We start from the raw sequence: 144,179 nt of genomic DNA, 5'->3' as shown, positions 1-144,179 counted from the left end.
AATGCTTACTACCACAAAACACAGATCAAGTTTGAATTTTGGTGGCGTCACTGTAACCGTTCTAGAGTTATGCCCCTTTATAAATGGAAAAATTGCAAAATTTTTAATTTCCGTTCTCTAACTTAAGTTTGCCTCAACCAAATGTTATGAAACTTATACAATATGCTTATTACCACAAAACACAGATCATGTTTGAATTTTGGTGGCGTCACTGTAACCGTTCTAGAGTTATGCCCCTTTATAAATTGAAAAAATGCAATTTTTTTTAGTTTCCGTTCTCTAACTTGAGATTGCCTCAACCAAATTTTATGAAACTTATACACAATGCTTATTACCACAAAACACAGATCAAGTTTGAATTTTGGTGGCGTCACTGTAACCGTTCTAGAGTTATGCCCCTTTATAAATTGAAAAAATGCAAATTTTTTTAGTTTCCGTTCTCTAACTTGAGATTGCCTCAACCAAATTTTATGAAACTTATACACAATGCTTATGACCACAAAACACAGATCAAGTTTGAATTTTGGTGGCATCACTTTAACCGTTCTAGAGTTATGTCCCTTTATAAATGGAAAAATTGCAAAATTTTTATTTTCTTCTAAATATCAAGTAATTTTTAAAATCGGAGTTATCTTCCTTTGTCCATGATTATAGTTGAATCAACTACAATCATGCTTTATACAATGCAATGTTTAATTTTGACTTCCACTGATAAAACACAGATCAAGTTGAATTTGGGTAGTGTCACTTTAACCATTATTGAGTTATGCCCCTTTATAAATCGAAAGATTGCAAAATTTTTAGTTTCCATTCTGTAACCAAAGTTTGACCCAACCAAACATTATGAAACCTATACACAATATTCATTACCAGAAAACTAAGATCAAGTACATATTTTTTGTTTCCGTTTTCTAACTTTAGTTTGCCTCAACCAAATGTTATGAAACTTATACACAATGCTTATTACTACATAATACAGATTACGTATGAAATTTGGTGGCGACCCTTCTACCATTCTTGAGTTATGTCCCTTTATAAACATGAAAATTACTGAATTTTTCGTTTCCGTTCTCTAACTTTAGTTTGTCTCAACCAAATGTTATAAAACTTATACACAACCGTTCTAGAGTTATGCGTATTTACAAATAGAAAAATTGCTGAAATTTTAGTTTCTGTTCTCTACTTAAGTTATCCTCAACCAAATGTTATGAGACTTACACACAATGCTCATTACCTCAAAACACAGATCAAGTTCAAATTTGGGTAGCGTCACTTTTACCGTTCTTCAGTTATGTCCCTTTATAACTATATGATATGCAAGCGGGGGCATCATCTGTGTCCACATGTGGACACTATCCACATTTATGTTTCCTATTTTGTGCACAGCTATATGTATTTAGACCCCTCTACCAAGAAATTTGTTTTGCATGCACACGTATAAAAATTGCGGTTTTTATCCAACGCAATCATAGGTTTGAACGTTGTTTTCAATTTAGACTTATATATATATATATATATATATACAAGTTTAAATTGAAAACAACCGCAATTTTTATACGTGTGCATGCAAAACAAATTTCTTGGTAGAGGGGTCTAAATACAGCACAAACAACATTTTCCAAAAGACCAAATGAGTGAAAAAGTATATTTTAACAAAACGCATTTGACTAGCAGGTCGAACAACTGATGTCCTTAAACCCTGCGGACTGCCATTGACGATTGCCAAATAAACAGATCATATATATATATATATACATTTTGATTATGATCATCATCAGGAATCCCTTGCCATATGTTTTCCTTTTTGTTATTTTGATAATTGATTTGAATTTGATATACATGTACGCATGGGGGTACAAGGAACATTATCCCCATATATACGTAAAATTCAAATTCGAACAATTCTTAATATCACAAAAACATATGGCTAGGGACACCTGATGAGGATAGGCCTAGGTCCATACTACCTTAACAGAAACACCTTTTATATATGTTGTGTACAATTTTGATTTTGTACAAATTTGTACCAAAAAAATGTACAAATTATAATTTGCATTTTGACTTTGTACAAATTGTAGTAATTTGTACAAAAAATCCATGTACAAATTACAAATTCACTTAAAACTTGTACAATAATTTCTAGAATGGATGTTGATTTTTTTTCTGAACAAAATTGCTAGTTTCTGTTTTTGTTCAAGGAATATTTAAAAATCAAGGGCATTTTATAGATCAATTTTTGTCGTTTCGTTTTTAATTTTTCAAGACACCTTATATTAATTTGATATTTAGAACATTTTTCTGAAAAGCAATTTTCTCGTATGGATTTTGTTATTAAAAAAAACATTGATGCACACTACAGAATTTTTATTCAATGACCACATAATAAACCTTATTTATGAAATTCAAAAAATACCCAATTGGAGGCAGGAAATGTAATTGATACATGCATACAGTTAATTATGAAAATATAATAGAAATTGGCTCAAGTGACTATTCTGATAGCATAATAGAAATTAGCCCGAGTGACAATTTGGATGACACCAAGTGAAACAACAATCGTGCATCTTATGTGAAGTTATTGAATATGGAGAATTTTGGTACCGCATTGGAACAGCTGTTAAATTTTTAAAAGGACATTTGTGGAGAAATTAAATTGAAGCTGTTAAAGACACATCTTTTTTTGCAGCAACGGTTTCTGAGCTTCAACTTTCACTATGTGAAGCAGTTAAAAAGCTTTTAAAAAGATGTTGTGTAATTCCCAATGGCAATATTTCACTCACATGCTCAAACAAATGATACATAACTATTTTTGTATTTTGTAAATTAGTATAAAAGGAGATGTGGTATGATTGCCAATGAGACAACTTTCCAAAAGAGACAAAAAGACACAGGTATTAACAACTATATCTCATCATACCGGCTTCGACTATGAGCAAACCAATACCGCATAGTCAGATATCAAAGGCCTTGAAATGACAAATGTAAAACAACGAGAAAACTAACAGACTAATTTATCTACAAAATAATGAACGAAAAACTTAGCAACAAACTACAACCACTGAATTACATGCTCCTGACTTGGGACAGGCACATAAAAATGTGGTGGGGTTCAACATGTAAGTTGGCGCCCAACTCTCCCCTCAACTTTGACAGTTGTGCAACAGTACAACATAAGGTTTATTATGTGGTCATTGAATAAAAATTCTATACGGTGTACATGTACCAATGGTTCTTTATATAACAAAATCCATACGATAAGTTATTGTAAAAGTTATAAGTGAATTTTGTACAAAAAAATGTGTACAAAGTCAAAATACAAATTGAAATTTGTAAAAAAAATGTATACAAAGTCAAAATACAAACTATAATGTGTACGTATTTTTTGTACAAATTATAATATGTACAAAACTATACCTCTAAAAACATGTTCACAGACAATGGAATTTATAACAAAGAATAATAATAATATATACTGGAATGGTCCTGGACCCGACTGATTTTAATATGTTAATGTGATGTATGTTACTGGAATCCTTCTGCAAATACGTGACCTCCATATCACCAGTGGAAAGACTCCAATAGATATAAGAAGATGTGGTATGAGTACCAATGAGACAACTCTCCATCCCAGTCACAATGTTCAATTTTCTTCAATTTCTACTTAAGTTTGGCTGTCAAAATGCTAACATTCCAATTTTTAATAACAGTTAACAGCAAATACAATCTCACAATAACAGATAACAATAAAAATAATAGTCCTATAACAGCTAACAAGGAATAAGACAATAACAGCTAACAGCAAATATATTTTCAGAATAACAGATAACAAAGAATTAAATAACCCCATAACAGCATAACAGTTAAACCCCTTGCCCCCTCTAGAATGGGAGTGGTATTTAAGGTTAACATGGTTATAAAAAAAGCATGCAGTCATCTGGCGCATGTATACGATATATTATCCATGTAGTATTAAGTTCATCGCGATCGCGGAAAATAATTGAATTAAATTGGATTAAAAAATTACAGACAGTCTACCCTCTCGGTCTTAATGATAATATCATGGGAATTGGTAATATATCAAGAACCGATTCTGTTAACATTTTGGATATAGTTTCTAAAACTGTTCGTAAAAACCGTTCTCATGGTCGTAGAAAAAATCGCAATCAAAGAAAATTTCGGACCAATCATACCAATATTTCGGACCTAATTTCTATTTCAAAAAACAACGGCAGACATTATCTGTTAACAAAGCTCTGTTCATTACCGGTTAATAAGTTAAATAAAATTTTAGAGGATTGCAACACAATTTCATATAGCAGTCCTAAGTATGAAATCGTTCAAATTATAATGGCATATTGTTATTCTAAACTGTTTCCCAAAATTGATCGCCCTGAAGATCATAAAAAACAGTTTATTAAAATAAAGTATGTCAATAAAGGTTTTGATTTTGTAAATATTGCCGATATTTTTAACATTTCAACATTTTAAAGAACATTTTACTCTTAACAATAACCACAATAAACCTATTTCTCGTATCAAACATAAACTAAAAGAACTAGCCAAGGAATTTGTTGTTGTCCCGGCCGATAAAGCTGCTAATAATATTATTATTGTTTGACGTAAATTTTACATTGAGGTTCTGAAAAAAGAAATCACCAATTCACCAACATTCCAACTGACTCCATTTTCAGAAAACGACATCTGTAACAAACATAAACTTTTAGCTACCGCTCTACAAGCAGAACCAAATAAAATGAAAGTCCCAACTATGTATTGGCTTCCGAAGCTACACAAAACACCTTACAAATATAGATTAATTTCGTCTTCAAGCCATTGTTCCTCTACTAAATTGTCTATTCTTCTTACCAGTACACTTGGTACAATAAAAAACCTGATAATAAATTGTTCAAATAAGGCCTTCGAAAATAGTGGAATTAATTATTTTTGGAGTGTCAAGAACTCGTTGGAAGTACTTGATAAATTGCATGCATATATTGGTGATTTTGAATCTGTTCAAAGTTTTGATTTTTCTACCCTATATACCATATGCCTCACATTCTCATTAAGAAAAAATTCACACACCTAATTAAATGGGCATTTAAAAAGTCAGAATGTGAATATATATGTTCAAACTCTTTTAGGTCATTTTTTAGTAGCAATAAACAAAAAAACTATGTCAATTGGACATGCTTTGATACTATATATGCCCTTGAACTTTTACTAGATAACATTTTTGTTCGCTTTGGAGATTCCGTATATCGTCAGGTTATCGGAATTCCAATGGGGACTAACTGTGCACCACTTATTGCGGACCTTTTTTTGTATTGCTATGAGTTACAATTTATGACAAAAATCAGCAAAGACCCATCGAAACAACATCTGATACACAAATTTAATAATACTTTTAGATATTTGGATGATATTTTGGCTCTCAATAATGACGACTTCAGTATGTATACTAAAGAAATTTATCCTGTTGAACTTACTTTAAATAAAGCTAATACTAACAATGACCACTGCCCTTTCCTCGATCTTGATATCTATATCATTAACGGAAAGCTTAATACTAAAATATATGATAAAAGAGATTTTTCATTTCCTATCGTTAATTATCCATTTTTAGATGGTGACGTTCCCTTGTCACCATCTTACGGTGTTTATATATCTCATCTTGTACGATTCGCTCGTGTATGTAACAATGTTTTAGATTTTAACGAGAGAAATTTATGTATTACTGAAAAATTATTACACCAGGGTTTTCGATATCACAAACTAGTCAAAACATTTACTAAATTTTATCATCGGTATAAGGACATCATTCGTAAATATAGCTCAACATGCAGACTTCTTATACGTTCAGGTATTTCACATCCAATTTTTTATGGAAATGTTCTTTATAAAGCACAAAAATGTCAGTATTCATCTCTGAAGCTAACAAAATCTTTAAATAGACTTATTAAGAAGGGATATAGTTACGATACTGTTGTCAGGTCATTAAAGATTGCATATTTTGGCGTTAATATTGATTCATTTATAGGGTCTTTGCATCGGCACTAAACACATTTATTTAAAACCAGTTGTTGGCATGACACGGGTTATGTTCTTCTCATATATGTTATGATGGTATGATACTAAACCCCTAACGGGAAGGATTGTGCCTGATATTCATATGATGAAGACATAATCTTTCAATCAGTTTAATTGAAGTCTGGAGCTGGCATGTCAGTTAACTGCTAGTAGTCTGTCGTTATTTATGTATTATTGTCATTTTGTTTATTTTCTTTGGTTACATCTTCTGACATCAGACTCGGACTTCTCTTGAACTGAATTTTAATGTGCGTATTGTTATGCGTTTACTTTTCTACATTGGCTAGAGGTATAAGGGGAGGGTTGAGATCTCATAAACATGTTTAACCCCGCCGCATTTTTGCGCCTGTCCCAAGTCAGGAGCCTCTAGCCTTTGTTAGTCTTGTATTATTTTTAATTTTAGTTTCTTGTGTACAATTTGGAGTTTAGTATGGCGTTCATTATCACTGAACTAGTATATATATTTGTTTAGGGGCCAGCTGAAGGACGCCTCCGGGTGCGGGAATTTCTCGCTGCATTGAAGACCTGTTGGTGACCTTCTGCTGTTGTCTGTTCTATGGTCGGATTGTTGTCTCTTTGACACATTCCCCATTTCCATTCTCATTTTTATCAGTCAGGTCAAGACGCATAATACGTTTTCAAGAAAAGTCTTACTTTAACCTAAGAAAAAATACCTTTAAAATATTTGTCGCATGGCAGACTATTAAAAACATTACAGCTTTTCGCGGTCATGTCAGGTCTAGGCGTAATTACGTAAAATAATTTAGAATATATTATCACGGGTAGTAACCTCGTCATATCGAGAAGCGTTTAGTACAGTGATTTTGTCACAGTTTGGTAAAGATGAACATGGTTGTGTTAAGTTACTTCCCCTAACGATTGCCTCAGTTCTATTCAAACGAGCAAAAAAAAGGAAATAAGATGTTTTAATTTGCATTGTTAGTCAAACGATCTACATTGGAATTATTGTTTTCAAGAAACTAACGCAGAATAAGCAAACTATCGAAATTGCTATGGTTTGGTTAAGTTATGACATGGTTCGGTTAAGTGTCTAGAAATTCGTCATGGTTTTGATCAAGTTTGTCATGGTTTAGATCCAAATTAATATATATGTGTTTCAGCTCAATATTGATAGTTTGTTTAAAAACGCTTGTAATTAAACGAAGTTACACAATTTACCAACTGACTAAGAAGAAAAAAAGACTTTTAAACCAAAATAAGATGCTGTAATTGGCAAAGCGTACATTAAACAATTTACTTGCTCGTGACTTGTCTTTGTATGCAAATCGTACTATTACGAGTGTCTTATAAAAGAATTAGGAATAAATGAGCACTCATGTAATCCAACATACAAAAAACATCACTTGACAAGGATGAGATTTTGGTGATTTATAAGTCCTTAATAGCTTCAATGAACATTACTTTGAGCAGCAAATCGGAGGACTTACCTTGTTTGTATTGGATACCTAAGCTTCACAAAATTCCATACAAACAGCCGTACATTGCCAGCTCATCTGCATGTTCGACGAAAGAATTGTCCATTAGATTGACAAAGATTCTTTCCGCAATTAAAGAGGGTTTTCAGAAATACCGTGAAACTGTTTACTTGCGTAGTGGTATTAACCATATATGGATTTAAAAAAAAACTCTTAAAGAACTTCTGAATAAATGTAAATCTCGATCTTTCTCTGAAATTAGTTCTATCAAAACGTTTAATTTTTCAACCCTGTGTACCACCATTCCCTATGTGTAATTGAAAAATCGTCTAAAAGAAATAATTTAAATCTACAATGCTTTTCAACATAAAAATGGTAGCGCACGCTATACATTTATTACTTTTGGATACCATACGGCATATTTTGTTAATAGTGAACAAAAATAAAACATGCTACACAGAGGAACAAGTGACTATATTATGCTGGAGTTTCTTATTGACAAAATATTTGTTGAATTTGGAGGTAGACTTTGTCACCAAATTGTCGGTATTTCCATGGGAGCGAACTGTGCGGCAGCGACCTCTTCTTATCTTCATATTAGTCGGAGTTCCTTCAGACATTTGTCAAAAACAAGGAGATCAAAGAAGCCAGATCATTTAATTTCACATTCATATATATTGTTCTTTCCATTAACAATCCAGACTTTTCTGATTGAATTCCATTAATATATCCCCCATAACTGGAAATTAAAGGAACAACAGATACGGCTTCCTCTGCCTCATTTTTAGACTTACACCTCGAATTTGACATGAGCGGTCATCTTAGTACCAGAATCTATAACAAACGAGACGATTTTAATTTTAAAATTATCAATCTCTCCAACCTTAGTAGCAATATACCAACTTCTCCTGCATATGCGGGATATATATTTCCCAACTCATTCGATATTCAGGAGCTTGCAGATGCTACTCAGACTTTGTAAACTGTCACCAGTGTCTGAGCAGAAAGTTGATGAACCAGTGGTATGTCAAAGAACGTCTCTTCCTTTTTCCAAAAAAGTTCATCGGAAGACCTTGTGGGTAAATATTCCTTTTCAACTTCACAAACGATAAACGATGGTCTTTAAGTATAGATTCTAAGTATTGACGTTGTTTGTCACCTTAATGACGTGTTATGGTACTCTTTTATTTGTCTTTGTAAATTATTACTTTAACTGTTTAGTCTATTTTTGGCCCAATCCATTTGACGTGGCTCGGTACTTATACATCCCGTCATTGTGTTATTGTGCTATGGTAAATTTTTGTATTCTTGTCTTTCGTTTTTTTTTTGCTTATGTGCTTTGTCTATATGCCTTTTTGTTTTTCTTTGTTGAAATATTTGTTTTGTTTTTATAGTGACTAAGATTTAAACACAATGTTACGGAAGCGTATTAGCGCCACACAACTTTTTTTTTTAATATTTCTTCCTATGTTTGCGTTATAACGCAAACATTTGCGAAATAACGCAAACCTTTGCGTTAAAACGCAAACATCTTGATTTTAATTATTCATTAAGTTTTGTATATATTATGTCCGTCTGTCATTAATTTCGGTTGTGATTTACTAGTAGATAGGAAAAGAACCATAAATACAAAGCCAACTCATTATAAGAAATTTGCATAGGAATGATAGAATACTTGAAGTGCAATTATACATAAATTAAGAATGATTTGTGCATCAGAAAAGTATATAATTTAACAAGAAAATAGATATGGTATATGCATATTTTAATTGAAAGAGCAAAACTAATGTCATACATTTGTGAAACTTTCAAGTCAAATAGACAAAATGACCTTTCTGCTTTAAAATGAATTGTTAATAAAGAAACTTTTTTTTTTAATTTTGATGCAAGATTTTTTTTAAATCTCAGAACATGATCAAGATTCTTTGATAGGATGGAATTTTTTTTTCAATCTAGTGAAGTAACTTTAAGATACTTAGGTAGCAATTTAAATGTAGAGAACATAATTTTAATAATAAAACATCTTCATTTTATTGCAAAAAGGTAGCTTGTTTGGATCTAACCAACCTTACACAATCCTCAAACGAGAGCTTTCTTTGGAAGAATATTTATATTTGGCCATAGCTATATTAGCAGGGTTGATTTTTATATTCTTCGATACAACTTCAATTTACTCAATTTTCTTTGTAATATATATACATGTATTATCATGTATATAATTTTTGGGACCCTGTATAGCTTGCTGTTCGGTGTAAACCAAGGCTCCGTGTTGAAGACCGTACTTTGACCTATATTAAATGGTTTGATTGTAGAAATTGTGACTTGGATGGAGAGTTGTCTCATTGCCATTCATACCACATCTACTTATATCTATTATCCTACTCATTATTAGTCAATGATATGTTCTAAATATTCAAGCATTTTTCTTTATTGAGTACAAAGGAGGATACATTTTAATGTATGCAGCCTCCTCCATTTATAACTGCTGCTTCCTTTGAATCTTAAATAAGAAATAAGATAAAAAAAATGTTTGCGTTATTTCGCAAATGTTTGCGTTATTTCGCAAATGTTTGCGTTATTACGCAAACAAAGGAAAAAATATTGAAAAAAAAGTTGTGTGGGGCTAATACGCTTCCGTACAATGTTGCCTGCTGTACCCTTATTTTTTGACATTTTTACCTATTATGTATGTTTGATTTGTTCACACATCGTCGTCAATATAATGGAATTTTATGCGACTGTCATACATGTGAGAGGTTAAACTGGCTATTAAAACCAGGTTTAATCCACCATTTTCTACAGAAAAAATGTCTGTACCAAGTCAGGAATATGACAGTTGTTATCCATTCGTTTGAAGTGTTTCAGTTTTTGATCTTGCCATTTGATTAGGGACTTTCCGTTTAGATTTTTCCTCGAAATCCCGTATTTTTGTTATTTTGCTTTTATAATTTAAATAGTCACTTTTGTTGTCTATACAACATTGTCATTTATTCGTGACAATGTCATTCGATGTGTTTAAGCATCGCCGCTATTTAACACTTTGTACATTGGATACCAATGACAGTGTCCTGCCTTCTTAAATTAATTGAAAACCGTATTTTGAACGTCACATCGGGACACTTTACATGGATTCAAAATAAATCTATCAAATTAGAAATAATTTTCAGTAGAAAATCCAAATAAGCTACTTTTTTCATTCCATTTCAATACAAGCAATGTATTTTTCAAGACATTTAGTCAAACATTTTCTTTTTTTTTAAATGCATCCTCTTCCAAAAAAGGGGGAAAAATCGTTGCATAAGAAAGAAAATTACAGCATCCAACTGTGAAAGATATTCTGGACTTTTAAATTTTACGGGATTCATTGATTTCATTTAAATATGAAAATAGAGGAGTGATCAGGAGTTGTATAAATATAAGATTACATTGTACTTGCTTGAAAATAGTGCGTATAAAGGGAAAGTTCTCTTTTGCAATAAAAGTCAGGAAAAACGTGCCTCTCTTTGTCAATTGAAATTTATACATTTTCGCTACATGTGTGAATATACTTTTGTAAATGAGGCAATGCATTTCACACACTAGTCTTAAATGTTAATTTTTACTAAAAACTCACGATGTCTTAATTATATGAACAAAAATGTGATAGATACCGTTTTCGTCGGATATTCTTCGGTGCAAAAAGATGCGGACAATTTCCCCTGTATTTTGTTTTAACTTGCAAGCTAAATATCTAAAATTTTGCATCGCTTACCAAATTTAGTTAGTTTGAATCCAAAAGACATTACATTATAAACCTTCTTTATCATGGTGAATTGGTAATAATTATGTACTTTCGAACTTATTCTTTGGATAAAGAAAGTCTTTGGTGTAATTTACAACGCACAAAAATATGTTTGACTCGCATTATTTATGTGCCTGTCCCAAATCAGGAGATTGTAATTTAGTGGTTGTCGTTCGTTGCTGTGTATCATATACTGACGGACTTTAGAAACGCAACACACATTTTTGTGTTTTTTTTTAACAAAATCATGATTGATCATCATAGAACTACTATTCATGCTTACCATACTTCTTTATGTTTAGAAAAATTCAACACCTGACTTACCTGAGATTATTGAAAATACCGGATTATTGAAGTCGCACGAATTTCTTTGAGCGAAATTTGAAACCCATAATTGATTGTCACAAACAAGAATATGTCACATTTCCAAGCGAGATAACCAAAGTTTAAGGTTTTTTTTCGTGAAACAATTCTTTTGATACATTCCCAACCTTGAATCATTAAAAAAATGTTGCATCTCTATATTGCCGAAACTGAGCAATGAAAATCTTAATCAAACCATAACAATATTGCAGGCTGCAATACGTGAACGTGCTGTTTCCAAACAAATTCACAACAAAAAAAAGTCTTACTGTCCTTACAACAATGGTACAAGCAGACAAGATTTTTTGATTACCGTCCATGACCAGATCAACATGTAGTGGCAACGCCACGCCAATAAAATTAAATTATGCAACGTCATTTGCGACACATGTTTACGGCCACAACGGCAACTGCTAATCTTGTCGCCGAATGCCATGGCAGACAGATTCATGCCAAAAAAGTTTCCCATATACTGAAATTCCAAAGAATTGTCTGCATAAAAACATTTAAAGCCCAAAAGTTTAATCTTGGTTGACCTTTCTGACAATCATTTTGTCGTTGGTTACAGACAGTCATTGCCTTCGACGGTGACACACCTATTGATAAGGAGAAAACCAGGGTTTCAGTGCATACCACATGATTTGAACATTAAAAATGACGTCATCGGTTCAACTTTCGAAATGCAAACACTTTTTAGACAATAAAGAGATGAATGAAATGCATGTTTATATCTTTTTTTTTTACAAAAATTGCATATTTGAAAATGATATTAAAAAAAGAATAATCTAGTGTTGCGTTGTTAAAGTTCGTCAATATATTTGTTACTCGTTTGTTGTTTTGTGCATAAATCAGGCTTTTGTTTTCTCGTTTGGAATGCTATACATTTTTTTTATGTCTGGGCCTTATATGACTTGCTTATTGCGGTATGGGTTTTGCTTATTGATGACCTATAGTTGCTATAACATCTACGTTTTATCGGATAGTTGTACGTTGAATGCAAACGATATGAACCTACGAAGTTTTATATTATAGGACTAGGGGTGGAGGGAATTTTTTTTATAAAACAATAAAATATACATAATTGAGTTTGAATCAAGTTGAAATGACAGTAAATTACTACATAGATAATATTTTTATTCAAATGATATATACATTGTACCTCGAACCCTTGAATCGTCATTTCTCAATTGAGAATGAATTTGTTAAGTATTTGCAATTCTTATAAAATCACAAAACCTGCAGATTTTTTGTATTTCTTTATGTGGAATGACTACAAAAAATGGGGTGTATACGACTGCCCAAACTTAATCTACAATTCATGTTCGTTACACTTTCAATACTGAAACAATCAGAGATATCAATATATTATTTTTTCAAATATCGAATACTGGTTCCCAACTAAATGTCTAAATATATCTGGTATTTTTTACCTCATATTGACAGCTATCTGAGGTCAGTTCATATAGTAGCCTGGGATCCTGGCCCACTGCTCGACAGGATTGGTTCAGTATGCCAGGTTAAGTTCATAGGACCTAAGTTTAATATAGGCATGACAATCCATCACTTTTATCCAATCAACTGTCCTTTATGATAAAGATTGGCGTGCGATTATAGTCGAAACAATGTCTTTTATATGATGACATTGTAATAGTTTTTGGACACAGTTACATCAACATCATAAAGGTAATGTACTTTATTGTGGAAGCTGTGGACTACTGGTTCAAAATAAAATTGATTTCGACAAGTTGCTTTGTAACCACTGTCATGATGTTGGGTGTATATATAATACTACATTGAATGTGCGTATATATAAACTTAAGAATGGAAATGGGGAATGTGTCAAAGAGACAACAACCCGACCATAGAGCAGACAACAGCCGAAGGCCACCAATGGGTCTTCGATGCAGCAAGAAACTCCCGCACCTGGAGGCGTCCTTCAGCTGGCCCCTAAACAAAATATGATACTAGTTCAGTGATAATGGACGTCATACTAAACTACAAATTATACACAAGAAACTAAAATTAAAAATGATACAAGACTAACAAAGGCCAGAGGCTCCTGACTTGGGACTGGCACAAAAATGCGGCGGGGTTAAACATGTTTTTTGAGATCTCAACCCTCCCCCTACACCTCTAGCCAATGTAGAAAAAACAAACGTACAACAGTACGCACAGTAAAACTCAGTTTAAGAGAAGTCCGAGTCGGATGTCAGAATAGGAAACAAAAGAAAATAGATATAATGACAATAATACATAGATAACAACAGACTACTAGCAGTTACTGACATGCCAGCTCCAGACCTCAATTAAACTGATTGAAAGATTATGTCTTCATCATATGAATATCAGGCACAATCCCTCCTGTTAGGGGTTTAGTATTATACCATCATAAAATTTATGAGAAAAAACATAACCCGTGTCATGCCAACAACTGGTTTTAGAATAAATATGTTTAATTCCGATGCAAAGACCCTATAAGTGAATCAATATTAAAGCCAAAATATGCAATCTTTAATGACCTGACAACAGTATCGTAACTATATCCCTTCCTAATAAGTCTGTTCAAAGGTTTTGTTAGCTTTTGAGATGAATACTAACATTTTTGTGCTTTGTAAAGAATATTGCCATAAAAGATTGGATGTGAAATACCCGAACGTATAAGATGTCTGCATATTGAGTTATATTTACGAATGATGTCCTTATACCGATGATAAAATTTAGTGTTTTGACTAGTTTATGATATCGAAAACCCTGGTGTAATAATTTTTCAGTAATACATAAATTTCTCTCGCTTAAATCTAATACGTTGTTACATACACGAGCGAATCGTACAAGTTGAGATATATAAACACCATAAGATGGTGACAAGGGAACCGTCACCATCTAAAAATGGATAATTAACGATAGGAAATGAAAAATCATCTCTTTTATCATATATTTTAGTATTAAGCTTTCCGTTAATGATATAGATATCAAGATATGTGAATATATATGTTCAAACTCTTTTAGGTCATTTTTTAGTAGCAATAAACAAAAAAACTATGTCAATTGGACATGCTTTGATACTATATATGCCCTTGAACTTTTACTAGATAACATTTTTGTTCGCTTTGGAGATTCCGTATATCGTCAGGTTATCGGAATTCCAATGGGGACTAACTGTGCACCACTTATTGCGGACCTTTTTTTGTATTGCTATGAGTTACAATTTATGACAAAAATCAGCAAAGACCCATCGAAACAACATCTGATACACAAATTTAATAATACTTTTAGATATTTGGATGATATTTTGGCTCTCAATAATGACGACTTCAGTATGTATACTAAAGAAATTTATCCTGTTGAACTTACTTTAAATAAAGCTAATACTAACAATGACCACTGCCCTTTCCTCGATCTTGATATCTATATCATTAACGGAAAGCTTAATACTAAAATATATGATAAAAGAGATTTTTCATTTCCTATCGTTAATTATCCATTTTTAGATGGTGACGTTCCCTTGTCACCATCTTACGGTGTTTATATATCTCAACTTGTACGATTCGCTCGTGTATGTAACAATGTTTTAGATTTTAACGAGAGAAATTTATGTATTACTGAAAAATTATTACACCAGGGTTTTCGATATCACAAACTAGTCAAAACATTTACTAAATTTTATCATCGGTATAAGGACATCATTCGTAAATATAGCTCAACATGCAGACTTTCTTATACGTTCAGGTATTTCACATCCAATTTTTTATGGAAATATTCTTTATAAAGCACAAAAATGTCAGTATTCACCTCTGAAGCTAACAAAACCTTTAAATAGACTTATTAAGAAGGGATATAGTTACGATACTGTTGTCAGGTCATTAAAGATTGCATATTTTGGCGTTAATATTGATTCACTTATAGGGTCTTTGCATCGGCACTAAACACATTTATTTAAAAACCAGTTGTTGGCATGACACGGGTTATGTTCTTCTCATATATGTTATGATGGTATGATACTAAACCCCTATCGGGAAGGATTGTGCCTGATATTCATATGATGAAGACATAATCTTTCAATCAGTTTAATTGAAGTCTGGAGCTGGCATGTCGGTTAACTGCTAGTAGTCTGTCGTTATTTGTGTATTATTGTCATTTTGTTTATTTTCTTTGGTTACATCTTCTGACATCAGAATCGGACTTCTCTTGAACTGAATTTTAATGTGATTATTGTTATGCGTTTACTTTTCTACATTGGCTAGAGGTATAGGGGGAGGGTTGAGATCTCATAAACATGTTTAACCCCGCCGCATTTTTGCGCCTGTCCCAAGTCAGGAGCCTCTAGCCTTTGTTAGTCTTGTATTATTTTTAATTTTAGTTTCTTGTGTACAATTTGGAGTTTAGTATGGCGTTCATTATCACTGAACTAGTATATATATTTGTTTAGGGGCCAGCTGGAGGACGCCTCCGGGTGCGGGAGTTTCTCGCTGCATTGAAGACCTGTTGGTGACCTTCTGCTGTTGTCTGTTCTATGGTCGGGTTGTTGTCTCTTTGACACATTCCCCATTTCCATTCTCAATTTTAAAATGTCCTTTTGTATTCCAAATAAAACGATTTAAAAAAGAGTATTTCAATATATATAATGTCTGTTTATTTTGATCGTTACTCTTCCTTCATTCACATAACTGAACCATGTTCAACATGAAATAAACCATGACACGAATGAACCAAACCATGACACCGAATATTCTGTAATCTCAAATTGTGTGCACTAGGGGCTGTTTTTCGGGAAAATTGACGGCAGTTTTATATCATAACAAAATATGTGATGAAGCAGACAGTAAGCAAACCACTTTTCTTTATGCATTAGAAACGAATCACAACTTTTAAATTTTGACATACGCACGCATTATTCTGTGTCAAATTAATAACTATATGATACAAATTTTGATGTACTAACATATTAGCTATTATAAACAAAGATACTTACCAGCTTGAATTTGTTGTCATTAGTTCCTTTAACAAATTATTCGAATGTTTATATTTTGACACTGTGTGTCATCAAAAACACTTAACACAACCATGTTCATCTTAACCAAACTATGACAAAATCAATGTACTAAATGCTTCTCGATCGCGCGCGCGCGATATGACGAGGTTACTACCCGTGATTATGACCGTTATTTTTATGAAATGTTTAATTGTGTGACATCAGTGGTGTAGCTTCTATTAAGACATTGAGACAACCTCAAGAGACAACTTGTGAGTGGCCGTTCATGTCATTTGCGGGATATTCTATCACGTTAGTGAAAATAACGCGTTATTTTATTAAACTATCGCGTTACGTTTAAACACTAACGCGTTATTTCTCCATTTTATCGCGTTAGTTTCCAAAACTAACGCGTTATTATACAAAACTATCGCGAAATTTAATTTTTGCTATTTATTCGAAAAATTATCAAACTAACGCGTTAGTTTTCATAATTAACGCGATATTATTTATTCAAGTAATAACGCGTTATTTTGTAAAACTATCGCGTTACTTTCTTAAAATAACGCGTTATTTCTTCATTTTATGAAAACTATCGCAACTATCAAATGAGAGCCTGTCTTATTTCCATGTTTTGGCATTAGAAGCAGAATGGCTGCAATCCACGGAGACCGAGATAGATTTTTGCAAAGAATGAAAGAGACAGTAGATTATTGCTTCAGATTGGGAACATCAGATACTTTAGAGGCGGAAAATCTAACAAACATTAACATCAGGTAAACATGGAATAATTCGTATTGGTTTCAACTACAATACAATACTAGTTTGAGGTGTATCCCTTCGTGTGTATGGGGAGGATGGGGAAAGGGGGAGGTTGGGTAATGTGTATTTACAAACATTTGGGTAAAACTTTCCACAAATGCATAGATTCCCATTACAAACATACATAAACCTCAAGACTTGACACCGTTTTTATAGAGTCGTAATGACTAATTGCCTTTTTACTAGAAATATATATATATATATATAATTAATTAACGGTGTTTCGGGATTTTTTAGCTAAGTTCTATCTTAGCAAGGGTCCCTTATGGTGTACGATTAGGGTCAAAAGTAATTTTTTCATGCAAAAGCACTAATTTATTGCAAATGCTACATTAATTGTAGCAAATGCAATAATCATTACTGCAAAAGCTATATTTATTGTAGCAAATGCGATAATTATTTCTGCAAATGCTACAATTATAAAAAAAATGTAGCATTTGCTATACTTCAACGTATTTAATGGGTCAAAAGTAAATTATAGCAAATGCAACACATTGTAGCGTTTGCAGCATTTGGACTTTTAGTAAAGCAAATACAATTGTATACACTCCAGGACAGGAGGATCAAAAAGATAACAACCGCTTTTGCATTAAATTAGAAACAAGAGGAGGAGCTTATCAAAAATGAATACTAATTCTAATCAAAAGAGGGCTGTGCCATTACACGTCAATTAGAGTGTAGACTGAAAGCTACTGCCAATATTAACTCAGAAATATGCAAAATATTAAAGGAGATTTGATATTACGTGGATAACCATATGAAAATAAAGAAAAAAGTAATTTTACTTAAAGTAGCTATCACTACCAATGTCAACCCACATATATAGTCATTTCGTTTTAGCTTTTAGTTAAAATACTAGATTCTAATGAATGACCTCGTAAGTATGCTCGAAGCCAACAATTTTGGGGCCGCACTATCCTCACAACTAGTGAATTGCCTTCTATTTGCTGATGATGTAGTCCTTATCGGGAAGTCCGAGGCGGAACTACATCGTCTGCTTGATATAACAGCTACTTTTGCTTCAAAGTGGAATCTAAAATTTAACCAAAACAAATCCAAGGTTATGATAATAGGTAAGCGTATAGATAAAGATAAGAAATGGCAATTAGGTAATCTTTTCCTTGATGAAACCAATGAATACAAATATCTCGGAGTTTATTTTTACCGCTCATTGACTTTTGCCTACCATTTAAATTGCTACTTAAAAGATAACTTCGAGCGCAAGCTCAATTATATGGCTAAGTTGCTAAATGAGCACGGATCTTTCAATCGTATATCTTTCGGAGATGCCCTCTGGAACTCGGTAATACGGCCATCTATCGCACACGGTTGTGCTGTATGGCTGCCGTCGTCAGTTTCAAGCAAACACATTCTTGAAACTTGGCAATATAAATCGGCGAAATTTATTTTCAGTACTAATATGAATATCCCTAAATCGGCTCTTTTCGTTGATTTGGGTTGGGAACCGATAAATGATTTCCTTGATAGACAAAGGGTATCTTATTTTGCTAGAATTCATGACCTAGATAAGAATAGATTATGTAGAACTAAAGAGCTTAACGCTACATCGAGGATGGGAATATCTCCAGTATATGAAAAATGTGTTCAATACTGTTGGTCTTGATCTTTTTTACAATTCAAATGTTAACCTGAATATTTTCAAACAGTTTTTTGGAAAGTTTGTTCGTGAAAGAGAATTTCAAGTTATAAGAAATAAAAGCAGTCTAAATGCGTTCTCCAAATTTAACCTTGCGCCTGGTAGACAACCTTATTTGTCAAACTTGTTCGATTTTAAGTCTACACGGTTAAAATTGTTAGCACGAACAAATTGTTTACCCATGAATCAAGTTTTGTATAGAATGAATATGTGCGAGACTCCCATTTGTCAAATGTGTTCATGCAAATCTGAGGAGTCCGTGGAACACTTCGTTCTCGGATGTTCTGAATATTCCCCTATACGAATTAAGTATTTTGCCGATATAGATGAGTACCTAAGTACTAACTTCACCGACTTTTGCTTCACAGAGTTACCGTCCTACGAAAAAATAAACATACTGCTAGGTGAATATTTCCATAAGGTTGATCCAAATGTTTGTAAACATGTTGACACTTTTAGTAAAAAGATGTTGAGTGAAATGTACACTTACAGGTCTTCGATTTTAGAAAATTAAGCTAACTGTGATTTTCGTGTGCAATTTATTTGATGTGATCTCTAAATGTTGAGAAGTTATCTTAATATATAATGCTGTTATGTTTTACATGAAAGTTGACTTGTTTTAAAGAGAATCAATTTTTAACTATGATATTGTCCTATGTGTATTTTATTTCATTGTACATTATTCATTGTATATGCTCTTAGACGTATTTGTAGGTACCCTGCCTGCAAGTGCCCCCGTTGTAAAGGGGTAGTTTCTTAATAAATATATATATATATAGTAGTTTAGGTATATGCATGTACTCATTTTATAAAAGCAGAAAATTTGGAGAATGAATATTATGATTTACATATATATATAATAAAAAGAAAATAATAGGCTAATATACAAACAAAATTTGGAAAACTCTTAATAAAGTATTATGATAAAATATAGCCTGTAGTTTAGTGGTTGTCGTTGGTTCCTGTCTCGACTCGTATTTGATATTTTGTAAATTGTTTTGTTATGTATAATTAGGCTGTTACTTTTTTCGTTTGAATTGTTCACACTTTTCATGTCGGGCCTTTTATAGACGACTTTACAATATCAGGTTTTTGTCATTGTTGAAGGCCTTACGATTGTCTACAAAAAGCATTTGTCTACATGACGGCAAAAAGCTCTACAGAGCTTATGTTTGTAGTATTTCATGTAACCCGACTTAAAATAAATTTTTCTTATCTTATCTTATCTTATCTATAATTGCTTACATCCACTTCCAGGGGCGGATCCAGGATTTTGGAAAGGGGGGCGTAGTATTAAAGTTCGCCAAAAATATATTTGGACCTTTTTTTGGCTAAAAAACATAAAATAAGTGTAAAATGCATTTTAAAGTTAAAGTGTAGGGGTTGGACATTTTTGGTGCCGTATTCTCTCCATTAATTGTCTATTATAAAATGATTGGATGGATCCTAAGCTATGTACTAATTAATATATTTAATGTGGGATTTGTCAGTAAAAAATGGAACTGGAAAATTCTCGTTTGTTGTATGGTTAGTTAGCACAACCTCACAGATTTCTCGTTGTAAACAAGATATAACGGCTATTCAATGAAATTTACAATACGACCGACACGAAGAAAGACAAACAAGCAATTTTTATCCAAATGTTTGGTTGAAATGTTTCAACCAACAAAGGAAGTGAGGGGTTCCAAATCAACCAAAGGCTACGAATGAGTCGGAAATGACAATGAAGTTGTGAATGACGGTCGACACATGGAGATATATAGGCCACACCCAGCAGGCAGGTTGCTGTCGGGCCTTGAAAAAAGTATTCAGTATATCAGTTCGACGAAACAGACATTCCGGTCAGATATGGGATTCACATGCAACCCGCCAAAAAATAATTACGCCCGTTTTTTGTTCATTTAATGCTAAATAATTTTGTTGAAAATACTTTTTTCTAATAGCAAAAAAGTGGACCAGATTATTGTTTTCAATCCAGATACGGCCAGAATTTTTGTTTAAGGCAAAAATCAGGGTCAGAATTTTTTCTCTAAAATATCTCAGACTGCCCCCTCAAATCAAATGGTCCGTACCTTAGACTTTAAATCTATATCTAGAGCTTACTGACTGGGGATCACTATTCAGCAATGTTATTAATGGGCTGGGGCGTGCTCAATACTTTGTCGCTTTGAAGGCGTCATGCTTGTCATCCTCAGCCTAAGCAATGTGTTACTGTAATTTGAATTTCAAAATGACTGAGTGACGTTTTTTTTCGACGTACTGGTCAACTCCACCGTAGCGAATCACATGACTTTGACATAATCAATAATATATTACAGTAAATACGAGCGAAAAATATCTTTATAAGTAAAGAATTGTCGCATAAAAATTAAATACACGGGAAATGGCAAAGTTCGCGAAGTCTAGTCTGATTAATCATTTTCCAAAAAAAAAAAAAAAAAAAAAAGTGCAAGCAAAGGGGTACGCCCTCTACGCCCCCCTCTGGATCTGCCACTGAATGTTGAAGAGTGATTGACAGTAAAAATATAATAGCATGATTTGTGATTGACAGTAGCCCCACCTTATAACCACATGGCACAATACAGCTTATGCAACATTTACTTTTGATCCTTTCAGGACAGTTATAACTTAAATGTAAATAATGTACATGTTTCAACAATTATAGCGTAATCTGTATTTTCTTTTGACCATTATGGTACGTCAACTGGGCGCTTAAGCTGCATATGCTATTTATTACAGCATAGGCTGCATTTAATATAGCATAGGCTGTATTAATTATAGCATATGCTATATAAATTATAGCATATGCTATATATTATAGCCTAAACGACATTAATTACAGCATAGGGTACATACATTATAGCTTAAGCTGTAGTTTATATAGCATATGCTGTATTTAATGTAGCATAGGCAAAATAATTTATTTTTGACCCTTTCCGTACGCCATATGGGACGTCAAATAAAGCTTATGCTACAAAGCAGCATAATCTATATTTTAAAGCATATGCACCTCATTTTACTTTTGACCCTTTCCGTACGCCATAGATGTCAATATCAGTTTTAGTATACATGTTTAAATACCAGGATTTATAAAACCATACATAAAATATATATGTGCATTCTGCTTTCAACCTATTGCATAATATGTACTTCATCAATAAACAGAAGATCATTGTTTCTCTGATCAATATATATGAGGATATGAAATGCGTGGTATTCGACATCGATATATTTTCTCTGTTTGTTTAACAAATCATTTTATGGCACTGTAACAGGTTTATTGCATAGCATAACACTGTGATTCTTTCGTTGTAGGTCTTACTTTATTTCTACAGCATTATTCCACCAGCAATTTATAGCACTAAACACGGTTTATCAAAATACTTAGTATTTTCATTACACTATGATTGATTGAAAGCATCAAGCGAGTTGAATATATAATTCAACTAGCCAATTCAAGTGAGAGGTTTAGCCAGCTATAATACCAGGTTTAATCCACCATTTTCTACAAAGTACACAAGGAAATGCCTGTACCAAGTAAGGAATACGACAGTTGTTTTCCTTTCGTTTGTTGTGTTTGAGCTTTTGATTTTGCTATTTGATAAGGAAATTTCCATTTTTAATTTTACTTGGAGTTCGGTATTTTTGTATATATTTTACATTTTTTTTTAATACTTTTTCACTTAATATCAACTAGTATCAACTAGGCAGGATCGTTTTAAATTTTCTCCCTTAAGATCAAGTAGGCAAGGGCTAGTTTTATATCATTTTACTTAGTATCAACTAGGCAATGGCTAGTTTAATATAATTCAACTTAGTATAAATATAATAATATTATAACTGTTTACTAAGTATTAACTAGGGGCAAGGAATTTTACTAATAGTCAACAAGACAAAGAGTTGTTCTATATATATACATGTAGCATTTTACTTAGTGTCAAGAAGGCAAGGGCTAGTTTTGTAGCATTTCACATAGTATGATAGTATCAAAGTGCAAAAAACTATTTGTTTTTTTGTGTGTGCTGAGTATCGATCTGATGCGCCAAGCCCTTTTCAACTGATTTTTATAGTTTGGTTCTTATGCTGTGATGTTACACAACTTTCCCATGTGAGTGGTAGGTTTGGTCACCCACAAACATGTTTAACTGTGTGCCTGCCCCAAGTCAGGAGCCTGTTATTTAGTGGTCTGTGTTATTTGTTGTTGTATATCAGATTTGTTTATTTGTTGTTTTGTACATAAATCAGGCCCCAGGTTTTCTTGTTTTCTTTTTTTACATTTTATGTCTGGGCCTTTTATTGCTTGTTGTGCTGTATGGGTTTTCCTAATTGTTGAAGGCTGTACAGTACCCTAGAGTTGGTATCATCTGTGTCATTTGGTATCTGGTGGATAGTTGTATCATTGCCATAATTGGCAATCATAACACACCTCCAGTTTAATGAGACAACCAGAGACCAAATAATGTAGAAGGTTAGCAACTATAAATAGTTCAGATGAGGACCATTGTGAAAACTGTGACCCAATGACTTCTATTTCAGGTAAATACTTCCAAACATTCCTTTGTATTTTGAGTTAAAATTTAACTAATATGAGGCAGGTGTTATCTGTGACAAAGGACATAGTCTCTGGAACTAGTGTATTGCCATTATTTGTTTTGGTAATCTCAGAAAAGCAGATGGGTCAATTGTGCAAACCATTTAATTCTGAAAAAATACATTTTAAAAGAATTTCCCAGCTTGCATCTGAAAATTACCTTGCTTTGATATCAGAAGTACTCTATTGTTGTAGTAACAGGGACACTGCCCCCATCTAAGGAGACAAAACATGCCTACTGTAGTTGGAAATTTTGCATTCATTGCAATGGTTAAACTGTGGACAAAAATGTCAGATTTATTATTGCAATGATTAAACTGTGGACAAAAATGTCAGATTTATTATTGCAATGGTTAAACTGAGGACAAAAATGTCAGATTTATTATTGCAATGGTTAAACTGTGGACAAAAATGTCAGATTTATTATTGCAATGATTAAACTGTGGACAAAAATGTCAGATTTATTATTGCAATGATTAAACTGTGGACAAAAATGTCAGATTTATTATTGCAATGGTTAAACTGAGGACAAAAATGTCAGATTTATTATTGCAATGATTAAACTGTGGACAAAAATGTCAGATTTATTATTGCAATGATTAAACTGTGGACAAAAATGTCAGATTTATTATTGCAATACTGAGGACAAAAATGTGAGATTTATTATTGCAATGATTAAACTGTGGACAAAAATGTAAGATTTATTATTATAATGATTAAACTGTGGACAAAAATGTCAGATTTATTATTGCAATGATTAAACTGTGGACAAAAATGTCAGATTTATTATTGCAATTTCAGGAAATGCTGCATACAAATTGTTTATCAAAATTTGAAATGTAAATCTATTCTACCAAACATATCCTGTCACATTTTTTGAAATAATGAAAACATTGCCAAAATTTCAGAATTTACAGTCAATTTATTTATTCATACTCACCAATTTATTTATTCATACTCACACATCACATGTCTAATTTTGAATAAGAAGAAAACAAACCGACAAAATCATTGTATTTATTATATATGAAATATTTTGATCTAACATGTAATACTTCAACACTGCAAGTGTTCATTATAAGAAAATACTTTTCAAATTTTAAAAATATAAAAGCAAAATACAAATTAACACTAACTAATTAAAATATATGCAAATTAAAATTTAAAACTGTAAGCTCCAAGGAGCCTGCAATGCTCATCCGACATCCATACATAACATTGAAATATGTTTTCCTTAAATATCCAGACGTCATATTACATTGGCAGTGGAAGAGGGAACTTGAAGTGAAAATCTCCATTCTGAGAACAGTAAACAGTAGTAAGGACAAAAAATCCCCATTCTGAGAACAGTAAACAGTAGTAAGGACAAAAATCTCCAAAGTCTTCAATGTTTATGTCAACACTTTCAAACTTTAGTTGTCTGGTTTGAAAATTACAGAAGTCAGTTGGTTACAAATATGAGGTACCCATTCCCAAAACCTTTGTGATTTAGTAATATTTTAAAGTCTGGAATGATGATCGAACATTTGCTCAGGCCTTTTTGAAATTTGAAATGCATACCTTTCCTTGCTTGTACCACTTTCTTCTTACTTTAAACAAGAATTTCACCCAGCATTATGAAATGATACTCAATTTACAGGAAATTTTCTTCAAAGGTTCCCCATAATTTAAAAAAACGAACAAATTAAACTTAAACTAAAAAGAGATATTATTACATAGTTCACACATGACCGTGTGTTTAATGACCTATAGGACATGAAAAAGATTGTTCTTCACAATTCTTAATTCAATATGAACTTTCAATGACTTTTTTCTCAACAAAAAATAAAGATATGAAATGTAATTGAGACAATCACTTACAAAATATAAACAAAACAAACACAAAACATTTATTTATTCTTGGAACAATTAAATTGTATGTATTCAAATAAATTATATATCATATTAAACTAAAGTTGCACTTTATAAATGATATTTATGCATAAATTCTTCCAAGAAAACTACAATATGAATAATGCATATTCATTGGTTTATATATATTCTGCTTCATGAGCACTAAACAACTACAAACAGCTATATAAAATTATTTGTATATCACAGTCTTCTAAAATCACAGAAATTTTCTCTATTTTATTAACAAATCAATGATATACAATGATAAGTATAACTGTTAACAATTCATTATCAATCATATACAATGACAAGATAACTGTTAACAATACATTATCAATCATATACAATGACAAGATAACTGTTAACAATTCATTATCAATCATATACAATGACAAGATAACTGTTAACAATACATTATCAATCATATACAATGACAAGATAACTGTTAACAATTCATTATCAATCATATACAATGACAAGATAACTGTTAACAATTCATTATCAATCATATACAATGACAAGATAACTGTTAACAATACTTGCATACTATTTCTTTAATATAATGGTAATGTATTCACTAACTAACATTTCTCATATCAGATAAATAAAGACATTTTGTACAGGAATACATTACTGAAAAAAGACATATTCTTACTTTAACATTTCGTGTTTTTGTTTTCATGGATGTCAGGCAAACATCAGAGACAGCAACCCCATACACAACCAAAACAAAAGACATGTAGAGGTTTATCTGCAATTCAAAATATTATACATTTCCAAGGGAGTTAATTTATAAAATGAAAAAAATTATCTAAAACACAGGGCTTCATTTTCATTGACACATTTTTTAATTATCTTAAAAGTGTTTTCTTTTGGCATAATGAGCCAAACATTCCAGTTTAATATAACTATTTTATAAATGTAGAGCAAAACTTTGCCTTTGATGAAATACAATTACTTAAATAGTCTGATAATGAATATGAAAAAATTATATACTATGTTATATAAACAAATACATACTAGCTACATATATAGTAAACAATTAAATGCAGAAAGTCAGCAGGTGTCGTCTATTAAGTACAAGACCATATAAAAATAACAGTTTTACATTTGGCACATTTAGAATAGGCTTAACTAGTAATGTTAACTGTTGTAAAGATTATAGATCAGGAAAACATCACATCAATTAATAATTTAATCCATTAAAATAAATAAAGGGAGATAATCAAACCAATGTTTTACACTTGTGAAAAAAAGAAATTTTCCCTTCCCATACCACCAAAGAAATATTCTGATTGAATCAGAAAATGAATAGAAATATGTTAACAAAATATACCCTGTATTAACCCTGTCAATAATAAATATTTCTTTAAAAAAAAAGGAAAACTTATCTATTACATTAGGAAGGATATTTATTACCTCTTAGTTAAAAATTACATTAAAAACAGTTTATCTTAAAATGTAACTAAGTGTTTAAATGTATAGACCAGTTATATCCCTGAATGATTTTATATACATTGTACTATAAAATGTTCGATGATTAAGACAAATCCCTGGTCTACACTACACACACATGTCCACAGTTAAATGTTTAAAAAAAATGCCTATTCAAAATTGTTTATTAATTTTTCAGAAATCATCACATTAAAAGACACAAATAAGGATTCTACTAAAATTTCGCTTTTCACCTTAAGTTTTGCCTTAAAAACACTGATCTTTGGCATTTGAAAATTTCTCATAAAATAACAAATGCCTTATTTTAATTTCATTGATTGATCCATCCAATATATCATAAACATAAAAGTATTCCCTGAAAATTCTATAATTCTTATGAAGCATTTTCTATTCTTCTTCAAATAATTATTTGATAATTTCAACCTGATTAGGTATGACTTAAAGGGCTTCATAATTAAACCATATTCTTTTCAGAAAAGGTAGGCTATAAAAAGTCCTCAAAGATATCCTTAGTATGAAGTACATGCTTCGTCTACACAATACTCAAATATGTAAATGTAAATCACAGGTGCATGTTCAGTAAAGTATTAAAATATATTCATATGGCGATATCCATTAGATGAAAAGAAATCAGTTTCACTATTTACATTTCTTTAATAAATCATCCCTAAATTATGTTGCTGTTTAAGCCATGCTCAATCAGGTGAAATTAATGAGGTAATAACCATGGAATTGAATGAGATTTATAGATAACAGAAAACAGTATACTGCAAATAAATAAACTTAGGTATCATATAAATATCCTAGCGTACTAAAGCATCTTCTCCTCAGTCAAACCCTACCATGTTGAAAATAATGGTGGCCTTGGCATAGGTGGCAAGAAGTCTACATTGTGTTGAGACGCAAGTTGTTTAAGCCCATTGTCGAACTTGTTATGTGGAGTCATGAAAGGATTCGGTGGTGTTGAAGTTCTTTCATTCTGTTCATCTTCCTGCTGAAATTAAATTGAAATTTTAGACATAACTCAATTATTATAAATAACAAATATTAAAGAACTGGAGATAATTTAAAAGTATACAAATAAGAAATATTTTCTTTCTATTTAGGGAACAGTTCTTTTAACTAACCTTGGGTTTTTTTTTATGACAGCAATATATTGTATCCATATGATATGCTAAAAATTTAACTTTCTTTTTTACCGTCAAAATTTGGAAGCACCAATCTTAGATTTTACGTTGAGAGAATAATTAAGGTTATTGTCAGTTTTCCTGACAGAATTAAATCTTTTTATAGAAGAAAAGAATTACATCTTTTTATAGAAGAAAAGAATTAAATCTTTTTATAGAAGAAAAGAAAGATTATTGGTCAAGCTATGAAACACGTCCCAAGTTTGGGGCCTGTAATTCAGTGGTTGTCATCGGTTGCAGTGTGCCATATTTGTTTTACCTTTATTATTTAGAATCAATCAGGCCGTTTGTTTTCTTGTTTGAATGTGTTTCAAATTTGTGATGTCTTTAAAGCATCCTATGCAGTATTGGGTGTTGCTCATTGTTGAAGGCATTCACAACATATTGACTCCAGTAGATAGTAGTCTCATCAGCAAGAAAGTCCCAGGTTAGGGGGAGGGTTGGTGCCTTCAAACAAGTTTCTGTATGTGCTTGTCCCAAGTCAGCAGCCTGTAATTCACAGGTTGTCGTTTGTTGCTGTGTAACATATTTGTTTTTCGTTCATTATTTTGTACATAAATTAGGCCTTTAGTTTTCTCGTTTGAATTGTTATACATTTGTCATTTTGGGGCCTTTTATAGCTGACTATGCGGTATGGGCTTTGCTCATTGTTGAAGGCCATACGGTGACCTTTAGTTGTTAATTTCTATGTTATTTGGTCTCTTTTGGAGAGTGGTCTAATTGGCAATCATACAACATCTTCTTATTTTTATATATCACATTTTCTTTTTTAAATTTAATAACATTGTAAAATCGTACAATAAAATGACAACCTCATATATATATATCTGATAAACTGATGGCAGTAAACTTTGGTATAACCAATTAATAACCAACTAGAAGCTACAAGTTACCCATTTTGTTCATATAGCTTATATGTAAAACTCTTAGTAATTAGTGAGAACATATGTTTCTATAAAAAAAGAAATTTGGGTATAGAAACTGCATAAACGACCATCTATTTAAATAGGTGCTGTATAAAAACAATTATGTAAAATTGCAGATGTATTTAAAACATGTTATATTGGTTGGTTAATGTATTTTAATAAGTTAGACCTGCACACATTAACATTGATAAATATGCTACAATTTGGATGTAAAATCTACACACAGTGTAATGTCATTGGTATCATCCATACATATCATTGACATATCATTGGAACCTGAAGGATTTCTAACAGTCTTATATGCAGGCTCAATCAAAAAGGTGGAATTGCATTACAATGTAACTGATAAACATAAAAAGAAATATATATGTTACAACAGGAGATATATGTCACACATGCAACACTGAAAACAGCAATTTGATTGATTGATTGATTGGTGCTTAACGCTACTTTCGACACTATTGTGCTATTTCGTGGCAGTCAGATTTTATTGGTGGAGGAAGCCGGAGTGCCCAGAGAGAACCTCCGACCTTTGGTAGGAAAACTGACAATCCTAGTCAATTAAGATTAGAGTTGAGTGCACCTGCCCCGTGCAGGATTGAAAACAGCAATTTGATGGGCTTTTCTTATTCTTTTTTGTGAATATCAGCAGTGACTGGATATAAGTTTTTCTGAAAATCAGAAATTTATTTTTTGTGTATTTAAAATTTGGATTAGACAAATGGACATGAAAGTGAGTTGAACTATTATGATTTGAGTAAATGCTGCATATAAATTATGCTATAAATTTTAAATCTATGAATTGACCGTATTTGATTTATTTATCAGATATACATATAATTCATTTGAAATGAATATAGAACATGTGTTACAACTGAGTTATCCTTTAGTTAGAGAAATGTTTGGTAGATGGCATATCATTCAAATGTCAGTATGTATTAAACAGATATTTTTCTTTTTTTTCAACTTGAAGATATTTAGAGGTTAAACTAATTTTAAGACATCTGCCTATTCTGAAGACTGTTTGTACACATCTGAATGTCTTATATTTTTTGTGTTGTTAAGTTGCTGTATCATTGATATAAAAAACCAACATCTCCTTTTGCTCATACCCACCATAGATAACTTGAAAACTGACATGTCAGCAAGGGCCCCCCCTAGCACATTTTTGTCATGGCACAGAAACTGATGCGTAGACAGCAATTCATGTTCATGGTTTGTCAATTTTTATAAATTTAGACACCAGCAATTAATTCAGGAAGAGTTCTCGATAAAAATAAGTTTCGTTAATGGTGGGCAACCAATAATTTTTGACACAGAGAATCATTTTGGAATAGCAAATTATATTTATATATCAGTTTTTGTTGAAATAAATATAAAAAGAGGTTTCTCAATATTTAAAAGTTTTTTTTAACAAAATATTTGTCCAAATTTATCACTAATCAACAGGGACCTTCCTTTCAAAGGTATTGACACTGTGCATATAAATTTTGGAAATCAGTTGTGGCAATATTGACTTATCACACAACATAGAAGTACTGACAGACAGATGGACAGACAGTGATTACTTAAGGGCACCACTAAATATTCAGCTGGGTCCTATTAACAATTGCATTATATGTATTTGGATAATTTTGATACTTGAGTTTAATATAACTTATTTCTATTATCAGACCTCCTCTATTTTGTAAATCTTATCTATCAGATAATTTCGACATCAAGCGACACAATTGATATAATATACTGCTTGAAATGCTTAGAGTCAAACCACAATCATTAGAATTACTGGAGAACCTTGCTATCAACATGAAACTAGATACAATTCATTGATTGATTAAAAAAACATTATAGAGTCAAAAAACCATGATGTCTCCATGGGTTTTTATAGTTCATACTGCCTAAGTTTTAGTGTTCAGTGATGTCTGCTTCATTTAATATTACAGAGGTACATATCTTTGTGAGAAATTCATGTTAACCTTCGTCTATGTTCAGTTGATGAACTAAACAATGAAAAATTAGTACAAGGTCACATGGTAGAGAAATTGAACAAAAAACTAAAGTTACAACCAAAATAATCAAAGTAATTATGTGCTTGACTAAAATCTAGAACTTTAATTCAATTATTCTGAAAAACATAACTTTATAAACTTATTCGTAATGCTGTCATAAAAAAATGACTTTTCTCCAATATTCTTTATCAACACCAGATACAGAAATTTTGGAAGGGTAAGAACTTGTGTCTAAAGAAATAGAACCTCCTAAGCATGTTTTAGTTATTTTTTCACCGCTACAAATATTCAATATCTGGAATAAAAAATAACCCTCTCATAAAAATTATTTTCAGGAAAAGCCTGAGATTGTTTATGCATATAAATGAACAATTATCTTCTAGACCATTACCAATACAGGTACATAAAATAAAACTTAGACAGGACTATCTTCAGCATTAGCAAATAGCATTTGTAAGACATCATCTCAAAAGTTTACTTGTATTTTAAGTTACTTTTTTAAAACATTAACTTGCATAGCAATCTGATTAAAACTAGACTTTCATTAGAATCTGTTAAAAGTGGCATGAAGGAAGATGAAAGTACATGTTAATTTAACTAAATTGCACCCATCCAATAAACAAAAGTTGAAAGAAATGTTGATTCTGTGTTTTGCCTGTTATTAAAACTGACATTCCGTATTTATCTTTATAGCCTGGTAAATCATTATTTATAATTTTACAATAAAAGACCATGGTTAAAAAAATAGAAGTTCATATCAATGTAAAATGCACCAATAAAAGACTTTAACCACCCATTCATGAGATAAAGTTATTCTACAAATATAATTAAACTTTTGAGATGATTCTTGATCTGTTATTAAGAAAAGAAAAAATAAAAAGTTTTGCTGTGTAAAACACACCTAAGTTATGAACTGAAGCGCACGAGAGAAGTCAATCGGTTGTCATAAGCTTGGGCAAACTCCTGTTGTAGAGGAGAATGAAAAGGCGATGGTTGTCCAATACGTATTGAGCCAGCCTAAAAATAGAGTTGTGTCAAAACTGATTAACATTTAAACATATAAGAATACCATGTGCATGGACATTAGTGAAAAACACAGTTACATCCCTTGTCCTACAATGAAAATGAGATTTTCAGAAATTGAATACAAAATGTGGTAAAAGTTGAAATATGTATCAATACACAACCAATTTGCAATAATTACAAATATTTTCAAAATAATGTGGAAACTTGACTTTTTTAGTAGTTGTATTTTTCAATAAATAAGATCTAAACTTCATATCTTGAAATCTCAGTTTCATTCTAAATACAAGATTTAATAAACTCAAACAATAAATAATTAAAACAACAGAATTATAATGTATAAGCTCCACACATTATTTGAAAAATAAACAACTATATAAACCTCTATTCCAACACCAGAGTTATCTAGCAAACAAAAATAAAATACTAATGATAGAGTTTTTGATTATTCTGTGAAACTAAGGACCAACGTATTATTTGTGTATCTATTGAAAGCTTTCAGATGCAATAATTGTTAAATGTATCATTGACCAAAATATTCTTAAGTAAAACATCTAAATATACAATTTTTCATGTTCAGTATTTCTTACCTGAACTTATCAAAAATATTTTATAATTTTAAGGAATAAATCTCCATTTAGTTCCATGAATTGCTATGAATTATCAACCTTTGACAAGATAGCTACAACTGACCAACACCATATTGATTGGAATAAAGGATTACATACAACCAAATAAAACAGTGAAAACCTTTACATTTAATCAGTGTTCTGGTGTGGTAAGGAGATAATTCAGGAAGCTAGATTTCTGAAAAATCCAAAATAAAAATAACAGGTTACATTTTGCAGTCATTATCTACATTGTTTTCTTTTTTTGTTGTTGATAAAATGGATGACTCCAAATTCACAGAGTTTTTCAAATAAGATTAGTTGACAAAGTCATGTTCTTGTGCATGTGACAAGTCAGGGTATTTTGTTTTTTGATTACTGATCGTCTCATAGCAAGTTGTATAAGAGTCTGTTCTTATTATATTGTTCCATCTTCATAAAACCTAAAATCCATACTGAACAATTTCCTCTCAATGTACATTGAACAATATAACAATTATATGTTTCGTAAACAATAATTAGTTGGAGAACACTCAAACACAATTAAAAATCACTTCAAAATTACTGAATGGCAACAATTTTCATATCTATCTAGGTGCATATATCTAGTGTAAATAAATTTATTCAAGATATGTGCAAAATGCAACTTTTCATTTGTGCTATTTAAATGCTAGTTGAACAGCCACACTATACAAATCATGGCCAAAAATATGTGTTCAGATTAATTGATATAAGATGACACTCTATGACATCTTCTGATAAGTGCTGTACAAATGTTAGAAAGGATTTTTTTTTTTAATCTTAAAAAAAACATAACATGTTGCTCTGAATACCAGTATATTCAGATAAATCTAAGGTAAAATCATCTGAATCAATCTGTTTCAACTGAACAATAATGATTGCAACAATAAAGGTTTTGACACTGATCTTGACCAGTGTGCAACAAAATAAGTTGTGCATATAAAAATAAGGAGATGTGATTTATATTTTGTCAATGAGACAACTATCCACCAAAGTTCAAATGAAGTGGATGTAAGCAATTACATGCTTACTCTTGCAATTTCTTGGGAGCCAATGTACATGGTTGTAAAGAAAAAATAAATTATCAGAGATTTGATGTTTTTATGTTTCATATTTCAGATGCCTTTTATTGAAGTTTGTAAGTGATCAATTAATTATGAAAATGAAAATTTCACAAAATACATTTATTATCAAACCACAAAAACACACACACAATTTAATAACAATGTGCATCTTGAAGATATGTGATTAAGAAAGGTTCCAACAAATCTACTATTTCTTATTTATGATCTTAACGTTGATGTTAATAAGTAGGAGTATGTTATACAACTGGGAAGCATCCCTATCCAGAGAAAGTCCAGTTATATCATTCAAAATATGTCATTATATATTGTGTATTGGATGATATTGTTTAAAGCAATTAATTTCTGTGCAAAATTTTTCTGAGGTCTTGTTCATAATTTTTGTATTTTTTAAAGTGCACATGTTATCTTATTTTGAACCTGAAGTTTTTTTCCATCTGAATATTTCCAGAATCAGCCTTAAAGATTTCCCTTGTAAAGGACAAATTATACCATGTCAAACAATACTTCTCAGGAAAATTTAGGTATTTTTATATGAGAGAGGAATTTTTTTTTAATTGCTTGATGTAACTGATTTGTTGAAATCTTTCTATAATAAACAAGAAGTGCAAACCAGGCAGTGCAAAAGAATGAAATGTCCATGCAATAGGTTATCTGATTATCAAATAATAAATTAAAATTTAAAAAACAGAAAGAAAGAAAAATGATTAAAAAAAACATTTATTTACAAAACAGATTTTTGATTTCTCAGAATTATGAAATTACACCTATTAGAATTTTTAGTATGAAAAGTGTAAGAGAATTATTATATACTTCTTAACAGCTACATGTATTTGAATAATAATATCCAATAGTTGAAGATTTTTTTACACCAGAGTTTGAGGCTGATTTTTGGTAAAATCAAAATTTAAATGATTTAACTTTTGTTGTTTCAAAATATTCATGTTTTTGAATCTGGCTATAATGAAAAAAGGAACTGCATTCAAAAACTGCAATAAAATTATTTATGCTAAGTATTTGATATTAAAAATATCTAAAAAGTACTAAGAGCCTACTGAAGCACTAAAGTTAACTTTCATGCAAGAATAACCTCCCTTTAAAAACAAATCTTATTATACAAGCCATTATAAAAGCATTTTAATAAATTTTCCAAATTTAGTGTTACATGTTAGTCTAACATGTTAAATATGGTTTTAAATTTTGAGGTTACTATAAACATCTTGCAAATGTTTATGCAGCATGCAAGACTTACACTTTTATTTGTAATTGTACCATTCCCTCGTATATTATGTGTAGGACTATATTTTCTAAGTGAAGCACTTCCCATTCTTTGTGCTGAGGCACCAGCATAGGGTGCACCTGAAATTAAATAATAAATATTATTACATTTTTTTAAAATTTTCTTCACAAAAGCCATTTGTTTATATTTTAAATCTTATGAAAAAAAAAATTAAATTAACCTAAATGGCATACTGTATGGCTAGTAGTTAACCTAAATGACATACTGAGATGGCTCACGAGGTAACCTAAATTGCATACTATGCTGGCTCACAAGGCAACTTAAATGACATATACTGTACTGGATCGCAAATTAACTTAATGACATACTGTGCTGGATCAAAAGGTAACTTAAATAACACTGTGCTGGCTTACAAGGTAACTTAAATGACACACTGTGCTGGCTTACAAGGTAACATAAATGACATACTTTGATGGCTTAAAAGCTATCTAAAATGATTTGTTTCTGGTCTTGTCTTTTGTGACCTAGACTGCCTATTTACACAGCTGCACATTAACCAGAATAGGGTCAGGTCTAATTGTTAGTACCTATACTGTCTTTTTACACAGCTGCACATTAACCAGAATAGGGCCAGGTCTAATTGTTAGTACCTATACTGTCTTTTTACACAGCTGTACATTACCTGGAATAGGGTCAGGTCTTATTGTTTATGACCTAGGCTGTATGTTAACACAGCTGTATGCTACCTGGAATAGGGTCAGGTATAGTTGTTTGTGACCTAGGCTGTCTGTTTACACAGCTGTACATTACCTGGAATAGGGTCAGGTCTTGTTGTTTATGACCTAGGCTGTATGTTAACACAGCTGTATGCTACCTGGAATAGGGTCAGGTCTAGTTGTTTGTGACCTAGGCTGTCTGTTTACACAGCTGTACATTACCTGGAATAGGGTCAGGTCTTGTCGTTTATGACCTAGGCTGTATGTTTACACAGCTGTACATTACCTGGAATAGGGTCAGGTCTAGTTGTTTGTGACCTAGGCTGTCTGTTTACACAGCTGTACATTACCTGGAATAGGGTCAGGTCTAGTTGTTTGTGACCTAGGCTGTCTGTTTACACAGCTGTACATTACCTGGAATAGGGTCAGGTCTAGTTGTTTGTGACCTAAGCTGTCTGTTAACACTGCTGTACATTACCTGGAATAGGGTCAGGTCTAGTTGTTTTATGACCTAGGCTGTCTGTTTACACAGCTGTACATTACCTGGAATAGGGTTAGGTCTAGTTGTTTGTGACCTAGGCTGTCTGTTTACACAGCTGTACATTACCTGGAATAGGGTCAGGTCTAGTTGTTTGTGACCTAGGCTGTATGTTTACACAGCTATACATTACCTGGAATAGGGTCAGGTCTAGTTGTTTGTGACCTAGGCTGTCTGTTTACGCAGCTGTACATTACCTGGAATAGGGTCAGTTCTAGTTGTTTGTGACCTAGGCTGTCTGTTTACACAGCTGTACATTACCTGGAATAGGGTCAGGTCTAGTTGTTTGTGACCTAAGCTGTCTGTTAACACTGCTGTACATTACCTGGAATAGGGTCAGGTCTAGTTGTTTTATGACCTAGGCTGTCTGTTTACACAGCTGTACATTACCTGGAATAGGGTTAGGTCTAGTTGTTTGTGACCTAGGCTGTCTGTTTACACAGCTGTACATTACCTGGAATAGGGTCAGGTCTAGTTGTTTGTGACATAGGCTGTATGTTTACACAGCTATACATTACCTGGAATAGGGTCAGGTCTAGTTGTTTGTGACCTAGGCTGTCTGTTTACACAGCTGTACATTACCTGGAATAGGGTCAGTTCTAGTTGTTTGTGACCTAGGCTGTCTGTTTACACAGCTGTACATTACCTGGAATAGGGTCAGGTCTAGTTGTTTGTGACCTGGACTGTCTGTTTACACTGCTATTGTCATTTCCATATGTAAAAGGGCGTGGTTGACTTGTGTGAGGATGGACCTCTTTAATAGGATTACTTCCATGTGGATGTTTCTGTGGGGACAGGGTTGGTGGTTGCTGTTTCTGTCTACAAAATACAGTAATAAAATGTTTCTCCTGATATTTAAAACATTTAAACAAGTTAAACAAGCCTCTGGCCTTTGTTAGTCTGGTATGTTTTTTAATTTTAAAATTGAGAATGTGTCAAAGAGACAACAATCCAACCAAAGAGCAGAAAACAGCCGAAGGCCACCAATGGGTCTTCAACACAGCGAGAAAATCCCGCACCTCGGAGGCAGGCTTCAGCTGGCCCCTAAACAAAAATGTGTACTAGTTCAATGAAAATGGACATCACACTAAACTCCAAAACATATAAATGAACTAAAATTAAAAAACATACAAGACTAACAATGACCAGAGGCTCCTGACTTGGGACAGGCGCAAAAATGCGGCGGGGTTAAACATGTTTTGTGAGATCTCAACCATCCCCCTATACCTCTAGCCAATGTAGAATAAACAAACACACAGCAATACTCATAGTAAAACTCAGTTTAAAAGAAGTCAGAGTCCGATGTCAGCAAAGGTAACAAAAGAAACTAAGCAAAATGACAATGATACATAAATTAACAAAGGACTACTAGCAGTTACTGACATGCCAGCTCCAGACCTCAATTAAACTGATTGAAAGATTGTTTTCATCATATGAAAATAAAGCACAATCCCTCCCGTTGGGGTTAAGTATCATACCATTATAAAAAATATGAGGAGAACATAACCTGTATCATGCCAACAACTGGTTTTAGAATAAATGTGTTTATTTCCAATGCAAAGACCCTATGAGTGAATCAATATTAATACCAAAATATGCCATCTTTAATGACCTGACAACAGTATCGTAACTATATCCCTTCTTAATAAGTCTGTTTAAAAGTTTGGTTACCTTTTGAGGTGAATGTCGACATTTTTGTGCTTTGTATAGAATAGTACCATAAAAGATTGGATGTGAAATACCTGAACGTATAAGATGTCTGCATATTGATTTATATTTACGAATGATGTCCTTGTACCGATAAAATTTAGTAAATGTTTTAACTAGTTTGTGATATCGAAAACCTTGGTGTAATAATTTTTCAGTAATACAGAGGTTTCTTTCGTTAAAATCAAATACGTTGTTACATACACGAGTGACTAGTTCATTTAGATATTTTGGAGTTTAGTGTGACGTCCATTTTCATTGAACTAGTACACATTTTTGTTTAGGGGCCAGCTGAAGCCCGCCTCAGCGTGCGGGATTTTCTCGCTGTGTTGAAGACCCATTGGTGGCCTTTGGCTGTCTTCTGCTCTTTGGTCGGGTTGTTGTCTCTTTGACACGTTCCCCATTTCCATTCTCAATTTTAGAGTTATTTTTTTCATTATTTTTGCTGTATACATTTTTTGTAGTTTCTAAATACATATTAGCATGTTATACTATTTTCTATGATGTGTTGTGAATTATATTTATTATTTATTACAGTTATTTACAGGATACCATTTCTCCTCTTGCTTATTATAGATTAACATATTTGAATTACAGTCAAACCTGTTTTTAAAGGTCATTCTAGGAACCAGAGATAAGAGGTGACCACTGAATTTATGTTCATAAGGATTAGGTATTACTACAGCAGGATAAGAGTGTGACCTGACCACACAGCTTTTTTGCTTAATATAAGTGATCTTTGTAGCAAGTTTTGAATGTATACAGAAAACAAAAATTGGGTTGGTTTCATTTTACTGTCTTTTCTACATGAATCAGTGTAATACATACAACAAGACCCACTCCAGTATTATCAGGTTCAATATTTGAGTCAACAATTATTTATATCTGACAAAATTGATAACCCTAAAAAAACACTAGTGATTTGATACCTCCTTAGATATACTGCCTCTGGTCTTTGCTCATTGATGTTAACTGTCATTTCTGTCAAACCTTCATCATCAATTTGGTTAACTTGGTCAAGTTCATCATTTATATCTACAAAATATTGGTGATTATAAATCTTAAATTTTTCTTCGTTTGAAACCTACCTTTCCGCTATATTTAAAGCTCATATAAAATACATGTTAAAATTTCCATTTTCTTTTAAGTGTATGGTCCCATATTTTTATTGTCACTGAGTATTTGTTCTAGAGATAACTTCTCGAATGTTTACTTCACTTTTTTGCCATCTAACAAAGATTTCCACTTTAACCAGTGTTTATGGCCATTTTGAAATTGCAGTGAGGTGCTAGTTTTTTCTGTTTTGAAGGCCTAACTATGCCTTTGATATGAGAAACACCAATAAAAGCAATGTTCCATCACTTTGGGTTTAATATCATGAATTTAAACACAACATTCCTTGCATTTCATTCATGAATAATAGGAGATGTAAGAGTATACGTCAATGAGGAAGCACATGCAGCAACCTATCTACACAAATAACATCTAGAGGTTAACATATTTTTTCTTTTAAAGGTCAATTTTATACAACTTAAACTTGATTAGTTCCTTTGGTTGTTTGGGTCCTTTCAGATACAATTGTAGAGTAGAATGAAAATTACATAGTAGCTAAATGCCCTGCCTACATAACAGAGATAACCTTTACTGAGTAGGAATTCCACCATTTACTGAGTACTAGTAAAGTAACCTTATCTTTACATTTGGGTAAAAAAGTGAAGACATGGAAATAATTTGTTTACGTGTAAATTGCTAACAAATCTACTGTAACTTCTCTTAGTGAAATTTTAACACATACGAATGCAATGATGTCTTTTTGATTTAACTTATTGGTTTAGCTTGGTTGCTTTCTCACTTACATTTACCAGTTATCTCCCTTTTATTATACTTACCTAGAATTTGATCTACTTCTGATGGAGCTTTAGAATCTTCGAATGCATTCTTGGTAAATCTGTGTGCTGCTGTAGTCCATGCTATAGCCTGGTGTAAAAAACAAATTTTATAATCTCAGACACCATCCAATAATCACAGATACCATTCAATATTCCCAGATACCATTCAATAATCTCAGATACAATTCAACAATCTCAGTTACCATTCAATAATGAAATTAAAACAGACTGACAGGCAAACACAGCAATCACCATTTACCATTGGTTCAGTAAGCAGTGTATAAGGAGATAAGACTTTTTTTTAGGGATTATTTGTATCAATGCTTCACTTTAAAATGCCTGGCAATATGTTATACTGTATGTATACATTTATCACATCTTAATTCTTCTATTGCATAATACCTTTCACACATACACCAAACAAGTAATATCTCATGTCATACAGTAATTTGGAATCCAAATTTAAAAAGAATTGTCACTGCATACTATTGATTTAAATCAGCCAGAATATAGACTGTTATTGTGTTGAATTGTATTCACAAAATAAACTGAAATAGACCTGGCACATCCACCAAGCTCATTTAAAAATGTCTTTTGTGTTACTTAAATGCATCTATGTCATTGTTAATACTTAAATATAGTTGAATAAGCAAAAGGTAATAGGCCTTAAATTCAACTTTATGGAAGTGAAACAATAAAAATTTTCATGCAATGCAAACTTAATAGTTACATACATAACAATGCTTAACCTCTGAAACCAACTACTGACCTGTCCATTAGGTTTACATAAAATTGTTGTACATTCTGGCCCTGTCCCCCATTTTTCTTGTTCTTTCCAAACATAATCTGTTGGGGGCTGATGCAGCATGGGGTCATTGTTTCCAGACCACACTGTGATTGTGTTGTTTCCAGTGAATTTCGTCCTAGGAGGGAATCGGTAAACTGCAACAGGATGACCTCCAACATTCTGTTGTAACATATACCCTCCAAATTCTACTTCCTGTTAGATAAAAATACACTGTAATCATTAATTGATGCAAACCAGATAATCAGTACTAATTAATGTATTGTATTAGTTCTGGAATATTCAAATCTGTATCATGTTCTAACAATATTATACGCAAGATCAAATAATATCTGAGCATTTATTATAAATCTTCTTTGATTTTTTTTATGTTGATTTGCCACTAGCTAGAAAAAACCTAAACTGATAAGTCAGTGTTCTATCTAGCATTTAAGGGCAGAGAGACACAGTTTAAAGGTAAATGGTACTTAATAGTTGTATCTGATGAAAAATTGAAAAAAATGAATAAATTAGTGTATTTTTTCTGAATTTATAGTACTTAGAGGTTTTTCCAGTAGTTCTTGTGATTTTTTTGCTGTGCAAAGTAGTTAATTTGGTCATGTGGTTTCTGACACGAAGATTTTTGAAATTTCAGCCAATCAGAACACACGAGTGGGCCAAGCAGCCATGTTGAATATTCCATTGGAACCAACTTAAAAATTCTGTAAATGACCTTCCAAGAAACATTGCTGCTAAATTTGGTTCCATTTGATTCAGTGGTTTCAGAGAACATTAACATGTAAAAACTTAACAGACAGAAGACACACACAAACTATCACAAAAAACATTTTATTGTGATAAAATATTTTTCATTTTCCCCCAAAATATGAAAAAATATCATCACTGCCAGTCTGTCAAAAGAATTATACAATCAGTTTTATTCAAACTGTTTTAAACAAATAACATTTTTAATTCTTAACCAGTCAGACAGGTGCCAGGGCCAACTAATAAGCTCAGATTTGAGATATAATTAGGCTTCTTTTGAAATGAACCAGTCACTTTAAAACCAGTATATCAAACTCTGCCATTTTTAAAAACCAAAGTGTTTACTATGCCATTTTTCAAAACCTAAGTGCTTACTAGTAAAGTAAATAGTCTGATTTTGAAATATAATGAAACATGTATTCATTCATATCAAATACAAGAATTTGGAGAACAAAGTAAATATTGAATGTTTTCACCTACAAATAACGACCCAAACATACCTAGCTTGTATGATATCTCTGTGTTCAACTCCAAAGAATTTGTAGTTACGATAAAATATTTTAAATTACAGTTATATTTACAATGTTATTTATATTAATATTAATTAGAGTAAATTATCAATGTTTAATGGAACATATTTTCAAAGGTAATAAAAAAAATATGTCTGGTTTTCTATTTATAATTTAGAGGGTGAAATGCATAATTACTCTGTTTGTATAAAAGACTCAAATATGGATCATTATACATGACATTTGGTAGTACAATTCTAAGTGATATAAATCTTTAGACACAAACAAACCTGTTGTGATACCTTTCTTGTTAATATGAATTTAAAACTAAAACCCTACTAATATATCATTCATGTTCAACCTCTAGACAAAAAAAATAATTAAATGTTTGCTTTTCATAAAATGCTTTCAATATTACAAAGTTTTTAATATAAATGCTTTTTCAATAGACACTAATTATCCCAGCTTAATAGATTCATAACCAGATTAAATAAAGGCATAATATTGAATATTTATAAGCACAAAACTAAAGAATAATTTTGAAAAGAATTTTTTTCTATCGAAACATTCAGTAATGCATGGCATGTGCAATATCAATTAAACATGGGTAGTTGGCAAATTGTTACTATCCTTTTTTTTATTAATGACATTGAACTTTCAAATCATTAACTTAAATTTACCATAAGTTCTCAAATTACACATATGCAATGTTTAATGGGTTTAGCTGTTTTCTATTTAGTTGATGTTTGCATTTTCCTTAAATCAAAAAGAAGTTTGATTCTAGAAAAACAAAGCATGACCTAGCTACATTTTCTTATAACACAGCAAATACCTAAATAATAATGAAACAACAGACCACAAATTGAACCCGTGTCAAAAATATCAATTTAACAAAACAGATTCTCAAGATTGTCAAAATATAAGTGTGCATATACTATAAAACCTATATCTTGTCATCAACACCCACCAGGTCTTTGTAGAAATTTAAAGTGACAAACAATATCTTACCTTGCCGCCTTCATTGACAAGTCGCACAAATTTTCCTTCTTGGTTCACATCAAGAATTTTTACATCTCCAACAGCACTAGCAAGAGAATTATTCATAATTACACTTATGAAAATAAACACAAAACCAGTTTCTATTAAATAAATTCCTCAAATATCAAAACAATAGTTTGACAATACAAAGATTGAATCAGTGTTTTAATGTATTGTATTTTTACGACCCATGGCCCACACCACGGTTACTATGCAAACTTCACCCTATTGATTACAAGTCCAATGTTAACGGCATATATTCAAACTGATCTGAAATTTAATTCATTAAACCCTTTACGATAATCCAGTAAAATTCTACACGTCTTTATCAGTTTTTCCTTTTATTTGTCTTAACTAGTTAAAACTTATTCTACAACTAATACTGTGACAATAAAATTCACCTTGCTTAAAGATTTAAATTTTATTTAATTCAAATCAATCAAATATCAAATAGGATTTTAAAAGTTGTAATATATTATCAAATTCTATTTGGCTATACTGATTGAACAATGTCCTTATGGATCTTACATATACATTTAATCACCTATTACAATAGGTTATGAAATTTATTTTAAATGTGCTATTGCATTCTGTATACATGAAATGGCTTTCCAAAATATTATTCATGTTGTTTGTTTAATGAACAATGGCAAGTATATCAGCAAGTTCAGGAATAAAAATAATTTATACATTAACAGAATTAATATGATCTGAAAAGTATAAGCTTTAGATAATATATAATTAGACTACTCCATTGCCAGAACTAATAGTCTAAGAAAATCTTATTGTTGTACTATACATGTAGTTTCAACAAAAACACTAGTAAATTCCTTTTGCCTCAACTTTCAATAAAAAGCTTTGTTTTATATTTTTCTAAGATGTCATTTCTCTCCTTATTACATCTCAAAATCATAAAAAGACAATAAAATAAGAAACTTTTAAAACTCCCCTTATATGCACTATATATTTACAAGGTAAACACTGATCACACCTCATCTCCATATTTTTATACTGAAATCATGCATCCCTCCCTTTCTCTTAAAATTTGTACAGTTAGCTTACTTTATGACTAATAATAACAATTCAATATTGGATTCTGAAGCAGGAAATTTTTAACTGTATGAATTCTTTATTGTCTATAATACTTAGAAATCTTAAATTCAATAATTGTCTTTGCTGTAGTGATAAAAAAAAAATGCCCTGAACCATTTAAAGTATGTGTAAATCCTTAATTAAACAAAAAATAATTCCAATGATAGTATTGTTAAATCACTTATAAGTTAAATATGTATGAGCTATCAATAATTCTAATTAATCAGGTAATACCAAGTTTGTATGAGCTATCAATAATTCTAATAAATCAGGTAATACCAAGTTTCACTGTATCGATTACCTTTAAATCACAAAAACTTCAGAGAAAGTATTGGTATGTAAAACCATTAACTAAGATGTCACATGATCACAATATAAGAAAAAAAATGTTTTGCTGTTTTTAAATCAAAGCTTATGAAAGCTTTTAAACTTTGAAAAAAGGGGGGGTGGCAATTAAAATTATTATTTGACCTAAACATAACAATTTTCAATAAATCTTCATCAATTCTTCACCTACACCTAGCAATGACTTAATTTTTTTTTATCATATTGATTGATTGATTGATTGATTGATTGGTATTTAAAGCCACTTTCAGCACTATTGACTATTTCATGGTGGTCAGATTTTGTTGTTGGAGGAAGCAGTATTGCCCAGAAATAACCATGGACCTTCGGTAGGAAAACTGACAATCCTAGTCCATTAGAATTGGAATCAATGCATTTGATACATGCGGGATAACCTCAGTGTTGACATGCTAGTGATACAGTAGTTGGACAACTTAGACCATCATGGTCATATTTATATAGTCAAAATCAGAAGATTTATGAATAATTTCAATTTCAAAAATATAAATGGAAAATTTCTTGAATTAATTTCTTGTTATAAAAAAAGATTCATTGTACAGTTAAGAAATTGTTCATTAATAAGCATGGTTAAATGAAGATTTATCAAATTTTAATTATACCATGGATATACAATGTACATGTATTTCTTTTGTTAGATTTTGGTCTTACATGTTAAGTGTGTATTCATCTAGCAATGGGGTGATTCATGATATATATTGGATTACAAGCAGATTTAAAAGGGTGGTGCAATCTTTTCATACTTTTTCTGTCCTAAATTATACATGCAGATAAGTTCTTAAAACAAAATACTGATAATAACTAAACAACAGTAAACAATTGTACTACAACCATGCAGACATGTCAGTCATACAATATAAACAGGAGGGGCTACTCAAGTGTTTTAGTTCAATGATGATTTGTTTCATAAAATTTCCAACACAACCTGTCCAGTGAAAGTGCCTACAAATTTATAACTCCAGTTGTTCTTCTTTATCTTAATATGGTAAATCTATCAAATATTATTTGCTTAATTTAAAAAAAACTCTTGTATAAATGAAGAGATAAAGAACAAATATTTTGTTTCGGGTGTTGTGTCTCTTTCCAATTCTATGTGTGTTGATCAGGACAAATTTTGTCTATACAATGTGGGTGGGGATGGAAAGGGGGGGGGGGGGGGGGGTCATCAGGATAACTGTCTGTTTCTTTGCCACAGAGAAAAAATGCCATGTTAGATTTATCCCCATTATTCAAAGGTCGATAATAAATGTATATACATATATCACATGCTTTGGAAGTGTGAGCAAGAACTCTATAACTAAAAAAAGAAAGGTTTTAAGCAAATACAAGGGGAATAATTAAATGTTGCTGGAGACATTTGCAAATTATTTAAAAAAGATATGTACATTCAAAAACATTTCTATAAAGTTGACAACATCTGAAGAAAAGTATATGAAAGTCTTACTGATAATACATCTCGTAGCTTAAAAAAACACATAAGAATTATTTATTTGCAAAACAATATCATATTCATAATTAATATTCAAATTTTAGCTACATGACACATACTTGATTTGGTGTGAATTGATACTCACTAGACAATTTCTGCCAAAGTTTTGTTTTTTAGGTTTTTCTTTCATATTCAAATTGTTAATAACGCATTCATTTTTTTATTTCGAAGATCTGTTTATTTAAGAAATTAAAGAATTGAATGCTGTGTTTTTGAAAATTTATATGAAATGAAAGCAAGTGACCATCACATTTTTGGCAAGAATCACTTCTGCACTTCATTTAAAATGTAAAGGTCACAGCTTTTAATTCTATATAAACAGAACTGCTCACACCAATAATATATAATTTTTATACAATTTTTTTTGACGGAATTTGGAGAAATACTGCAATTTAAAGTGACAAAAAGGCATTTTTTTTGCTGCTTCATAATACATTCTATACATTTTAAAACCTATTTAATTTTAATTGATTAGATTGGTTTGAAAGTATAAATGCTACATAATAATATATAAATTTTTTTGATATTCAGATGCAGTGCAACATGTTTCAGATAGGTAAATAATTTTATAAAATTTCGAAATACTGCCCAATTATGTTCATTTAGCATAAAAGTGGAAGGCAACTAAAAATCAGTTATCTTGAAGATGCAATTTTTGTAAGAATATTAATTAACAGGGATTTAAAAAGAAAAAGGTATGATCAATATCTTAAAAATATATTTATCTCATTGACAAATAAATATTATACCATCAGGCAGCTCAGGTACACAAAGGTCAAAAATGATATTGAGTGACATCACAATTATACAATACCAGTCTGTGGATAATTTTGGTTTATAAAGTAGAATGTGAGTAGCAGCCTTTGTTGAAGTTTATAGCATCAGGATTAAACTTAATTTTATAATAAAACTTTAAAGAAATTCATTTCTAAAAGGATAAAGGTACCCTAATACTTAAATGTTTTAGAAAGAATAGCTGTGATATATTGATAAGATTTAAAATTTTAAACACTGATGTGATTGCTTGAATAACGATAGATAAACAAAGAGTGATATTGAATGCAATGCTATGTCATCAACAGATTATGTAAATTATATTAATAGACAACATATTTCATATTGCTAATTATGATGCAGCAATTCTCACATCCTAAATAAAAGTACATTTGAACAGGTTGCAGTTATACTTTAAAGTAAACAAGAGTGCACACACTGAAATGTCTCGCCTTCTTTACTTATCATTGATATTATGTTGATAGTCCTAAATATAAAGCTTTATTACAACTGTCACATAAACTTATTATTAACCAAGTTAACTAAACATTGACCAATGAACCATGAAAATGAGGTCAAGGTCAGATGAACCATGCTAGGCAGGCATGTACAGCTAACAATTCTTCCATACAACAAATATAGTTGATCTATTGCTTTTAGTTTAAGAAAAACAGACCAAAACACAAAAACTTAACACTGAGCAATGAACCTTGAAAATGAGGTCAAGGTAAAAAAAAAAACTGTGTGACTGACAAATAGATCATAAAATATTTCCATACACCAAATATAGTTGAACTTTTGCATATAGTATTAGAAAAAAAGACCAAAACTCAAAAAATTAACTTTGACCACTGAACCATGAAAATGAGGTCAAGGTCAGATGACACCTGCCCGCTAGACATGTACACCTTACAATCATTCCATACACCAACTATAGTAGGCCTATTGCATACAGTATAAGAAAAACAGACCAAAACACAAAAACTTAACTATAACCACTGAACCATGAAAATGAGGTCAAGGTCAGATGACACCTGCCAGTTGGACATGTACACCTTACAGTCCTTCCATACACCGAATATACTAGACCTATTGCTTATAGTATCTGAGATATGGACTTGACCACCAAAACTTAACCTTGTTCACTGATCCATGAAATGAGGTTGAGGTCAAGTGAAAACTGTCTGACGGGCATGAGGACCTTGCAAGGTACGCACATACCAAATATAGTTGAACTATTGCATATAGTATTAGAAAAAAAGACCAAAACTCAAAAACTTAACTTTGACCACTGAACCATGAAAATGAGGTCAAGGTTAGATGACACCTGCCCGCTAGACATGTACACCTTACAATCATTCCATACACCAAATATAGTAGACCTATGGCATACAGTATAGGAAAAACAGACCAAAACACAAAAACTTAACTATAACCACTGAACCATGAAAATGAGGTCAAGGTCAGATGACACCTGCCAGTTGGACATGTACACCTTACAGTCCTTCCATACACCGAATATACTAGACCTATTGCTTATAGTATCTGAGATATGGACTTGACCACCAAAACTTAACCTTGTTCACTGATCCATGAAATGAGGTCGAGGTCAAGTGAAAACTGTCTGACGGGCATGAGGACCTTGCAAGGTACGCACATACCAAATATAGTTGAACTATTGCATATAGTATTAGAAAAAAAGACCAAAACTCAAAAAATTAACTTTGACCACTGAACCATGAAAATGAGGTCAAGGTTAGATGACACCTGCCCGCTAGACATGTACACCTTACAATCATTCCATACACCAAATATAGTAGACCTATGGCATACAGTATAGGAAAAACAGACCAAAACACAAAAACTTAACTATAACCACTGAACCATGAAAATGAGGTCAAGGTCAGATGACACCTGCCAGTTGGACATGTACACCTTACAGTCCTTCCATACACCGAATATACTAGACCTATTGCTTATAGTATCTGAGATATGGACTTGACCACCAAAACTTAACCTTGTTCACTGATCCATGAAATGAGGTCGAGGTCAAGTGAAAACTGTCTGACGGGCATGAGGACCTTGCAAGGTACGCACATACCAAATAGAGTTATCCTATTACTTATAATAAGAGAGAATCTAACATTACAAAAAATCTGAACTTTTTTTTCAAGTAGTCACTGAACCATGAAAATGAGGTCAAGGACATTGGACATGTGACTGACAGAAACTTCGTAACATGAGGCATCCATATACAAAGTATGAAGCATCCAGACCTTCCACCTTCTAAAATATAAAGCTTTTAAGAAGTTAGCTAACGCCGCCGCCGCCGGATCACTATCCCTATGTCGAGCTTTCTGCGACAAAAGTCGCAGGCTCGACAAAAACTGTAGAGAACAAAACAATTTTAACATAAAGAAAGAATGCAAATGTCAACATACAACTGTGTTGTATAATGGGAGATAACTCTTACCAGAATTTCCAATCTTTCTTAATCCTAATAGATTTACTGCTTCTTGGATACCTGATTTAATTTTACAGAACTTAAAACAAAATCTTAAAATATGTACACATCATATTTAGTAATTTATTTGTTTATCTGTGATGTTTTTCAAAATAAATATTGTATAGAAAAATAATTTTTTTATGAAGTAAGGAAACTTTGACCTAACAGAGGATCATACCTTCCTGTCCTAGTAAAGTATCCAAGAATTAAGTCCCTTAATAAATCTACCATCTTTTGAATTGGATATTGCACTGAGGTGAAAAATATGATAAAACTGAATTTAACTAAAGGGGAGAAATAACTTGGCTCAGGTTCTACATACCATCTGAAAATAGGAAACAGATACTAATGCCAATATATATACATCATTCTTTGATAAAATATTGTGAAAAATGTCACTGATAAACAATTACATCCTTTTACTGTATATGTATATTAAATGTGTCTTGATTTTTGAAACAGTTAGAAATAGTAAATATTGAATTTTCTGAAAACGTGAGACAAAGCATTAGTGAAGAAAAGTATAGCAACAGTGATTCTACTGAGAAATTACCAACCAGTGCCTAAAATAATAAACAGAAAACTTTCTTGATTTGTGATAAATGTATTCTTAAAACTAAAATAAATTTCAAAACTGAGTTAATACTTTAAGTAAGTAAATTTCTTGGAAATCTAAAAACAAGTTTTCTGAAGAAGGAAGAAACATTTTTGTAACATTTATTTCCCTCTTCTATCTACTCCCAACCTTACAACTGAGTAATTATATGTTGAACCTGTATCACTTATCTGATTTATGTATTAAGCCACAATATTTCCTTAACTGACATATTCCAGCACTAAAACCATTTTTATAAGTACATTTGATATCATTTAAGTGTACATACAAATAATACTCACTCTACACTTCATATTTTCAATACAAAAACAAAATTCTGTTTGGTATAATGGGAAACCAAATAACCTAGAAAATCCTCAGAATTAACAGCCCTTTAAATTGATCACATTCTACGAAACTTGTTCATAAAACCTGACAAAACCAAATGCTAGACTATATCAACCAACAGAACATTTGGAAAAGAACTGTCATATTTAATCCTGTCTTTTGTCTTGGTAGACATTGTCCAAAGAAAATGGTGGGTTGTACCTGGTTAAATTGCTATTTAAAATTCAGGCTTGTATAGTCCGCAGTTTTATTCTCCAAAATTGATCCTGCCAGACAGGGGTGCGGATTATAGAGTACAATAAGCAAGAAATAAGAGAAAGAATTCGATTTCGCGAGGTTTGTTTACGTTCCCCCATGTTTGTTATCGAAATTGAAGAGGGCGCTCTTATCATTTTTAAAACTAATAATTTTACCTAATCCCTATTAACATGTAATTTTTATTCAATATCAAATATTAACTGTTAAATTTCAAAATTAAATGCTTCACTGCAAATTGTTAGATAAGGCATGGTACTCTGAATCTTGTCGAAACTGAAGTTTGCACAAAACTTGTCTTCGCCAAAATCTTGTATCAAAACATGCAATAAATATTTTTTGAAATTATTCTAACTTGTATTAGTTGAACATTTGTGCCATGAGAACCTTTCTATAGTTGATTAGCCAAGAGATGCTTCCCTATACTACATTACACAAGAAACTGACAGTAAAACAACAAATTTGACATAATAACAAAGATATAAATACCACTGTACTAATATGTACTAACACAGTGTTACCTGCACCCAGTCTTTTATAAAGTCCAAAGAAATGTCTTACCTAGATGTAGCAGTAGTGTAGTCATGGGAAGCTGTCATAGGGTAACGGTCTGTGGGGCTACTTTTTGGTCGGGAATATGTGTTGATGGTTTGACTTGTTAGGTCTCGGAACATCTCATCGAAATAGTCCTTTCCTTGTCCAAGACTTTGTCCACTCCTGCCAGAACCTGTAATATGAAACAAAAAGAAGGTTCTGTTGTCTTCTGATAATTTTAAAATTACTGTTTACTTCAAAGGGTATCTACTTCATTCAACAGGAAAAAAAACTAAGCTAGGGATACAATAAAAAAACAAAATATCATATAGATTATGCAGATTAAATTTTGTCGAACTAGCAGAGCAAATTAAGAAAATATTTTCTTGATGTGTATAAAATAACTTTAAGATTTATACTACTAACAGGAACATTGTACTATTGTGCTTTAAAAAATAATAAATTCACAGGGCAAAATACACTTAAAAGAAACCTACTCTTTATACAAATTTATAGATACTTAGCAGCCTGAAATTAACAAGAGCATCAGATGTACGTCTGAAAATAGATATATATATATAAAATGCTTGAACAGGAGTAGGTCCAAATAATTTATATTGAAAACTAACTTAATGATCGTTTCTAAACAAACTTACTTGGAGCTGATTTGACCCTGACCACAGGTCCAACTGGGCGAGGGGTCACAGGTGGTGATGGTTCAATCTGTAACTTGTTTACACTAGGTGTTGTCTCATAATTATATCTTGTGCCACTGATAGGAAAATCTGCACTGGCATCATACTCATTCTGTACACTGCTATAGAGAGGCTCTGTAGCATGTACTGTCTCCACCTGGTAACCAGAGGTCTGAGGTGGATAGGTTACAGTCTCAGTCTGATAGGAGGAAGTCTGCTGTGGATATGCTGTGGATTGAGCTGGAGGTGGTGGATACATGGACGACTGCATCTGATAAGATGTAGACATGGGTGGTTGGTAGGTGGTAAAGACTTGAGATGTTTGCAGTGGTGGTGGAGAGCTTGCATAGTTCTGAGTTACACTGCTGGAAGTAGCTGTCTGCTTTAATGTAGCACTGCTGACATCTACAGGAGCAGTCAACCTACAAAGCAAAGAAGTCTTGTAGAAAATAGTATCTCACAATTTTTAGCAACTGACCACACCAAAAATATATAACAGTTCAACTGACCACACCAAAAACATAAGACAGTACAACTGACCACACCAAAAACATAAGGCAGTACAACTGACCACACCAAAAATATAAGGCAGTACAACTGACCACACCAAAAACATAAGACAGTACAACTGACCACACCAAAAGCATAAGACAGTACAACTGACCACACCAAAAACATAAGACAGTACAACTGACCACACCAAAAATATAAGGCAGTACAACTGACAACACCAAAAACATAAGACAGTACAAATGACCACAACAAAAACATTAGACAGTACAACTGACCACACCAAGAATATAAGGCAGTACAACTGACCACACTAAAAACATAAGACAGTACAACTGACCACACCAAAAATATAAGGCAGTACAACTTACCACACCAAAAATATAAGACAGTACAACTGACCACACCAAAAATATAAGACAGTACAACTGACCATGTACAACTGACCACACCAAAAATATAAGACAGTACAAATGACCACACCAACTCCTCCAAGATAATAGATGTACAAAGTCAAACAAAAATTAAAATCACATGTCTCAAATAGCCTGACTTAGTACAGGCACATTTAATGTATCTAAGGCATTATGGAAATGGTAAGCAACTTTGTGTTTCTTCTCATCACTACGAGATTGGTCATTTTCCTCAGGAAAAAAGTCTTGATTTATAGGATAACTGTCACTGAGTATGTTTTACCGGTATATGTATTTTTGTCCAAATTTTTGTCAAAAATTCTTAATTTTAATCAATAGAGAAACACAAGCTGTTTGAAACTTAACAATGGGAATACTAATTCTCCAAAAATATCTGATTTCATAGGAAGCATTATGAGAGATATTGTAGATTTTAAAATATATAGAATCAAGTTTATTATATAAACATAAGAATATGTGGTATGATTGCCAATGAGAGTATGAGACAACACTCAGCCAGAGACCAAATGATGTAAAACGTTAGCAACTATAAGTCACTAAATGGCCTTCAACAATGAGCAAAACCCATACCACATAGTATTTAAAGCTATAAAAGGCCAGAAATGACAACTGTAAAACAATTTTAAAAACATGAAAATTAATGACCAAATCTATATTCAACTCCTTATTTTCATAGAACTATGTCCTGATGATCTCATTACAAAAATCTTTGTCTTTTTTTACAGAAGATTATGTATTAGCTATAAAAGAGAAAATCTTTAAAATATATTGCAGATACATTTATTATCTTGTTGTAGGCTAGCCTTCACTGTTGCTTCAAAACATTTTTCTGTGATACTTTTTGTATTATGTCTAAAGAGGCAAGTATCAATAAACTAAGGCTTTACTCCTTGAAAGTAAAAGATGATAAATTCATATGAAAATTTTAAAATATTTCAGGTTAACCATTTTTAAAAACAATATGGGTAACATTTTACAATAAAGTCCAGTGACTTGTGTGAAGCCCTAAGAGGAAAATACCTTCTTTCCTCCTCCTGTAACAAAGCTTTCAGTGCCTCTATCTCAGCCTTCAGTGGGACATTTGTATCCCTGGATATATTAGCTTCCTGCATCTTAACAAATAACACCTCCTGGACCTCACGGAATCTCCTCTCCATACTCTGTAACTGGTCAGCTGACCTAGCTCTCTCTGAGTTCAGTGTTTCCTCTAATGACTGTCTCTGATGATCAATCATTCTTATCTACAAAGAAAAACATAAAAATATACTTTAGTATTCCTGCATTTTTTCACATTCTATTCTAGTTTGTTCTCTGAGAAAACTAATGCTTAATTTCCTGCATCAAATAAATTATAAAAGTTTTGCATAGTTTTTTTTTATGTTAACTTTCATTGTTTTCAATTTTATTAATGAAAGAAGCAAAAAAAAAAAAAAGAGCCAAAGTAAGCGGTTCACCTTTTCTGAATCTAAACACACTGTATTAACAGCCTTGACTGAACTTCAGAGAATTATAGATAACCCTTTCATGAAAATTAAGATAATTTCTTTCTTTAGATTGTGTGTTTTACTTACGTAAGACTTGACTTACTATGACAACATACAAAGGGAGATAATATTGATACCTTTTTTTTACAACACTAGTTTTTCTATCACATAACCAGGAAGCTAAAAAGTGAAATATTTCAGGAAAATAATGCTGCAGTTGGAAAATTATAAAAAAATAAATCCGAAAAGTGTTAGAAAAAACACATAAATTTATCCTAGGACTGGTTTTAAATTGGTTGTGGTGGAGGGGAATGGGAGGCACTCAAATTAATTGTGGGTGGTTGTATTTTCCTTAGAATTATGTGAGGACTATAAGTAAAATGAAAAAAATTTATATCATGGGTGGTTAGTCTAAAAAAATATTCTCCTATGCCTCCATGCATTTAATTCTGGGAACATCCTTTCAAATCAAATGCAAATAAATTGTGAAGAAAAGCTGAAGAAGGAACACACTCTTATCACATTACTTCTTGTTTTTCAATAAAGCTTACAAAAAACCATTCTATTTATGGAATTAATCCAACAATATCAAGAAATAATTTTTAGATCAAGAAAAACTCTAAGATCAATACCATAAACATAATGCTTATTTTTTCTTGTAAATATCAGCCATTCAAAACAGTATGAAAATTTTCTTTCCACATCACTATGCTCACTAAACCAAAAAAGCTTCATACTGTAACTTGCATCCAATATTTGAAGATATTTACAAGCAGAAAACTTTAAAATCTATACTTTAATATATTTTATTCTCTGTTTCTTTCATTCGACATTCAAACATTTTGTAAAGTAAGTTTTATTCTATGTATCTTTTGTTTGCCCTTTAAACGAAAACATTTTTTTTTAGCTTGTAATATTTTTTAGTGTTTTGTTTTTCTTGTGTTGTTTTTCATGAATTAAATGCAGTAATGTAATTCCTTACCTCCCCTTCCAAGTTTGTAATCCTCGCCTTCAGGTCACCAATACTTCCTAAAACTTGAGATTTCTCCTTATCCAGTCTTTCTATTGTACTAGCATCGTTTTCCATTTGAACTTTCAAGGCAGATATCTGTTGATCAAAGAAAACAATACTAATCAATGTATTAAACTAGAACCTATCAACCTTACAATTATTAACAGTATTTACTAATAATACAGTAATAAATAGCCTTTATATTGCAATATAGAATACAATCTGTTGTGTGATTAATATATTCTACCGAGTCTTTGCACAACTTAATCATAAATTCGTTACTACTTTTTATACTGAAGTAGATAATAGGGGCCATTTTGATCCATCTGATGATGATGATGGATGGTTACTTTTACTCCTTCATGCTGCATGTTAAGCGGAGAAGCAGCAAATTACAATTTTTAAGTCTCAATGAGAGGAATTCCACAGCAGCAGTCCTAGCAACTGTAGAGATGAAGAACAACAATAAAAGTACTGTTCAATCAATATGTTGTTATTCCAAGTATATTTGTGAATGTTGTCTTATGTTCATCCACCACTGTGTAAAATAAGTATACTGTTATATTTGATAAAGAACTAACAGATTTTCATAAAAATTTGTAGGGATGTGAAGGTGTCATGACATATTGTAGCTGTGCCATAAGTTTGGTCCAGCAGTACTAGTCAACAAGACAATTTTTCTGTATATCTTCCATGTGCTTTAATGTAAAAGTACTTAACTTTTCAAACCTCCATAGAAGATCTCTGCCTAAAGTCAATTTTTGAGGAAGAACTGATTTTACTTTGTTTTCTTAGAAAATGTAGTAGTCATATTGGTAATATATATATTCCAATGTATTATAAAACAAATGGTGAAAACATCTCTATACATCCTACATATAAGTAAACCCTAGTCATTTATCATTTAGTATTCCATCTTCTAAAGAAATGCACAAGTGAAGACATCCAATGCAAGATAACACATCTTGTGCTAAAACTGGTGTTTTATATTAGATTATTATGTTCTTAAAACTTAGACAGTATCAAACTTGGAAATAGTTAGTGGTTACGATTGTACTTACATAAGAGATAGAAAGAAAAGGAAAAAGCAATAAAATATTGAATTAAGTAAAAATTTTCTTGGATGTTTATGGGATTCATAAATTAGCATGAATATGTCCTGTCAAACTGATATTAATGGGAAGATAATTAAATCGTGATGAGAAAGCTGTATACAGAACTTTTACTTACCATTTGCATGAGTCGGGATTTCTGATACTAAATATGAAAGTGGCACAATTAAACTACGGTATGTTTAAGTATGCAGAGTAATACTTTCCCCAACCAATTGATAGGTTTTTTATAATCAAGATGTGGTTTGTTTTATCTCATGTCTTCATTGGTCAGAATTCAATTATCTTATAATATCAAATTTGCTTGCTTTCCTTTGAATTTCTATTTTGACGTCATGAAAAAATGTGACCTTGCCTGATAATGTCATAGAGAAAGAACACATCTTTTGGGAGATCATTGAAAAAGAAAGATAAAGTTTGTCTACGTATCATCTAAAAATAATTAGAGAAAAAGAGTTAACTACTGAATCTCGTGCAATCCGATATTTTTCATATCTCTAAAATATATTTTAAACCTTTAAAAAGCTGGGCTAGTCTCCCCTTTATATTATAAAAAATTAACCTTTTCAAATTGAGAACTATTGTATTACACTCAATGCAGTGGTATAATCTAAATATACAGTATGCTGATGGTCATGATCATAATATACTAATATGTGGTATCTTATAAAAAAATAAATTCTGAACCTTGCAGTACTTATCATGTATACATTACAGTTAAAACCTATCTAAACTTGGCCAAGGGACTGGTATTTAAATAGAAAGATAAAGATTAACTGATAAAACAAATATAGTTATTCCAAAATGTTAATTAATTTTCTGATGTTTTTAAAACAAAATTTTAATTGGAAACTGTAAATGACAGACTATTTATAGCAAATGAATATGTTTTTTAATAGATTCCCTGCAAGTTCTTGATTCCAACTAACTTTTCATCAGTTACATAGTTCAAACAATAGACCAGTTGAAGGACAAATAACAATGTAGATATTTGTTATTTAGAAGTATTTACTCTTTTAATAATGAATTTTCAAAAAAGAGTTGTGAAAGGACCTTTTTCAGGACGTCTGGATTGGGACTTTATTTTTGTAGTGAATTTGGGATTGGCCTTTGTTTTCACAAGAATTCGGGATTGACACTAATCGGGACTCGAGGAATTAATGATTAATTTTTCTGGAACCGGGAAAGAGTGTTTTATTAGAGATGACATGCCCTCCTACTGCCCCTCAGAGAACAATAATTATATACCAGTAAGAGATGTAAAAAAAGTCCAGCAAATGCATTCAAGTAAAAATATAATTAAAATACCATAAGCAATGTATTGTAATGACAATTTGTACTCACAAGTGGCTTCACAGTATGCCATAAAACATTTTGGAGTCAATTTTAATGAAACAAGAATAATTTAAAAATCAACATTATAAAGCAGAAACAAAAATGTTAAAATTTACACATAAATACAGAACTGACATGTACTTATTCTTAAACAATTTTGTATACACTGTTTAAGTTTTGACCTAATTGTACTTTACTTGGTCAAGACAAAATTATATAGCTTACATTTCTAGTATACTGTTGTTCTGATTCAGCCTGGTACTTTTGTAATTCTTCCTCAGCAGCCTCTCTTACTTGTTTTATAAGGTCAGGAATGTTGGAGTCAGTTTTACTAAGTTCACGAACTCTATTCTCTAATCCAAAAATAGTGGAAGTGGCAGATTCCAATCTTTGTCGGAGCTCAGACTGTTGTTCATTCTGCACTTGGTGATCAAACTCAGATTTTTTAAAGCATGCATGTAGTTTTTCTTCTACTTCTTGTCTAAGTAACTGTTCTTTTTCCCATCTGAAAAGTAAAAATTTTAATAAAAAATGCAGAGAATACTGTTTATTCATGTAATATTATACTCTTTATTTACTGGCTATGAGGACAATAAACATGCTATTGTCCAAATAGCCAGTACATAGTTGTTTTATGATACAGAAAGTACAGGAAAATCCTTGCTGCCACTAAATAGTCTTTTTACAGGAAATAATTTGCTTCCAGTAATTGTCTTTTTCCAGGAAAATGTTTGCTTCCAGTAAATAGTTTATACAGATACACAGTAAATAGTTTTTGAAACTACTAACTGGTACATCGTGTTTTTTTTGACAATTTTGTACAATTAAATTTATTCGTCTATGATTTTTATTAAGTTTAATAAATAAGGTTTTTGCCTGGTGCATCATCATACAACTTCAGCATGTTGTAAAGAGCAATTTAGATATGTGTTTATAGAAAAAAATATTTACACATTATTGTGCTTGATACATAACCCTTCAAATCAAGATACCATACCTTCGTTTAAAATTTTCATTTTCTCTTGTTAAATTGTCTAAATCTCTCTGCATGCGTGGTATGTCATCTATTGGCCGTGGTGCTGCTCTCACATGCATTAATTCCTGTTCCAAATTATTTATTTTTTGTTGACAATTATTAATTTGGTCTACAAGTTTTCTGTTTCTATCTGTTTCTACTAACAGTCTGAAAGAAAAAAAAAAGCTCATTACTATCAGTTTGATGATCAACAATGTTTATTCCAAGGTCAAATTCATTTTATTCAATATACTGCAGCTTGTTTGGAATTTAATGTATTGTTAAATAAAGGATACAATGTATTAATTCATGACACAAAAATGCACTATAGCCTTTTCCATATATGTCATGAGAACAAAATTTTTTTTTTTTATTTATTATTATTAGGCAATAAATGACTTTAAAATATATGGATACTCTTATCGAGTGTGATACAATATTCCTTAACTTGAGACAGTTGAAATTTCAAATTTAAAAGGTGAGGCTTTCAGAGGGTTTTACATATTTAAAATTTAATGTTTGAGAGTGAAGAAAAAAAGTATTGCAAGAGATCGTGTGATGGAATCTGTTTCTCTAAACATCATTTAACTCCATGATGTGTTTTTTTTACGCGATGTCATCAGACATGGTAGCCTTTTCCCATTAAGTCACAGTAGCAAATTCATAGTAAAACAAGAAAATATGACATCATACTTGAATTTTGACCAATAAAGAACTGAGATCAAAGGAACAACACATTCATGACATTGATTTATCAAAAAGAAACAACTGATCAAGGAAAGTATAAATTGGCTAAGAATTTGAGAAATGGATTTATCAACAAAAGAATGTATATTAACAACTACTCTTAATAAAATGGTAGTTTAAGCATGAATAGATAGGGAGGTTTATTCTCTAAGGTGGGGAAATTCACCTCCTTGTCAGGATTAGTCTTCAACAGGAAGCTCTAACTAATCAGAATAATAACACAAGCATGGTAATGAAAAACTCAATAGGGTGGAAAAGGACAAGCTAGAAGTTTTGACTTTCTTGTATCAATATCTAATGTGGATGGGTGGAAAGCAATCTCTACCAGAATTGTAATGTATGTACCCTCAGGTATTACTCATATATAGGCTTCAATTAATAAGAATATCTAAAAACTTGCCATTGGCAATTTGTAAACTTGACAACTTAAATTTACCTTCCTCATAATTTATAACATAACATTACCGTACTAGTGTTACTTGTCTTTTTAAGCTATATCTTTCATGCATTGTATGAATTGAGGCAAAAGTACTTCGTTAATCCAGAAAACAGAAGTAAACATGGAAAATCAGCTGAGTAATAGCAAATGACCATGATGATCAAACACATTGCATCAGCTGAAAACTGAAAAAGAGGGCTTTAATCTGCATTTTAAATCCCCTCTCTATACATTTTCTACTTGTATTTACCTATCTTCCAGATCTTGGGCAGATTGTTGATGTTTACCGCAGTGTTGTTGTAGAATAATCTTTTCTCTGGAAATATCTTCCAACTGCAATCTGTAAAAAAGTTTTCAATGCATTACATGTCTAACTGACCTTCAGCTCTTGGGCTAATATCATGACCTAGGGCCAATTATACATTTGGATTAAAAATCTGATATTATTATACCTTCTGTTTTGGTGTTGACAGATCTTTGGAATACTTCATTCACAAACTTGTAAATAGACCTGAGATGATTTAAAGATTGGTATATAGTAAAGACAGTTTTCTATTGTTATAGACAGTGTTCTATTGTTGAAGACAGTATTTATAACCTTTATGTCTTTTTTGTGTTGTTGGGTTAATGTTGATTGACATAAACCCAACATCCCCTGTTGTTAAAATCAAATTGACGCTAGTAGCTGTCTTGACTTTGCTCTACTGGGTGTTCGCTCGTTCATTCTGTAATGCTTTCAAGGAAATGCCAAGATAAAGAATAGCAATATAGACATTGATTCTTAGATATGATAGCTAGTTGTTTCAATTTTGTTAAAAGACTGTTGTCTTATAAAAGTTCACCACAAAGTCTATCTTTTAAAAAAAAAAGCATTTTGTCAAAGAACGTCTAATCTTTTACCTCAAAAAAAGTTCATTGCCTGTACGAACTGTGATGCCCGTATATGACACGGAAACCAGGCGTAAAAATCATACTTTATCTGGGCGTCATTGCAGTGTTTAAGGAATGCATGTCCAGGCGTCAACCAGGCGTAAACCAGGCGGAAACCAAGCGTAACTGAGGCGGAAACCAGGCGTAAAATTAGGCGTAATATTTAAATGAGTACGCCTGGTCCAGAGAAAACCAGGCGTAATATGCAAATGAGTACGCCTGGTCAATAAATAAACCAGGCGTAATATCCTTACATAATACTACACTTATTTCAAATCAGTGTATTACCCTAGCTGTGTACTTTTGTGTATTTAATGCAAACTTCTGTACTGTTGCTTTATTTTCTCATTATTTGACATGAAACTGGAAATATTAACCATTGAAGAAGCTAATATATGAATAAATACATTTTAGACAGACACTGGCTCAAATAAGTTCAAGTTTAAATAAGAATTATGACAATTAATTTTTCTTGAAATAAAACTTCTGCATTTTGATTAACTAAGTTTTTTTATAAATTAATGTCCTTTAAAATATAAATGATAATACTGCAATTTAACTTCATGTAAAAGATTTTAATGTTATTATCCAAGGATAAAGGTTTTGGGATTTCAAAATTTAACTGTTAGAACTTAAAACTTAATAACTTAGGTAATATACTCACATAATTATTATTTACCATGTATTACTTTCCATTTTTTTCACAATTAATTTTTATTAATCAATTTGATTCCATATTTCCAAATTCTTCCAAAAAGCACAAAACAAGCTAATTATCCCTGAATGTATGAAGCTGCATTAAGTCCAACTCTTGCAAACTCAAACCAAAAAGCCAAATTTTGAAAAAAAATTCCCATGATCCTTTAAACAAAGCATTATGGGTATTATGATTTACCCCATACCAACAGTTTTACGCCGTAAGAAAATTTACGCCTTGCTTATTTCAATTTACGCCAGGTTTACCACTTTTTTCTACACCCGTAAGGACTACAAATTTACGTTTCCTGCTCCCTTACGCCTGGATCTAGACACGTAACTACCACTTACGCCTGGTTTACGCCTTATTTCCAGGCGTAATACGCCTTATAATTTCATACGGGTGGAAAGTATCAAGACCTAACAGAAAAATATTCAGCGTATACTTCAAATATTAAATACAGAATGTTTTTTTTTTTTGTATACCCTTGTACATTTCTTTTACTTAATTTGTACTTTATTGGGAAAGTGTATGTGAAATTATGATTTACTATACTGTAGTTACTATCAACTACAAAACCTCTTTTTGTTGGCATCTTTATCAGATTCATGCGTATGTTTGTTTGAAGTCTGTTGTGTTTGTATGTCTGTGTGATGTACATTGTTTGTTTATAAAGTTTTGGCTGCTAAATCCCAATTATTGTCATGTTAACCAATTATGTCCGTTGTGTTGCTCACCCAATATAATGGAATTATAAACAACTACCATACAAGTGGGAGGTTTAGCTAGCTATAATACCAGGTTTAACCCACCATTATCTCTAGAAAATGCCTGTACAAAGTCAAGAATATGACAATTCTTTTCTGTTCATCCTTTTTTTGATATAGTCAAGCATTGATTTTATCAGGTTTTATAGACTTCCTATTTTTGAATTTACCCAAGAGTCGGTATTTTTGGTAATTACTTTTTTATCTGATGGGGAACTCACCTTGTTTCTTACCCAATTTCCAGTCGGATCACCAGTCAAGCTTCAAAAACTTTTAAACTTATGGGAATAATGAGATTGCTTGAGGATGCAGTGCGAGATATTCCTTACCTCAAACTTTCTAGTTGTGAGATATTCCTTACCTCAAACTTTCTAGTTGTGAGATATTCCTTACCTCAACCTTTCTAGTTGTGAGATATTCCTTACCTCAAACTTTCTAGTTGTGAGATATTCCTTACCTCAAACTTTCTAGTTCCCTTTCATATAAATTCTTAAGATGTGATACTTCTTCTTCTAGAATTCTAGCAGACTTCAGAAACGAGGATGAATCTAATTGTCCACTTTGTTGCCCAAGTTGCCTAACTTTTGAAATATACGAAGTAAATCTGTCATTCAGTCTTTGTAGCTCCTCCTTTTCCTGAGCTCTTGACAAAGATGTTGAAGTCAGTGTGTACATATCTCCTCCGTAATTGAAATTACTCATGGTCTTAGTTCTAGAACTAGGTTTATCTAATTTGCGTATACTATTTGCACTGTATGCCCGTGGCTGGGGTATGGTGTTTCTTGCCGAAACTAAATGTGAGTACTTCTTTTCAAAAGGAGTCAATGGCTTTTTGGTGCCAGAAAATGCACTTGTGCCACAGCGATTACTTATATTTTGATTAGGATTGCAACTAGATTTGACAAAATAGGAATTTTGGTTGAAAGCACCTCTTGGACCAGGGAGCTGATCCTTTAAATAATGAGTTGATGTGACAAATGATTTTCCAACAAGTTTAGTTTGATTTTCAATTGGTGGTGGCGATGGTGTTGTTCTTAAACTATTAACATGTTTATATTGTGATTCACTTCCAACTAATGATCTCTCCGAGTCAGATAACTCTTTTTCAACTGTTTGAACTTGGTCCTCCTTTTGTGTATCTTCTTTATCAAATCCTGGTATGTTTAGCTGTATATTGTGCAGTGAACTATCAGGTGTGCTTGTTGAATGTAACACCAGTTTTTCAATCTCTGGATCCCCGTCACCCAAATGTGCAGTGTTTATATTGTGTGCATCAAAACCTTCCTGGTAACTATCACTAAACCTGAAAGTAGAAAAAATAGATACTCTTACTCAACAAACCACTTCATTATTTTTTTTTAAATTATCACAACCATCAAAGAAAGAATACTGTTTTTGTAATTCTGATGTTGTACATATGTCAAGGTGAATTGCTGGCAGCCTAATAGGTTGACCAGCCAAGTATGACAAATATTAAAGTATCTTACAAGTTTCTGTTTTGTTCTGATTCAATTTCATCTGCACTTCTCCAGATAAATATGATTTTTTTTAACATATTTCACATATCATGCCACATGACAGTTGAATCCCCAATTGCATGATCATGAATGACTATCGTATCTGAGTTGAAGTTTGTCAATAATTCTAAGGAAGGAAATCTTTTAATTTCATGACAATATTGGATGGCAAATCAGTACCAAAGTAAAAGGTATCTTTACATCATATCTACTTTGGAATGGTTCCGTTATTTTCAAAAAGTACAGATTTTTCGACATGTATATTTCCTTTAGGTTTTACCAAATTTCAATTGAAGCCTCCCAGTCATGCCAGTGGTGACTGTATTGGCTATAGCTGATTTATATCAAAGTAACAAACTCTGCAAGTACCATTATAATCATTAGCCAATCCAATTCAATGAAACACATTTTAGAACAAATTCCCTTTTCTGTCAAATATGGTATAATTTGCCTAAGTCATCTAAAGATTGCCCCCTCAATCCTCATCTTTAACTTCAACAGTTCAAAAACTTGTAATTGGGGGCTTAAATTTTTTAACAGCTTATTTCTAGCTATCAACTATATATTTGTAACATGTCTAAAAATACCTTCCAATGAGGTTTTACACAAATAGCAACCACACTAAGCTACTTAATGTTTAAGATAAACAAGAACAAGCCATTTTAATTGGTTTAAGTACTTGAAAAATGTAATAATACCAATATTATCCCAACACTCATTATTAACATGACGTATACACATGATTTACAACTGATTAATTCTTTTACAGGTGAAGACTTATCCTGCGTATACTGTTAATACAAATTTGGAGTGAATAATAAAATATTCTTGTAAGCAGATACACATTTGCAAAAAAGTCATAATTTATGTGCATATTATATAATCTTTAAGTCTTTGAACAAACATTCTTAAGACTTGTATTGATCATAAGTTATAATAATGTTCATGACTTATGAGTAAAAAATACTTGCAAGATTAGTAAAATTCTCTGATCTTTATTATGTATCAGAATTGTTTTCTTAATGAAAAATGTTTTAAATCTAAATAAAAATGAATGCAAAAAAAAAAAGAAAGAGTAAGACTTACACCAAGGGACAATAACAAAATCACAAGTCAAATAATAAACTGTTAACACAGAGATATGTATCGCCTTTTTGTAATTTTGATAATGCAAATGTTGAAATTAAAAAAGAGGGACGAAAGATACCAGAGGGACAGTCAAACTCATAGATCGAAAACAAACTGACAACGCCATGGCCCAAAATAAAAAGACAAACAGACAAATAATAGTACAGATGACACAACATAGAAAACTAAAGACTAAGCAACACGAACCCCACCAAAAACTGGGGGTGATCTCAGGTTCTCCGGAAGGGTTAGCAGTTCCTGCTCCACATGTGGCACCCATCGTGTTGCTTATGTTATTACAAATCCGGTAAATAGTCTAATTCGGTAGGTCACATTCGTGAAAAGGGAAGGATATTGTAGTTACGACATAAGGAACATATCCGATATCATCTGTGAAACGGTTATTCCATAACGGTCAACCAACTCGTGATGGCGTCCATAAAATTTACGAAGGGATGATTTCAACTTCACAATTTGGAACTCTTGGTTTAATAGCTTCTTTGAAATTAAAATAGCAATACTTTAACATGTAAGTTATGCAAATATTCAAAGTAAATGAACCATGACTGAAGGTACATGGCTAAACATTCTCCATGGAAATGACATGTGCCAATGCTAATACAACTGCATACCAATTACTATCTACTTATCATCAGTCATTCCTTTTAAACAAACCTAAACACAAACATTAACTTGTAAACAATGTAAAAGTTTCAAAGTCAATGAACCATGATGAGGGGGTGGGGCTATATAATCTCCATGGAAACAAGACTTGCAAATGCCAATAAATTTGCATACCAAATATCATTGACTTAACATTAGCATTTCATCTTAAACTGATCTAATCACAAACTTATACATAGATATAAGAAGATGTGGTATGAGTGCCAATGAGACAACTCTCCATCCAAGTCACAATTTGTAAAAGTAAACCATTATAGGTCAAAGTACGGCCTTCAACACGGAGCCTTGGCTCACACCGAACAACAAGCTATAAAGAGCCCCAAAAATAACTAGTGTAAAACCATTCAAACAGGAAAACCAACGTTCTAATCTATATAAAAAACCAGAAAAAAGAAACACTTATGAACCACACCAACAAACGACAACCTCTGAACATCAGATTCCTGACTTAGGACAGGTGCAAACAAATGCATCGGGTTTAAACGATTTAATAGGTGCCAACCTTCACCCTACCTGAAACAATAGTGTAACATCACAACATAGAAAGACACACTATAAAATATCAATTGAAATGGCTTAACTCATGCAATCAAAAGACATATTAACAAAAACAAGTGAACATACACTGAACGAATAAATTTGATCTATGACACAATGTAAATACAAATTTAATAATACCGTTTTTAATAAGTTTTCTACATGTACAGCCAAATTTACGTACCAAATCTTTGTATCTATGAAAGAATTTAGTAAAAGTTTTAAGCAATTTATGGTAACAAAATCCCTGACTTAATAATTTACCAGTGATGCATTGATTACATTCGTTAAAATCTATGACATCACTACACACACAGGCATAACGAATGAGTTGGGATATATAAACACTGTATGATGGAGCCAAAGGAACATCGATGTCTAAAAAGGGAAAATTAACAATAGGGAATGAAAGTCTCTTTTGTCGTAAATTTTAGTATGGAGTTTCCCTTTAAAAATTGAAATGTCTACATCTAGAAAAGGACAACTACTGCTGTTTATGTTAGATTTATTTAAAGTAAGTTCCTTTGGGTACATTTTGGTAGTATATTTAGAGAACTCTGGATAATTTAACGAAAAAATATCATCAAGATAATGGTAGGTATTGTTGAATGTATCAACCAAATGTAACAATGATGTGTCTTTACTGAGTTTGGTAATAAACTGAGACACTGTGGAAGTGTAGTGTAGAGAATAGAAAAATCATAACTGTCAACAGAATTAAAAGGACCATCAAAAGCACATATTTTATCTAAAACCTCTAATAAATTTTTAACACTCCCAAAATAATTAATACCATTATTTTCATAAGCTTTATTACAAAAGTTAATAACAAGTTCTTTGATAGTAGTAATGATGGGAGGTAGTTAGAATCACTGACAGATTAGTAGTAGAACACTTACTAGATACGGAGATGAAGCGGAATTTAAATGGTTGTTTGTGTAATTGAGGTAACCAGTACATAGTCAGGACTTTCAAATGTTCGGAAGAGGCTTTAAGTGGGTAGTGGCAGTGATATGCTTGTTTACAATTTGACTCTCTGTGGAGCGTACGGACCTGAATGTAGACGAATTGATAATTTCGTTTTGGAGAACTTCCGTGAAGTATATGTGTCACACCACCACTATATTATTGGCTGCTTTGTCTGCCGGTACGAACACAAACCGCTTTGCCTACTTGGAGTTTATTTTTTATTCTAGAAATGGGTATATCATGGACCCTATTATTAATTTAAGAATTGTTTTCAAAATGAGATATATACGAATATCAACAGTATTCATAATTTTATTAAAATAGCTGTCTAGAGATTTTTTATCAGATTTTTCACGTTTACCCCAATTTTTACAGTAGGCAGACAAAGCTGCAGACCAAATATATAAAACTATTCTCTTTTAAAGAAGCCAAGAAAAGTTTGAAGAAAGTTTTCTTTGTACAATGAGTGTTGTAAAATTGCAAAACTATCAGCAAACAAGAAGAGGCGGCACTGCAGTTGTAAAAATTGATTACATATTTCAACTCAACATTATGAAGATGCAGACCAAATATAAAATCATTCTCTTTCATAGAAGTCAAGAAAAGTTTGACGAAAGTTTTCTATCCATGGTCTTTCGTACAGACGGACTGAAAGAATTAAGCGGTTCAACCATTAGTGAGATGGGAGAAAACAAAGAGACATTAACAACAGTCAACATAACAATCCATAGAAAAATCTATAAGATTGAGCAAATAAGACTCATCAAAAATCTGTTTTTCTCTCTAAAGTAAATCATCAACTTTAACACAGTGTACACCAATTTACAATGATTAAAATGAAAATCTGCCAGTATGTGGTGTTTAATTTTGAATAAAAAGTAGTGTATGACCACTATCCCCATGAATTCATGTGCTTCTATATGTAAAACATTCTATACATACTGTATGTGATTTTAAAAAGACCACATTACCATCCAATTCCCTGCCAGTGAAAAACTAGAGGCTCTAAAGAGGTGAGCTAAAAAACAGATTTTAAGTATCCATGCACACAAACAAAGTGAAAAACACATACAAACATTAAGTAAGACAGCCCTTCATTGGTAGTATTAATACATAACAAGCAACAATCATATATATGTCAACTAGGACTTGGTCTATATTTACCTTCCCGTCATATGAACATCTACATTTCATCTACAGAGATTAAAAATTTATTGATTAAAAACATTACACAACTCCTTTAAATTGCCATCTAAAAGTAATAAGAATCAAATTATCTTTATTTAATCATTATACTACATAGTCATTTGATTTATCGCCACACAGATTTGTATTTTGCTACATGGGAGATTGGTCAATTTCCAAGTTAATAATGGTTATCTGCAGTATAAAATTCTTTAGTTTTATTGAGAAATTGATTTTAATTAATTAATATCATTTATAACACTAAAAAAAAAGTCTCAATCATAATCAGCATAATTAGTAACAACTATAAGGCATCAGAGAAATAAAACATTTTGGTCATTGCTTTTCTGTAAAATGAAAAGGAATAAATCCATTCAAAAACCTCGTCATAACATAAGTTGCTGTATGTCATTCAACTTGTTTTTTGAAGATTTTGGGGTAAACGGTAGATCTTTGATTATTTCTGTAAAGTACAGACTGAGTTTTATGCACAGCTTTTACAGACTGAGTTTGATTTAGAGATTGAGATACTGTATAGACATCTGTCTTAATTGTTGAATATTGCATGTTACCTTTTCAGTGGTTTTTTGTTTTTTTTTTGTAGTTTGGTTGATGTCTCTTGATGTATACCCCATATTTCCTTTTATTCGTATGAAATACTCTTTGGATGCACTAAAACTGTAGAGTTATTAGTCATAATTTTAAGAATGGTTAAAACTTCTTGCTATTTTGTAAGATTCAAAATGGAAGTATTGACTCTATTATTACTTAAAAAACAATTAAGTTCAGAAATATTAACTACTCAGCCAGGCCCTAAATGTATATTCACTTAAGCTGGCAACCCTCTTAGTTTATGAAATTTTAGTTCATAGTTTTCATATAAGATTTAATGACTGTTGAAATCCTGTTGAAATACTTAATAAGTACACATTCATTAAGTTTATGGGCATTTATTATATGAAATTTGACTGATTTTTCCCTTTATTTGGATATTGTTTACTTTAGAAAGTATCTGACACATGCATGGATGAATCAATATATTTTTTGTGATGATATATACATCACCTTTAAGCACCTTCTGAAATGTATTTTGGTTTCAGAGTGCAGCCAATGTTTTCCAGGACAAAAATAAATCTTAAAATGCATTTGAAAAAGCAAGCTACTTAAAATTAGTGGATACCATCATACTTTGGAGTTATCACTTATCAACACTGTTTGAAGTTTAAGTATGTTAAAGTGGTATGAAAAGATTGCGACTTTTTGTTTACTATTTTTGTCCTTTTAAGCAGATATAAAAGAAACAAATTTTGGACTTCCAAGTACAGCATTTGCCATAATTCAGAATAGTCTTTTCTGGCAGTAGTTTTATAACATGTCAAACTGGATAACTAAATTCTAATATGACACTCTTCTTTCGATTTGAAAACATAGCCATGTTCTAAGCTCAATAAAACAGGGGTGCATGTGCCGGGCATCACAATTAAAATTTCAACATTAGTTATATTTGAATGACTACTAAGATCAAAATGAACATTTTTGTTGCTCACCAGGAAATTAAATAAATTCACTCTAAAAGTAAGTCAAAATGTATTTGTACACTTAATTGTTAGTTGTGAAACAGTTGGTTGTCTAGAATATTTTCAGAATTTTAATAAAAGATTATTAGATTTTGGGACTATTTAATTACACTCATAAACTTTAACATTTAAGATCAAGTATATATACATATATATTTTCATTGTTAAGTATATCAAACTTTGTGTGAAATTAAATTTCAATAGAACCTGATTTAAATTCTTACCTCACTGATTTTTTTTCCTGAGAGTTTTTTTTCTCCAACATGATGTCTACAATCCTAATTATTTGTTACAGACATTTGAAAATGTCCTATAAAATAAGCACTGTTGTCATAGAAACTTGTACACAATAGACTTCATTAGATGTATTCCCAAATGAATTCAACATTGGAGACAATATTGTTTCAAATCCAATATCTACTTTAAAAGTTTTTATGGTGACTGAGTGTACTGTAACCAATTAAAAGATTATCTTCCAAAGAAAAACCTTTCTCTATTTCTTATATTCAATAATTCAAAACACTTGAACTCACACAAGCGGAAGCATTACCATGCTAACAGCCAACTATCCACTAAAGCATGATGAATTCAAATAGTGTTTCATTATCAAAATATTTCATAGATTTTCTCATTCTAAACTTCAATACAACTTTTTTTTTTAAATAAGTAGAGTGTCAACAAATCATTTTACCCTTTATAATATACATTAAAGTTCTTTGTTCAATTTACATACTTTTTATATTTTAAATTGATCCTTAGATTAAACACTGTCACTTTATAAATAATTTGTGTCTCAAACCGCCAAAGAGAAGATGTGTCACAGTATCCAATTTACAAACTTAATTAATTCCTAACATGCAGTGTGACAATTCTTTCCATCATTGTAAGCATTAATCAATTTTAATGCAGGTATCTTCAAAATTTCAGTTTACAATTTACATTCCTTTTATAATAGCCTAGCTGAGATGATATTATCACTTATAAATTTTTCTCTCTAAGCAGTATATGTTCCCATTATTGCAAACTAATAAATCCCTGTAATTTATTTCACTGCACTTTTTGAAACTTTCAACAAGTTTCTGATCCCTGATAATATATCTGATACAATATGATTCAGAAGAACATGTAATTCACAGCATGCACATCATATTAAAGAACTTGTCCCACCACTTCACTATAAAAATTAGTGATTTGCAAGTAAGATCTTGCTAAATTCTTTATGGACACAGGTAAAATTATTCACCTGGTAAAATTTCAACCACTTACAGAATGAATATTGAAAATAATAAAAAAAAATAAAAAACATCATAATCTGATTATTGTCAGCTATAAAATGAAATGACACAATGTTACATATGAAATGAGATTGAAATGAGATCAATTTCAATTGAATTTGGATTTTAAATTTAATTAAATCCACAAAAGAGTTAGCTATAGTGTTCAACCTCAGATGAAATAACATTCAAATTTGAAAAATAAAAAGTTATTTACAAATTTAAAAAACAAATATTTTAATTGAAACTTTTAAGTCCATGAAATGGTTCTTATAACATAAGCAGTGGTACTTTTGTGTTAATTAAGCCCTATTGAAGAAAGATCACCTTTGGCCATTAACAGAACATGGTAAATTAAATGATTGTGAGATATTGCTTCTTTATTGAGACATGGGTATATGTATGTAACTAGAGGCACTGAGATTGACTGCTCACAAAATGATCTCCAAGACTCTTATAGACCCTCAAACATTTAACAATATAAATATAAGGAGATGTGGTATGACTGCCAATGAGACAACTATCCACCAAAGTTCAGTGAAGTGGAAAACAATTGCTATGAAAGCAGATCTTGTTATAAAGTACATAAACTACCAAATTGAATGACAACTCTGTCAAAGGATTAAATGTCTGCTTTTAACTGAAAAAAATAGCAGTAATACATCATACCTAGTAAATTAGATAATAACTAGAGTCTCGCAAATACCAGTAATACATCATACCTAGTAAATTAGATAATAACTAGAGTCTCACAAATACCAGTAATACATCATACCTAGTAAATTAGATAATAACTAGAGTCTCACAAATACCAGTAATACATCATACCTAGTAAATTAGACAAGAGTGCACACGCTGAAATGTCTCGCCTTCTTTACTAATCATTGATATTATGTTGATAGTCCTAAATATAAAGCTTTATCACAACTGTCACATAAACTTAACAATAACCAAGTAAACTAAACATTGACCAATGAACCATGAAAATGAGGTCAAGGTCAGATGAACCATGCTAGGCAGGCATGTACAGCTAACAATTCTTCCATACAACAAATATAGTTGACCTATTGCTTATAGTTTAAGAAAAACAGACGAAAACACAAAAACTTAACACTGAGCAATGAACCTTGAAAATGAGGTCAAGGTCAAATAAAACCTGCGAGACTGACATATAGATCATAAAATATTTCCATACACCAAATATAGTTGAACTATTGCATATAGTATTAGAAAAAAAGACCAAAACTCAAAAACTTAACTTTGACCACTGAACCATGAAAATGAGGTCAAGGTAAGATGACACCTGCCAGCTAGACATGTACACCTTACAATCATTCCATACACCAAATATAGCTGACCTATTGCATGCAGTATTAGAAAAAAAGACCAAAACTCAAAAACTTAACTTTGACCACTGAACCATGAAAATGAGGTCAAGGTCAGATGACACCTGCCAGCTAGACATGTACACCTTACAATCATTCCATACACCAAATATAGTAGACCTATTGCATACAGTATAAGAAAAACAGACCAAAACACAAAAACTTAACTATAACCACTGAACCATGAAAATGAGGTCAAGGTCAGATGACACCTGCCAGTTGGACATGTACACCTTACAGTCCTTCCATACACCGAATATACTAGACCTATTGCTTATAGTATCTGAGATATGGACTTGACCACGAAAACTTAACCTTGTTCACTGATCCATGAAATGAGGTCGAGGTCAAGTGAAAACTGTCTGACGGGCATGAGGACCTTGCAAGGTACGCACATACCAAATATAGTTATCCTATTACTTATAATAAGAGAGAATTTAACATTACAAAAAATCTGAACTTTTTTTTCAAGTAGTCACTGAACCATGAAAATGAGGTCAAGGACATTGGACATGTGACTGACGGAAACTTCGTAACATGAGGCATCCATATACAAAGTATGAAGCATCCAGGTCTTCCATCTTCTAAAATATAAAGCTTTTAAGTAGTTAGCTAACGCCGCCGCCGCCGCCGGATCGCTATCCCTATGTCGAGCTTTCTGCAACAAAAGTCGCAGGCTCGACAATAATAACTAGAGTCTCACTTAAATCTTCTAGTTGGTTTGGTGGAGTTGCACAATGTATCAAACACATGTTCAAGTCCAGTTGTCCCCTCTTAGTGACATAAAATCAGGACTATTCTACTTTATCTACATCTTTTTGTGTGAGGTGGGGCAGGGTGAAAGTTTTACTTTTTGGAGTGAAAGGTATAAAATACTTTCTGAAGTGAATTAAAGAGTAAAAAAAAGTACTTTTTAAACTTTTTTGGAGTGAAGGTATAAATGTTTACTTCTTGGAATGAAGGGTATAAAAGTTCATTTTTTATTGTAAACATCCAACAACCATACAGTGTAAGAAGTTAACTTATATACCATCACTCCAATAAGTTAAAAAAAATGGGAATATCCTTGGAAAGATAATATTTTCAAAAGAATCATATTCGGTAAGATGATTGAAGAAATATATATATCTCACAAAAAAAATTGCTCTGCAGCAAAATGAAAGGCAGCAATTTGATTGCAGTTATGTTCATGTACAAAGCAATGAATATTCTTTTTACACTACTGGCATCTCCTGATAAATTATTTATTTTATTTTCTGGTTCCTTGTACGATTTTGAGATCCATAACATGTCTCAACAATATTTTTAATTTCTCCCAACTCTTTCATTTCCCAATATATCTTTTATGAATTGGTTAATACTATTCCTCTATCATTAGTAACTCATAAACACACTATATCAGAAAACATGGATTTTGAACAATGAAAAAAAAGTCACTGCATAAATACAGAAGAGGTGCAGCATTATATATGCATTAAAGACATGGTGTCAAAAGAGCAAACCCATTCATTATTATAAAAAAATGTTAGAAGGGCAAATGTAAAAAAAAACAACTTTGTATATAATTTTCAGTCAGTCATGAATAATTAACAAGTAAAACTAGAGGCTCTAAAGAGCCTGTGTCGCTCACCTTGGTCTATGTGCATATTAAGCAAAGGACACAGATGGATTCTTGACAAAATTGTGTTTTGGTGATGGTGATGTGTTTGTAGATCTTACTTTACTGAACATTCTTGCTGCTTACAATTATCTCTATCTATAATGAACTTGACCCAGTAGTTACAGTGGAAAATATTTTGTAAAAATTTACAAAAATTTACAAAATTTATGAAAATTGTAAAAAATTAACTATAAAGGGCAATAACTCCTTAAGGGGTCAATTGACAATTTTGGTCATGTTGACTTATTTGTAGATCTTACTTTGCTGTACATTATTGCTGTTTACAGTTTATCTCTATCTATAATAATATTCAAGATAATAACCAAAAGCTGCAAAATTTTCTTAAATTACCAATTCAGGGGCAGCAACCCTACAACGTGTTGCCTGATTGGTCTGAAAATTTCAGGGCAGATAAATCTTGACCTAATGAACAATTTTATCCGCTTCAGATTTGCTCTAAATGCTTTGGTTTCAGAGATATGAGCCAAAAACTGCATTTTACCCTATGTACTATTTTTTAGCCATGTCGGCCATCTTGGTTCGCGGGCGGGGTCATCAGACACATTTTTTAAACTAGATACCCTTATGATGATTTTGGACAAGTTTGGTTAAATTTGTCTTAGTAGTTTCAGAGGAGAAGATTTTTGTAAAAGATTACAAAAATTTACGAAAAATTGTTAAAAATTGACTATAAAGGGCAATAACTACTTAAGGGATCAACTGACAATTTTGGTCATGTTGACTTATTTGTAGATCTTACTTTGCTGAACATTATTGCTGTTTACAGTTTATCTCTATCTATAATAATATTCAAGATAAAAACCAAAAACGGCAAAATTTCCTTAAAATAACCAATTAAGGGGCAGCAACCCAACAACGGGTTGTCCGATTCATCTGAAAATTTCAGGGCAGATAGATCTTGACCTAATTAACAATTTTGTCAGATTTGCTCTAAATGCTTTGGTTTCAGAGATATAAGCCAAAATCTACATTTTACCCCTATGTTCTATTTTTAGCCATGGCGGCCATCTTGGTTGGTTGGCCGGGTCACCGGACATATTTTTTAAACTAGATACCCAAATGATGATTGTGGCCAAGTTTGGTTTAATTTGGCCAAGTAGTTTCAGAGGAGAAGATTTTTGTAAAAGTTAACGACGACGACGACGGACGCCAAGTGATGAGAAAAGCTCACTTGGCCCTTTGGGCCAGGTGTGCTTAAAAGGAATAAATGGTTTGTAAATTTTGTAATTTCTAAGGTTAAGACAGCAGACTTAAACTGGTCCATATCACTAATAATGACATCGTCAGATTATAACATATACAACAGAATAGGTGCAACGATGAGAACAAGATGTTCTTAAGTTATTTGCTGTTGAACACTATCTAGTATTCTGTAAAGTTTTAAGGACTTTTGGTTGTCTTTTCATCTTTTTTTACCATGGTAATGTCAGAACATCTTTAATCTTTTATTGCCAACTTAGTATTCTCTTACTTTTTAACGAAGGACAGTAAAGCGCTGAGCTCATATATTAAAGTGGACAAAGAGGTCTAAAAATGAAAAGTAAAAAATTGTTTATAAATACATAAAAAAGGATAGCAGGAATTACCACAAATATTGGACATTACAACAGACAACAACAACAGTGACAACCAAAAAATAGACCTATTAGCAAAAAAAAAACAAAACAATAAACAACTCATTGATCAGTAACAATGTAGCCTGACTTGATTCAGGCATACAATATGGTAGTGTTAAACTACTTTAATGTGCACACAAATCCTTTTTGAAAATCTAGAACATATGTGATAAAAGTCATGTCATTTTTTTATTTCAAATTTTAACTGGAAACAAAGTAATGAAAACGCCATTTGAAACTTTGAACATCAACAGTTAATTATTTTTTAAAGCTTAAAATTATAAGAAGATTTTTATACATGTATTATAAAAATTCGATGATTATTCTAATTATTTCCATCAATGACTTACATACTGTGACAGTGACTCCATTAAATCACAAAACTAAATTTAAGACATTAATTCTCCATTTATTCTTCACATTCTATTAAATCCACTTTCTAATAAAGGCTTAAAGTCAAGAAGTCTTTTAAAATCAGCCAATTAATGCATGGTAGTAACCGTACTTCATATGGTAAACAAACGTCAACTACTTGGGTATCTATCCCACCAATAACAGCTCCGATCTAGGATCATTAAAAATCTTATTATCTTTTATTCACCAACTGTAAAGATTGTATTGTGACACACAGATGATAGTTTAAATTCAAGATTTTTCATATCGGCACGAAGTCTAACAGATCATCTCTAGTTAAAGAAATTTTTTAAAAAACTTTGAAACACTGAGGAAAAAATATATAGTATGAATACTTATCTTAAATTCTTTGTAAAAATGGATATGTGATTTAAATGTTTGTCAAATCAAATACAGGATATAATAAATTGGTACCTTAGTCTATTGATTTCAGAAAATCTCTTTTTAAATGGTTGCTTCATAATGTGCATGCAGATCAAATGATCAATTAATATTAAATTGTTTGGATAAGTTGTTAGTAAATTTAATATGTATGTATTTTAATTTCTTTAAATTAAGATCTTGAGGTCAACCTTATAATGTACAAATATTTATATATATATTTAGCAAAATGGTAATTCAGGGTTGAAACCTACAAAATAGCACATCAATATACTTGGCCCTATACATGTATTTATATCAGTTTAGATTAAAAACTGCAAGGTCAACAAATGAAACACATGTAAAAACACATGGCATAAAATTGACAAATATTTTTTTCTCTTGTTACGCTGTCAAATATTTTTTTGTATTGCGGACAATTATGCCACCCTTTCTTCAAACCCTGAGTCCGCCCCTGATTTCAGCTTCTGTTCATGGGTAACCCACAAGAAAGACAACAAAATATAGATTTTAGTTATAATTTTTAAATAAAAAATCCTTTGAAAAATATTGGGAGTGGAACAATACACGATATTCATATTTTTTTTATAGTTGAGGTAATGTAAAACTTCTTCTCTCCATTTAGCCACCTATGTTTCAATTGAGCTCCATTAGCATCTTAATTTATGTCACATTAAGGCTAATCCATGATTACTGCAACATCTGATGGCCTTTTTAAGGACTTGCTAGGGCCATCAAGTCCTGAAAAGGCTGTCAGCATAAGAGCAATCTATGACTATTTCAAAACCACATCAAATAATTGGTCACTCACTTTTAGTTGGCCATAATTCAGAATGTCCCTTACTGATCCAAACATTATTCAAAAATCCTAGTTCACTTTTTAATTTAGGTATTGTCATATGAACATATGCATTACATGTACAATTAATAGTAATGATGTCATGTTGTTTTAAACTCTATCCAAGAAATTTCTGAACATTAATTGTTGTTTGCTAAAATGAAATGTAAGTAAATTAATTGGTTTGGGGCAGAATGTCAATTAACCTTTAGAGATTTCCCAAGGGTTATACTTCTAAAAAAAGACATTTTGCTTCATATCTGGATATTTTTTATGCACCTCCACCTATATCTGTCCTGTTCTTTTGTCATTCTGAAATTAAATTGTCAACTTATCTTTCAATATGCATGCAAATATAGATCTACTCTTTGGTACATTATAAAGTGTATAATGATGATGACTTACAGATTAAGTTTTCGTTTTGGTCAGGTTTACCAACTTTTTCAATAATGATGTCCTTTGAAATTACAAAATTTATAAAATGGTTCTTGACCAAAGTTTTTGTAATGTTTGCAGACTTTTTTACCAAAATTAATTTTTGAATTATCACAAAAAAATCAGCATGAAAAAATGCATACTATGCAGATTGAGAACAACTGTCACAAACTTTCATCCTCTTTTTACCCAGACTTTTGGAGTTTTTGCATTCACAAAGATGTCTTTAGGTAGATCCCTAAAAAAAACATTAAGATATAGTTTGTCAGTTCCATAATCAGATACTATGTGGGAACTCAAATCCTCATTAAGCTTAGGTCATTATATCTAGGATCGCTATATCTTGCCTAGTGTTCAAGAGAAGCTCATAATGGATGAGTAATGCCATGTAAATACAAGCCCAAACATAGCCCTTTGGACAAGAAAGAGATGTGAAGTAAACATAGTGAATGTCAATGACTTTGACAACACAATTTAATATTAAAATAAGGAGATGAGGTATGATTGCCAATGAGACAACTATCCAATAAAGTTCAAATGAAGTGGATGTAACCAATTATAGGCAACCGTACGGCCTTCAACAATGAGAAAAACCCATACCATATAGTTGGCTATAAAAGGCCCTGACAAAATATGAAACTATTCAATTGAGAAAACTGAAGGCCAAATTAACAACAAAACAATTTATGAAAAACAAGTATGACCGACATGAACCAACAACAACCACTGAACTACAGGCATCTGACATGGAACAGGCACATAAAGAATGTGGCAGGGTTAAACATGTTTGTGGGTGCTCAACCCTGCCCCATAACCTGGAACAGTGGTAAGACAGCACAACATAAGAACAAACAATAAAAATCGTTTGAAAAAGGCTTAACTTATCAGATCGATACAAAGCAGAACAATCAAACAAAAACACAGACCAGATGTGGCATGGTATTTATCTGTCCTTCATCCCTAACATCAAAAAGGACACTTAAGTACAGATCTGAGAGTACTCACAGTTACTGACAGCTAGTTCAAAGCCAATAACAACTAACAACTAGACAAAGTGAAGCCCCCCCCCCCTCCACTCTGAAGTAACTGTATTATAACAAAGTCAATGTAGGACTTTCTTTGAGATATCATTGTGTCTGGGAGACACAAATGATGCCCCCACAGATGCAAAATGTTATTTTAAAATACATAAAGTTGAGCATGGGAGCACATAGGTCTGTGGTTCACTGTAGGAGCGGTTATCCATAACATTATGCACCTCTTATGCAAGTAAATACTAAAAAAAATGACAAAGTTCAACTATCTCCCGAAAGAGCAAATATTAATAAAATTCAAAACCCTGACCACATGCACACCTTCAATATATGTACAAACAGCCAGCAAAGTGAAAACTTCCTAGCATTCAAACTGTAGGAGGAGTTATCTGGAAATGCTATGCACCTCTTATGCAAGTATATACTCCAAAAATGACAAAGTTCAACCATCTCCCAAAAGAGTAAATATCAATAAAAATCAAAACCCTGACCACATGCACACCTTCAATATATGTACAAACAGCCAGCAAAGTGAAAATTTTTATGCCCCCAACTTTTAGTTGCGGTGGCAAAAAAAAAACATGTATCTAAGACTAAAATATCAATCAGTACACATCCATTATTGATTTCGTGTAAAGACGTCATTTACAGACAGAGAAAAACATGACCTTGTGCAATGCCAAAATAAAGGTATCGACAGATTGTAGTACCAATTTAAAGTGCATATGTGTATAACATAACTATTTAGTATGATTTTAATTACTGATTACAAAATCAATATTTATACCAATAAAAACAATATTAAAAGATCTAATTACAGTGTTGAATTGGTAACCTTTTAGAATAAGTTTATTTAAAGGATTGATAAGTTTAGTCCTATCGTATATAAATTTACGGGCTCTGTAAACAACATCACTGTAAAATTTAGGATGTGCTATTCCGTCTGAAATAAGTTTTTTACAGGTAGAGCCAAACTTGCAAACCAAATCTTTGTATCTATGGAAGAATTTAGTAAAGGTTTTAAGTTAAGTTCGTTTTAAATTATGGAAAATTAGTATTGTGTATTTTCAATGAAATTAATGCCCAAAGGGTAAATTTTACATAAATCTGGTCCAAGTTCATTATAATTTCCATAAAATTAACAGCTAGGTGATAAAACACAAGAATGTGTCCATAGTACATGGATGCCCCACTCGCACTATCATTTTCTATGTTCAGTGGACCATGAAATTGGGGTCAAAACTCTAATTTGGCATTAAAATTAGAAAGATCATATCAATGGGAACATGTGAACTAAGTTTCAAGTTGATTGGACTTCAACTTCATCAAAAACTACCTTGACCAAAAACTTTAACCTGAAGCGGGACAGACAGACGAACGGACGAAATAACGAACAGACACACAGACCAGAAAACATAATGCACCTACTACTATCGTAGGTAGGGCATAAAAATCAAATAGTTCAAAATTTTGACAGACCTCTAGTGGTCACCATGTACACCAGCATTCTCCTTCAATGAGTGACAAACAAGCATACAAACCATTTTATCTTATCAAATTTAAGTTATGTCCCATAACATGGCATTTTCGTAGTAAACAATTACCAAATAGAGAACATAAAGGAACAAGCAAAACAAAAGGCTATTGAAGGTGACAACACTGAGACTGGTTGAGATTTTAAAAAAGGGTGATTGAAGGTGATGACATTATGGTTGACAATTTTAGTCTTTGATAAAGAGTGATTGAAGGTGATGATATTATGGTTGACAATGTTAGTTTTTGATAAAGGGTGATTGAAGGTGATGACATTATGGTTGACAATATTATTCATTGATAAAGTGTGATTGAAGGTGATGACATTATGGTTGACAATTTTAGTCATTGATAAAGGGTGATTGAAGGTGATGACATTATGGTTGACAATTTTAGTCTTTGATAAAGGGTGATTGAAGGTGATGACCTTATGGTTGACAATGTTAGTCTTTGATAAAGGGTGATTGAAGGTGATGACATTATGGTTGACAATGTTAGTCTTTGATAAAGGGTGATTGAAGGTGATGACCTTATGGTTGACAATTTTAGTCTTTGATAAAGGGTGATTGAAGGTGATGACATTATGGTTGACAATGTTAGTTTTTGATAAAGGGTGATTGAAGGTGATGACATTATGGTTGACAATATTAGTCATTGATAAAGGGTGATTGAAGGTGATGACATTATGGTTGACAATTTTAGTCATTGATAAAGGGTGATTGAAGGTGATGACATTATGGTTGACAATTTTAGTCTTTGATAAAGGGTGATTGAAGGTGATGACCTTATGGTTGACAATGTTAGTCTTTGATAAAGGGTGATCAAGGTGATGACATTATGGTTGACAATGTTAGTCTTTGATAAAGGGTGATTGAAGGTGATGACATTATGGTTGACAATTTTAGTCATTGATAAAGGGTGATTGAAGGTGATGACCTTATGGTTGACAATTTTAGTCTTTGATAAAGGGTTATTGAAGGTGATGACCTTATGGTTTACAATTTTAGTCTTTGATAAAGGGTGATTGAACATATCTTACAACTTAAATTGAACATAAGTTGTACTAGAATGATGAAAATGCAAAACTTTGATAAAGGGCATTTTGAAGGTGATGACCTTGTCATATATCACCTATGGAATAGACAGTGAGATATTTCAGAGTGAATCACCCACAGTGATCACAATCAATGTGAAATTTCTGCATCAGATTGTTTTTCCACTACACACTTATGTGTTTTGTAGCTTATATATATATATACAGGAAGATCATACTATACAGTCTGCACAAGGTGACAATCATTAATGTTATGAATATATGAAGAATTGATTAATAAATTAAAATAGATTTTTTAGATATTACATTTGTAATAACAAACCTATTATAAAACTAGAACTGTCCACTAAACTGGACCAATACCATTGTGGATTGAATATGCTAGTGACTGAAATACAGGGAATCAATGACGATGATAATATAAATTTTGACTTTGTTCTTATGTTTTTTTAGAAGTTGTCTCAGATGCATGTAGTCATTTTTGGGGCCCTTTATAGCTTGCTGTTTGGTGTGAGCCAAGGCTCTGTGTTGAAGGCCGTACTTTGACCTATATAATGGTTTACTTTTACAAATTGTGACTTGGATGGAGAGTTGTCTCATTGGCACTCATACCACATCTTCTTATATCTATGTACCCCTTTAAGTATCATTTGAAGTCTGATTGGCTGTGTTTCTTGGCAAGAAATAGAGTTCATATTAAGTTACCTGATTTAATGTATATCTATACTACTAAAATAACAAATCCAATTTGTTAGCCAGCAAGATGTAAAAACGATGAATTAAAGAATTCAACTTTATAACTAATATAGGACAATGGTGTTGTTTAAAAATCACATCATTCTAAGCCCTTTCGTTTTCCAAATAATAAATACCACCAATAATTAACAAGTTCCAAGTTGAATCTAATACCGATACCAAAAGTATATGTCACATGTAGTTTCCTTCTGTAAATCCCTCCTCTATCAGGAGAACCTGGAATTATTCCAGTAGTTGTTTTAAATCTAAGTTACACTACAGTACACTATTTAACAAGTTTTTTTTTCCCACCTCAATACCACCATGACCACTATCAATTTTAATTAATTAGTTAAAAAATTAAATTTAGTTTATAGTAAGTTAATTGTAATAAGAAAACCAGGACGGGTTCAAACAGAAAGATTTTGAAAGCAGAGAAAACTATGCACCTTACAATCAGCATGACTTTATCAGATGACAATATGAATACTAAAATAATTTAATACAGTCACGGCATGTGATGTTGCGGGTGTGTTCTTGTATGAATTAAAATTGTTTATTAAAGAAACTGCATGATGGAATAGCAACTGATATTGATACATTTGGATCTAACAATGTAATGTACAATGTAGTTAGTTTCATGCTGAGATGATATTCAAAATTTCTAATTTAAAAGGGACATAACTAACAAAAACTGAATGTACTAGAAAATCATACCAGCTGAGCAGCCCATGAACATCTACAAGTTAGTATCTAACAATGTACAAGTACAAAGCTTCATGAAGATGCTATAAACCAATTTGGAGTTTCAATGACAAGGTTGGTTCTGCAAAAACTAACAAGCCAAGGGATATAACTGAAAAAAAAATGTCAATATGCCAGGACATCCTACCCACATGCACATATATATATTAGGATCTACGTATACAGTGTATTAAATTTCATGATAATACAATAAACAATGTAGGGCTACAGAGGAGTTGCAATTACAAGGTCGGTTCTGTCAAAATTTCTATGTTCAAAACAGCATAACTAAAAAAAAAATCATTGAAACAAAATATCCTACTAACATGCATGAGTCAGATCATTTAACAATGTACAAAGTTAATTGTGATAAACCATGTAGGAACAGTTGCAATGATAAGGTTGGTTCTCATAAGGGTAAACATGCTACAAAGTTTGAAGTGAATCAAACAAAAGACAAAGAAGTTGGACAGAACAGACAAGCGGATTCCTTCATACCCTAAACTTTGTTTGTAAGGGGTATAACAGAGAAGAGAAAATGTATACTTAAATGGCATGATGGTTAATTTATATAAATATATATGTATATATTCAAGATTTTGTTAAATTTCAAACATGTAAGTACAAATGCAAATAGTAATCATGAGTTTCTGTAGTACAAATTTTAAAGTATAAATCCCATAATGGCATATTATATAAACAATGATAAAACTTAATTTTTATACACCCGTCAATTTTTGACGGGACGTATTATGGTATACAAATGTCCAGTGTCCGTCCGTCTGTCTGTCCGTCTGTCTGTCTGGCAAAAACATGTCGCACCGTAACTTGAGAATGACTTATCCAAATTTCATGAAACTTAACATAGTTGTTTCTTATGATGGTCAAACGATCTGTATACTTTTTGGTGAAAATAAGATAAAAACTTTTTGAGTTACGGGACTTAGTAACTAAAACAGGTGTGTGTTTTTTTTCACGTCGCGCCGTATCTCAAAAACAATTTATGATTATTGCTTAAAACTTTACACACTTCTTAGTTATATTAATCTTAAGTCTGTATACTTTTTTGGTGATGATTCAAAATTTTATTTTAGAGATATTGAGTATTTTGTTAAAAAAGGGGGAGGGGTTTTTCACATGTCGCGCCGTATCTCAAAAACAGTTTATGATTATTGCTTAAAACTTTACACACTTCTTAGTTATATTAACCTTAAGATCTGTATACTTTTTGGTGATGATTCAAAATTTTATTTTTGAGTTATTGAGTATTTTGTAAAAAAAGGGGGAGGGGTTTTTCACATGTCGCGCCGTACCTCAAAAACGATTTATGATTATTGCTTTAAATTTTACACACTTCTTAGTTATATTAATCTAAAGATCTGTATACTTTTTGGTTTTGATTCAAAATTTTATTTTAGAGATATTGAGTTTTTTGTTAAAAAAAGGGGGGTTTTCGCATGTCACGCCGTATGTCAGAAACTATTTATGCTTATTGCATAAAAATTCACACACAAGACGACGGGCGTATCATGCGCTCATGGCGCAGCTGTTTATTTTAGGACAGAATTCACTGTGAATCCTTGTGATAGCTGGTGATTGAAGGTGTCAAAATCTGGCTTAAGTCAGTTCTATTATATTGATGGAATACACAGATGTACAAAGAAAATTGCCTATAATCACAATCATTCACTGAAAAATCACCACAAAAAGAGATGCTATTAACTAAATTGCCCCGTGTCTACTGTATGGGGCAATGTTAATAATTTCAATTAATTCAACTACATGTAATATTGTTAATTTGTATAAGTTACAGAAGTTGTATGATTTCAGCATATAAAAAAATACATCAAGAAAACCATTTGAATAACAAAATTATAGTACATGTCAAAATATACCAATTTTTATCAACATTCTTAACTCTGAATTTCATTTGATTAGGATTTTCCTATGGTACAGATCATGAATTTTTTGCTTCCTGTTTGATATTATTCTCTGTCCTATCATTGGAAATGCTTTAAAATATGCCATGTGAATTCAGTACATGTACATTTGTATAATGTAGCACTATTTTGTATATAACTCCATGGCATCATACAGGTCCAAAACACCTTGAAAACTTCTTAACACATGCAGAAGATCTTTATTATCAAGTGAGCTGCCATTTAAATCATCAATGACCCCATTATTTATAGATGTGCATTTGAATGGAGACAATCAAACAGAGCAAAGCAGGCTATTACTTTTTTAATTAATCTTCTGTGATTATCTGTTAGATAATATCGTTGTCAAGTTCATGATAGGATTACTTACCTAATTGTCAAAGCTCAGGCTTATTTTCCCAGGGGTGACAGGAAGGACCCTTCTCAAGTTGCTATGTTGGATCTACCCATTCAAATTCATATCACCATAGCAGGATACACGCTTTATCTACAATGAAAGAGGCAATTATAAAGTTTGTTGACTTGTATCCAGGAAGAAGGTTCAAGAGGCGTGTCTTCAATGTCAATCATTTAAGGCGGTCGGATTCAAATAACTGTCCCATTTATCAATTAGTGGAACAGAGAAATTGGAGGAAAACCGTAATATGACCGTTATTAGTTATTTTACGTATTAAATTCTTTTAAAATGTTTAGATTTTTCCTCAAATACTCAAAATCTCTCTTGATCAGTTGAAACTGACACAGGTGTCTTGGTTAGCGGACATACGTTATTACATAAAAGATTGAACTTTGATAAATACATAGAGAGTAATCTTTGTAGTGGGGTATATTTTGATGTGATTTTTAAAGGTTGAAAGGGGGAACTTGTATGAAACAGCTTAAACTCTACGTGTTGGTTAACTAAACCGGAAGTAATTGTTAGGTTTAAATAGTCGAAGTCATCAGGACGTTTTCGCCTCATTGTTTGAATCGATCATCTTCAAGTTCATTCTTGACCGAAAAGACAAAATAAATTGAAGTCACTTGTAAAGTGAGCAGATAACCTCTTGTAGGAAATTATACTCCTCTGACTGATTAAGGTATTAAATTCATCCTTTCAAAGCATATCCACTACTTGAACAGTACATTTTTTCTCTTTTCCCAAATAATTAGTTTTTGGAATTTTGGGTCTAGGAGCATTTTTAGGCATTCAAATCCCTTCTGATTTGAAAGAAAATCGCTCTGGACTCGGAAGCGCTAAAAAGGGATTACATGAACAGGACATAGGAGGAAGGTATCATTTTCCCCATGACATTGACTTTCCAATATATCACATTATCTCTATTGTCCAACATAATTAACCATGTTTTCTGGACATCACGGATGTTAATTCCCATAAACATTTTGATGTGTCACAAGAGAAAATGTCTTACGCCAAAAGAGAAAATGTATCGTTGTGTGTTGTGTCAATAGTTCAAGTATCATAAATTTTCAGATTTCCGAATGGCGATAATGTCTATTCAACAGGTTCAGTAAATCAGCAATTTGTGCTTAAATTCGGAATCCGGATCTGTTTGCCCAAAAATATGTTTGCGCCCATTCACATTCACCCCCTTTCACTTTCGCACCTTACACATTTGCACTGAAAGTCGGTTCGCACTCTTTTTATTGGTTTTGTGTTTAATAATTTTGTAATCGAGTTTTGGTAAGTGTATTGCTATAACTATTTTTTTTTCATTGTTTCAATTAAAATAAAGTGAGATTCTGACAACATTTTTTTGTGTTGAATAAATCTTAATCATGTTTTGGTTAGTGTATTGCTATTAAAAAAAATGTCATTGTTTCTAAATAAAGTCAGATTCTGACAACGTTTGTTTCCTGTGTTGAATAAATCTTAATCATCTTTTGGTTAGTGTATTGCTATAAATTTTTGTTTTCATTGTTTCAAAATAACGTGAGATTTTCACTTTTTTTTTTTTTGTGCTGAATAAATTTTAAATTATGTTTTTATTAGTGTTGTGATATAAATTTTTGTTTTCATTGTTTCAAAATAAAGTGAGATCAAAGGGGCCAAGCTGTTAAAATCAATTATCTTTCGTGTTTTTCTTTTAAAATCTTCAATGATTTACTCATACCAAGCTAAATACATGCAGATTTACATCAAAGCAAGTTAAAACAACAATCATGGTTTTCAAACACACAACAATAACACCAAAATTTAGCTGTGTATAAATACCAATTACTTAATTAGCAGTAATCATACATTTGTACATAATTAATATTTAATAATTAATCATCAAATTGATAAAAAAAACCAAAACATTCATATAATAATGCCACAATTTTTATTCAGGAAAATATTTTTTTTTTGGTATATACTTATAAAAAAAATATCTAATATAACAATTCAGCTTGAATTTGAATAAAAATTGTGTGTGAATGTGTAGGGTGCGAACAGACCTAGGGAGCGAATGTGTAGGGTGTGAAAGTGTATTGGGCGCGAACGGACCTGATACCTTAAATCCGATGCTGCCCTGTAATTCATACATCTGGTAATTATTCGTTTATATAAACTGCTCAAATATAATAGACTTACCTATTAGTGAAATTACCAGATTTGGGGATATATATAGCAGTGTTCTCCCCTGGCCCTCTAAAGCACTACAGACCCATTGGCCTATCAGTCATAGCGATGTATTTCTTTCCGTGGTGCTATAATTTTCAGTAAAAAAATAATACTGTCGGTAAAATTTCATCCCACTTTTAAATCTAATCCATGTGTTATAAAAATCCAGTTGAAATTTAACCAGGACATTGATCGGTTACAACATGTTGTCGATTTAATTGATCTGGTTAACCTGTGTCGTTGATTGGATTTAAATGATATACATGTATGAGCGCTTGCATATGTTGTCACTGGATTCCTGTGTGTTTTAATTAATATTGAGATAGTTTATGATTTCTGACAACAATTTTATGGCTTCACTCACCTTCCAAGCAAGCGCTGACCAGTGACACAATCAGGGATTTCAATAACTTTTCAATGAACAGGCTGTTTACTAATTTGAAGTGGCTGATCAAAAAAGGGGGGATTCAGGGGCGGCTTGCCCCCCCGAAAATTTTTTTGACCTTACATTGAAAATGGTGCACTCTGAGGCATTTTCAAACTATTTACAAGTGCATAAAAAATGGGGTTTCATAGGAATGTTATCTTTTTTTATTAGCTTGTAAGGTCAATCTTGTGATATTGCGTATTAAAATAAGACAAATAAAAATATATCAAAAATAATCTTAATTGTTATTGTATTGCCAGATTTCGCAAAAAGTAAGTAAGCAACGGAGGGTCAGCATAAACTATTAATACCAAGACTCCGTGTTGAAGGCCTTACTTTGACCTATAATGGTTTACTTTTACAAATTTTGACTTGTATGGAGAGTTGTCTCATTGGCACTCATACCACATCTTCTTATATTTATGTAAAGACCTACATATATATGTCATCTGCAAAATCTGACAATTTCAGTTTTGATCCAGAAAAGAAATATTATTTTCATGTGTTCTATATTTCAATAAAAACATGCAAATCTGGGAAAGGACATATATGCTGAAGTGGGAAAATGTCTACCCCTTCTGAGTTAGCACTTTTAACAAAGGCTTCCATTCGAGATAGGTTAATGTAAAAAAAATTCAAACTGAGGCAGGACCCATCCTAACATTGGTACTTTTTTCAACGAGTGGGCTAATGATCTGCAAGGGGGAAATTATAACTGAAAAAAATAAAGAGAGCCTTTTCCATAGCCTTGGCATTTACCCTCCTACCTACTTTTTCAGTAAAACTTGACGGGAAAGGTCCAACTATAAATAAAAAATGGGAAGCCTTCCTCCTATCCTAGGCTTCTTTGATGGCCCCATCCACAACAAATGGGCAATGACAAACCTGGAACTATATACTACAAACTGGAGAGAAAAGGTCAAAAAAAAAAAAAAAAAAATAGGCAGCACCCCTCCTAGCCTAGGCACTATTTTCAACCCCCCTTCCCTCCCCAAGAGTTAAAGGGTGGTAATAATTAATGAAATACTTGTTAAATTATAAAAAGGGCATAGAAGGCAAGCTTGGGCAGGCCTCATTTATATAAACATGAGACTGTACAGACCTTCTAAGGCTTCTTTGAAATTTAATAACTTCAAATAAAAAGTTTAAGCTGTAAATGGCTCCAATGATTTTGTCTTTTTGCTGGTAAAGAAATCATTTACTTTTGGTCTTTCATTTCATTCAGTTTCATTTAATTTATTTACATGCAATTTAAAAAATTGCCTCCTAAAACTTTTTAATTTTGGTTTCTCATGAGTTATCCATTGATAACATACGTTTTTATTTCGATATCTCTCTTGATTTTACCATTGACAATCTTGATCATTCAAGCGATTGATTGAAGATCGTATTTGAATGCAGGCAAACGTCTTACTGGCGCCGATTTTAAATTTACTTTCAGTCAGACAAAATGGTCCAGTCGGTTATAAAAAAGCCATCGTTTTTGAAAAATCTATGAAACTAAAAACTCCATGAGACAAAAGGTTAATAAAACTTTGTTTTTATTTTATTCTCTTAAAAAATATTTTTTGTTAAGCATTTGAACCGGCGATTTCCGTCTTTTGAAACGGCGACATTCCGCCGGGTGCCGGCTCTTAATGAAAACCCTGCACAATCAAATTTATTTGTACTCAAACAGTGCCGACAGATGTACACACACCGTTAAAATTGTTTATACTAATAGATATAAACTGTTGCAAGTGTTGCCCATTAAATTATAATAATTGACCATAATGCATATGTTTATTTTGTATGAAACACATCCAAGCTAGCAATGATATATATCCTGTCTCTTTATAGAGTCTTCCTTCTCTTTTTCAACAATAACACTTACTTTTCTTCCATTTTGACAGTCAATTTAATGAGTTTGATACATTAGCCACAATTAATTTGGACCCTCAAATGAGTATTTAAAACAGAAAACTAAAAATATGTATTTTATAATAAATTCATGAATTCATGAAGAATTTCTCCCCTTATTTTTTCCCATTTCAAAATTTTTGTGCTGAAAATTATGTTGATTCATTAAAATATTGTTAAAAATTGATTTAAATATTAAAATGGATTGTAACTTAATAAAAATAAAATTCATTATACACACAGGAATAAAAAATTGTAAATGAGAGATGATATCTTCAATACTTTTAATGAAATCAAACAGTATGCTATAGAAATCAGACATAATAGAATTGACCTTTTACAAATAATATGTAAATATTGTGAATACAGTGGATTTGTTTCCCCTAAATTAGATGATAAATAGACAACCCCATGTGGACACTTTATTTATCTATATATTAATTCAAGAAAATGAATAAAACTGTTCATTCAACATGTTCAAGGAACCTGTGAAAAAATTTACTTAACTGTCTAGTCAATATTGCAGGTCATTTTATTTCTGCTCTAAAATCGCTTAAAACATGTCAATTTCTAGAAAGTTTCATAGTTTTTTGTCTCGCCTGCGGTGAAAGCAGCAGAAAGCGAGACATAGGGATTACTTTTCCAGCGACGACAACAGCTCAGGCTCTGGCTTCTGTGTCAATAATTAATAAGTTTTCTGCTTAAGTTAGTTTGATAGGAACTACTTGTGATAGATCATTGATATTTTGTATTAAGTTGCGTTACTGTCATTACATGTATATCAGTTTGACGACTATTTTGAGGCCCTGTCCCCTAGGACATGGTCCAGTGACTGAATTAATTAGCAATTTTGAATGTTAAGTCAGTCAGGGGTACTACTTGTACAGGTAATCTTTATTTACTTGAAGAAGTAAAAAAAAATATACTTATATAAGTTAATTATAATGTTTGAATAATCTCCCCTTAATTTACTCAAAAATTCACTTGTATAAGTAAATTTTTTTTACAATCGGCCAGTGTTCTCCCCAGGCCCTTAAAGGACCGCGTGCCCGCGATGTATAATTTTTTCCGTGGTGGTATCGTCTTACCGCGATGTATAATTTTTCTCCGTGGTGCTAAAATTTTCAGTTAAAAAATCGTAAATCGGTAAAGTTTTAAACGACTTGTTAAATCTTTACCGTGCGGTATAAAATTCCAGGTGAAATTTGACCAGTTCAAACCAGTTCAACACAGATTGTTTACATCACGTGATCGATTTACCTTATGAGGTTAACCTTGTTGATTGGATTTAATCGATGTAATTAACACTTGTAACATGATTCTTTTGTGTTTTAATTAAGAGTTCATAACTTTATGATCACAGATAACTATTTTATGGCTTCACTCTCCACCCAAGCACTGACCTGTGACAAGTCGGCAAATACTTTGTACACAAACAGTGTCTTGACCCGATAGGTACATTTTTTGTACATCATAATGGTGGCTCATTACGTATAATGGACAACTATACATTCCCAATTCTTACATTTTAGTATTATTTGTCTCTGATTAAACCATGGCCAATATTATCTTTAATTATGACATAGTTATTGCATGATAGTCGGGTTTCAAACTGTAGTATCTGTCTGTACATATCACATGACCCAGTTACTTCACGTAGAATATTCAAGTTTATTTACAATTAATTGCAATCTATTATATTTTATAAATAAAATTCAAACTGGATATCTTTATCCATAATTAATGAATAACAGAAGTAATCTTGCAAATTTTATCCATAAGCACATGTTAAATCTATTTATATCTACTTCCTGTCATTTAGGCGGGAAAATGGGGAGACTGTCACTTAGTTGTTGACATTGAATATGGTTACTTATAGATCTATAGACCAAAGATAAATTTATAGATTTAAGAATTCTTTTTAAATGGTTCATGACAAATAAAAATTTAGATTTTAGGGCAGTATTAAGTCTGTATCTATGTTTGAAGAAGTCCACACGCGTTTCCCTGGTGCTATCCAAAAATCCTGGGGAGAACACTGCAATCCCACAAAAATTCTCAAGTTTTGAGATGTAAAAACATGCCTTTAATGATTTTTCCCAGGTTAGCTCATAATTTTTTATTTAGAGCTCAATGTTTCATCTCATTAATTCAACAAAGAAACTGATTGCACAAAGATCTTAAGTATTTGCGCAAGGCCTTCAAAAATTGCTCCTATGGGGTTGTAAATGAGCAGTGTTCTGAAGATAACAGACAAATGAGATTTTCATTGTCTATGAAATTACACTTAAATGATTAGTTAAGACATCTGTAAAGGACAGACAATTTAAAATTCTATTAGAGCAAAGAAGTCCTAAGAACTCAAGAAAAGAAGATAGGATGACTTTTTCACTTATATAAGTAAAAAATCTGAATGTCTAAGGGACATAACTAAGGCAATTTTTTTTTGCCTATACAAGTAAATAAAATACACTTGTATAAGTATCCTACAAATTTACTTATATAAGTATATTAATATTACTTCTTCAAGTAAATAAAAATTACTTGTACAAGTAGTACCCCTGACTGTAAGTTTTCTGCTTAAGTTAGTTTGATAGGATCTACTGGTGATAGAGCAATGATATTTTGTATGAAGTCCCATTACTATCAGTACATATCAGTTTGATGACTATTTCGAGGCCCTGCCCCCTTTGTCATGGTCCAGGGACTTTGAGTTAAGTTTTAAGTTTTATCTGCTTAAGTTATATTGATTGGAACTATTTACAATAAACAACGATATTTTCTATAAAGTTACATTACTGTCTATACATTTGTACATCTCAGTTTGTCGACCATTTTCAGGCCCTATCCACTAGATCATGGTCCAGTGACTGAAATAATAAGCAATGTTGCTGTCCATCAGATTGTCTTTTTCTGAATATTATATTCCGTTAGGCGAGACATATCTCTGTGTCAACAGTTTATTTTTGCTTAACTCTCAAAAACAAAAACAGTTGGAGCAAAACTATGGCAGTATAATTATATTACACATGTTACATGTATGTTTCATTAGAATCTGTAATTTTGATTGGCTGACAGCAATAGTGAGGCACTCAAATATCATTTTTTTATTTCTGTATGAAATACAATAGCAACAACAATGACTGCACATGTTATCCATGACAATGCATATAAAAACAAACGAAACGCTTGAGAAATATATTTCATGGTTGTAACATAAGATTTGATTTGATTTGATTTTTTGGTGTTTTAACGCCACTTTTATGCACCACTTTTGGGCTATTTCGTGGCGGCCAGTTTTTATTGGTGGAGGAAGCCGGAGTGCCCGGAGAAAACCACCGACCTTCGATAGGAAAATGTAACATAAGAATGTAATTATATGAATTGAAAAGTGTAGATTGTGCACACATCTTTTATACATGTTATATGAAGCACAATTCATACAAAATGTGCTTTGGTCAATGCTTTTACATCCCAATTAAATTTTAAAAAGAAGCATTCAAGTCTTAAATAAATAATCAGCAGGTCAATGTCTATCTCTTATGTAATTTTCAGAAAATAAGGACAACCCATTTTGGAGTTATTGCTCCTGAAATGTAAACTTTTTACAAATTTCAAAGTTTTTGGTTATTATCTTGAAAACTATAATAGATTTAGAGAAATTTTAAACAGTAAAAATGACCAGACCAATAAGATCTACAAACGATAAGTCAAACATGGATAAAATCTTCAATTGACCCCTTTTTGTCGAGCCTGCGACTTTTGTCTGTGGTTAAAGTTTTTGAAATTTTAATAGCTTTCTTAAACTATCCTGTATTTCTACCAAACTTGGACAGAAGCTTGTTTATGATCATAAGATAGTATCCAGAAGTAAATTTTGTAAAAAAAAAATCCTGTTTTTACGTATTTTACTTATACAAACATGTAAATGGACTTAGTTTTTCTGCCAGTTAACCAGTCAGGGAATTTATTGAAATAAGTGATTTTTAAATCACTTATTTAAGTAGCAAATTCGAAGTTTTGTCACAAATTGTGATTTTGTAGTTTTACCAAAATTTTAAACACATAGGTTTAGATAATATCTTTTCATTAGTAAAATTGAAAAAAATGAACTTTTTGCTTCTTTTAAGCAGCAAGGTTTATGCCTTTGATGCAATCATTTAGCTGCAAATTCTATTTTAGTTGAAAAAATGCTATAAAAATGGCTTTACACAATGAACTGATACTTTCTTGACAGATTTTTCCCAGCAGTGGCAGTATTTTTCCTGTAAAATTCAAGGTTTCATCTTATAGATTATGTAATAAAATTCTACTGTTCGCGATCAAAATTTCACTGTTCGGGGGTGTTGAAATTAGTGGGGGTTATTAAAATAATGATACTTAAAGAAGTGATTTTTTGGAAGGAAATTGAGGTATGATACTTAAACAAGTGATTTTTATGTCATTATCCTAGATTTAGTACAAGGTCATCACCTGACATGACCCGGTCATCCTATCAACACAAATGTTGGTTCTGATAATTTTAGCAACATAATTAGTCCCTGGATCATTAGTATTCTATATTTAAAGCTACAATAAAATTAAATCACTTAGTCTAGTGATTAATTTGTACTACAAAATGTACTTAAATAGGTGATTATTAAAGAAAGACAACTCTTACTTCCAACCTTTATGGACATAATGTTACTTAAATCAGTGATTTAGAAAATCACTTATTTAAGTAAGTCCCCTGGCTGTTTACATTACATTCACTCTTCGGTTAAAGTTTTGAGAATTTTAATAACTTTCTTAAACTATTCTGGATTTGTACCAAACTTGGACAGAAACTTGTTTATGATCAAAAGCTAGTATCTAGAAGGAAATTTTGTAAAAATATATTTCCTGTTTTTCAGTATATTACTTATAAATGGACTTAATTTTTCTACCAGTTAATATTACATTCACTCTGTGGTTAAAGTTTTTAGAATTTTAATAACTTTCTTAAACTATCTCGGATTTGTACCAAACTTGGACACAAGCTTGTTTATGATCAAAAGTTAGTATCTAGAAGGAAATTTTGTAAAAATATATTTCCTATTTCTCTGTATATTACTTATAAATGGACTTAGTTTTTCTTCCAGTTAACATTACATACAGGCTGTAGTTAAAGTTTTTAAAGCATTTATTAGATTCATAAACCATTCTGGATTTTTACCAAACTTGGACAGAAGCTTCTTACAATCAAAAGATAGTATCTTTAAGAAAATTTTTAATAATTTTTTCCCCATTTTTGTTGAGCCTGTGACTAGCAGCAAAAGTAGGCAAGACACTGAGTTCCGCGGATGCCTTACGAATTTTAGATGTTATTGCCCTTGAAAGACGATTTAACCTATTTTTTGCATTTTTTGTGTATGCTATAACGGTATCGAGAATTTTAATTCAATTTTTTTAAGCAAATAAACCAACATGAAAAAATATTTTATTGAACTTTTATTGGAGTTATTGTCCTTGAATGTAGTTTTTACACAGTTTTGTTCAAACCATTGTGGATAGAGAGAAACGTTTTGGTTTTTTTATCATAGCAAAAATCATATATTGACCCTTCATTGCCCATGAAAGATGGTTGTTACCCATTTTATGCATTTTTTTTGCCAAAAACCTAAATAGAAAGAGAGAAATTGTAAATATTTATCACAGATGTTCAGTAATTTCAGCATAAAAAGATCAACATGGATGAAATTGTTAACTGACTCCTTAGAGGAGTTATTGCCCCTGAATAACCATGTTTACCCATTTCATGTATTTTTTGTAGAAACTATATTAGATAGAGCTACAGTTTATAGAAAAAATGTTTCAGCTGAATAAGACCCTAAAATGTTTAAATTGTCAATTGATGCTTTAGAGGAGTAATTGTCCTTGAAAGATGATTATGATGATTGTTACCCATTTTTGCATTTTTGTCAAAATTTTAGCAGATCTATAGACAGATAGAGAAAAGCTTTTAAAAAAGGAAAACAAGATCTACAAATAAGTCAACATGGCCTAATTATCTGACTCCTTATAGTTATAGGATTTATTGCCCTTAAATGACAACTTTTTTATTAATTTTTCTCTAAAACTAGACATGATAGATAGGTATAAACTGTTAATTGTAAAAATTATTATACATGTACTAAAATGATATTGCTAAATAAGATTTTGACATTGCTATTCAATATTATGTGTTCAACTTAAATCTTAATAAGTGTAATGAATATTTTATCATGTTTATACAACACCACTTTGATGGAACATATAAATGTAGTCATAATCATTGATAATGGAAACCAAAGATTTTTTACACTATACATTTGAAGTTTTCAATATCGTACATGTTGTATAGTGTGAAAAAACAATTTTATAGTGTACTTATTTTTGCTAATTTTAACACATGTTATACATGCAAAGATACGAAAGAGAAGAATTAATAAACACTTCATGTCACAAGCATGACATCATGGACAAGAAGTGATGTTTTTTTTTCTTTATTTTCAGAATGGAAGACCAAGATGATCAAGCTGTAGTCAAGAGATTCAAAGCAAAGAATTTTAACAGGACCTTTACTGTCACAAAGCCAGAATGTAATAGAACTGTAACAACACAACAAAACAATGGTCCTATCATAATACCCGATACTCCAAGGTATGTCAGAATAATGGTGCTTTCATAATACCTGATACTCCAAGGTATGTCAGAACAATGGTGCTATCATAATACCCGATACTCCAAAGTATGTCAGAATAATGGTGCTATCATAATATCAGATACTCCAAGGTATGTCAGAACAATGGTGCTATCATTATACCAGATACTCCATGGTATGTCAGAATAATGATGCTATCATAATACCCGATACTCCAAGTTATGTCAGAACAATGGTGATATCATAATACCAGATACTTCAAGGTATGTCAGAACAATGGTGCTATCATAATATCAGAACCTCCAACATTGTCCAAAGTAAATGTATGTCAGAACATTGGTCCTATCATAATACCGGATACTCCAAGGTATGTCAGAATAATGGTGCTATCATAATATCAGAACCTCCAACATTGTCCAAGGTAAATGTATGTCAGAACATTGGTGCTATCATAATACCTGATACTCCAAGGTATGTCAGAACAATGGTGCTATCATAATACCAGATACTCCAAAGTATGTCAGAATAATGGTGCTATCATAATATCAGATACTCCAAGGTATGTCAGAACAATGGTGCTATCATAATACCAGATACTCCATGGTATGTCAGAATAATGATGCTATCATAATACCCGATACTCCAAGGTATGTCAGAACAATGGTGATATCATAATACCAGATACTCCAAGGTATGTCAGAACAATGGTGCTATCATAATATCAGAACCTCCAACATTGTCCAAAGTAAATGTATGTCAGAACATTGGTCCTATCATAATACCGGATACTCCAAGGTATGTCAGAATAATGGTGCTATCATAATATCAGAACCTCCAACATTGTCCAAGGTAAATGTATGTCAGAACATTGGTGCTATCATAATACCTGATACTCCAAGGTATGTCAGAACAATGGTGCTATCATAATACCCGATACTCCAAAGTATGTCAGAATAATGGTGCTATCATAATATCAGATACTCCAAGGTATGTCAGAACAATGGTGCTATCATAATACCAGATACTCCATGGTATGTCAGAATAATGATGCTATCATAATACCTGATACTCCAAGGTATGTCAGAACAATGGTGCTATCATAATATCAGAACCTCCAACATTGTCCAAGGTAAATGTATGTCAGAACATTGGTCCTATCATAATACCGGATACTCCAAGGTATGTCAGAATAATGGTGCTATCATAATATCAGAACCTCCAACATTGTCCAAGGTAAATGTATGTCAGAACGTTGGTGCTATCATAATACCAGATACTCCAAGGTATGTCAGAACAATGGTGCTATCATAATATCAGAACCTCCAAGGTATGTCAGAATAATGGTGCTATCATAATACCAGATACTCCAAGGTATGTCAGAATAATGGTCCTATCATAATACCCTTTACTCCAAGGTATGTCAGAACAATGGTCCTATCATAATACCCGATACTCCAAGGTATGTCAGAACAATGGTGCTATCATAATACCAGATACTCCAAGGTATGTCAGAACATTGGTGCTATCATAATACCAGATACTCCAAGGTATGTCAGAACAATGGTCCTATCATAATATCAGATACTCTAAGGTATGTCAGAAAAATGGTGCTATCATAACATCAGATACTCCAAGGTATGTCAGAACAATGGTGCTATCAAACTACCAGATACTCCAAGGTATGTCAGAACAATGGTGCTATCATAATACCAGATACTCCAAGGTATGTCAGAATAATGGTGCTATCATAATACCAGGTACTCCAAGGTATGTCAGAACATTGGTGCTTTCATATTATAAAATAGATTAAGTTAGCACTATGGTAAATTTAAATGATTAATTATGGTTGCAAACTCCATTGGAAATTTGAATTGAGATTATGACCATATCTTGAGGGAAAGAATTTTTTTTGGGGGAAAAAGAAATTGTGGGGGGCCAATTTTTTCTCATTTCAGATTTCAGAAATTAAAAAGAAAAATTCTTCAAATATTATTTTTTTTGCAAAAAAAAGGTGTGTGCGTGGAGGGGGGGGGGGGGGGGGGGGGTTAATACGCAACAGCATGGTGTATTGCACAAAAGCAAAAAAAAAGGGGGGGGGGGGGGGGGGTCAATTCACAACAGCAAAGTGTATTGCACAAAAGCAAAAAATTTAATATAAATTCAAATCATATAACCAATTCTAAGATCTTTGACTACAGAAACCTTTTATGTGTTAAATATTTAATTACAATCCAAATTCAGACCTGTATCAAGCGCGAATATTGCGTCCATTTTTGCCCCAACTATTCAGGGTTGGACCTCTGCGGTCGTATCCAGCTGCACTCGGCGAAACAATTTATTAATTTTAGTCTTAAACATTAACAATCAGTTGTGCATGTACAATGTGACCTGCTTTCTACCATTTGAGAAATAAAAATGCAATATACTATTGGCTATTGTAAGAGAAAAACTGACAGAGTTAACCTGCTATTTCTTATTTTATTCTGCATATTATCTTTTAAGCATTTTCCACTATTCAAACAGCATTTAAATAATAACATGAAGTCAACAATAAACATTACTATTAAAGTCTGAAGCAATTTCAGGATCATTATCCTGCAGGGTACATGTGTAGTTTAGAAATAATCTATGTTCCGTAAGTACGTATCTCAATTCCCTTACGACTTAAGAGAGTTGACCATTTAATTAGATTTTAATTTCCCAAATATTTTGTGCAGTATAGCATAAATTTTTTTCACCCATTCGCTCAACATGTTGGAAGTGACGCCTTATTTTTGTCACATGGTGATTGAAGTCAAATGACAGATTCAACAAACTACTGTATCTCAGGACTGGCATATTGCCAATGAGAGAACTAACCACAAGGCTTAAAATGATGTGGTAATAAGCAATTATAGGACTTCATGCAGCCTTAAATAAGTGTTGATAATATAAGAAAAACAGTCAATTCCAGATAGTAATACTTACAAGTACATGGTCAGTATGGACTTCTTATATATCAGCAAACTCCTGGAGCTCATCATTTCATTTTCATTTTTTTCTTTTCATGAAAACTAAAATTGAGAATGGAAATGGGGAATGTGTCAAAGAGACAACAACCCGACCATAGAGCAGACAACAGCCGAAGGCCACCAATGGGTCTTCAATGCAGCGAGAAACTCCCTCACCCAGAGGCGTCCTTCAGCTGGCTTCTAAACAAATATGTATACTAGTTCAGTGATAATGGACGTCAAACTAAACTCCAAATTATACACAAGAAACTAAAATTAAAAATGATACAAGACTTACAAAGGCCAGAGGCTCCTGACTTGGGACAGGCGCAAAAATGTGTCGGGGTTAAACATGTTTTTTGAGATCTCAACCCTCCCCCTATACCTCTAGCTAATGTAGAAAAAACAAACGTACAACAGTACGCACAGTAAAACTCAGTTTAAGAGAAGTCCAAGTCCGATGTCAGAATAGGAAACAAAAGAAAATAAACAAAATGACAATAATACATAAATAACAACAGACTACTAGCAGTTACTGACATGCCAGCTCCAGACCTCAATTAAACTGATTGAAAGATTATGTCTTCATCATATGAATATCAGGCACAATCCCTCCTGTTAGGGGTTTAGTATTATACCATCATAAAATATATGAGAAGAACATAACCCGTGTCATGCCAACAACTGGTTTTAGAATAAATATGTTTAATTCCGATGCAAAGATGCATATATTTTCTGCCATGTTCTTAATGCTGAGATATTTTGACCTACCCAGTAACTGTGAAGTGCTACAATTTTTATGTACATAGCACATAAACAGTTACCAACCAGGTAATGCCATGCGTTACTGCTGCCTGATTTTCTACGAAACTATATAAAAATATAAATATCATATTCATGTTGAATTAAAATGCAAGTTTACATCAATAAAGGCCATTATATCATGTATGTTACAAAACTAAATTACATAATAAATATATATATATACTAAACAAAAGTGGACAAACTATAATATCTTGCTTAAATAATTAGGACATTTTAATATGTTGGTAGTCATCCAGATCCATCTTCAAATATATCATGCACAAAATGTACATGCATACACATGTTACATACATGTATGTATAAAACTCAAAGCTGATGTGTTCACATCATGCACGTAGTTATGTTAATTAAGCTTACATATGAATTTTAAAATATATTTCTCACGGGCCTTCCTTTCTGGTATGCAACTTCTGGTCAGTAGACGTAGTAAAAATGTACACAGTTATAGTTAAAGGACTGGAGCTTTTATTCAAATAGTGACATCATGACATGAAATCAGATATGTCCATCTAACTTATATGACAGGAAAATGTTAAAATATACATGCCTTCTTTTCTGGTAAAAAGATGTTCCTATGTAGTATGTTGGTGCAAATTTATTCAATATGAAATAACTCAAATTCAAATAGTCTGAAAAGCAAATATGTCCATAGGGTATAAATGTTATTTAAGCCGACTTCGGAGTGTTTACGAATCTGTCAGATCATGTATCTCGCATATCATTATTATTATTTGAACTATGGTATCAGCATGATCAGTGTAACATATTAACAAAGCTGACTACAGTACAGTGTGTTTACCACAGTGTCGTAGGAAAGTGTAATGTTATTTAGCAAAAATGACTTGTATCTCAAATATTATTCTTATTACTTGGACTACGGTACAGGTGCAACATGTTTACTAAGCTGACCATGTAGTGTATACAAATCTGTTGTAGTAAAAAGTCCAAGTAAAAAATTACATGTAACTCAAATATCATTATTATTCATGGCTATGGTACAGGTTTAACATGTTGACAAATCTATCAAGGAAAGCGTCTAAGTAAAAAATACATCTATTTCAAATATTATTATTACTTGGACTACAGGGTGTTAACTAAGCTGACCACCTAGTGTTTATAAATCTGTTGAAGAAAAATATAAAAGTTAAGAATATACATGTATCTGAAATATATCATTAATATTCAGGGCAACATACAGGGTTAACATGTTAACTAAACTAATCATGGAGTGTTTACAAATCTGTCAGAGAAAAGTGCCATAGTAAAAAATACATGTATCTCGAATATTGTGATCATAATTAATTGGACTATGGTACAGGTGATTAAGTTATCTGATTTTGTGAGAAGCCTTTGTGCTTTTGCATAACTATCATAATATGAATGACAGAATGGGCTTGGTCACACATGCAGCATGTTGGTTTGCATATCTGCACCAAATCTGATATGAATATATCACTTTCTCTGCTTGAAGGGGGATAATTTCCTCATCTTGCAACATATGTGTCCCCCCTTTTTGTGCATTTCTTAATTTGTAAAGGAAATGCGACACAACTACAACATTAAATCTACTCAAATGTGAAAATAATAGCATACATATGTGCAAATAACCATTTCTTAACCAAAAGAATGCATAAATGAGAATAATAGATACCCGACAATGGCAGAGCACAATATCACCAGGTGGGGGCCTGAGTTTGGCAATAAACTCTATTTAAACATACTGTATGCATTTCTTTTGAAGTTGTGAGGTTAATTCTTACTAAATGTCTAGCTAGATTAACAAAAATTCCACATTTCTGTCCATATTTTTTCATTTTTCGTCACCTTACAGGTGCTCGAGAAAAATGTTGATGCAAGCTCCTGAATGAAGCAGGTTTTTTTTGATTGGCATAAAATTTGTAGAAGGCGGGGCTTAATACTTGACAGAAAATCGGCTAAATCATATAATTTATTCATTACTTTTTATAATTTTTTTATAATTACCCTGATTTGGACCATTCCGCATCCTAAAGCAACGATTGCTGCAACCAAGGATTTGTATAGTAATACTATTCAAATCCTTGCTGCAATGTTGTTTCATCAAAAGATGGTGAAATCAAGTTTGAATTTTGGTGGCGCCACTTTTACTGTTCTAGAGTTATACCCCTTTACAAATGGAAAAATTGCTGAAATATTAGTTTCTGTTCTCTAACTTTAGTTTGCCTCAACCTAATGTTATGAAACTTATGCACAATGCTAATTACCAAAAAACACAGATCAAGTTTGAATTTGGGTGGCATCACTTTTACCGTTCTAGAGTTATGCCCTTTACAAATGGAAAAATTGCTGAATTTTTCATTTCCATTCTCTAACTTAAGTTTGTCTCAACCAAATGTTATGAAACTTATAAACAATGCTTATTACCACACAACTCAGATGATGTACAAATTTGGGTAGCATCACTTTTACAGTTCTTGAGTTATGTCCCTTTATAACATTATATGCAAGCGGGGGCATCATCTGCATCCCATGGACACATTCCCCATTTTTTCATGCCCCCGCCGTAGCGGAGGGGGCATTAAGTTTTACCCTTGTCCGTTTGTACGTACGTACGTCAGTCCGTACGTACATCACGAAGTTGGTTTCCGTTCTCTAACTTTAGTTTGCTTCAACCAAATCTTATGAAACTTATACACAATGCTTATTACCACTAAATACAGGTCAAGTTTGAATTTTGGTGGCGTCTATTTTACCGTTCTAGAGTAATGCCCCTTTACAAATGGAAAAATTGTTTCCGTTCTCTAACTTATGTTTGCCTCAACCAAATGTTATGAAACTTATACACAATGCTTATTACCATAATATACAGATCAAATTTGAATTTTGATGCCATGACCTTTACTGTTCTAGAGTTATGCCCTTTACAAATGGGAAAATTGCTGAATTTTTCATTTTTTTTTTCTAAATATCAAGTATTTTTAAAATTGGAGTTATCTTTCTTTGTCCATGATTATAATTGAATCAACTAAAATCAATGCTTTATACAATGCAATGTTTAATTTTACCTTCCACTGATAAATTAAAGCAATTTTACCCTTCATTTCTAGAAATATTTTAAAGTCGTCTTTGAAAATTGGAGTTATCTTTCTTTGTGCATAATGGTAGTTGAATCAACTACAACCAATGCTTTATACAATGCAATATTCATTTTTACTTCCTACTAATAAATTAAAGCAATCTTTACCATTCAGTGCTTACAAGCACTTTGATTACTGTTCTAGAGTTATGCCCACTTACAAATGAAAAAATTGCTGAATTTTTCATTTCTGTTCTCTTACTTGAGTTTGTCTTAAATTAATGTAATGAAATGTATAAATAATGCTTTTTACCACAAAACTCAGTTTGATTTGTTTCCGTGCTCTTAACTTTAGTTTGTCTCAACCAAATGTTATGAGACTTATACACAATGCTTATTACCACATAATACAGATCAAGTTTGAAATTGGGTGGTGTCACTTTTACCGTTCTTTAGTTATGCCCCTTTATAAAAATAAAAATTGCTGAATTTTCCGTTTCCGTTCTCTTACTTTAGTTTACCTCAACCAAATGTTATGAGACTTATACACAATGCTTATTACCACAAAACTCAGATCCGGTACAAATTTAGGTAGAGTCACTTTTACCGTTCTTCAGTTATGTCCCTTTATATCTTTATATGATATGCAAGCAGGGGCATCATCTGTGTCCATGCATGGACACAATCCACATTTATTTATACTTGTTTTGGGATTCACATTAAGCATTATTTTGAAAAAATCCTATGATTTTAATTTCCATTTTCAGTCCAGTGTTTTCAAGATTTTCTGGTAAAAGAGACAGACTTATTGAGCATGGAAAATCACAACCTGAATGTGTTAGAAAGAAAGCAAGGAAATCTCTTGAACCAACAGAAAGTATAGGTCAAGTTTTTCAATCAGATCATACTAATGAAATAAGACATGCAGGGAGTGCTTATTCAGCTTCAAGAAAAAAAATGGACTCCTGCATTTCAAATCAATATGAAAATGAAGGAACAAAGAAGAAACACACTATGGAAACAGATAAATATTTTCAGGATTTGTGGACTGATTATATTGAAAGTAAAATTGATAATCCTACCAGTTCTGTGACTAATTTGTCACCCACACAGAAGATGAAAAAGAATAAAGATATAAATTCTGATTTTGAGAACCTTGTGAAAGAAAGTGAAGATCATCTGTGTTTACTGTGGAAGAAAAGAAATGAAACTGTTACACAAAAGAGAAATGAGAGTTTTTGTGAACCCAGAAAGAAAAGGCTTGCTCTAGATGCTGACAGTGCTATTAATTTACACAAAGATCAAACTAATTGTCTTGAATTAACCCCAGATAGAAATGAGCCATGGTGTAAACGACATGGTGAGGAGTCTGATCATATTAATGATAAATTTTCTAGACTTAAAATGGAGAGACAGGAGAAAGAACGAATTGACAGATTACTTGATAGTTCTGAAAGGTTGTCACCAGATGAGTTCCTAGACCTGCCTTCATCATATAACAAACAAAAAACACCTCAGCGCAAATTCCAGTTAAGTCATTGTGGCTGGCCATCAGACTCTGATTCAGACACAAATTCAGATCATTCTGACACAGTTCCTTTACGTGAACTTATTGGTAGAAATTTGTCTGATAAGAAAAAGAACTGCAAAGATACGGTAGAAAAAACTGATATCAAATATTGCCGTGAAAGAATTTTAATGCATGGGAAAAAAAAGCTTGATTCAAAAGGCCTTAAACATTTTGTTCCAAAAAGAGATTTAAAGGAGAAATATTTCTGCTCACCTCAACTTGAAAGTAAAAATGCTACAATTGTTAAAAAAAGCACACAGACTTCTGATTCACAAAACACAAAAGTCTCAGGTACAGGAAATGATAAAATGCACTCACAAACATCAAGAAAAGACCACATTAGACAAACTTCTACCTCAAATGAACAGAATATGTCTGCTATATCTATATCAAGTGCTGACAGCCAAGAAACTCCTCCAAGATATATTGACAATGCCATTTTCCATACACCATTAGCTCAATCAAATTTCACAAACGGTTTCCATCCAACTTTTGCCAGTCCAAGATTGCCTATGCCAATTTCCATACGTCGAGGAAGGCATGCAGATAGAAGATCCCGCCCAGAAAGGATAATGGATGACTTTGATCCATCACCTGCAGAGTTAATGTCTGACCAAGTCCAACCTTCAGGTAGTAATTCACCTCCAGCAAGAGATCATAGATTATTATCCCCACTGAATAGATCAAGATGGGCCAGAAGTCACAAAGGTTTGTAAACAATAAAAATGTTTGCATTGTTATAGACCAAATATTAAATATCTGTTCCAGGAATGCATCTATTTGAAATTTTGAGTTTTGCATCTTTCAACCTGTTCAAGAAGAAATTTGACATGTTTAAGAACATTAAAGGATGACAGGAATAAAAACATTGTAAATAGAATTTTATATATCAGTGAATGGTTGGGGTTTTAAAAAGGATGCCTCACTATCCCCCCCAATATTTAATGATGGGACAGTCTTTAAATTGAAAAGCAAATTTATATGGCCATTAAACAAACTGATCATAAAAATGAGAACCCAATTTTATATATTTGACATCATTTGCTGTTGAATTTTACATCTACCAACATTTTAAGCTTCCTCTTTATTCATGTTATTGTACATGGTCTCTCTGATTAAAAAATTATATCATAATTATGACAAAACTTACTTTAAAGACAATTTTGAATCTGCTTGAGGTTGTTTGTATCTATTAAACTTAAAGGGAGATTTTCCAGAACAAGGAATTTGAGTCGAGAGAGTGTACCAACCCATGGTTCTGATTTCATGTTAGCATCAAGTCTGTTGACACCTAGGACAAATGATGCAGTGCAGCGAGTCCAACAGCACCAGAATGATGAAGATTTTGCAAGACGTTTGCAGGTACTTTAAATGACAGCGGCTGATAATGATACATTGATTATAGGAAATGGATGTTAACTTCTATATGTTTATAACTTTCTTATCCTTTTTATTTTACAATATATTACTGTGTCCACTGCTGTTTTTAATAATGGCATGACAAAAAATAAATACAACTGACTTATAAAGACCAAACAGTGAATACACAATAAATACAACTGAAGACCAAACAGTGAACACACAATAAATACAACTGAAGACCTAACAGTGAACACACAATAAATACAACTGAAGACCAAACAGTGAACACAATAAATACAACTGAAGACCTAACAATGAACACACAATAAATACAACTGAAGACCTAACATTGAACACAATAAATACAACTGAAGACCTAACAGTGAACACACAATAAATACAACTGAAGACCAAACAGTAAACACACAATAAATACAACTGAAGCCTAAAAAGTGAACACACAATAAATACAACTGAAGACCTAACAGTGAACACACAATAAATACAACTGAAGCCCAAACAGTGAACACAATAAATACAACTGAAGACCTAACAGTGAACACACAATAAATACAACTGAAGACCTAACAGTGAACACACAATAATTACAACTGAAGACCAAACAGTGAACACACAATAAATACAACTGAAGCACAAACAGTGAACACACAATTAATACAACTGAAGCCTAAACAGTGAACACAATAAAAACAACTGAAGACCTAACAGTGAACACACAATAAATACAACTGAAGACCTAACAGTGAACACACAATAATTACAACTGAAGACCAAACAGTGAACACACAATAAATACAACTGAAGACCAAACAGTGAATACAATTAATACAACTGAAGACCTAACAATGAACACACAATAAATACAACTGAAGCACAAACAGTGAACACACAATAAATACAACTGAAGCCTAAACAGTGAACACAATAAAAACAACTGAAGACCGAACAGTGAACACACAATAAATACAAGTTTGAACAATTAATAAACACAACTGAAGACCTAACACTGAATGTACAATAAATACAAGTTAAGACCAATCACTTAATGTACAATAGATACAAGTTAAGACCAATTACTTAATGTACAATAAATACAAGTTAAGACCAATCACTTAATGTACAATAAATACAAGCTAAGACATGTAAGATCAAAGACTGAACAAACAATAAATACAAGTTAAGACTAAGAAGTGAACAAACAACAAATACAAGTTGAGACTAATAAGTGAACAAACAATGAATACAAGTTAGGCCAAGCATTGAACATATGATGAATACAAGTAAAATGACAAGTTAAGACCAAGCAGTGAACAAACAATAAATAAAAGTTAAGACCAAGAAGTGAACAAACAATAAATACAAGTTGAGACCAAGAAGTGAACAAACAATAAATACAAGTTAAGACCAAGAAGTGAACAAACAATAAATACAAGTTAAGGCCAAGAAGTGAACAAATAATGAATACAAGTTAAGACCAAGAAGTGAACAAGCAATAAATACAAGTTAAGACCAAGAAGTGAACAAACAATAAAAAAAAGTTAAGGCCAAGAAGTGAACAAACAATAAATACAAGTTAAGGCCAAGAAGTGAACAAACAACAAATACAAGTTGAGACTAATAAGTGAACAAACAATGAATACAAGTTAAGGCCAAGCATTGAACATATAATGAATACAAGCAAAATGACAAATTAAGACTAAGCATTGAAATAACAATAAATACAAGTTAAGAAAAAACACTAACTTAACAATAGTAAATTTCTTAAAACTCTGCAGAAAATCATCTTATTTTCTACAAGAAATTATGAAAGAGATCATCTGATGTTTTATTTCTAAATTACGATACTTTTCTCCTGTATAGTCCTTCCAAAACTTGATTTACTCCCATACTAAACATGCTACTTTAAAATTGAAAATTTACTGAAAATAAACAAATATATAAACTGAAAGGTCCACAACATAAATCCCAGGTTCTACTTTATTTGAAATATTTCATAACTCAGTAAGATACAAAATTAATGTGTTTTTGGTCTTAGGTTAGCTTGTTTAATTATATTTAAACTGCATGCAATATTTTGTTAAGTTTACAAATCTATTGTCTGGCAACCATATAAATGTAGTACTAAACTGTCAGTGTCACCGTGGTATAACATGTATAATAATAAATGATGTAATTGTCTTACAAGTATATTATGAACTCAAATAATCTTTTTTTTTTGGTATTGGGGAGGGTGTCACTGTGGGTGGGTGTGTTGTCTCAATTATTGGGAATTATACCATTATCTCACGGCTTACACTACTTTAGAATCATAGGTAGAAGTGACTTCTCTTTTTTAAACTGACAGGGAGAAGTGGTGAGATTTGAAAGAGAAGTGCTCACTCAAGGCGCTACAATGCTTGATTTTTACTAAAATATAAAGGGCTATATGTATCTTTTTTTATATTGTTCAATTCATAACCGAGTATACAATTAAAGTAACAGTTCAAATTCATACTAAGCTGCTTAAGGTCATCATATGTTGCACAATTATATTAGTTCCTCTCTTGTTAGAAACTACCAACTAAATATCTAGCACTAATAAAGAAAGAACTTTTTTTACATCAAAAAAGAAAAGAAAGTGATGAATGCTTAATTTTTCCCTTTGAGATCAATATTCTTCTGTCAGATGTGCCATTCATGGGTCCTTAGTCATTTTCCTTAGAATCCGGATTTCATTCATAGCTGGTCCGTTTCCCGACTCCAATCAGTAGTTTGTACAAATATTTCAATGGCGGACGAGAAAATTTACAAAAATAAACGATGTTTGAAACGCTATTTGGAAGGGAATATAACGTTTTTAATGCAATAAATGGATTACAAATTTACTTTAGGCAACTTTCATCACTTCTAATGGGTTAACAAATTTATTTGGCTGACAGTTAAAAGGTTTGAAGTACTCTCTCGAGGGGTATACCATGTCAATAGTAATATGGCTTTGAAATGATGATACTGATGGTTAAAAAGGACAGAAAAGTTAATTTTTATTTTCTTTCAAATCGAAGGTCCGTCAGCCGTAGCTAGTAACCAAAATGAAAGTCTGATTGCAATAGTGGAAGGTCACGGACCTCGGACCACCGCTAATTTGAACCCCTTCTAACAGCCTAATGAATAACAAAGCAATTTATGAAAAACAAATAGTTGACTTAAAGGGCACTTTCCTAGCTGTATTTGTAACTGTATGTCATTCCTTGACACAAACAGATAACTATTTACAGGAAACACCAAAAAACATGTTATTTGAATAAATTCATATCTAACTTTGAAGGGTAAAAGGACTGGAGTAAGGGTGTGAAAGGCAGGTCACCCTTCTATTTTGGGCAGATGGAACACTGATTTATTTTACAACAATATATTTATTTCAGGAAGAAATGGACATGGAGTTTGCCATGTCCTTACAAAACATGGAGAATGGTCCCCCAGCTGAACCTGCCACTGGTGCTAATACTAGTAGTGGTACAACACCAACAACAGATGAGGATTCTGATAACAGAACACGTCACAATAGAATGAGGTTGTATGGACTGGAAGGTAAGAAGTCATGACAACTAAGTTCTTTCTCATTATAATAACAAAAGCTTTATGTTCAAAGGTCATGTGACCCTTTTGCAATCTTCACTTTTAAAAAATTATAGAATGTAGAAACTGATTTTTCTATGTATGGAATTGTGACAACAAAATTTGGTAGCTTTGTTAGGAACTGTAATTTGGTGTCCTATCCTATTATGTGGTTTTACATAAGCATGATAAAAGACTGGAAAATGTTAAGAAAAAAACACATTTTCCTGCTGTTTGCTCGTCAGTTATTTCTAAGCTCTCAATACTGTGGATTCATTTATTTTCATGGCTTGAGGAAAAACTGTAATTTAGTGGATATTTCACTTCAGGGTTATGAAGTTTGCATATGATCTTTATTATTAAGTCTCCCAAACGAAGTTTGGGAAGACTTATTGTTTTTGCTCAGTTCTTATTATTATTATTATTCTTCTTCTTCTTCTTCCGCCGCTTTTAAATTTGAACTTGTCCGCACCCGTTCTCCAAAACCGCTTGTCAGATTAACTTAGGGTTTCACAATATGTTAGACTAACATGTCTAGTGGTGCAATCAGGGTTTTGTTTGTGCAATGGGGTTTATAAAGGGGTACTTTGAGGGGCAAAAAGAAAAGAGGGTTTTACTATAGAACCCTATGGGATTTTATTTTTTTAGATTTTCAAATGATTATAAATTGAAAACCGTTTGTGATAGACACAATCTTTTTAATTGAAAATGTTCTAAATGATAAAGCCCATTTAATGAAGTACAGGGTTAGTCCCCAGGGGTCACCCCCACCCCCTGCCATTTAAGAAAGTTCTAATATCTTGTAAGTGGTCAAGATCCCCACCCCTAAACCATATATATTTTGGTTTGTTATGCTAAGATGGTTTGAATGATATACAGGGTTAGTCCCCAGGGGTCACCCCGACCCCCTGCCATTTGAGAAAGTTCTAATATCTTGTAAATGGTCGAGATCCCCACCCCTAAACCATATATATTCTGGTTTGTCATGACAAAGCACATCAAATGAAATACAGGGTTAGTCCCCAGGGGTCAACCCCACCCCCTGCCATTTAAGAAAGTTCTAATATCTTCTAAGTGGTCAAGATCCCCACCCCTAAACCATATATATTCTGGTTTGTCATGCTAAGATGGTTTGAATGATATACAGGGTTAGTCCCCAGGGGTCATCCCGACCCCCTGCCATTTGAGAAAGTTCTAATATCTTGTAAATGGTCGAGATCTCCACCCCTAAACCATATATATTCTGGTTTGTCATGATAAAGCACATCAAATGAAATACAGGGTTAGTCCCCAGGGGTCACCCCCACCCCCTGCCATTTGAGAAAGTTCTAATATCTTGTAAATGGTTGAGATCCTTACCCCTAAACCATATATATTCCTATTTGTCATGTCTCGAACATTTGAATGACGTATATGGTCAGTCCCCAGGGGTCCCCCCCACCCCCAATGTTCTAATATCTTGTAAATGGTTGAGATCCCCACCCCTAAACCATATATATTCCTGTACGTCATGTAATGAACAATCAAATGACGTATAGGGCCAGTCCCCAGGGGTTCCTCCCCACCCCCAATGTTCTAGTATCTTGTAAATGGTCGAGATCCCCACCCCTAAACCATATATATTCTGGTTTGTCATGATGATTTGAATGATATACAATGTTAGTCCCCAGGCATCACTAATGCATATAACTTTACTGGACCAAACCAATTTTCACTGGATGTTGCCCAATGTCAGGCGACCCTGGGAATTACGAATTATGGGAGCTTCGTTTGGGAGACTTCGTAACAGCATCCTGTTACATTCATTTCTTGTTCTTCTTAAATCTCACTTTTTGAACATCTAGATTTTATCTGTCTTAAATTGATAGGTAGTGTAACTCAACTTTATTTGAACTTTGGTGGATGGTTGTCTCATTGGCAATCATACCTCATCTCCTTATTTTTAGGCAGTTAAGCTGCCTTATGCGAGCACCCTAGATTTTTGTTCTACCCAATAAATGCTGAAATACGTGCCATTGTTATTATCTAGCTGGATATAATGTTATTTATAACTAATTGAATAGTTTTTTCATACTTTTAATTCTGGATTACAAAAATATGACCAGAAAAAACCTTAAATGATCGTCGAACCACCCAAAAGTTTTGAAGTTGCACATAGGAAGTAGAGCACATTAGGAATCCTTATGTAGTTTATTATCCCCTGTGCTTTTGGCTAAGATGTCAAAGAACAATTGTATGAAATATTTAATCGCCGAAAATCTTTAAAGACAAGTAGTTTAGATTTCCCAAATGGCAAAAGTCGTAGGAATATTGTTTGTCGTCAATACGTGGTACAACTACGTCAGTAGTCTATTAATAAGTTCAACTGTTCATGCTGTTGGCGGCAATTTCAAATTAGAAGACGAAATTTTCGTATCATTTCAATTTGGAGGCAGGTGTTCAAATTAGCGGTGGTCCGAGGTCCGCGACCTTCCACTTTTGCAATCGGACTCTCGACTTGGTTACTAGCTACGCCCGACGGACCTTTCACTTGAAAGAAATTAAAAATAACTTTGCAAACCTTTTTACCAAAGTCTCTAAATAAACGATCTCAAAACGTATTTTCATCTTTATTATTCAAACAGCGATGTTCATTTTGTTCAACCGCTAGCTTTATACAGATAATCGCCGACAAGTAATGTGTAAATTCGAGTAAAATCGTATCTGACTGACAAAAACAACATCGAAAAACAATGGATGCCGTGTAGACAATTACAATATCGGGTCCGATTCCGGAAGCGGATAAGGGTAATTCCGGGTTTTGGAGATCAACTACAAAAAAAAAATTTCAGGCAGGTGACAAAATACATCTATGCATGGTAAATAAATATAAACACTAGAAATGGAAACCAAAAGATATATGTAAAAGAAAGAAAAAGCAAAAAATATTTGATACAGAAACTCAAAATTACTTTCTGACAAATTTTAATGTCCAAATCCAATACAATGTGACAGCTGGGAACAGTATATCTAACAATATATATGTTCCTGGTGACAGTATAAATCTTCTTTATCAGTGATAAATGTTGATAATGCATGTAAGATGCTTTTAAAGTGTAAACATATTACTGCAATTTTTTTCTCAATTTTGAAGGGTCAGTTAAAATAGCTGGAAGTTTCTTACTTTGTTTTCACAAATAGTGCAACTAGATTATATGATACCTGAATGTAAGCAAATCATATGATATATAGGTGGAATCCTTTGGGTCACTCTACCCCCTCCTGTTTGATTACTTTGAAACGGATGAGATCCCCACTCCTAAACCATATATATTCATGTATGGGACTATATAACTAATCAAATGAAATATGGGGGGAAGTCCCTAGGGTTACCCCACCCCTCCTGTTTGAGAACTTGGAAACAGTCGAGATCCCCACCCCTAAACCATATATATTCATGTATGGGACAATATAACTAATCAAATGAAATACAGGGGAGTCCCTGGGGTCACCCCAACCCTCCTGTTTGGGAACTTTGAAATGGTCGAGATCCCCACCCCTAAACCAAATATATTCATGTATGGGACAATATAATAAATCAAATGAAATAAAGAGGGAGTCCCTGCGGTCACCCCACCCCTCCTGTTTGAGAATTTGGAAACGGTCAAGATCCCAAGACAAGACAAGACAATTTATTTAAACTTAAGCACACGTATGGTGCTACAAGAGGATAACAATTATACATTAACAATTACATATATACTTATACATTTACAAGCAAGACACACAATAAATAAATAAGTGATATCATACAATAAAATTGAAATAAACCATATTTGGTTGATTTGTTTGCAAAATTCTTAATTGCAACGTGGATATGAAGTTATTGTAACATGCTTTGTATTATGAAAATATTTTTTCAATATGTCTTAGAAACATGCACACTTTTGTTAGCAGTGGCACGTTACAGTGTGATAATAGACCAGTAAGTTTCAATTGGGAAGGATTTTGTGTGTAATATGTAGGTATATACCTTTCTCTTAAAGACATAATTTGTTCATTGGAGCATACAAAAAAATAATGATCCCATAAACCATACATATTCATGTATGTGACAATATAACAAATGAAATGAAATATAGGGGGAGTCCTTGGGGGTCACCCCACCCCTCCTGTTTGAGAACTTGGAAACGGTCGAGATCCCCACCCCTTAACCATATATATTCATGTATGGGACAATATAACAAATCATATGAAATATAGGTTGAGTGCTTGGGGCCACTCTACCCCTTCCTGTTTGAGAATTTGAAAACGGTCGAGATCCCCACCCTAAACCATATATATTCATGTATGGGACAATATAACAAATCAAATGAAATATAGGGGCAGCTCCTATGGTCACTGTAAACCATCCTGTTTGAGAACTTGGAAACGGTCGAGATCCTCACCCCGAAACCATATATATTCATGTATGGGACTATATAACAAATCAAATGAAATATAGGGGAGTCCCTGCAGTCACCCCACCCCTCCTGTTTGAGAACTTGGAAACAGTCGAGACCCCGACCTCTAAATTAAACCATATATATTCATGTATGGGACAGCAGAACTTATCAAATGAAATATTGTCCTGTTTGATAACTTGGAAACAGATGAGATCCCCACCCCTAAACCATATATACTCATGTATTTGGCAATATAACAAATCAAATGAAATATAGGGGAAGTCACTGGGGTCACCCCACCCCCTCCTGTTTGAAAACTTGATAACGGCCGAGATCCCCACCCCTAAACCATATATATATTCATGTATGGGACAACATAAAAAATCAAATGAAATATAGGGGTAGTCCCTAAGGTCACCCCATCCCCTCTTGTGTGTGTTTTAAGAACTTGTAAAAGTTTGAGATACCAACTCCTAAACCATATTCATTCCTGTTCGTCATTTCAAACAGATTTGAATGACATACAAGGTCAATCTCATAGGCATCACATATGCATATCACTTTACTAGACCTAATCAATGTGTACTAGACTTTGCCCAATGTCAGGCGACCATGGGAATGAATAATTATGGGAGCTTTGTTTGGGAGACTTCGTAACAGCATTCTGTTACAATTATTTCTTGTTTATTATAAAATTTTATTGATGCAAAAAATGAGTAGGTTTAAAGAATTTACCTTAATTATATTTTGAATAATTTCTGGTTCTATAAAAAATTTCATTTTAATATGGCTCATTTTAAAGAAAACATATCTTTCAAGCCCAAGAATGTTTGACCAACTTTATTATAATCACCTGTCATTTTATTCCAAACTTAGACATCATGGACTTGGGGTGAAGGCGGGGGTTATTTACATTTACTATGGGCAGGTCAGTCAGACCTCACCTTTGATCCCCGTAGTAGTAAACATTTGTCTGATTTGTGTCTCATAACTTTTGCACTGTAGAACACAAACTCAGTTTTCTTTCCAGGGAAGCAAGTCCATGCATACTATTACAAGCTCGTACTAAGTCAACTTGAACTACTAACAGTCAACTAATACCAACGTTAACTATCAACTAGAACAACTGCAATCATTTCGAACTTGTACCACTGCAGACACATGACCATTAAAAATATACTTGATATATGCATTGCTTTGGAAAACCTTGATAAAATATGAATTATTTGCCTTAATAATTAATTCATTAAATGAACATAAATGCACAATATATGAATGTTTAATGTTTGTTCTTTTAAATCTTAAAAAAAATGAAGCAACATAGCCACAGTTTTCATAATTATGTTTGCCTTGGTTTTTGGTTAACTGCCTACAGCGCTTACAGTGCTTTGATTTCTTTAAATAATTTCTTTTCATAAGATTTTCTTTATTCAGAGATAAGAACATTTTTTATTTTGATTAGCATTATGTTTAGCATTTATCAAAATTTGATGATAACTAGGTAGCCATTTGAAAAATTTAAGTCTCTTTAGTGATTCTTCATGCACAACTCCAGTTTTGAGATTTGAAAAATATAAAAGATAAACAAAAGAGTTTATTCCTATACCATATTATGATATTTGTAGTTTTCCTGAATAATAATCATGATAATATATTGAACAACTTTGTTAAACAAAATTTATTGTAAAAGGATTGATATTCATGACATTGATAATTCTAATTTGTTAAGAAACAGGCTTGTTAAAAATTACTTGCTTCATGCATATGGTTCCTTTAAACATATCATTTGCATGATTATAAGTTATAATTAATGAAAAATTCATTTAGTAATGCAAACGAACAATTGAATACCATGTACATCATGTGCAATAACTTTTTTTTACTGAAAAAATAATTATTTAAAGGATTCTGTTTTGTTTTCAAATGCTAGTCAATAAATTATCTTTGAATTTTTGTCATTTCCACTCAATATTCTTTCAAAGAAGAAATTAAAAAAATAAGAAGCAAAAAAACAAATAAAAAATAACATAAAAAAATTAAAACATTAGGAAAAAGGGAAAATAGACAGAAAAATCAACAAATGATATGAATTAACAAAGATTAAAACAACATTCTATTCTACATTTTCTGCATTAGTATGTCTCATTTCCATAGTGGACATTTGGTCTTTACCCCTCAGTCATATGCATGATCTATTGACTTTGAAACTTTTACTTAGTTTACATGAATTAGTTTGTGATTTTTATGATGATGTCAGTTTAATATTACCAGTAATCTTAAGTCAAAGCTATTTAGTATGCAAACGTATTGGTATTTAAAAGGTTCATTTCCATGGATATTATTTAACCCCACCTCCTCATTATGGTTCATTGACTTAGAAATTGAATTTGTGTTAAGGTTTGTTTAAAGGAAACGACTTATGAAAAGTCAATGGTATTTGGTAAGCAGTTGTATAAACATTGGCACATCTCATTTCCATGGAGATTGTTCAGCCCTGTACCATCAGTCATGGTTCATTGTCTTTGAATATATTTTACATGTTAAAGTATTCCTTTTTTAATTGTAACATTTGCATTATCAAAATAACAAATAGGCAAAACATGTCTCTGTGTGAACAGCTTATTATAGATTAGACGTGTACAATTATTAGAAAAATAAGAAGATGTGGAATGATTGCCAATGAGACAAGTATCCACAAAAATTCAAATGAAGTGGATGTAAGCAATTATAGGCAACCATACAGCCTTCCAAAACATATGTTGCATCATTGCTAGGCCATTTTAACAATATAAGCATGTTTTGTAATATAATATACAAGAAAATTACACCACTTCAGATAGTTTCAGGTATGATTTGATAATTGTGCATAGTACTAGTGGCACCAGCTGATCCAACTAAAACCGCTAATATGGCATATTCAAATTCTAGTACATAGTGGAATTAAACCATATATACACCACTGTTGGACACCATTATCGAAATTATTATTCTGATAAGAATATTCCTCCATGCAGCCTGCAACAATTAGCAAAACCTATACTGCATAGTAAGCTATAAACGACCATGAATTGACAAATGTAAAACAATAAAACTGAAGCATCCTGATTTATGTACAAAACAATTATAAAAAATAAATATGATATACAGCAACAATCACCAAATTAGTGGGTCCTCACTATGGACAGGTACATGCAGAATGTGGCGGCTTAAACATGTTAGCTGGCACAAAACTCTCCCCTAACATGGGACAGTGTATGTGCATAATCTCAGACATTTAATCTTTAAAAATATAAATTGGAAATAACTTTTGAAAGTGGTAGGATTGGATAGCGTACATATTTCTGTACAAACATTATTTGATACTTCAGAAATAGCTGAGAATAATGCCTGAGATAAATATTTCCACTAATTCTTCCACAATATTCATCTGAACTTCTGCCAAGTTTGCCTTTGGTTTTTTAATTAACTGCCTATAGCGCCCTGGGTGCTTTGATTATAACTCACTATAGCTAGGCAAGAATTCAATAATGGAACTAAAAGTGTGACATTGAAACAAAAAAAAAAGTTGTTCTTTTTTTATTTTATAAAATGCTTTACTGCTGATTTGTTCCCCTAGCCTGCAGTCATTTGAAACCAAGAGTTTGAATATATCCTATTTTATTCTTATATTTATATAAAATGGGGAGTATGTTACATTGACACCAAGATTACTTTATTTGTTCATTTTTTATTGAATTGATATATTTTTCTTCTTTGGCATGTTTGGTATGAATTGATGTTAAGTTATGATTCAACAAGTAAAGCAGCATAGGATATTTTTTTTCAATCAAAGTTTATTGTTAAAACAAAGCCATGATAACCAAAAGGTTTACAAAACATCAATATCAATCATTTCAAGTATCAGAAATTTTTGCAATGTTTTAATTATTGCAAAATTGCGACAGGATACATTTCATATTTAAAAATGAGAACTCACATTTTAAGATTTGATAGCATTATTTGAATGAAACATTTCCTGAAATCACAATAATTAATCTTGAATTTTTTCTTTTGTTCAAGAATTGAAATAATAATAAGTTGTCAGTGTTACATACAAATTTTGAAAGTAATAATTTTTATCTATAATATTTTTGGTTTAAGAGCTTTGTTCATCAATAGAATATCCCTAAATGAAACAGTTGACTTTGTCAAAAAACAAAGTAAAAGATATGACCATATTAGAAGCATGTAAGATGGACACATCAACTACTGAAAGGCAATGTTTCACATACTAAAAATCAATCTGTAAACCTCCAATGGATTTAATATAAAGTCGTCATAAGCAATCTGAGAAAAGTTGCATGTATGGATAAATGATATGTGTTACAGCCGATTTCAATGAGTGTGTAGGCAAAGGTAATATCTTTGGTTAGCTTGCTTGATAGCTGAACCGTGAAGTCATTGTTAATTTAGGTAAACTACCCTCTTGTAAGAGTAGACTAGTCCGACAGATAACCAATCTATCTGTCTGTAGGACTAGGCTACTTCGAAAGGAGGGTAGTATACCTTACCTAACAATGACTTCACGGTTCAGCTAGCAAGCAAGCTAACCAAAGATATTACCGTTAGCTACACACTCATTGAAATCGGCTGTAATGCAAATAATTTTGATTCTCAATATGATTTGAATAGTACACATTTAAAATGAGATGCCTGTTATTGATATTTATTTGAGAACTTTGTATCTTTTACTTTTTTACAGATATTGAGACTTATCTGAATCTTCCTGATGAGATTTCACCAAATTTAGAGGTAAGATATACCAGCTAATGTTATGAATAATAAAATTCTAAAAAAACCTTATCCAGCATGAAATAACCTCGAAACATGTCTTACTCTGTATGCATAAAGAGGTTGAACCATTTTCACCTTACCTCTTTCATAGATATTGTGCAATCTAACTTGGTTATTCATTTCTCTCAGGGTAGTTCATGGTTTCCAAAACAGTCATATTTTCCAGTCATTCAAGGCTTCCAAAAAGTATTTGAGCCAGCCGGACATTTTTGGTCTTATCCAGATTTTAATCCCTGAAGACTAAGTAACAAAAGGCAACCGTGGTAATCAGTTGGCATCATATAAATAATGATTGACACCACAAAAAAGATATTAAACATTACTTTTGATATAATTCCGATGTTCTGACGTTAACTTTTAAATTTACAGTTCATCATTCGAAGTGTGCAACATCAGCGTACTAATATCTGCCTTAGACCCACTATTTGTGCAAAATTACGCAGTCAACAACTTCGCCTCGTTTTTAAAAAGTAAATTTTCATAATACTGGATATTGACTTGACAATGGTAAGACACAGACCAGAGACAGATGCGTAAATCCATGTACGTTTAACAAAACACGACTGAGTTTAAGTAGATCTTTCCACGATATTTCTTCAGGAAAATACTTGAAATGTATGTTGGATCAAAGGTATCAATGATAATTTTTGCATTTTTGAAAAATTTGGATGCATACTTAAATCTCATATATTAGTCTAGTCAATTTAGTGAACAACCTGCAACTAATTGCAACACAAAGTTTTTCTCTGAAAAACAAGTCTGTTACTATCTATGAACAACATCCTAAAACTATACAAAAATATATTTTGCGGAAAGTGGTGTCATTTATAAAAATGTTTTGTAGTAAAAGTAAGGTTACATGAGTTGCTTCTCCTTATTTGCCAAAGTTGAAAAAAATAAAATTATACAAAAAATGTTCTGTATTTTTTAAAACAGATGAAATAATACAATACAATACATAATTATTTCAATTCAAAAAAATAATATTACAAATGAATCACTTTCCTGTCTCAAAATTTGTATATTTGAATGAAGATATAGACCGAGATTGTATTCTGCTATTTTACAATCCAAGAATCTAATTCTCCAAAATAGTGTTGGTAAGTAACCTATAAATGGAAAACTGTACTGAATTGGAGTAACCAACTTAGTCACATTCTTACTTGGTATTTGAATGAATTCTCCCCTGTGTTAAAGGCACAGACAGTTTATTTTTTGTAGGGGGAGGGGTTCCAGAAACACATTTTTTGTTCTTTACAAAAAAAATGTTATTGCAAAATTCAAAGTCTTTAAGGTATTTTTTCTCCACAACTTTAGAAAGTAAACAATATATTTTTTCATTTACCTTCTGGAACAAACATGTTAAGATTTAGAATCCAACAATGTTTCATAAAAAAATAAGAATGATGAGTGTAAAATGATTTTATGTTAAATATTTTTTCACAAATGAAAATTTCAGGCTCCTCGAAGCAAATAGCTACTCATGTAATTTGTGACGATCTTAGTACTCACACACCATATGAATAAAGCTTTGACTGTTTATTCATCAACTGTAATTACTAAGCTTTGAACTAGCTATGAGAACTCAGTGTCTTTTTATTAATTCGTTATATACTCCGTGCTGATCTTTTTGAGTTGAGCCCTTTCCAACTGGGTTTTACAATTTGTTCTTACGTTGGTTGCTATTTAAATAAAATTGAGAATGGAAATGGGGAATACTGTATGTCAAAGAGACAACAACCTGACCAGATCAAGAGCAGATAACAGCCAAAGGCCACCAATGGGTCTTCAACGCAACAAGAAAATCCCGCACCAGGAGGTAGTCCTCAGCCGGCCCCTTAATAAAAACTGTTCCTGATTATTGGAGGGTGGAGTGCTCGCAAACAGGGTTAACCCTTCACACTATGAATATGATTATCACAAGTCAGTGGCCCTTTATTACTTGGTTGTTATTGTTTGCTGTCTGTCATATTTCATGTATTTGTTTTTCCGTTTATTGTTTTAACATTAATCAGGCCTTTGAGTTTCTCGTTTGACTTGTTTTATATTTTGACGATGAACTATAGTTGTTTACATCCACACCCATAGCATTGTTATCTCTTGTGGAAAGTTTTCTCATTGGCAATCATACAACATCTTCTTATGTTTTAAAGTGGGGAGATTTTATAATAAGTGATGGTTTCATTGGCAAGCGATCAAACTTACTACCAAGAGATCACTGATAGAGTTTAGTGGACCTTAAAAGCTAAACATTTATATTCTTTTGGCATGAGGTGTATATTTTTAAATATTTTAATAGTTTCGTTCAAATGAGTTGAATACAGGTCAGCATTCCGGAAGCAGAAAACAGCGTCTTTAACATTGATATATCTGTAATAGAGTATATTTATGAATAAAGAGAGATTTGAGGTTTTTAAAGTCAACGAGAAAGCAACCCAAACGACTAACAAAAACCAACAGACATACTTTCAGATTAGACATGACTATCTAAACGCTATCTCTGGCCATCAAAGTCGCCCAGAGACACTACAAATTTTAATTCATACACAGATGATGCATGATCATTTTTTTAAAGTTCTTAGGCTAAAGCTGATTACCTTTTATTAAATTAATTCAATGAGATATATTAAATAAAGAACTTGGTAATGCTTTTCTTTATATACTAGTATGTATATATATATCTTTGACCATAATATTTTCATAAAAGCAGACAACCCATGTTAGTTCTTTGTCATTACCATTTGGTTGATGTTTCAGACCACCACATACATGCAGGTTTATAGGGTTCACACATAAGGCTCTGTTGCTAATAACACGTCCTCCAGGAAGTGTTCCCATTAATTCATTCAACGTGCTTATCTCATTTTCAACATCCAAAATTGGACCACTTTAGTACAATTACTATTTAAATTCAAGCTCTTGAGGTAAACTTAAAATCGTATTGACAAAGCTGCTCTTGAAATTGCCTTAAACAATGTCAGATCTACATTTAATTTTCTATCTATGAGTTTGACTGTCCCTCTGGTATCTTTTGCCCCTCTTTTAATGCTAATTCAGTGAACTAGTATATGTTCCTAAATTTAAAAAGCTTATATATCTGAAATTAAACGTGGATATTGATAAAGCTTGCTAAATAAAATTAGCAACACATTAAGAGAAATCTGCAATCACATCGTCTGTGTTTAACTGTGACTTTATGCAATTCAAACATTGTAAAAGTAGCTAATGAAAAAATACACAAAAAGGACTACAGTCAATGACGATGCAATGACACTAGAAAAATGACTTTTCCAGCAATTAACGTCAGTAACCAAACTGATTTACAGTTATTTTTTAACACAATCATTTTTTGTTTATTATACCTACATGTATAATTACTATAAATACATAACCGAAACATAAGATAAAATTTCAAACTTCCACAAAATGCACATATTTAAAACTGAGTTTTACTGTGTGTTTGTTTATTCTATATTGTCTAGAGAAACTAGGGGAGGGTTGAGTTCTCACACAACATGTTTTACCCCTGCCACATTATTGCACCTATCCCAAGTCAGGAACCTCTAGCCTTTGTTTGTCTTGTGTGTGTGTTTTTTGGTGATAATTTTGGTTCATTTGTATGTACTGGAGTTTAGGGTGGTGTCCATTTTGCTGAACTAGTGTACAAAATAATTAAGGGGTCAGCTGAAGCCCACCTCCGCGTGCCGGATTTACTTGCTATGTTAAAGACCCATTAGTGGTCTTGTTTTCTCTTTGACATATTCCCTGTTTCCATTCTCCATTTTTTCGTTTTTAAAAATCAAACTAGAAATAACCAAGATTTTAAAATTTTCATTTTATATGCCCCTCACTTAGGGGCATTATGTTTTTCTGTCTGTGCGTCTGTTCGTTCGTCCGTCTGTCCTGCTTCAGATTAAAGTTTTTTGTAAAAATTTTTGGTCAAGGTATTTTTTGATGAAGTTGAAGTCCAATCATATTGAAACTTAGTACAAATGTTCCCTATGGTAAGATCTTTCTAATTTTAATGCCAAATTAGAGTTTTGACCCAATTTCACAGTCCACTGAACATAGAAAATGATAGTGCTGGTGGGGCATCCGTGTACTATGGATATATTCTTGTTTTGTAGTTAGTGTGTAAAAGAAAATATTTCACACAACAAATTGATTATTATTGATATCGATAACAAGAGGAATACATATGCGATAAACATAAGATAATATAGTCTGTCTATAAAGATCCTATGTTAAAAGTTTTAACCATGAATAATCAAGTTTTTTATTTCCATTTTTCATAATTTTTCTCTACAAATCACATTTTACACAAGAATTACAATTTTTTAAATACTAATAACTATAGGACTTTTTAAGATAAACATCAGATAGTATTCTCTATTTTCTGTTAAGATCCCAATTTGAAAGTTTTAACCATCAATAACCGAGATATTTTCATTTCCAGTTTTCCGGGTTTTCGGTCTTAAAACATATATTCAACCAAAATAACCCAAATATTAATATTAATAACTTAAGGACTTCTCAAATAAGACATAAAATAGTATGTTCTTTTTTCTATATAGATCAAATTTCAAAAATATTAACCATTATCAACGGAGATTTTCTACGTTTCCAGTTTTCAGCATTTTTTCACTAAAAATCACTCATTTCACCTCAACATTACTTCAATATGAATAATAATAACTAGAGGACTACATAATACTCTATTAGGATAAGGTTTCCTGTCTTCAACAAGCTTTAGGTCTGAAAATGTAACCATAAATAACAATTTTTCTTCTTTTCCAGTTTTCAGCATTTTTTCTCTAAAAACCACATATTTCACCCCAAAAAAACCTTTTCCTCAAATTATATCATTGTATAGTTTTTAGTATGTTGTTAGTACAAGTCTATATTATAATTTGCACTAAAAAAACCTTGTGTTGCAATTAGTTGCAGGTTGAGGGATTTTAGAGCTAAATTGACTAGGCTATATGCTCACATGCTCACTGGTGTAATAGTTCAAACAACTTGGTTCTGGCGATTTTTAACTTAAACTTTTTAAATTTTTCATCAAATCATATTTTTATACGTATTTCTGATAATCTAAATCTTTTTGACTAAATTAATTAGATGGAAACCGCTGAAATTTAAGAAAATAACTTTTAATAGACCGATCTGGTACAAAATAGTTTACCTGTCGTCTGAACAGGTAAATAACAGCTGTCAGAGAACTAATTAACCTTGATTGTAATGAGAGGGTATGAAGGTAGGGTTTGTTTTGATAGTAATTATTCATCATGTCACTTTTATGACTGGAAATGTGTGGCTGTTTAATGCAAAAGGTCAGGTCAAAAAGATTGCATAAACTTCAATTTTTTTCTCTGAATTGTGTTAAAATGGCAAACCCACGTTATATGTCTGTTTCATTCTCGGCACAACAAGTCATATATTTAATTTATCGATCAAGTCCGGACAATACGACTGTTTTGGAAGCCCTGGTCATGACTTAGGAAATTTATTTTTGAATGGCTGGTTTATGACTTAAGCTGACAACAAATTTACATTTGCCACTTTAGTATAATCAAGAAAAAAGTCTAGGTTTTGGCCATCTTTACCTGACATTTCCCTATCACAACACATTTTTCCTGTTATAAAAAGTGACATGAGGAATAATTACTATAAAACAAGTCCTAATTGAATGGGCATATTGCATTTCCGCTAATTTTTCAAAGTTCCAATAGTACGTTTCCGGAAACTTAAAGTATACATTTCCAGAAATTGTATTTATTACTTTTCCGGAAATTTACTTGGTAGTAAATTATTAATATTTGAATATATGTTAGATAAATTATTCATTTCATATTTTTATACAAAAAAGGTTCTGATCTTATATCTACAATATACTAGATATAAAAAAAATGAAAGTTTCACCTTAGTGAAAGATGATGATGTTGGAATTTTTATATTTTTATGTTTCACAAACTTGAAATGTCTATGATCATCTATGCAATGAAATAACTAATATTTTCATAGATGGCACAGTTAATTATTCAATACATGGGTGTAAAAGGGTAACTACATTCCTCTTGTGTTTGCGCTACTTTTGCTTTTATCAAAATGTGGGATCTGCTTATTGATGTGTGCACTTCCCGAAGACTAACTCTCCAGTCCGAGGTAGATCATATTGACTTTGAATGTACAATGCATACTGCTGTTACAAAAATTTCATGCTGCTACAATCAGTTGTTGCAGGTTTCATTTAGGACAAAGTTCAAGGTACTCCTTTAACTGGCCACCCGCTGATTGATACTTCGACACAAACGGAGTTTGGTAGATAAGATTGAAACAACAGCAGGGGTCCAGATAAGATACTCCTTACTTATTTTCTCAAAAAAGTAATAATTTATTTTTTCCGGAATCGTTACTATTTTCTCGGAAAAGTAAGGTATTTATTTCCGGAAACGTAGACTTTTTTTTGCGGAAACGTCATCTTTTTTTCCCGGAAAAGTAATGCCAATTTGCGGAAACGTAAAACGCCGAATTGAATACCCCTCACCAAAAGGGTACGTCTAAACACTGCTCAGGACATACAAAGTGAACTCAGGACCCTTTATAGGCATCGTATTTGCACACAGGATGGCTGTATATATTCGTTACATGCTACTTATTTAAGAGTTAAATTTTGGTAGAATTTGAAATCGAACTTAGATAGATATGTCAATTCTTATAAAATAATGAGGGCACGTGTCACTGATTACACAACTACTGAGCCGTGAATTATTCAATCAACAAAATTGATTGGATTATCTTTATTGTTGTTTATGAATTGTGTTGTTAGTACAGTGTTACGTTTAAAATTAATAACACGATGTTTTAAGTTTTTAGGGATTGTTTAATGTAGTTAAATTTAAATTATGCATAGTAAATTTTACGTTTATGGAGAAAAAAATTTAAAATAAAATTTCTTTGGATACCTATGGATCTTCAGAGCGCTGGTACTGTCGTACCATTATATTCTGCTCTACTTCATCATTGTTGTATTTAATTGTATTTAAATTATCATATTTGGGTATTATTTCGATGTTCTTTTTCAGTTTATTTTTCATGATGACGGCTAAATTAATTTTGTTGTGGTCTGCAGTTCATGCATAAAGAAAATAAAAAAATCGTGTTATTTTATAGTTGCCGTTTTTTCTGTTACAAGTTCGATTTTTGTTTTTCTTTGGGATTTTTTTTCTCTCTCTCTCTCCAAATCAACTTAATAAACAAAAACAATGTTTACTGAATATCAAATTTTATTGAATTTGTATATCTTTATTCTCAATAAACCATATACATAGGTATAGAGAAGACAATTATGTACAATATTTACAATGAAAATATTTAGATGAATTTATTTATATGATTTGGTAAGTCTAATATCTTGGCTGCGTACATGCTGCCCTTGGTCTTTTTCTTTGGTTTGGCTTACGAGCAAGTTTCTGGGGTTTTGGCACTTCAAAATATGTGCACGAAGACTTAGTCGTGGTTTGAACGAATTTTGTGTCACTCAACAGTCTCCGAAATAGTCTTTCTCGCTGTTCTTTTGTTTTCGAAAACCAACATTGAAATGATACATCATGTTTTCTGTACGGACCGAAATGTTCATAATTTTTTTTTACAGTAAAATACCAAAATATGATAAATGGCGAGAGTTCAATATACGATAGCACTTATTTAGGACAGTAAACTGACAAAAACAAACATGGGAAGAACCGAGAAACAAAATTAAATATTTTTTTCATTTGTTTTACAATAAAAAAATCTTTTTTTTTTTAATTTAGTTTAGAATCATACTACAATCTTGCTTACAAAATGTTTAGAAATAATACCCAAATATGATAATTTTCAGAAAACGGAGACAAATTCATTTTTTTCAGAATTTATTTACACATTGAAATTCGTTCTAGGCTTGTATTACTGCATGGACAAGAACGATTTAAATGAGAAATAAAATCTTACTAAATGCTGATTGGTTAAACATTCGTATTACTCAGAAATAAAATTTAGACATTTTCTTTTCACTGTTTTACAACAAATCATTCTTCAGAATTTACTATTACATTAAAACTGCTCAAGGAATCTTAATACTGGACAAGAACGAGCTCAATGTAAAACCAAATCTTACTACATGAAATAATTGCCACATTTTGCAATAATTTATATCTATATTTTTGAACATTTTCAAATGAAATGAATTGAATTAAAATTTCCCAACTATATGTAGATTTCTCATATTTCTCAAATGGCTTCAATTATTACAAACAAAACGAAAAGTTTATTTAACATTTTTTTCTAAAACAATATATCTTCATTGTTTATTTTTCAAAAGACATCTTGGTTTTGTTTGTTTGCCAAGCTTACTTGTATGAGGTTAGTACCATTACTAATCACTCCTAGTTATTAAAGATCAAACGACCTAATCAACATGATAATTGATATTCAATATAATCATCGGTCATGCCTGACATATTTCATAAAATCGGCGCGTGCCAATGAAAACTTCAATAACTTCTTAAATATTAAATTGATTTTATCAAAACAGAAATTATAAGATGGAGAATTAAATTATCTATCGAATGCATACCTTCACTACTCACTAAAACAACTATTTCATGTCCTGAGTGCACTTTGTATGTCCTGAGTGCACTCAGGAGGTCCTGAGCAGTGTTTAGACGTACCGTCACCAAAATAGTTATTACTATGAGGGTTAATTTGTAGATTGACAGCTAAGATTTACCTGTTGGCCTGACAGGTAAACTATAAAGTACTGGACATTAATCAATTAATATGAAATTGATTCTCATAGTTAATTGTTTGCATCTAAATAATTTTATCAATAAATTATTTATTATATAAAAAAAAAATTATTTAGAATTATTGAGTAATAAAATTTAAAAGGTTTAAGAGAAAAAAAAATCAAAAGAACCACGTCAACATAAGTACAATTCAGTGTATTGTGTACATGTGTGAAATTTAATTTTTTATCCAAAAGCACTCAAAATAATGAAAAGTATTATTTATACAATGTATTTACTTGAAGAAATAAAATAGAGAATTTAAGATAATTTAGAATTAATCTCATTGTTGCTTGACAAAATTACACGGTAGCTTTTGACTTTAAAGTAGTAACAGAAGTCATATTACAGTATGATATAGTAATAATGAAAAAAAGAGATGTGGTATGATTGTTGCATAAGACAACAGTCCACAGAAGATCAAAGGACCAGGATAGGAATAGCTTAATGTCACTGTATGACCACCATAATGTATATGAAATGTAGGGAAAATATAAAAACTTCAAAATAAAAAGACCCCTGTTTATTGACAATTATCCACATTTGTTATTCATAACAATATTTTTTTGCCCATTTATGTAGCACAATTTCTTCCCTTTTAGGTCAGATTTTTTATCAATTTTTCCTCTTTAGTAAGTCAGATTGACTTGTTTTTCTCATTGAATGGTGGTTTTGAACCAAGCTCAGTAGTCGGAAAAAGTGATTTAATAGAAAAACAAAGTATATGGGGTATCCATCCATGACACAAAATCGGTACATGAACAGCAAAGTCACATAAAAAGCAAAGGAACAGTGTTTGATTGCTGTTTTTCATCTTGAAGTCACAGTGAGTCCTTCAACATGGAGCAAAACAACTCTCACCACACTGCAAGGTTAAGACGGCCCCTAGCATCGGCTTGAGTGGCTAAAATAATTAGGATAGATGTAAGACCTAACACCACCAAATCTGATCTGGTCAAGAAGAACATACTGTTACTGGAAATTAGAACATATTTAAAACAAAGTAGTTCCTACGCATAGGTGTAAATATCAAACTATGTAGTTTGTCTTGTGCAATAAACCTGAAATATCTGGTGGCATGATTGGTTGCTCATTTATTATTATGCTGAAGTTTTGTGTTGAAATTTAAAATTCTAGAGCTGAGGAATATAATTCACTGGCACTATAAGGGGAATCATTTACAAAAATTATTTATTTTTACTTAAAGCAAATGATACAAGCCACCAGAAGTACAACTCCACCTCGAACCAGGACCAGACAGAGAGGAAGCAGACGACAAAGAAACTCTAACAGTCTTGAAGCTCTAAGTATATATGTTTACCTTTCCATAGCTGGTTTATTTGCAACACCACCCTAATATAGTGGATTCATTTATTTATCGTGGGTTGAGGAAAGCTCGATTTTTGGGGGATATTGGATTTCATGGTTTGCCAAAGTGTGCATACAAGCCTATAGAAAATTTGTAATTCATTGAACTATTAAATTTGTGTTCGACCTGTACCCATGAATTTTACAGAAATTGGAATCCATCGAATAATAATGAATCTACAGTTGTGTAATGAACACCCCTGAATTCAGAATGTTCTGTAGGGATTTTTTTTTTAAATGTAACAATGGTTTGATCCATCCACAATGTTGTTATTTATTTTGTCTATGAATGCAACTACAATTTTCTACCATAAATGGGAACTGCATTTTGAGGGGAAAAATACCAATTTTCTCTTTAGAAACCTTACTTTTTGTTAAAATAAAATAATTTGTGTTGCACATATAAAATTTGTGTTCATATAATGCATGTCAGTAATGGTGTTTTCAAGTCTTGTTTATGTAGCTTTTGATAGTTATTGTTTATTTAAAAAAACAGTTTGGAGAAAGTCATATAAAGCTTGCTATACATAAAAGTGTTCATTATAATCTCACCAAACTTCTATTTTATGAGTAAGACACTTAACAAATTAAGTTGACAATAAATCCTTTGAAATTTGTTTTCGATACTTTTAGGTAGGATTGAAGTGCTTTGATATCCTTTCTTTGCAATATGTTATGCATGCTGATATTTTTGACAATAAGTAAAGATGCAGGTGTCATCATACAGTCCATAAAATGGCATGATAACTATTCTTTGTAAATGTTCTCTGTTTTCATACATAAAGGAATGGTATGTTCATTCTTTATTAAATTTTTTTATGGTTGCAGGTAGAATGGAAGCACACTTGATGTCTATTCTTGATGACTATGGTACATCTCCTGTAAGTTTACTTAATTTGTATACCCCTACTTATATGAGGTGGGGTCTTGTATCAGGTGTGTATAGTGATGCACATGTCTGTGTATACAGGGTTAACATGTTTTCTCCAGGGGGCATCTGGGCCCCCCCAAATATCTTTTTCAGGGGCCCAAGCAATTTGTATACTTAAAAAAAACTTAAATGTACTTTTCATATACATGTACAATGTACTAATAAAATCTTTTTAGGTAATCCTATATGTAGCTTACGAGTCTGTTAAAGATTATGTGTGATAACTTTATAATATTTGAATTATTGCCACCAGAAGATTTGATAATACTGATTTAAGTACATTTCCCACCAAAATTATCTCCTTTCAATTTGAAATTCCTGTTGACATTTTGACAAAATGGCTGTTTCTATGAATCATTCAATGCTATTTCAAATCCAAGCCATCCAAAGTGTTGATTAAAAATATTATTCAATTTCTTTTTATTGAAGATTGGATAGCAAACTAGATGTTTTAATATTTATTTACGAGAATTTGCATTTCGTTTTTTCATTGATGATTTTGTAAATAGCGATGCATGGACAAGGTATCATCATATACAGCTTGTAATGACTCCCTGGACAACTGGAATGGATCTCTGAAGCAATGCAGATTCAACAGTTTTGACAAAAACACTAAACAATAATGAAATAATTGTAGAAGCTTTAAAAGAGAGATAAGAACACGTGTTTAGAGAAGGGGTATATGTCAAATAGGACCGCATCGAAAACTAGTTGTCAGACTGGGTTTTGGTTAATAAAAAGAACAAAGTGGTTTCTGGAAATTCTCACTTTCAATTTTCAAGCTTTGATTAGACAATCAGATTTCCATTTTGGAACAGTTTTTGTTCATACTGTGGGGGAAAGGGTAGAAATGGTATTCACTGCAAAATATTTTACAGGTGCCAGCTGGGCAATTAGGATGATAAAACATATTTGCACAGCTGAAAATCTGGTCGCCTTGGGCCAAGGCAACTGGGTGACCGTTAAGTTTAGTCCCTGGTATATAAGAAAAAGAAGGTGTATTATTGCCAGTGATAGAACTCTCCACCAGAGACAAAATGATGTAAGAGATATCTACTATAGGTCACCATGCGGCCTTCAACAATGAGCAAAAACACAAACTCCATAGCATGCTATAAAAGGCCCAAAAATGACAAATGTAAAACAATTCAAATGAGAAAACTAACAGCCTGATTTATGTACAACATTGTACAAAAAAATGAATGAAAATAAAACAAATATAAACAGCAACAAATGATATTCATTGAATTACAGGATCCTGACTTGGGACAGGCACATACAGAATGTGGCAAGGTTAAACATGTTTCCCCCTAGCAATGTCTTACTCTGGTTTTCATGTGATTAATAGAGGATCACTTTTCAAAATGGATTGAAATTTATTGATTGTTTTTGCCAACTAAACACATATTAAGTTTGTTCATTTTTACCATTTACTGTTCCAGATGTTGTTTATTTTTGGCAAAATTCAAAATATTGTTATTTTCTAGATGATAACTGGAAAACTATTTGACGAAACCCTTGCAATTTCCAGTGCAATTTTCATCCGGTTTCACTCTAAATAATTCCAAAGAGTTGCAACCATATTTGCAATATCTAGAAATGAATAGATTATTTGGAAATTTCTCAGTTTTACTAAAACCATTATTCAGATTTGAGGCCTAAATATTTAGCAAAATATAAAAATAAGTAGATTTAGTAGGTTGAACTTACTTTCAGAGGTTACAGAAATGCAAAAACCAACCTGAGTTGTAATCCTGATCTCTTGTTGAAAATGTGTTAGAAAAATATTTCTGGATAACTGCTCATTTTGTTGTCCCCCGCGCAACACATTGCAGGGGGACATAGAAATACCAGGCATCTGTCTGTTCATCCCTCCAGTCTTGTTAGCGCTCTCACGTGTACAGTTCTTGCAAGATTTTAATGAAATTTATATTATAGGTTTATATCATCAATGTCTCAAACAAATTTGAAAATCAGTGTCGATCAATTATTTTTAAAAAAGTTATGTCCCTTGGAAATATTGATTATATGGAAAATTGCATTGTTAACACTCTCATGTGTACAAATTCTTGCCAGAATTTTATGAAACTCATATCATTATGATTTATATCAGCAATGTCTTTGACACTTTCTAAAATAAGTACTGATCAAATATTTTTAATGAGTTATGCCCCTTGGAAAAATTAATTATAACGGAGATCGCATTGCATTTGCTCTGACGCCTTCATTTCTCTAAGATATTTATAAATTGTTTTAAAGAACAAAAAAAAAAAGGTGTTTTTTAGTTATTGCCCTTGTATCTTTGATAGATAAAATATGTGCAACAAGGGGGACATTGGAACTCTGTTCTTTGTTGAGAGTAGATATAGCAGAAATGTTCTGTGTGAAACTAAAACTGGAATTTATATTTGTCATACAATATAAGTAAGTTTGTGTATTTGGTGTATATTTTTCAGGTCAGAGGTCAGAACAGACGAGGACGTCGTTTCTTCCCAGCATTCAATGTGTCTGCATCTGAAGGACAGGATTATGAGGTTAGTACAATACTCTGTTGGTTATTCTTTGATAATGGTAATTGGTCAGTAATTTTAAGGGATTTTTATCACTTGTGATTTATTTTTATTTTGGCAAAAGGCCAATTATTTTACCCTTGTCTGTCTGTGTCTGATAACTACATGAGGTAAATAGTTTGTTCATCTTTCACTCCCTACACTTTACCAGCTAGCACTTTTATTTTATGCAGGATATAAGAACATAAACTTAGGCTGTGCATATATCAAAGACTTTGATTTTTTCTAATTTTCAACAAATGACAGATTGTTGAAACTTTGTCATTTTTGTCTCTCCTGCAAAGAAAGCGACAACTGTGGCAATGGCGTCAACAATTGTTAAGTTTTCAGCTTAAGTTAGTTTGATAAGAACTACTTGGGATAGATCATTGATATTTAATATAAAGTTGCATTACTATCAGTACACATCAGTTTGACAACTATTTCAAGGTCCTGCCCCCTAGATCATGGTCCAGCAACTTTGATTTAACTAGCAATTTTCAATGTTAATTTTTCTGTCTAAGTCAGTTTGATAAGAACTGTCTGTGACAGATCAATGATATTTTGTATAAAGTTGCATTACTATCAGTACATCTCAGCTTGCCAACCATTTATAGGCCCTGCCCACAAGATCATGGTCCAGCGACTTTGAATAAATAAGCAATGTTGCTGTCCATCAGATTGTCTTTTTTTGAATTTCATGAGGACAGGAGAGACATATCTCTATGTCAACAGTTTATTTGGTAATATTTTTGTTTATGTTCAGTTGGGTACATGGTTTGTCCACTTAATCCTCCTATAGCTTTCAAGCTAGAACTTTAATATTATGCATATTGTTTGTATTTATACTTGTGTATGCATATTAATTATTTTAAGGTTCCTTTTTTGTCTCGCCTTGACGGAGTCAAAAAGCGAGACATAGGTATGCTGTTTCCGGCGGCAGCGACGGCGGCGGCATCAACAATGTATTAGTTTGTGATTAGGTCTAGTTCATGGTGAACCGCTAGTGGTAGGTCAATGATATTTGGTATGCAGTTGTATTAGCATTGGCACATCTCATTACCATGGAGATTATTTGGCCCCGCCCCCTCAGTCAAGGTCTATTGACTTTGAAACTTTTCATAGTTTACATGTATTAGTTTGTGATTAGGTCAATTTATGGGGAACCACTAGTGGTAGGTCAAGGATATTTGGTATGCAGTTGTATAAGCATTGGCATATCTCATTTCCATGGAGATTATTTGGCTCCGCCCCCTTAGTCATGGTCTATAGACTTTGAAAATTTTGCTAAGTTAACATGTATAAGTTTGTGATTAGGTCAGTTCAAGGGGAACCATTAGTAGTAGGCCAATGTTAATTGGTGTTCAGTTGTATAAGCATTAGCACATCTCATTTCCATGGAGAATATTTGGCCCCGTCCCCTCAGTCATGGTCTATTGACTTTGAAACTTTTGCTAAGTTTACATGTATTAGTTTGTGATTAGATCAGTTTAAGATGAACTGCTAATGTTAAGTCAATGATATTTGGTATGCAAATGTATTGGCATTTGCAAGTCTCTTTTCCATGGAGATTATATAGCCCCAACCCTAATCATGGTTCATTGACTTTGAAACTTTTACATAGTTTACAAGTTAATGTTTGTGTTTAGGTTTTTTTAAAGTGAATGATAAGTCAATGGTATTTGGTATGCAGTTGTATTAGCATTGGCACATCTCATTCCATGGAGATTGTTTAGCCATGTACCTTCAGTCATGGTTCATCGACTTTGAATATTTGCATAACTTACATGTTAAAGTATTGCTATTTTAATTTCAACATTTGCATTATCAAAATTACAAAAAGGCGAGACATATCTCTGTGATAACAGTTTATCTTGAAATTATCCATGAATGAAGGATGTTGAAAGTAACATAAACTGCCAATTCAGTACACTTTAAATAATCAAACTCTTGTTGTTGTTTCCCATTTATATGAATAAAAAAGAAAACAAATTATTGGTTGACTTCACATCCCCTATTTAAAAGTTTTGAGAGAATGAAGTCTTTAGCAGAAATATTGTCTTCCAGTATAGTAGTTAAACACATTCCCCTTTTAAATGTTATAAAAGAATGAAGTATTTATCATACACATTGTATTCCTGCACAGTAATTAGACAAGCAGTTCATATCCATATGACCTTTGATTTGAACCCATTTGATATGTAACTACACATGCACAGTTACGGATGTAGAAAAAATGTCATAAATGAACAAAAGTCTTGCATGCATTTTAAATTAGAATGTTATTTTCATAAATTGAAATAATAAAAATAATATATTCAAAAATTAGATAACTTCGTAAGAATATTGTAATTCATTTAAATTGCAAGCACATTCTTCATTATAAATAAGAAAATGTGGTATGAGTGCCAATGAGACAACGCTCCATCCAAGTGACAATGTATAAAAAGTTAACAACTATAGGTCAAAGTATGGCCTTCAACACGGAGCCTTGGCTCACACTGAACAACAAACTATAAAGGGCCCCAAAATGACTAGTGTAATACAATGTCTTGATTATTGAGTCAACCTCGTTTGTGTTATCAATGCTTGGTACTGCTAGGCTGTGATGATTATTTGTACCTTCATGTTTAAAAATTCCAGTGATTGAACTATTCTATACTTAAAAAGGTAATTTTGTTTTTATTATTAAGGAGTTGCTTAATCTGGCTGAAATGCTGGGTGATGTTAAACCACGAGGTTTGACTAAAAACCAAGTAACCAAACTACCTGAGAGGAAGTACCAGGTGTGTCCTGGAGAGGAAGTTAAGGAATGTCTTGTCTGTATGTGTGAATTTGAGGATAAGGATCAGCTTAGAATCCTGCCTTGCTTTCATGAATTCCATACTCCATGCATAGATAAATGGATTGGTGTAAGTTAATTTGATTTTTCATTGACCCAAAGGCAGCTTGAGCTATAACAATAACTTCATATTGTTTGCATGTCATTAAATTCTTCAAAAACCTTCTTGTCTTACAAAGCAGAACCAAACTTAAGAATTAATTTCAATACAGAAAAAATAAGGGTGATTGATACATGAAAACCTACACCAAAGTCATAGTGAAATGTTTTGAACGTCTGCTTTACACTGTGCTGTTACGTACTTGAATACACATCTAGTATGAACAATATCAAAAAGTAATGAAACATTTGAAAAAGAAATACTGTTTATATTTCCAGTCTTTTAATGAACCAGTCAGTTGTTACTTTATCCTTTAATATGTACTACAACATGTAATAACAAACTAATGATTTTTTGTCTCACCTTGACAGAGTTAAAAAACGAGACATAGGTATGCGGTTCCAGCATCTGCAACATCAACAATGTATTAGTTTGTGATAAGGTCAGTTCATGGGGAATCACTAGTGGTAGGTCAATGATATTTGGTATGCAGCTGTATTGGCGTTGGCACATCTCATTTCTATGGAGATTATTTGGTCTATTGACTTTGAAACCTTTGCTTGGTTTACATGTATTCGTTTGTGATTAGGTCAATTTATGAGGAACCACTTGTGGTAGGTCAATGATATTTGGTATGCAGCTGTATTAGCATTGGCACATCTCATTTCTATGGAGATTATTTGGTCTATTACCTTTGAAACCTTTGCTTGGTTTACATGTATTCGTTTGTGATTAGGTCAATTTATGAGGAACCACTTGTGGTAGGTCAATGATATTTGGTATGCAGTTGTATTAGCATTGCATAACTTAGATGTTAAAAGTATTGCTATTTTAAAATTCAACATTTGCATCATACTATCAAATTGATGAAAAGGTGAGACATATCTCTGTGTTATCAGTTTATTTTTCATATGTGTTAAAAATCACATCATAAGTCAAGACACAGATGTATAAACCTGATGTGAACAAAAACTTTGTTAAAACCTTTAATTTCTTTTTTTTTCTAGGTAAATGCTACATGTCCAGTTTGCAGAGTAGTGGTGAATGTTTGAATGTGTTCAGATAAGGAGAATGTGCAATGATGGAATACAATAATCTGTATATAAGTGTGTTACTTTACATGTCACAAGAAGTTCAAATAGACACAATATCAAGTCATTACATATTCCTTTGTATTTTTTTTTTAAATGTGATGCTAGACAAATGTATAGTAGAGTAATCACACATCCATGTTTAAATCTCCTATTTTTGTTACATCTCAATCATTTGAAATGCATCCTTCGAGGGGTACACAATTCTTCCAAATCACCATGAAAGACTAAATGATTGTATACTATTGTTATAAAAGATAGTATATACATAAATGTTCATTTAGTACTATTATTTGAGGAATTTTACAGAAGGATGAATATGATTGAATTCCTGAAAACATGGAAAACATGGAGCATGTTCAAAATATTTTTGAACCAAAAAAGTACAACAGAAAAAAGTACCAACTGGAAATAAAGTAATAGTACAATTCAGTACTGTAGAATTGCAGTTCAATAGTTTGCTAGTAAAAGTACTACAGTGGTTTGCTTCCTTTACAGTACTTCAAAGTTGGTGCACTTAAGTAGTACATGTAGAAAAATATCTGTGTACTTGTTACAGTATTTACCATTTAAAAAGGAAATAACCTGTCATTAGCAATAACTCAAGTGAAGAATGTTTTATTTATGTAGTGAATGAACTTGATAGTTTTTATACGCCCATTTACGGGACGTATTATGGTATACTGTTGTCCGTCTGTATGTCCGTCCGTCTGTCGTCAACATGTCAGACAATAACTCAAAAACGCTTTAACCAATTTGCATGAAACTTTGGTGAATTATTTATATCTATTGATGTGAGCTCCCTTTAGATTTTTATAAATTTTAGATTTTGTTTTTCCGAGTTATGAGGTTTTATTCATTAAAACAAGGGGATTTTCCAGTTTTCAGACAATAACTCAGAAACACTTTCGCCAATTTGCAAGAAAAGTTATGGGGTTTTATTCATTAAAAAGGGGGGATTTTCCAGTTTTCCCAAAAATAACTCAAAAATGCTTTGAGCAGTTTTCATGAAACTTTGGTGAATTGTTTATATCTATTGATGTAAGCTCTCTTTCAATTTTTAAAAATTCTAGATTTTATGTTTCCGAGTTATGGGATTTTATTCATAAAAAAGGGTTGATTTTCCTGTTTTCTGACAATACATGCAATACCTTTAAAGTGCTTCGAGCAGATTTCATGAAACTATGGTGATTGGTTGATATCTATTAAAATACCTCCCTTTAGTTTATTATAAATTTCTGAAAAGACATTAAGAAGTTATTGAACTTTACTCTTTAAAAAAGTGACGGTCGTATCATGCGCTCATGGCGCAGCTGTTTATTAGGTATCTGCAACTTTTAGATATCATGTGCATCTCTCTTGTAAAATATTTTTGGTGAAAATTTTGAGACATTTTTCAAACAGTTATAAAAACATTTTGTACTCAATATTTATATCAAGTGATATTCAGAACTCTGAACTGTGATTCAGTTAACTTATGTTATATTCCAAAAGATAACTGACAAAACAAAACAGAATTTCTGTCATGCATTTTTACATGGCCTGGTCTGTTACATCATTAATTTTATCCTTTGCTAAAACACATAATAGAATCTGAGTACAACAAATCTTTGAGAATTAGTTTTTAAAAATTAACTGCCCTCAGAGTAGTATTATTGCAGGATAAATATTGAAAGATATGTGGAAATTTTTTCTCTGCAATGCAGTTTTGTGCAAATTATTGGATAAACTTGGAAGAAAAAGGTAAAAAGTACAATGTGTTATTGAGTTGATACAACAAATATTTTTATTAAGAGAAGTTTTATATTCCTTAAATTAAAATTTGTATACCTGTCTGCTACCAGTTACCGTGAAAAATTCAAAGTTTTTCTCAAATGTTTTTTTACAGGAACTCCTGTTGAAAACATTCTTTTACCATAAAATGGTTACCAAAAGTTAAGTTAAACACCATGCACTCAATCCTTCAATCATCTAGATCTTATAAAGGACGAATATTGGTAAACTAGTGTGCTGATTTTTCTGTAAAAAAATTATGGTTGCGAAGACCAGTTACAATCATTTAAGAATCTACACACTAAATGATAAATATTTCCACTTTTTATGAGTATTTATGTCATATAATGTTTTTCTGTAGTAAGACGAGAAGGCTCTTTGCTAGATTTACCAAGCACATAGTCATTATGTCCACATATTCTAAATCTTTTCTTCCTTTTGCAAAGTCTGAACTGGTCATAAATAATGTCACTTGAAATCAACATAATATACCGTATTGAAGGATAGCAAAAAATATGTTTTCAAATTTATAAATCTGGCCTCATTCTTATGAAAATAATTTGTGTTCTTAAACAAGCTTTGATATATTATGTATTTCAAAACAGTAAGTTTCCATTAATCAAGGATGCCATAAAGTAATGACGTCATGTCCCTGCACACGCATCTTCCCACAACATGTTGTAAAACACAAGCTCAGAATTTCGTTGTCTTAATTGGATCAAACAAAAAGTTTTTTGATAAAAAAAATATGTGTCTGAAGATAATAGCAGTATGCCGAATTCATGCAATGCATCCATTATTACAAAAAATGCCTAGTGAAAGTAACTGGAAACTGACAGTAACTGGTCTTTGACCAGTAACATTTTTCCAGCAAAAATACCTTCAGTAATGAAATTAAAAATATAAATTTATCTTTCCCATTTAAAAAAAATTCTGTGAGATGTTTTGCAAGAATGTATGTATTAAATACTATAGTAAATAGTTGTCTTTGTAAGATTTTCAAAAGACTGTTGAATATTTTGAATCATTCTATTTATGATATTTTGTATTTGAATATCCATATAAAAATGTGGAATAGGTAGACTGCTTAGTATAAGAAGTAGTTTATTATTAAATGGAAATACATCTTGCATAATTTGGTACACATAAAACAAATTGTATTTAGAAACAAGCAACTAGTGCTTATATTACCATTTATTTGTCCAAGAGTAGACAACTTATTTCTGAATGATTAAATGTTAAGTATTTTAATGCTAATTTGTTATTGTTCTTTAATATTTTAATTTTAAAAACAATGTACAGGGGTGCATTTTTAGCGCACCTGGCCCAATGGGCCAAGTGAGCTTTTCTCATCACTTGGCGTCCGTTGTCGTCGTCGTCCGTCAACTTGAACAAAAATCTTCTCTGAAACTACTGGGCCAAATTTAACCAAACTTGGCCACAACCATCATTGGGCTATCAAGTTTAAAAAATGTGACGACCCCGCCTGCCAACCAACATGGCCGCCATGGCTAAAAAAAGAAAATAGGGGTAAAATACAGTTTTTTGCTTATATCTCTGAAACTAAAGCATTTAGAGTGAATCTGACATGGCGTTAAAATGTTCATCAGGATTAGATCGATCTGCCCTGAAATTTTCAGACGAATCAGACAACCGATTGTTGGGTTGCTGCCCCTGAATTAGTAATTTTAAGGAAATTTTGCAGTTTTTAGTTCTTATCTTGAATATTATTATAGACAGAGATAAACTGTAAGCAGCAATAATGTTTAGCAAAGTAAGATCTACAAATAAGTCAACGTGACCAAAATTGTCAATTGACCCCTTAAGAAGTTATTGCCCTTTAAAGTCAATTTTAAAAAAAAATCATAAATTTTTGTTATCTTTTACAAGAATCTTCTTCTCTGAAACTACACTGAGACAAGTTTAACCAAACTTGGCCACAATCATCATTAGGGTATTTAGTTTAAAAAATGTGTCCGATGACCCCACCTGCCAACCAACATGGCCGAAATGGCTAAAAATAGAACATAGGGGTAAAATGCAGTTTTTGGCTTACATCTCTGAAACTAAAGCAAAAGTATAATGGTTGCATTATTTCATGCATCAATTGTAAACAAAAATATCAGGTGAGCGACACAGGCTCCTTGGAGCCTCTAGTTTTTTTGTAATGAACAGATGTTGTGAATTTCTTTCTTTTTTGATTTTGATAAAGACATTTTATTATAGAATTATTGATTAGCCAAAGAGGATTTAATTGATTACAAAAGGTACACTAATTTTTATACAACGGCAAAAATTTGCGGTCGTATGACGTTGGCGTCGTCCGAAGACACATTGGTTTTCGCACTCTAACTTAAGTTTAAGTGAATGGATCTCTATGAAATTTTATCATAAGGTTCAATACCACAAAAGGAAGGTTGGGATTGAATTTGGGGGTTATGGTACCAACAGTTAAGGAATTAGGGGCCATAAAGGGGCAAAAAAATAAGCATTTTTGTAACTTCCAGACATAACTTGTGTGTTAGTGTATGGATCTCTCTGACAATGTACCACAAGATTCCATATCACAAAGGGAATGCTGGGATTGATTTTGGGGGTAATTGCCTCAAAATTTTAGGAATTAGGGGCAAAAAACAAGCATTTTTCTAGTTTCATGACAATAACTTGTGTGTAAGTGTATGGATCTTTCTGAAATTGTACTACAAGGTTTCATATCACAAAGGAAAAGCTGGAATTGAGTTTGGGGGTAATTGCCCAAAACGTTTAGGAAAGAGGGGCCAAAAAGGGGCCAAAAATAAGCATTTTTCTTGTTTCCAGACAATAACTTGTGTTCAAGTGTATGGATCTCTCTGAAATTGTACTGCAAGGTACCATACCACAAAGGGAAGGCTGGGATTGATTTTGGGGGTAATTGCCTCAAAATTTTAGGAATTAGGGGCCAAAAAAGAGGCAAAAAACAAGCATTTTTGTAGTTTCATGACAATAACTTGTGTGTAAGTGTATGGATCTTTCTGAAATTGTACTGCAAGTACAGTACCACAAAGGGAAGGCTGGGATTGATTTGGGGGTAATTGCCTCAAAATTTTAGGAATTAGGGACCAAAAAGAGGCAAAAAACAAGCATTTTTCTAGTTTCAGGACAATAACTTGTGTGTAAGTGTATGGATCTTTATGAAATTGTACTACAAGGTTCCATGTCGGAAAGGGAAAGCTGGGTTTGAGTTTGGGGGTAATTGCCATAAACGTTTAGGAATTTGGGGCCAAAAAGGGGCCAAAAAACAAGCATTTTTCAAGGTTCCAGACAATAACTTGTGTTCAAGTGTATGGATCTCTCTGAAATTGTACTGCAAGGTACCATACCACAAAGGGAAGGCTGGGATTGAGTTTGGAGGTGATGAACCATAAGGGGGTTTCTTTAAATTTTTCCATTTTAAATTGGTTATTTCTGATTTATGTATAAAAGCAAATAATAATGATATGGTTTGAATAGGTAAATTAAAAATGTTCAAGTTCTTAGACCACATTCATTCTGTGTCAGAAACCTATGCTGTGTCAAATATTTAATCACAATCCAAATTCAGTGCTGTATCAAGCTTGAATGTTGTGTCCATACTTGCCCCAACTGTTCAGGGTTCGACCTCTGCGGTCGTATCAAGCTGCACCCAGCGGAGCATTTTATTACCATTGGTAAAATAAATTTCTGATTACTTTTATAGTGCAAATGATACATGTACTTCATATTGGAAACTTTATTCTTATTTTATTAATTTTTTCAAAATTTTCATTTATTTAATTGCATCACTGTACATTATTGATATGTATAGAGGAAATTTTGGGTAAATGATCATTTTGCAAAAAAAAAGAAAAAAAAGAAAAGATGTAATAATGCTGATGTGAGTATGTATTTTTTCATTGTATTACAATAAGTTGGCTATATTATAATAATAAAAGAGTCAAAGGATTGGTATATCTGTCTGTTACTGGAAGTAACTTGGTTCCATTACTGATTTGCCATTTAACATATACTGGTATTCCCTTTTACCATATACTGGTTTTACCATTTACCATATACTGGTTTACCATTTACCATTTACTGGTTTTACATTTCTTATTTAGATTTTTCAATTTTTTTATTTCATGAATACAAATGTATTTTTAAAAACTTTCCAAATATACCTCAGTTGAAAGTAGTATTGCTGTTTTTTATGCCTAAGCCACTTAGCCTTGTCCATGTCTGTTCTTCAATCAAACAGACCATTCTTCACACTGATACGTCTAATGATCACTTACAGATCAAGTGTGTTCGCCTCAGCTGACAAACTAACAGATTTTTTGTTTCTTAATCAAGTCAAAATAAAAGATTCAGATAGACAAAAAAAAAGTGTATGAAAGTTTGAAAAAAATCTTTAAATAGAGAATGTAATGCGGCGTAAAGCAACCAACAATCAATTAAATAGAGAATGGAACAGGGAAGTGTAAAAAAAAACAACAACCTGGTCAAAGAGCAAGAAACAGCCTACTTGCCTTAGAACTTTTGAAAATGTATTTATACATTCAAACTCATAAATAAAAAATGACAATGTCATGACAAAAAATGAAAAATGGCAAAAAGGCAACAGTCTACAACACAAAACTAAAGACTGAGCAACACAAACACCACCAAAAACCGGGGGGGATCTCAGATGCTACAGAAGGTTAGCAGATCCTGCTCCACATGTGGGACTGGTCATGTTGCTCATTTATGTCCTTATTTAGTGAAGTCATTTGTGTACTTTCAGTGGTTATTGGAATATATTTGACTTTGCAGTATGACCCACTTGTTCCACTATTGATCCAAAGTTTATATTATGAGATTCTTGACTTATCAGGTATCTTGGTATCAGGTTAGTGATACAGGCCTTTTGAATCTACCAATTTTATGATTTTTTTTTATGGTCAGGCAAGACAATTTTTATGTTGATGCTTTCATTTTGTTAAGATTCATATCCAACTATTGGTATGCTTGATGCAGATTTTACTGAAAAAAAATGTGTATTATCCATCACTTCATATATGATTCAAAATTCCTTTATTTTTATCTCTTGATTAAAAATGATTTGGGCCTCTTTTGACAAGAATATCTCCTTAATATTGATGGGGAAGTTGGTATGAAGTATAGTATTTTCATTTTGATAATGATATTTTGATATTACTGTATGATAGTTCATTGTGTTAAATTTAGATGTTTTTTCAAAAATCGTGTTATTTATCAAATTCCATGTGTACATGTATGTTCATAAATCATTATTTTGTTGCAATATTAAATGCATGTTTAAGCATTTATTGGAATATTTTGTTTTTCCTTACTAACATGACTAAACAATGCTAAAGCTATATGAAAATAACACAGTGGGTAATGTTGTCCTGCAAGATAATGTTCTGTGCTGGTGATTGGGCCCTGATCATTGCAGGTGGGTCCTAATTCTGCACTGGTAGGTTTGTTAACATTGTTGCAGATTTAAAAAAATGAAAAATGGCAAAAAGACAACACCGAGCTAAT

General features: G+C 32.0%; 2 protein-coding genes and 1 long non-coding RNA gene across 15 annotated transcripts; 1 reads left to right on the top strand and 2 right to left on the bottom strand.

Annotated features, from left to right (window-relative positions):
- Window positions 1-24,712: 24,712 nt before the first annotated feature.
- On the bottom strand, window positions 24,713-85,397 carry LOC127706276 (uncharacterized). 12 transcript variants are annotated; one of them, XM_052210779.1, is made up of 18 exons: window positions 85,264-85,397; window positions 68,232-68,261; window positions 62,690-63,535; window positions 60,089-60,178; window positions 58,635-58,820; window positions 57,863-58,142; window positions 55,161-55,286; window positions 53,715-53,935; window positions 51,712-52,172; window positions 51,083-51,248; window positions 49,291-49,341; window positions 43,070-43,145; window positions 40,773-41,003; window positions 40,004-40,091; window positions 39,044-39,149; window positions 37,054-37,226; window positions 35,166-35,272; window positions 24,713-28,051 (listed from the first exon to the last, which is right to left on the bottom strand). In XM_052210779.1, the coding sequence occupies exons 2-18, from the start codon at window positions 68,240-68,242 to the stop codon at window positions 27,896-27,898; spliced, it is 3,375 nt and encodes a 1,124-aa protein (XP_052066739.1). In that variant the 5' UTR covers window positions 68,243-68,261; window positions 85,264-85,397; the 3' UTR covers window positions 24,713-27,895. The 12 variants fall into 12 exon arrangements, with proteins under 12 accessions (XP_052066739.1, XP_052066738.1, XP_052066737.1 ...); XM_052210784.1 differs by lacking the exons at window positions 68,232-68,261; window positions 85,264-85,397 and adding exons at window positions 32,959-33,009; window positions 70,054-70,234 and having other exon boundaries at window positions 27,903-28,051; XM_052210786.1 differs by lacking the exons at window positions 68,232-68,261; window positions 85,264-85,397 and adding exons at window positions 32,959-33,009; window positions 70,054-70,235 and having other exon boundaries at window positions 27,911-28,048.
- Window positions 47,398-49,208, bottom strand: LOC127706278 (uncharacterized). The gene is made up of 2 exons (XR_007984352.1): window positions 48,585-49,208; window positions 47,398-48,291 (listed from the first exon to the last, which is right to left on the bottom strand). It is a non-coding gene; the product is annotated as an uncharacterized LOC127706278 (long non-coding RNA).
- A 480-nt stretch (window positions 85,398-85,877) lies between the features above and the next one.
- LOC127704334 (uncharacterized) lies at window positions 85,878-139,894 on the top strand. Of its 2 annotated transcripts, XM_052208348.1 has the most exons (11): window positions 85,878-85,972; window positions 96,338-96,484; window positions 104,123-105,633; window positions 106,130-106,287; window positions 109,710-109,875; window positions 119,068-119,117; window positions 129,195-129,294; window positions 130,184-130,236; window positions 132,743-132,820; window positions 135,529-135,747; window positions 136,785-139,894. In XM_052208348.1, exons 2-11 carry the CDS (start codon window positions 96,339-96,341, stop codon window positions 136,827-136,829), a joined length of 2,526 nt encoding a protein of 841 aa, XP_052064308.1. In that variant the 5' UTR covers window positions 85,878-85,972; window position 96,338; the 3' UTR covers window positions 136,830-139,894. The 2 variants fall into 2 exon arrangements, with proteins under 2 accessions (XP_052064308.1, XP_052064309.1); XM_052208349.1 differs by lacking the exons at window positions 85,878-85,972; window positions 96,338-96,484 and adding an exon at window positions 96,988-97,132.
- The last annotated feature ends 4,285 nt before the right edge of the window (window positions 139,895-144,179 follow it).

This window comes from Mytilus californianus, unplaced genomic scaffold, assembly GCF_021869535.1.
Source record: "Mytilus californianus isolate M0D057914Y unplaced genomic scaffold, xbMytCali1.0.p SCAF_6, whole genome shotgun sequence".
Lineage (NCBI taxonomy): Eukaryota > Metazoa > Mollusca > Bivalvia > Mytilida > Mytilidae > Mytilus > Mytilus californianus.
The sequence above is the reverse complement of the archived record's forward strand: the minus strand, read 5'-3'. Positions and strand labels throughout refer to the sequence as shown.

What these genes read in the sequence shown, in the direction of transcription:
- LOC127706276 (XM_052210777.1), bottom strand. Translation starts at nt 70,094, where the DNA reads ATGTTGGAGAAAAAAAACTCTCAGGAAAAAAAATCAGTGAG. An exon ending in GAGGCAGTATATCTAAGGAG is followed by an intron (nt 37,227 to 39,043) that starts GTATCAAATCAC and finishes TGTATTTTGTAG; the next exon opens with ACAGAAACAGCAACCACCAA. An exon ending in GTACAATTACAAATAAAAGT is followed by an intron (nt 28,052 to 35,165) that starts GTAAGTCTTGCA and finishes ATTTAATTTCAG; the next exon opens with CAGGAAGATGAACAGAATGA.
- LOC127704334 (XM_052208348.1), top strand. Translation starts at nt 96,339, where the DNA reads ATGGAAGACCAAGATGATCAAGCTGTAGTCAAGAGATTCAAAGCAAAG. An exon ending in ATAATACCCGATACTCCAAG is followed by an intron (nt 96,485 to 104,122) that starts GTATGTCAGAAT and finishes TTCCATTTTCAG; the next exon opens with TCCAGTGTTTTCAAGATTTT. An exon ending in ATGGGCCAGAAGTCACAAAG is followed by an intron (nt 105,634 to 106,129) that starts GTTTGTAAACAA and finishes TTAAACTTAAAG; the next exon opens with GGAGATTTTCCAGAACAAGG.